The sequence below is a fragment of the Erythrolamprus reginae genome, chromosome 1, assembly GCF_031021105.1.
Source record: "Erythrolamprus reginae isolate rEryReg1 chromosome 1, rEryReg1.hap1, whole genome shotgun sequence".
NCBI lineage: Eukaryota > Metazoa > Chordata > Lepidosauria > Squamata > Dipsadidae > Erythrolamprus > Erythrolamprus reginae.
The window spans coordinates 377,015,320-377,138,116 of record NC_091950.1 but is presented as its reverse complement, the minus strand read 5'-3'; the positions used below and the strand labels follow the sequence as shown (position 1 = coordinate 377,138,116).

The following is a 122,797-nucleotide window of genomic DNA, read 5'->3' as shown; positions in this document are numbered from 1 at the left end:
TCAAAATAATTAACTAGGTTACAACCTGCGCGTTGTAACCTATTATTTTGAATTATTTTGAAATGCCTTGCTACTTAAAACGCGCCGTTTTCTGCTACTTCCTTCCCCCTCCATTGCAACTAATGATGGGCTTACTCCAACTAATGGCGTTTTCCTTGTTTCAGAGCAGCTTCAGTGAATTACCCTTACAGATAATAGCCTTCAAAATAACTACCGGTAGATAGATTTGGAAGAAAGTCCAATGTAATTCAGTGGCTAAGTACATATATAACTCCAAGTCACGGTTTGTTTCGACTATTAAAAAATAAGCCACCTTGTGTTGCTTCATTCTTTGCATTAGCCGCCCCGAGTCTATGGAGAGGGGCGGCATACAAATCTAATAAATAAATAAATTAAGTAAATAATGTAATTTATTAGTTTTGGATTAATTAATAAACAAATTTTGATACATATAGTTAATGCAAAAACAAAATGGGATGTTTTTCTAAAATGCTTAGCATAAATGCATGTAACTGGAAAACTTGTAAACTTTTATTTGATTGATTGATTTCTAAGTCGTCCAACTCCTGTACTCGGCAGCGTACAATTAAAAACAATTTAAAAATAGTTAAAACCCTTAAAAGTAACACCATTTCTTCTTGGCTGGAGCTAAATGGCATTGAAGTGTCTCATTGATGGAGTTCTTATAATTACTATTCTATCCTGGATTACTGCAACACTTGCTTCAGCCAGCTGCTCTGCAGACAAAGGCCATCTAGACACTGCAGATCATCCCAAATGTGGAAGCACATATCACTACAGGTATACCTAGGTACACTGTATTGTATAGGTAGGCTGTGATCTGCATTAGCTCCCAATACAATTCCTAGAGGTCCGCAAATTGCTGGTTGTCATCTATAAATTTCTCCATAGCATGAAGTTGGATTATTTGTAGAACAACCTCCTGGGTTGTTTTTCCCCATGCCGCTAAATCCTGCAAGAAACTCCAGATTCCCGAATTAAAGAATGTCAACTAATAGTGTTGGAAGAAATATCCATCTGGATCAGTTCTAAGCTGGGAGAAATGACTGGAGGTGAAATAGAGGCTGGTGGCTGATTGGAAAAAGGGTTTAATGATTAAGCAGAACCACATGGATTTGGGGCTGCTGACTACATGGAGTTGAAAGTGGTGTGTATTTATACTGTACCTTCTATTGGATTTTGCACTTTTAAGTTCCTGTTCCTATGTAAGAACATGTATTCTGTTGGTTGTTGTCGGACTCCCATAGGGTCAGGTATAAATCCTAGGAATTTGTTGAAGTTTGGTGTCCGTGGTCCAAGCTCCAGATGAAAATGCCACATGCTTGTAGATTTAACAGGCTTTGTTCAGCCGGGCTCTGGCACATGTTGAGTTCTAGCAGTGGCAAAATCACAGTCTGTAAAGCTGCAAAGTCAGCACTGGGAGCTTCTACCTCTCAGCGCGCTTTATTGAGGTGAGCCATGCCCTCTGCTGCCTGGCTGGCCTCGCCCCATTGTTAGTCATGCAGTAGCCTAGACCAGCGTTTCCCAACCGGTGTGCCGCGGCACAGTAGTGTGCCGCGAGACATGGCCAGGTGTGCCGCGAGAAGTTCCAGCTGGGCGGGGCGCTGCTGGCGCCCCTGCCTGAGTGTCGTCCTGTGGATGGTCTTGGGCTTCACAGTCGCTTCCTGGTTCCCTCTCCTCCCACCGCCTGTGTCTCCCGCCGTCGCCTCCCACCAAGCCGTCGCCCGTTGCCGTGGGTTCCTCGAGTGGGAGCTGCCGCTTCCCTCCGTCCAGCTCAGCCACGCTGCCATAGAAAGCACAGAGGTTATTGCCACCGCTTCTGCCTCCACTCAGGGAGCCACCGTGGTCACCGCGCCTTTTCCTCTCGCTCAGCTCAACCACGATGGCTCCCTGAGTGGAGGCAGAGGCGGCGGCAATAACCTCTTGGCAGAGGGGAAGCGCTGACGGGCTCTCCTCCTTCCCCACCCCCGCGCTTCTCTCCCGCCCTGGCTTTTGCTTCGCCCCATGATTTCCCCGCAATTTCATCCAGGCCACCTCTTGCCTCCTTTTGAACTGCGGGAAAATCTGCAGGCAAAGCAAAAGCCAGGGCGGGAGAGAAGCGCGGGGGTGGGGAAGGAGGAGAGCCCGTCAGCGCTTCCCCTCCGCCAAGCTTCCTGCTTGTCCTCGCGCCTCGTTGCTACCTCCTGCCTTTTTCCAGGGGCCTTTGGAAGGTACCCAGGGAAGGGGGGGGATTGGGGGTGGCTGCAGCAGCTTCTCGTCCTCCTCATCGGGCTGCTAATGCCCGCCCGGCCCCTCTTGCATGCAGTCCCTTCACCGAGCGCTTCTTTCTTCTCACAGCTGAGGCAGGATTTGGAATGTCGGGTGTGTGTGCAAGCAGGCTCCGCATCCGCCCGCCACCTGGAACATTTAAAATAAGAAAAACCTTCGCCGGCCTCCGCAGAGAAGAAAGGAAGAGAGAGAAAGAGAGAGAGAGCAAAAGAGACATAGCAAGAGAGGAAGAGAGAGAGAGAGAGAGACAGAGAAAGAGAAAGAGAAAGAGAGCTAGCAAGAGAGAGAGAGAGACAGAGAAAGAGAGACAGAGAGAGAGAGAAAGAGATAGCAAGAGAGAGAGAAAGAGAGAAAAAGAGAATGAAAGAGAGATAGCAAGAGAGGCAGAGAGAGCAAGGGAGAGAGAAAGACATATAGGGAGGGAAGGAGGGAGAAAGAAAGAGAGCAAAAGAGAGAGGAAGAAAGAAAGAGGGATGGAGAAAGAGAAAGAAGGGAAGGAAGGAAGAGAGAGAAAGTGAGGGAGAAATAGAGCGAAATGGAGGAAGATTTTTTTTTGTCAAAACTTTTTTTAGCCCCCCCCCCTTCAGTGTTCCCCAGGATTTTGAAAATGTGAATAATGTGCCGCGGCTCAAAAAAGGTTGGGAAACACTGGCCTAGACAGCAAGCTCCATTCAGCCATTTCTTGAAATCCAATTATCGATTATCGGGTTGGAACAGCTGGTCGTCACCTGGAGCTTCCAATCCCTGCCAGCATTTTTCTTGTGGCGCCACACCTCCATGCTTCGCAGCTGAACCCGCTGCTGCCTCTGTCGCCACAACAGCCTTCCTTAGCCCCCCCCCCCAATCACTGGTGCTCCATTGCGTCTGATTCCATGGTTTGAAACCCCCTTCACCAGTGCAGCCCTCTCCCGCCCCATTATGGCAAACCCCAGACTTCAGGGTTTGACATTTGGCTGATGCAATGAAGGGGCTTGTTGGGCAATTCCTGTTGTTGACTGAGTGCTAATCCTATTCTTTGTCCCTTGCTGCAGGAAATGATTGCCTATGAATAGAGCTAGCTAGCTCTATCTCTTAAATGCTGATATATGTGGGCTATTAAGGAAGGTATGGGCCGCTTTGTCTACAGCAGTGTTTTTCAACCAGTGTGCCGCGGCACACTAGTGTGCCGTGGAATATGGTCAGGTGTGCCCCAAGAGGGGAGAGAGAAAGAGAGAAAGAGAAAGAAAGCAAGAGAGAGAGAAAGAAGGGGGAGAGAGAAATTGAAAGAAAGCACGAGAGAGAGATAGATAAAAAGAGAAAGAAAGCAAGAGAGAGAGAGAGAAAGAAAGAAAGCAAGAGAGAGAGAAAGAGAGAGACAGAAGAAGAGGGAGAGAAAAATGAGAGAAAAAAGGGGAGAAAAAAGAGAAATGAGAAAATGATTGAGGCAGAGAATGTGAGGAAAGAGAGAAACAAAAAAGAGAGAGAAGTGACTCTTGATTTAAAGCAAATGATAAAAAGCACCCAAAGAATAAGAGAGGGAAACCCTCCCAGCCGTTCACCTGTTTTTGGAAATGGTTCAAGTGTATACACACACACACACACACACACACACACAAGGGGGATAATATGTATAATATGTACTTTCTTAGAGTGTTATTTTGTGTCATTCTGGTTGGTGGTGTGCCCCAGGATTTTGTAAATGTAAAAAATGTGCCGCGGCTCAAAAAAGGTTGAAAATCATTGGTCTACAGGTTTCTCAATAGCTGTACTACCTTTTTAATATTTCTCAAAATATTTCATTCTTATAGGAAATGGGTGGATGCCAACCTTCTACAATGGGATCTAGAAAGCATACTTTTTCTGCCCCAGCACTTGGCTTCTGGAGAATCACATCCTCCAGGACTAAATTAATCCTGACTCTTCTGACCTTTTCTAAACTGTTGAAGACTGGGATGTGTTTCATGGTTTAGGATCTAAGTATTTAGAAGACCATTGATAACTTTTTCCAGGTGACCTGTGTGTGATTTCTTTTTTTGTTAGTATTGTTTTTATGGGGGTTAGTTTTTCAAACCTGCAAAAAAAGCTATTTGCAAGATAGGCAGCTATGTAAATTGATTTAATAATAATTTGTCAACAATTTATTAAAATTTATTGGATCAGATTATTATGGCCACCTTGATTGAAATCCATTTTAATGGAATACATGATTTAAGTTTGGCAATAGTTTGTCCTATTACTTATGATTCTTGTAATTTTTGACAGGATGTACGAGAGATGCATTTGCTACTGGCTCACTAAATCTGCTAAAGATGAAAGTGGCCCCAGAATTAAGAGAGGTGATCAGAATGCGTTCCATTCAACCTTCGAGTCAGCTTTTGACTCCTGACAACTGCATGGGATAGTCTCTCCAATTTTCTTGGCAAAATTCTTCACGTTTACCATTGCTTCTTTCTGAGAGTTGAGAAAGAATGCAGCTGATTTTGTGCCTAAGGCAGGACCAGAACCCAGTCTCCCATTCACAAGTTTAGCCCTTACACTTAACTAACTAAAGGAGTAATAAAACTTATATTGATACATTATTTTGATTGAGATTCTGTAAAATTGTAAGCCAGTCCCAAATACTGTATTCAATTACCGTACTTTATAGAGAAGTAACTTTGCAGCTCCAAATTCATCTGAATTATATCTTTACCTCATCTACAAAAGGATATTGACAAAATTGAACGGGTCCAAAGAAGGGCTACAAGAATGGTATCAGGAAAGACTTAATGAACTCAATATGTATAGTCTGGAGGACAGGAGGAAAAGGGGGGATATGATCGAAACATTTAAATATGTTAAAGGGTTAAATAAGGTCCAGGAGGGAAGTGTTTTTAATAGGAAAGTGAACACAAGAAGTTAGTTGAGGGAAAGATATTTCTTTTTCTTTCAGTAAAAGAATTTACCATTCTTTTACTGAAAGAGTAGTAGATTCTTGGAACAAACTTCCAGCAGATGTGGTAGATAAATACACAGTAACTGAATTTAAACATGCCTGGGATAAACATATATCCATCCTAAGATAAAATACAGAAAATAGTATAAGAGCAGTCTAGATGGATCATGAGGTCTTTTTCTGCTGTCAGTCTTCTATGTTTCTATGTTTTTTTTTTACTAATTTCAGTCAAACGCTCTTGGCCACTGCATTGATACTTTTAGCAACTGCTTTTCCCAGAAACTGATGAGATGAGTGTGGCTCTAGTTGTTTTCCTGCATTTTTAAAAAAAAAATTAAAGTAGACTTTATTGAACAATTAAAATGAACAAAGTTAACAAACATGCTTGACATTGGTTATAGTTTTTAGGCTTACATTTCAGCAATTTACCATTCTTTTTTCTATATAGATTCTAAATCAGTTAAGTATATTTGTTATAATTTTTTATTTAATTACCCAGTTATCTTATCACATAAGCCTAAATTTAGTTTGTACATGATGAAGAAAAAAGAAAAGGAAAGGGGGGGGGGGAAGAAAGAGAAAAAAGAAAGAAAAAAGAGATATTATTGGTCAACTGTTTCCATTGGCTCACATATTTAAGCAAACTGTTTCCTAGTGGATTTATGCTATTAGTAAATTCTTAATTTGTATAAACATAGTTTTTGTGCAGTAAGATACAATTATTTAGAGTAATATATACACATAAATATATGCAGAGGTGATATATATTGCCATGTGATCATCTGGTTATTAGTTTCTGTATAAGTCATATTTGAAGAAAGGTTTATTTCTATCGATTAGTGGCATGATCCATTTATTTTGTATATCTTGTGTGCTGAAGTGTTTATTTGCGTCTTTTATTGTTTGCAAATATTTTTTCTGATCCAACCATTTGTACCAGTTTTCCCAGGCACTGTAAGTCAGATTCATCCTTCTGCATTTCAAGAGTCATTTTGATCATTTCTGCACACTCCATAGTTTTGATTATTAAAGATAAAATTGAAGTTGTTTGTTTTTTTCCAAGTTTGCGCATATAGCAACCTGGCAGCAGTTGTGATGTGGAGAATCAGATACTGTATATATCTTTTTTAGATGTAGATAAAATGCTGATTATACCCCAACTCTACTATTCCTTACTATTCAGTGGTAACAATCAGTCCCTCAGAGCTTTACCACTACTACATAAAACAATCTCAACTCCGATCAGTTTTTATACACCAGCAGCACTTCCATTTTACCTGTTTGATTTCAGTTTGTTCACGCTCAACGCTCATCCAGCCCACATCAATAAAAAGTGTGCACTTAGAAGAGACATATATTAAAAGTAATCTGGGTACTTTGAACTCTGCAGCATAAGCCCTGACATACGGTTTCTGTATCATAGAAAAAATATTCTTAAAGAGTTTAATAATTAACAAAGAATACTGTAGTCGCAGCTTTTGCCAACCCTATATAACATGCTGTTGTTAACCTTTATACTTGCCTGGATGCTTATCTTTTGAAGAGGTACAACCACTTTCCATATAGGCAAATAAAGTAGGAGACTACCAGTTCTCGTTTTGTCGCATCTGGGCATTTTGCACTTCCTGTAGGGTGGATGCTTCCTACGTTTAGCGCTTCATAAGGTAGTTGATTTACACTAATGCCATTGGGGCTTCCTGAGCATTTGGGCAAGACTAGGTGAAGCTAGCAGCTGCCTCCCAAAAAGTCAGGATGGCACTCTTGGTTGATAAAAGAAGGTAAGAAAACTCAGCTTAGGTCAAAAAGGGCTGTGGAGTGCAGAGAGCCGAAAAAGCAAAGTGGAGCGATAGATGGGGAGCTGCAACTCCACTGCCATCATAAGTGCAGGCGGATTGCAAAGTGCCAAATTTTGATCATGTAGTCATGAGGTTGCTGCATTGGCTGTAACTATGGGCACAGATCGTTAAGTCCTTTCATTCAAATCTGTCAAGCAATTGTAAATCGAGGACTCTCTGTATTTGGAAATCTTAATACCAAGAAAGAACTGGTATATACATTTCAAACTTTATTAAAATCCACCGTGTGTAAAAAAATGATTAAATTTGAATATATACAAACATACACTCTTGTATTCAAAAGATTTACCTGGCAGCCTAGAAATACAAATTAACAGGTACTTCAACAAACTTTTAAGACAACCAAGAGGACATTACTAAGTTACATCAAAAATAGTGACAAAGGAATGCCACTTATCTGTTTAGACTAATTACGACTTTTAATAGAATCTTTATAGCTTCAAAATGCAGTAAAATGCCAGTTTAACAAAAAGATTGCTTAAAGATTCAGACATATTTTACAAAGTAGCAGTCCATCATATTCTCTTGTCAAATTTCATTCATTTATCAATCTTCCTTTCATTTCATGTTACAGATGTTATGAGTTTAGTTCTCTGCGCATTTCATTCATTTCCTTTACCTGAAGACAAAAAAAGTTATTTCTTAATGAGTTTCTTTTTAAACAATTTCTGCCAGTAGAAAGAATACTAATCTGTCTCCGATGTGGACAACTTTTTCTATGCCATAATTGTGCAAACAAATATGAATACATACCATCTTCAATTTTACATTAAGTATATGCAATTTAACTCATGTTTGCAAACCCAGTCTGAGTAAAAAAACACAGATTTTATGACTGCTAAAGTAATGGTTCCACCTCAGAATTCTGTCACACCATTTTTCACTACAAAAAAACTTTCACAAGTTAATCATATTAAACATTCTCCCAATGTTTAAAAATTTGAATAGTTATACACATGCCTGTAAACCTATGCAGTAATGAAACACTGGATATTTATTATGTGAATTGGATCACTGTTACTGAAATATTCTAAGCTATTAAAGCTAGTTTATATCTTTACAGTAGTCTACAACCTATAACCATTTATTCAGTGACTGTTTGAAATTATAATACTGCAAAACAAAGGTACTTATGACCACGACTAAAGTTATAGCTGTTGCAGTGCCCCCATTAGCACATGATTGTGTTTGGCATCTGGGTGTTTGGCAACTTGTCTTCACTTATAACAGGTTGCAAAGCACCCGGAGATCAGGTGATTGTCATATGCAATACTTCCTGGCAGCTCCCCCAGAAGTCAATTGGGAGCACAGCAGTTACAGCAATATGCCAGGAAGGCTCCCTTTCTGAAGAGGGACTAAAAAAGGATCCATGCCAAAATCTAAGTACTATTTTCAGTTTTCAAGTAGAGAAGCGAGTCTGTTTACCTGTGGACTGAAAATCCCCCTCCAAGTTAAAATCCAAGTGATATTTTCATCCAAAAAGTGAAGAGACTCTCTCCACAAAGTGGCTGGAAGTCTTGCCTGGATTTCAGCCTGAAGGATTTGCAAGTCACTTTGCTCAAGGCCCAAAAATCTGAGCAAGATTCTTCCTCCAACTTGCATGCAGCTTGCACTGAGCCCATTAGGGGCCCCTCCACCTTGTGGCACCCTGTGGTCTTTATGTGGCACTCTGTCCGATTAACAACCAGTAAGATCACTTAACTATGACTGGAATCATTGCTGGAATGTCAGTCACTGTGTGAACAACTGAGATTCCAGGGGTCTTAAGTCAAGAACTATTTGTAATTACTGTAAATACCCTATTTTCCCCAAAATAAGACATGCTCTGATAATAAGCCCAATTGGGCTTTTGAGTGCATGGCAATAAGGCCAAGCACTTATTTCAGGGCTCAAAATTTTGGGGGGGAAACACCATATATATTACATTTGTATCATAGTTTAACAAATTAAAAAGACAAATTTCTATTTAAATAGTTACCTCAGCTTTTTCATACTTGCCGCTCTTTCTTCGGGTAAATATCTGCATGGAGAAAACGAAAACAGCTCAGGTATTTTTCTATTCCAACACATTCAAGAATCCAATTTAACAGAACACATACAATAATCCAGAAACTACTGATGCTTATTATCCATATTACCTATCAGTTACCTATAAAACCATTCCTTATTATTCCTGAAACGTGCAGTCTTCACCTCACTTGTTTGTGCTATTACAAGCTAATACTATGTGCAACAGATTTTCCCTTAAAGCCTTTGCTAACTTTGAAGAGTGGGAACAGATCTGAATCTTTGGAGCACTAGCTCTATTAGTCAGTGTAGGCTAAGAGAAGGATCGTCTAGTGATTTCTAGATGTTCTGAACTCCCACTGAGGTAGTTTAAATGTTTCATAGATAAATTGTTAGTTCAGCAGTCAGGAATAATTTTACGAAATACTGAGGACATCAGATTCCCTGAACCTTTTATGGGGAGTACTGAACCAGAAAGATCAATTGTAATATAAAATCTGTTAAAATAAATAAGAATATATAAGGCTAAAATAAAATTACACATTGCATAAATACCCCATCCATCCCAATGTTATAAAGAATAATGGCATATGAATAAAGAGTATTTTTTGCTGATGGCACTTTAAGTAGATGTTTGTTTGTTGATTGAGTGATTGGATTATCAATCCAATCAAATTTATCATATGCCACCCTTCCCCGATGACTTGGGGTTCCAGTCCCCTGGATAGCTCCTATAGTTTTAGCTTCTATGGCAGGTATGGTTATATGACTAACAAAGAGTAACACCATAAGACACAGAATTGTAGTAAACACTTTTTAAAACTTATCATAAATTTATCTTACTTTTTTTTTTTGTCCAGACCATTACTTTCAAACATTACCACCCATAAGAATGCCATACAGGTAGTCCTCGGCTTACAATTATTCATTTAGTGACTGTTCAAGGTTACAAGAGCCCTGAAAAAAATGGCTTTTAACCATTTTTCACACCTATGACCATTGTAGCATCCCATGGTCATGTGATCAAAATTTGAATGCTTGGAAACTGGTTAATATTAATGGCGAATGCAGTGTTCCACGGTCATGTGATCCCTTTTTATGACCTTCTGGCAAGCAAAGTCAATGGACAAGCCAGATTCATTTAACCACCACGTTACTAACTTAACTGCAATGATTCATTTAACTGTAGCAAAATAAGATAAAATGGGGAAAAGTTCATTTAACAACTGTTTGGCTTAGCAACATAAATTTTGGCTTCAGTTGTGGCTATAAATTTAAGGATTATCTGTATTAATTTTAGATGTAATAAATGATATCTAATAGCCAACATACATATCAAGTTTCTTCCACCAATATCTATAGAGGTGAAAAAGTAAATGACACACCTGGGAGTTTTAGAGAGTCTTAAGTAGTTATTCTATTTCTTTTGTTGCTAATCTTCAATTTTAAAGTTCAAGAGTTGTCTTAAATAGTAAGTTCAATGTTTATCCACTTTAAGATACTTTTTATTTGAACATCAGAATTAAGATCTTCTAAATAAGAAAAACATACCAGAACAAGAATACCAGCCACTATTGCCAGGACTACAACCACAATTACAGCAATAACTCCAGGAGTCAAACGTTTCATTGTAAATTCTGGCATTTTCTCATCAACATAATATATTACTGTGTTCTCAAGTTTAAGAGGTTTTTCTGCAACATTCTGGTCATATCCAGAAGTAACAATTGGGTCCCCTTTGACCTGAAAGACCAGGAACATGAATTATTTAGTCTTTTTAAAAAAAATACAAACTGAAATACAGTACAGCACAAATTCATGCCAATAATTCAATTTTACTTTACTTTAAAAGCTCCACATACTTACATCTTTCTCAAAATAATATGCTACATCAGCTATATCCACATCAGTATTTCCTTTTTCTGAAGCATTTTGTTTGAGATCGACAAAAATGAAAGGTTTGTCATACTAAAAATAAAAAGTAAAATTTATATGCTACCATGAAAGATAACCCAAAGTAATCTTCCCATGAAAATATCCAATAACTGTTATACGTACCTTAACGCTTATATGCTTTTTATCCAAAAGGTAACGCATCTTAAAGTTTTCCTCAATAGCACTGGGAATTAAGAAATTAGAAACTCTAAAAGATCTTTATGACACAATTTAATACTGAAACCCACAAAAATCCCTCCATCACTTTCCCCTTATGAAAATTAGTGGAATAGTAGTTTTGAGCAACTTGCTGGTTATTTTATACTTCAATACGTGAACCAGAATGATAATAAAATTAGCATAAATAGTTTATTTGGTCATGTTTTGTCTATTTCTTTGCGAGGTTAAGTAAGTGAGACAGGAAAAGGGTATACAGTATCTGAACCCAGCTTATTCTATGGTTTAGAATAAGCTGGGTTGAACGAAAGACAGACACTATCTAATTACAGTGATACCTCTACTTAAGAACTTAATTCGTTCCGTGACCAGGTTCTTAAGTAGAAAAGTTTGTAAGTAGAAGCAATTTTTCCCATAGGAATCAATGTAAAAACAAATATTACCCATTAGGAAAGAAATAAAAGCTCAGAATTTGGGTGGGAGGAGAAGGAGGAGGAAGAAGAGGAGGACAGTCGCTGCCGAAGGAAGAAGGTGAAGTGAGGGGAATTTTAAAAAATCCAAAACTTTAAGGTTTTAAAAAAAAAGAGGGACTCTGAGGCAGCGAAGAGGAGCATGCACCTCCCATCTGGACTCCCAAAGCCTCCTTAACTACCACCAAAAGGCTCCTCTGGCAGCCCAGAAAAGCCTGAGATAGCCGGGATTAAAGGGAGAATGGCCTTCGTGCCACTCTCAAATTTCCTGGGAAATTTTTCCAGGCCCGAGTTTTTAAGTAGAAAATGGTTCTTGAGAAGAGGCAAAAAAATCTTGAACACCCAGTTCTTATCTAGAAAAGTTAAGTAGAGGCATTCTTAGGTAGAGGTACCACTGTATATATTTCTTATGATCTCGTTTTGGTTTAAGACATCATAATCTTGCATTTAGGAATAATGCACATCAGATTGTACCAAACTTTTTTTTCCCAACTATGTTGTGAAAATCATTTCATCTATTAAATTGCTACACTTAAGATGACAGTGATAATTACCAAGACATACCTTTCAATAGAATTTTGGTCTGAGCCTGTATTACTGTCAAGATATTTTGCTTCAATAATAATCCAGCTAAAAGTAAAATATAAAACATTTTGTATGATTACTCTGAATATTAATCACAAGGTTAAGAAATAAGACACTCAACTTGTGCATTTTTAATTTTTGGTCTTGATTTGTTAATGATACTTGTCAGTATAAACTATTAAAATGTTACTACCATATTTTTCAGAGTATAAGGCGTACAGTACTTCTTTTCCTCCTAAAAATGGCTGAAAATTTGGGCCCTTCTTATATTCTGAATCTAGTCCCACCTACTCGCCCCTACCCTTTGGCCTTTGCGTGTCCTCTTCCTAGATGCAAAGATTGCTACTGACAATGGCTTATGTTTTTGAACTCTGTGTTGCATTTTCAGCCTCTAAATGCTCACAGTGCCCAAAATGGCTCCCCAAAACAGCTGCTGCCTTCTCTTACCCATTCCCCACTTTGCCTGCTTTAGTTACTGGAGCTCTCTTTGAGGATCAGCTGTGCTTTTGAAGCATAGCCCCACCTATCCCCAACCTCAAACCAGCAAGCGAACAAATGTGTTGAAGCTGACCAGGCTAAGGACTAGCCAGATGAATACCTGGTAGGCAGAATTCTGCCCCCCCCAAACCCCCCACCCTCTAAGGTGTGTCTTATACTCCAAAAAATGATAATTGATGTTTTAATCTTAAAATAGATTGGTGCAACATATAGATCTCAAAATAAATTCAATTTTAAATCAGAAGGTTTACCTTGTCCTTACTACTTCTTGGCATGTAATATTTTTATCACTCTTGTCAGTTCTTCGTACTCCAGCACTGTTCACACACCAGCAAGTCTTTTCTTCATTGCACTGTTTAGGTTTGAATTTGCCGTTTTTATCACATTCTGGATCATATATGCCATCATTGTCTACATATGCATGTTCTGGTCGGTCGCTTCTACCAGATTTTAAGCCAGCCACTTCTGCTTTCATCAATAGGCATTTTGAAGTCACTAAAATATAATCAAAACAGTAAAGAGTAACTGGATCATGTTAACTTAAAATATAATAATTTTGTCAGATAGCAATGGAAAGTGTAGTGGAATTTGTTCAGTTCTTATACTTACATGTCTGACAGTTCACTGTGATATCAAATCCAATTGATTTACACTGGCATGCACCACCAATCGCAGAACAATTTGTTGTCCGCTTGTTCATGTCACATCTACATACACCTGCAATATTCAAACCAAATTATTACAAAATAGCCCTTTGTATTCTGCACCAAATAGATAACTATTTCTATCTTTTGTAGTAGATATCTGTGAAATTATCCTACTTCAGGAAGATTCAACATAATTACAATATGGAATTCTGACTCTGTAATAGCTAATGCCATATCTGAAATGTTCTCTATATTGCAATTCCATAGATTCTTGAGTTGGCTTTAAAGCAGAGCATGTATCCTCTTACTAATATTCTACATCAGTGTTTCCCAATCTTGGCAATTTGAAGTTGTCTGGACTTCAATTCCCAGAATTTCCCAGCCAGCATTTGCTGGCTGGGGAATTCTGGATGTTGAAGTCCAGATGTCTTCAAATTACCAAGCTTGGGAAACACTGTTCCAGATAACATTATTATATAATGTTCATCATTATAGATATCTTACAATAATAAACTCACAGGAAAACATACAAGAAACATTAATTTTGATGTTATTTCAGTTTAAAATATAATTCCAATTCAAATAATTGATCTCCGGGATTGCCAAAGCTGCTACTTTTAACATTTATTCTGTAGACCTCTTCTGAAGAGTAACTGTTATCTACACACTACAGACTATAAATTCAGAGCCCTGATTCTGTTAAAAATAAACTAATATAGTATAGGTAAACCTCAAATGTACAATATATTTTTCCCATTAAAGCAGTACTAAAAAAAAAACCCTAGCTGTAAACTCCCAAGTACTGTATCTCCACCCACTTCAGTGAAAAAAATTACCTGGGAAGCAAAGTACATTTTAGTGTTTAACAGGCATTAGCAGTCTTACTTCCTTTTAAAACCAGTGTTTAATTTCCTGACAATCAGCTCTAGAAAATATACTCTAGAAAACTACATTAATTTTAGACATATATGAAACCAAAACTATCCTGTTACAATTTGGAAAGAACTTGTGTATGATCAAATAAAAATGAGAAGAAAATCCCAAAATAAGGGGGGGGGGGAGCAATGGTGGTTTCTATAGGTTAGCTTCCAGTCATAAAACAAAGGATAAAGTTTTATCTCTTTTATATAAACATTCCCTTTGTTATAAATCCCTTAGATTTATAACTATGTAATCACAACCACGCTTTCCCAACTATGCAAAAGCGCGGCCCATTTAACTACAATAGTCTGCTCTGGCCCAGAAGTGAGAATTGTTTTTATTGTTTTACTGGATTATGCAATTTTGATTGTATTTTAACGCTATTGTATTTATTCCACTTGTTAGCCGCTCTGAGTCTGCCTTAGACTGAACGGCATATAAATATAATAAATAAATAAATAAATTTTAATTGTTGTATACAGTATTTGTTAATTATTGTACTGCCGCCCAGAGTCCGTCAAGAGTTGGGCGGCCTATAAATTCAATTAAACTTTAAATTTTCTTCTGGGAGATTTTGTGACTTCACGATTTAGCCTGTAAGCCTAATAATTCTCTGCTTTATCTAAGCATTAACCGGACAAATCCAAGTTTAGGCTAAGTTTATGAATTAAAATTTCTTCAAACTGTTCTAATTTTTAAAATGATTCAGGACAAAAAGTTTCCATCCCTCGAAGAAAAGCGATCCTGGAAAAGTTTCGTGCCGAAGAAAAAAGTCTGGGAACTCCACATCGACCTGCCCTCCAGGGACGGTTGGAGCTGCCCCAGCGCCATGGCTCCTCCACAGGGCGTTGGCTCCCCGCGTCCGCCTCCAACTCTCCGCCTGCTTCTAACTGGCTCCAGCCCGCCTCAGAAGTCGCGGCCGAGAAAGCCCGGTCACCTCCGGTTCCTATCCCACCGACATGAAAGCAACCAGCCCCTTTCTCCACGTGAAGGCCCGTCGAAACCTCCAAGAGGCGCCATTTTGTGCGGCGTTCCCCTTCCCCCGAAGAGCGTTGCCCCTCGCGCGCATTGAAAAAAGTCGGGAAACTCCCGCCGAGGAGAAGACAAACCTTGGCTCAGCGCCGTAGTGGCGAGCGCCAAAAGCACTCCCAGAAGGAAAGCGGCCCTAGAAGGGAATCCCATCTCCGCGCGATGTCAGGTAGAAGGCAGGTAGAGGGCAACGCAAATAAGGTGCGGCGGCCGACGCTCCGGTCTTCTTGTGTCTTCGCTTCCCCCTTTTCTCTCAAGCTGCTCAGCAAGTTCCGCAAGAAAGCTGAACTCCTCTCGGCCAGCCGCGCCCGCCTCCTCGGGTTACACCTGGTTTCCCACGCACGCACTTCGCCTCAGCACCTGCACCGCTCTTATTCCCTCAATACTTCCGCTTCTCCGAAGGTGAACCTGCGCGTCTCGTTGGCTCCGGGCTTTTATAGCTCACGGCGCCACCTGCACGAAACTGGGAGCGGCCGGCAGGCGGGCTTCGTGCAGCGGAACGACGAGGACTCACCTGCGCGCCCAATTTGCCATATATAGAGTTTTCCGGGAGAGAGAGGTTGCGGGAAGGAGGTGGGACAATGTTGTAATGTTTCGAGGACAGTTTGTGAGGTAACAATAGGCGAGGCGGTTTGAATATTCCAAAACGCCTTACCAACCATCGGGGAGATTGGTTCCATACTGGTTTGCTTGGTTTTCCCCAAAAAGATTTTTTTTTTTTTACCATTCTTGAGAGAACTATCTACCAATTTGTTTAGAATCTAAATTTACAGCGAAGACCATAGGAAACAAACAGACGAATCCATTTAGTGAAGAATACTGTCGTTTTATTATTATTAGTAGTAGTATAATTATAGTTTATTATTAATAATAAAGCGAATAGAATGATTGTTTTATGGGTTTTGGGTTTTAGATTTTTAATTAATTAATTGGATCCAACATATTGTATATTATTTATTATATGTTGTGAGCCGCCTGGAGTTCTCGGAGAGGGGCGGCATAGAAATTAATCAATCGAATAAATAAATAAATAAATAAAAGTATTATTATTATTATTATTATTATTATTATTATTATTATTATTATTATTATGTTTGGTTTTATTTTTTTATTATTCTTATATGCCACCCAACTCCCAAAGGACTCTGGGCGGCTGGCTTCCAACAAAGTTTGTATGATTTCTTTTATTCGTTGATTTACTTTCTTCTAGTTCTCTGCAAAGTCAGCTTCCAACCAATTTTGTGCTTCATTCTGTGACCATCCTAATATTAATTATAGGCATAGAGAAAGGAAATTGTATTATTCCATTTGACATCTAATGTCTTGCTTTGAAACAAGCTTTCAAAGAAATGAATTTTTTGTCAGCTAGTAATAGTTTCCCATACAGGAAATTGTTCACAAAGAGATGTTACACTTGTTTCCTAATTAATATTTGGTGTACTATCTTCATGTTGTCATTAGATAAATTGGTCCAAAAAGTATGGTATATATTTTCAGATATATACAGTATGTAGGCTTATTTGCAGTACTTGTACAGATAATCATGGGAATCATAACATTAGGAAATGCTAAGGCACAAATGAATTGGTTCTACTGCTTTGCTTCAACACTGTAATGAATCTTCAGCATATGATATATCGCAAAGTAGTATTGAGAGAACTAGTAAGAAATGATAAAAGAAAACAATAGGACAGTGTTGTACATACTCCTGGTCAGTTGGAGAATGATGAAGATATTGAGAACTCGGATTCAGATAGTGTTTATGAATTAGTGGGGGCCCTGGGGTTACAGATAGTAGAATAGGTGGGAGGCCAGCCACAGGATGGGGCTATGAGTTCAGGATCTAGCGAGGGAGAATCAGACGCTCGCTGGGTTAACCCTAAATTCAGAAGGGCCCAAAAACGTAGAGAACAGGTGTCTGAAGAAGATATTAAGGAGAGGAATGGGTTAAATATTGTAGTGATGTATTTGGCACGTCAGGGGGTCAGTGGGGAAGAAGGGTGGAGTTTCAACGTTGCCGAAGAGAAGTGGAGGTTTTTCTTGCCGCTCTTAAGTAAGCAAAAGAATTCAGTGTTGATTAACAGTCAGAGCTGCTGTTTTAGAAATCATGCTGTTAGGAAAATAAATCTTGTTAAGTGGAGAAGGAGAAGGAATGTGAGAAATGCAGTTAAGGGAGATAACGGACCAACAGATAATTGCCTGTATGAAATGTGTTTGAATTCCAGAAGAGCAGAGAAATAAATGGAGTTTCTTTATTCATGAAATAATGCATTTAATAAGAGTTATTTGTAATTGCTAAATTTCTACCAGAAACCAGAACAGGACAGTAGGGCAGGGATGGTAGGCACAATGGTGCGCTTATACAAGCTCCTTACAAATCTCTTAGAAAAGGGGAGAGGTCAACTGTAGACAATCTGAGGTTAAAGATTTTGGGGTTCAGAGAAAAAACCACAGAGTCAGGTAATGCATTCCAGTCGTTGATAATTCTATTGCTGAAGTCGTATTTTCTGAAATCTAGTTTGGAGCGGTTTACGTTAATTTTGAATCTATTACGTGCTATTTAAGGTCAATTCGCAGATGATAGTTATAGATAGTTAACAATTCTTAGAATAATATAAAAGCATTAGTTTAGAAAACCCCATTAAAACACATATATTCTCACAATCATTCCTCATTCATTCTCCAATTCCAAGCTTGGCATGATTAGGAAGGGAATCGGAAATAAGTCAGTAAGTGTTGTATTGCCTCTGTACAAATGGATGGTGAGACCACACTTGGAGTACTGTGTACAGTTCTGGTCACCTCACCTCAAGAAGGATATAATGGAACTAGAAAAGGTGCAAAAAAGGGCAACAAGTATGATCAAAGAAATGGAGCATCTCCCTTATGAAACCAGATTGCAACATCTTGGTTTCTTCAGCCTTGAAAGACAATGTTTAAGGGGTGACTTAATTGGAGTGTATAAAATCATGCATGGGATAGAAAAGGTGAATAGAGAAAAAATATTTTCTCTATCACACAATACTAGGATGAGGGGGCACTCCCTAAAGCTCATAGGTAAGAAAGTGAGGACAAATAAAGGGAAATATTTCTTCACCCAGAGGGTCGCTGGTTTATGGAATTCACTTCCAGAAGAGGTCGTTACATCTCTCAGCCTTGATAGCTTCAAAGCAGGATTAGACAGATTCATGGATGCTGAGTCTATCCGTGGTTATTGAAAAGGATGTCCATGTGCCGCCTCTATGTTGGTTGAGGCAGGCAGGATTCCCTTGAGTACCATTTATTGGGGGTCAAGGGAAAGGGAAGGTTTTGCCTTCTCTTTCTGCTCAAGATCCCCATGTACAATTGGTGGGCCACTGTATGACACAGAATGCAGGACTCAATGGGCTTTGGCCTGATTCAGCATGGCTCTTCTTATGTTCGTATGTTCTTATGCCTTTGGGTAGTATCTCAGTCAATCAATCAATTTTAGATGTGGCAAAGGCATAGTTCCATACATTTTAGATTTTCACAATGCTGAGCTTAAACAAAATCTTGCTCAAATAGTTTCTCATACAAATTAATAATAAAAGCAACACAAAACCAGCAATGACTTATCAAGGATTTGTGATGAGCATCATTGAAGAATGAGCTGCTTCTCTCCCCCAATAGGAAGGCTGGCTCTTGGTGTTACAGCTTTTTAAAAAAAATCTAAAGTGGAGACCCTAGTAAATAAAACATACCTAGAATTCAAAAATATAAAAATGATGCATAATAAAATTAATAATAGGCTAAAGATACTTTAAAACTGCAGGGATTAAGTGCCTTGTAAATATACAGGTTTTCCCCCTTTAAAATTCTTTAGACCCTTCCCTTTGTATCCACAGTTAAAGATATTTTTCTTCCTTTCTATACTTTTCACCTGAATAAATTAGGGCTTTTGTTTGAATCTACATGCTGGTTTTCTTCTGTCTTGTACTAGATTTATGAGGACAAATTGAGAAATGTGCTTACCTTATCAAATTGCTTAAATTTAATATTTAAGGATGTGACAGAATGATTTCAGTTGTTTGTATATAGAAGTAGATATAAAACAAATGTATTATTTAACATGCAGTTCTTTGTTAAAATGACACATTTCTTAATAAAAGTCAGCCACAATAAATAGGACTCAAACATTCACAGAAATAAGGACTATCTTTATGTGCCTGCTCTGCATTGCACAGGTTTGTGATCTAGGAAAGTCAGAATAAATATCTATTAGAATTTTCCCAACTTCCCATAGTATCCCAATAATTGTTTATTTAGCATTTCAATAATTTGTCTATTTACTGTCTTTATTTCACTTTTCTAACAAAAAAAATTCTTTGATAACTTGCATTTCAAAATATATAGAAATATAGCAGAGATAATTGTCGACTTAACAACAGTTCATTTATGTATGGTATGTTTGTGTATATGCTTTATAATGGGTTTTTTAGGCTTTTAATGTTAAATTGTTATTTTAGACTTTTAATATTAAATTGTTATTGTATATTGTTTTATCACTGTTGTGAGCCGCCCCGAGTCTGCGGAGAGGGGCGGCATACAAATCTAATTAATAATAATAATAATAATAATAATAATAATAATAATAATATTGCCTGTTCAAAGTTGCAATAGCATTGAAAAAAAGTTATATATTTTTTTTACACTTATTGCAGCATCCCCATGAGTCAAAATTCAGATGCTTGGCAATTGACTCATATTTATGACAGCTGCAGTGTCCTGGGATCATGAGGTCATCTTTTGTAACCTTCTGACAAGCAAAGTCAGTGGAGAAGCCAGATTCACTTAACAACCATGCTACTAACAACATCTGCAGTGATTCGTTTAACAGCTCTGGACCCAGATTATGGGAGCAATATGCTGGCTCTGTTAAAAAGTGCTATTGCTAACAAGTTGTAAGCTGCCCTGAGTCTAAGGAGAAGGATGACATAAAAATCGAATAAGTAAATAAATAAACTGGCAAGCAAGGTTGTAAAATAAGGCAAAATTCCCTTAACAAATGTCTCACTTAGCAACAAAAAATTTGGATTCAATTGTGTGTGTAAGCTGCACAGTATCTCTAGTCATCATCCAATTTACAAACTAAAAAGACAATTTTTGTAAAGTTGACAGGGGAAAAGTTACATGAAACAACAAATTGAGATTGTAACCGTTAAAGGTATTATATATACTGTATACTGCTCAAAAAAATAAAGGGAACACTCAAACAACAGAATATAACTCCAAGTAAATCAAACTTCTGTGAAATCAAACTGTCCACTTAGGAAGCAACACTGATTGACAATCAATTTCATTTTGTTGTCAGCACATTCAACTTGTACAGAACAAAGTATTCAATGAGAATACAGTATTTCATTCGTTCAGATCTAGGATGTGATATTTGAGTGCTCCGTTTTATTTTTTTGACCAGTGTATTTTAAATAATTGGAATAGGTTGATCTCTGTTACTGTTCTCAGAATAGAATAGAATAGAATAGAATAGAATTCTTTATTGGCCAAGTGTGATTGGACACATAAGAAATTTGTCTTTGGTGCATATGCTCTCAGGGTACATTAAAATATATACATTTGTCAAGAATCATGAAGTACAACACTTAAAGATTACTGTAGTTCGAATCATGCACTCTCGGTATTCTAATAGATGAGGACAGATTCTTAAAATCCCATCCCTTCATTTGTACAACCATTAGAGTTTTTCCTTCTTAAATTCAGTTCTAATCACCTCAATAATAAAAATGAAATCCTTTTTGTGAAATGTTTACAAATAAATAGCTTAATATCAGCAAAACAATCCTGGGATGAGGAATACTAAATTAATCATTTTCCATGGAATAAATTTTCCAATTATTTGCATCCAACCCAAAAATTATAAATATTCTCAAAAAGCACAGTGACCCAGTTCCATGAATACATCTAAGAATACACTTATTCAGTGTAGTTTATTCAGTCTAATCAATCTAATACTTTCTATAGCTGTGGAATCATTAATGGTTATGCCAGTTGCTTCTCCACCCACAAGTATGTAATATGTGGTAGCGAAAAATTTACCTTATTTCAAAATTGTACATTCTTATTTGACAAAACTTGTGGAAGAATTGGAATAATTAGAAGCAAATATAAATTGGCAAATAATTGCTTTTCATCTGTCTGTCTCCCCCCCCCCCCTATTTTTATCTTATACTGTACACACTGTTTCCTAGATACGGAAAAATTATAAATGTTTAAACTTGAATGTCTTTTTAAAGGTTTTGACAGTATGCCAGAAAATTTGATTGTTGCCAAGAAAAGCCTTTCAAAATTAGTACTTTAAGTCCTAATTAGTACACTTTAAGAATGCATTTTTTAAAAATACTTTTATACAACTTTTAGATTACGGTATGTTAATTATGACAACGTAAGTAAGTTTTAAGTTGTAATGAAACTGCATTAAATTTATTTATAGGTTTCATATCTGCAAAATTTGGTTTTTTAAAGATACAGTACAAGCTTTCTCATTTAGAATAAAATATGATGCAGGATCCAATCTTGAGCCAGTTACTGGAACCAAATTTATTCCTCCAAGCTTTCAGGCTTGTGCTGTGGAGTCCATCATCAGAGAACTTCTCTTTCTCTAGATTAGAATATGTTCTCTCTTCTGAAGAGAAAGAAGTTTCCTGATGATGTCATCAGCATAAGCCCAAAGGTTTGAAACAGTAAACCTTTGGTCTCAGTGACCAACTTATATCGGATCCTGCAACATCTTTGGCACACCTATGTTTGCCTTAATTCACAGTAAAATACATGTTGGTACAAAACAACTAGGACAGTCCAAGCTGAGCTGACAGAGGTCCCAGGTTCCAGTATTTTTTTAGTTCAGCAGAGTATTATAGTGCCTTAAGGCATTTGAACAGGAACAACAGAGGAGGAGGAACAGGCAAAGATCATCAGGATGATAAGGCATAATAGAAAAGAAAGCAAAGGGCAAGGGGTGGATACTAGACAGGTAATTCAACATCACTGAAATCCTTTTCTGCTAGATGGGAGGAAACTAATAATATCTTTTCTGTTTTGGTGTTAATGGAAACAGCCAGTTTACATGACACATTTTGTCAAACAGCTTGCAAATCTCACGCTTATTCATTACATACTGTTTATTTTTAATGATTAAATAGAATTTCAGAAGATTAGCATCATTGTCCAAATGATATAGATGTTGTTTCACATAATCTGAAGTAAAAATAATTGTATGATATTTTTAAACAAACTTGAACTTTTCAAATTATAAATCAGATGTCTATTCTAATTTCAGGGAATTCTACTTATTTATTCATTTGATTTGTATGGATGCCCCATGCATAAAATGAATGAATTTTAAATTGATTGAAAAATTTGCTTACCAAAACAAAACAGAATTGATTGACATCTAGGAATACCTATTAATATACCGTACTACATCAAGCCTTAGAGATGGATTCAACACTCTGGTTTAATACCTATAGGAACAGCCAGGTCTTCAGTACTTTGCAAAAGGCCAATAGGGGCAGGCCTATTCAGGAGAGGTGCTGCAACAAAGAATGCACATTTCCTGGATCACATCACATAGCAATGCTTGATAGACAGACAAAACTTGCCAACTCTGTCTGATTGGGTGGGACAAGCAGAATTACGGGAGATAGAAGGCACCACAAGTAACTTACCTAGAGAACTTAGGTTCTCTAGTCCAGTGTTTCCCAACCTTGGCAACTTGAAGATATCTGGATTTCAACTTCCAGAATTCCACAGCCAGCATTTGCTGGCTGGGGAATTCTGGGAGTTGAAGTCCAAATATCTTCAAGTTGTCAAGGTTGGGAAACACTGCTCTAGTCTAAATGACAACAGAGATATAAGTACCTATAGTTACATGAATGCTGTGCTATCCTTTTTGACAAATGACAAATGACAAATCCACCTTTGTGTTAAAGGTGAGAACCAGCTGGCCCTGCTGGCGCTTGGAAACACTGAAATTTCAAGTTGGCAGGTATCAAGAACTTCTGTTCTTAGGGTCAAAGGTAATTGGCTTACCATACAGCCTTTTACCTCCCCCATATTAGCTTTGTACAAGCTATGTCAGTGCAGTCTGCCATCTAACTTGTTGTCTTTATCTAATGCTCAGGCGTGGCACATAGTCATTTCCTTCCCTGTTTGTCTTCAGTAATATTAGTAACACAGACAGGAATCCTTCTCACCTGATACGTTTTCACCTATGTATTCATTAAGTATCCAGGGAAATTTTCATTTTTTAATCTAAGATTCTACTTAGGGAAACTTTAATTTAAAAAACCTCCTTTATCAAGAGGTTTAGAGTGCAGTCCTATACTGAGAATCTAGCTGGTAAGGGAAATATAGTATTAAACAAGACTGGAACTTGAAAAGTGTGGTACAACACAATAGCTGAACTGTTCTTGGAAAGAGTTGCCAGTGCAACAGCGAGAAAGAAAAGTGTCATATCACTCACCTAGTCATAATTAAATTTACTGTAAAGAGAAAGCAACATGTGAAAGAACTGGCTTAAATAAAGAGAAAAAAATAGGGGCGGGGGATCCATCTGGTATCTAAGACGTGGTTCAAGAACATAATCCAAAACACACACACACATATACACACATATATGTGTGTGTGTATGTATGTATGTATGTATGTATGCATTTTTCTCTAATTTATATGCCGCCCAACTCCTCAAGGACTCGACAGCTTACAACAAATAAAAACAATATTTAAAAGAACAATTTAAAAAATAATTACAAAACCCTAATAAAAGTCATACATATCTCTCAATATCTTTCATGGTATCTCATTCAGATATGGTATAAATCCACCTAAATTTGTGGCATGAGATTATATAACTCTGGTGTTGTATTACATATATCCATAGGTGGACTTTACATAATTTAACAACCGGTTCGCTCAGAATCGAAAATGTGAGCATGGGCATACATGCTCATTTCACACACATTCGCACTGCATCAAAAATGGTGATTGTATAGGATAGGATAGCTTCACTCATGCATTCGCCTTGCACACATGTACTCTACGTCAAAATTATGATGATGATGATGTCCTTCCAAGGTCAGTAAAATGAGAATCCATATTTTGGGCGGCAATAAGCTGATTCTGTAAACCACTTAGAGCAGTGGTTCCCAACCTGTAGGTTGGGACCCCTTTGGGGGTCAAATGGCCATTTCACAGGGGTCGCCTAAGACCATGGGAAAAGACAAATTTCCCATGTTGTTAGGAACTAAAGCTTCTATTCTGGTGCCTTGGAACATATTTTTACAATCTGACCAATCAGGTGTTTACATTGGGGCTGTCCCTCTAATCTTCCTGCTAATCAACTTAAAGCTCTGTTGGGAGAATTGGGGCTAGACTTAAGGTTGGGGATCACCACAACATGAGGAACTGTATTAAGGGGTTGCGGCATTAGAAAGGTTGAGAACCATTGACTTAGAGCTGTAAAGCACTATGAAGTGGTATATAAGTGCTACTGCTATTTAAAATTCTCCGACTAGTGGGGTGCAGGAAGAGAACCTTCTCTGCTGTTACACTGTTCCATGGAATACTCTTCCCCTGGAGATGAGAGAGACCCTCATTCTCCCGACCTTCCTGAGAGGAGTCAGAACATGGTTCTGCAGCCTTGTGTGGGGAACAGAGGATCACAGAGTTGTGGGGCTGGCCAGTGCCCTGAAAGCCCTCTTTTCAGCTTTCCATTTTATCAGTGTTTAAATATCCTTGCTTGTTTCTAAATTTTTAACTTTTATATATTGTTTTTATATTTTAACATTTTATTAAACACTACCCAGATTCCTTTCCTGAGGGAGATGGGCAGTTCGAAACTGTGGGAAATAAATAAAGTAATCGTGAGGGCATCTTATCCAAAGACTATGTTCCCTGCTTCTGTATATTGGGCTCAGTTCTGTCACTTCCAAACTCCCCATTCTGTGTGCAGCTTCATTGTCTCTAGGGAAAGCCTTTCCCCTTTTTCTTTTTTGCTTGCTGACTATACTCATCCTTTGGACTGTGTTTGAGGATCAAACTTCAGAGATGTTTACCTTTCAAGCACAAGCTGAACGTCTACATATCAGAGGGGGCACATTCTATCCAGGAAGATATCAGTAAATAAATCAATGATAAAGAGTTGGAGCAGCAATGAAAATCCCAGTTTGTGGAAGGTTGCAAACTAGTGTGTGCTGGAGCTCACTTGGAATATATCTTTATAACATTACTTTGAATTTAATACTAAATATTATTTGTATCTCTTACATATTTTAAAGAGTAATTTTGAAAGCATTCAATTAATAGCAAATGAGTGAGCAAACCTTATCAATCTTAAAATGAACTGTAAAAAAATAAAAAGTTAATATTCTCTTATGAATAATTTTTATTGCCAGATCTTCAAGAGATTGGACAATCATTTTCTAGAATGACATAAGGCCATGATGGTGAACCTGTGGCATGCATGCCAGAAATGGCACACAGTGCCCTCTCTGATGGCAGGCAAGCCATCACCCTAGTTTAGCTCCATTGTGCATGTGCGCACACCTCTCATCAGCCAGCTGGTCTTTGGGTTTCTGCCTAGCATGCGCTGGGGGCGCATGCGGGGGGGGGGGGAAACATATACTTTCCTTAGTAGCCCTTACAGATTTTGATTAAAATTTATATAGTTTAAAAATAATCTGCTTAATTTCGTGCTTCAACTGTTCTAGAAATACTTTTAAATTTGTGACACAATCAGATTCTCAAATCAGTATTTCAAATTATACAGTGGCACCTCTACTTAAGAACCTTTCTAGATAAGAAATGGGTGTTCAAGATTTTTTTGCCTCTTCTTAAAAACCATTTTCAACTTAAGAACACGAGCCCGGAAAATTTTCCAGGAAATTTGAGAGCGGCATGAAGGCCCAGCCAGTTTCCTGTCATTCCCCCTTTGATCCCGGCTATCTCAGGCTTTTCTGGGCTGCCAGAGGAGCCTTTTGGTGGCGCTTAAGGCTTTGGCAGTCCAGAGTAAATGAAGCATTGTCCTTTCTCTGGGCGCTTGGAGAGGGAATAAACCACTTTGCTGTGGTAACTCCCTCACCTGCCTCCAATACACCCGGCGTGAGGTTGCTTCACCCCGGCTGGATCAACTCGGCTTCAGCCAAACCAAAGAGTCACCACAGTGAAGGCAAGGCACCGGCTACAAATAATAATGATAATAATAATTAATAATAATAATAATAATTTATTAGATTTCTATGCCCCTCTCTCTGAAGACTCAGGGCGGTTCACAACAATAATAAAACAACATTACAATGAAACAAATCTGATCTAACAAAGCGAGTGAGCGAGTCAATGGGAGCGCTTTAGCATGGGAAGGAAGAAAAAGCATGTAGCAGCAACAGCCGCCGCCTTTCAGTCAAAGGAGCGGGAGGATTCCCCCTCTTGCCCACCTGGGTTTCTCTCTGGCGCAGTGTATGGGAGGCAGCTCGCACCGGGTGTATGGGAGGTGCATGCTCCTTCTCGCCGCCTCAGTCCCTCTTTTTTTTTAAGCCTTAAAGTTTTGGATTTTTTTGATTCCCCTCACCTCACCTTCTTCCTTCAGCAGTGACTGTCCTCCTCCCACCCAAATTCCGAGGTTTTATTTCTTTCCTAATGGATTTGCACACATTATTTGCTTTTACATTGATCCCTATGGGGAAAATGGGCACCCATGAACTTGATCTATGACGTCATTGTGACATTTCCAGTGGGTCGCTACTGGTTCAGGTGAACCGGTCAGAACAGGGAAGAACTCACCCTGGGCTGTTGTCTGGAGAACTGTGATCATAACAGGAATACGGGAAAAAAAAGCTATTAAACATGTTGGGGCAGTCTGTATAAATGTAAAGTTTAAATTTACAACAAAGGAATTTTAAAATTGAATTATCCTCATCAAACAATTTTTGATTAAAACTGTTTGGATGAAATGATCTTTGTAGCCATCATTACGACACAATCTTAAAATGCCAAATACATGAAACAAGTTAAGACTTGACTTGGTAAATAATTTGTTTCACAGGGAAAGTAGTTGCAAAGGAAGCAAACAAAAGCTGAAATACATGATACTTTTCTGTATCAGAAGACAATAAACTATTTCCTGAAACTAGAAGTTCATTAGAGTCAAAGTCTAATTTGTAATAGGCTCCTCAAAGTGTACTGACTCAGGTTATTGTAAAGCAGTTTGTGTGTGTCATATCTTGTAGCTTTTCTACTATTAAACAAGAAAATTAGGCTATAAGAACGAGCAATGGGGCTTATTTTTTCACATAGAGCAGTGTATGAGTGGGTTGCTGAACAAATCAAAATCATAAACATGTTATTCTGTGACCAATCAATCTACCAAACAGTTTGTAATAATTAGTATCCTCCAAACCTTTTTTTAGGTCTTAAAGCAAAATATTCATGAATCTTGAAAATATGGGTGCATATATGCATAAACGTGAGTGCTGTTGTGTTTCAGCCAGATTCAGATTGTGGTTCAGTGATAACTCTGAGTCAAACAGTTATCTCTACTGATATTGAAGAAAAATATATAAATGTATGCCACCCTGACCCTCCCCCAATGGAAAAACAGAATTAATTAAAGTGAAAATAAATGGAGCTATTCATTGTGGGTTGTATTCAAAAATTTCTCCATATAATTCATAAATGATTGGAATGAATAAATTACAACTTTTTCCCGTTGTGATTATGGAGAAGAGCACTATAACTAATAATCTACATTTTATGTGCCCAAAGTCCCAAGTTCCATTTCTGCCACAGGGCTATAAAAAGTCATTTGAAGAAGAAAAAAACCCATAAGCTTAAACTTACCAGAGGGAAGTTCAAGAGTAATGTTAGAAAATATTACTTTACAAAAAATAGTAGCAGTTTGGAACCAACTTCCAGTAGAGGTAGCAGGTCAATCATCAGTAACTGAGATTAAATATGGTATAAGTATAGAATAATCTTTTCCACCTGACACTTTCTTAATATGTTAAATATTGTCTGGGATGTTTGGAATTATATCTCTACTAAATTGGAAGACATCAGATTGGGAAAGGATGATATATAGAAAATGTTGAGCTAAGGAAAAGACTTCCTGCTACATTATCTACAATGTCCTTCAACGAGAAGCTTGAATGTCTATTACAAATTGCTTGGTGCTATTTACTCCCGGTTATACTTCTGTTAATTCTAGTCCAGGGGTGAAATCTTACTAGTTCGGGACTTTTCTCTGGAATCAGTAGTAACAAATGCTCACGATTTACAGAACCGGTAGTAAAAATGCTTTTAAAAAAATAAAGGTTCCAACAATTCTCACAGATGATTGTCACAGCTAATTAATCTTTTTTTTAACTTTTTAAAGCATTTTTAGTACTATTAGTGGGAAATGGTTTAAAAAAATGCTTTAAAAAGGTTTTTTTTTTAAAAAAAAAAAGGTCAGGACATCAGCTGTGACAATCAGCTGAGGGGAAAACTTTTTTTTAAACTTTTTAAATATTTTTACTACCTGTTAGATCAGAAGGGTGACTCTTTGAGACTCCTGCTTGTTCCAGGGGCCATTTTGTGTGAAGTCCAGCTGCTTCTGCATTGTGTGAGTCAGTTGTGTAACTTTTGTGTTATTTTTGGGTACAGTGTGGTAATTGTTTTTTTGAGCTCTTTGTGACTTTGTGAGGTCCCTGCTTGTTGCGGGGGCCATTTTGTGTGAAGACCAGCTATGTTTGCATTGTGTATCAGTTGTGTAGCTTTTGTGTTATTTGTATAAAATTTGATAGTTCGTTTTTGATGCCACGCCCACCTAGTCACATGACCACCAAGCCACACCCACCAAGCCATGCCCACAGAACTACAAGGAAAATGTTTAGATTTCACCACTCTCCTAGTCATTCTCCCAACTGTGGGATAACTTAGGGCCTTTAGGAAATTTATATATGGTAGAATTATTTTTCTACAATATAGTAGATGTATCCTTGAAAATTCTGATATCACCAGTATCATAGAACTTGCCAGTTGAAATGGTTCTTTTAAGCAGTATATGAAACAAATTCTGTAAATTGTGATATACTGTATGTTTACCAAAAACTGAATCACTTCTTCTGTGGCTCAAACTGGTGATAGCCTGTAAGATAAGTATGTTTGGTTTCTAAATAGCAAGGCAAATAAAAGGACTTATCTGTTTATGCTAGATGACTGATATATTTTATGTAAAATATTAGGCTTATTATACAGCAGTATTTAACCTTACATTTAAGCAGCATTTGAGGTAAAAGAAGAGGATCATGGTCAGGAAAACAATAACAAGAACAGGTGTTGCCAAAAATCAATTCCCATCTCCCTTATGGATAAGCTAACAACCACAGCAACAGGAATTCCCTCAAGAATATAAAGACAGCAAAAGAAAAAAATAATGGGAATACAATTCACATCTCAAGTTGAAACAGTGGTACTGAATTATACATTGTCTATAGACTAATAGCAGATTAAAAATAAAATAAAAATTAACGAAAATAATTCTCACTGATTTCCAGAATGTTATGTATTCTAAAGAATGAGCAATGGGGTTTAGAGAAATGCACATAATTTAGAATTTTTACCCGTATTTATATATACAGTACTGTAGTTAGAAAAGATTCATGTAATATTTCTAAAGGAAAAAAGTATATTTATTTCTTTTTGATAATATGTACAGGTATTGTCCAATAAAACAAGATAAATTATTTGTTCTGAGTGCCATCTCTGACATGATTCATGCCTAAGTATGTTTTAGAAACTTGTATTTAAAATAATGTTTAATATTTAAAATAATACAGACCTTTGATTGTTATGTACCATCAAATCAGTGTCAATTCATAACAATCACATAGATTTTCTCCATTTTCTTTTATCTTCTCCAGAAATTTTCTTTTTTTCTTTATCTCATCCAAAATAAGTGCAAAATAAGCATAACAACTTTTTATTTCTTTTCAAGTTTACTATTATGTTAAATAAATAACCTCCAATAAAAGCTTTATTTGCATCTCAAACTATTTTTAAATTGAAGGCTTTACTAAATTTTACTCAAAATATTATTTCTTTTTAGAATCCTCCACTATTGCTTCTTTTCATAACAACTTCTAAGTCTTCATTTAAAAGAAATAAATTTTCTTTTATAAATCGAACTCCATCAGATTATGATCTGAAAAAGTCATCTCTACTTTAGAAAACTTAGTCATGTTCTTTAAAATCCAAATCATGTCTATTCTTGAAAAGTATCAATGGATATCAATCAAAAGGATCAAGTCTTTTTGAAAAATAGGTATATACTCCTGTGTTAATATATCAATCAACCCTAAGCTGTCCAACAGATCAAAGAATAGAACACAGAATCACAGAGTTGGAAGGGTGCTTGGAGATTTTCTAGTACAGTGATGGCGAACCTTTTTTTCCTCGGGTGCTAAAAGAAAGAGTGTGTGTATTGCGCATGCACAAGTGCCCACACCCATAATTCAATGCCTGGGGAGTGCAAAAACAACTCCCCCCACCCCCTAAAGGCCTTCTGGAGGCCAGAAACTGTTTCCCAACTTCTGGTGGGCCCAGTAGGCTCATGTTTTGCCCTCCCCAGGCTCCCCTGGAGCTGGGGGAGGGTAAAAACATCCCCCCCCCAGAGGCTCTCTGGAAGCCACAAAACACCCTCCCTGAGCCTCTGTGTGAACCAAAAATCAGCTGGCCGGCACACACATACACATTGGAGTTGAGCTAGGGCAATGGCTCACGTGCCAGCAGATATGGCTCCACGTGCCATCTGTGGCACCCATGCCATAGGTTTGCTATCACTGTTCTAGTCCAACCTCCTGCTCAAGAAGAATCCTATGACTCATTTTAATAAATAATAATAATAATAATAATAATAATAATAATAATAATAATAATAATAATTTATTAGATTTGTATACCGCCCCTCTCCAAGGACTAGGGTGGCTCACAATACAGTACAATATAATACAAATCTAATGATTAAGAAAAACCAAGTTAAGAAACCCCTAACATTTAAAAACAATGTTTTTCTCAGAAATTCTATCCAGTTTTGGAATCACTCCATTCCAATCCTCCATCAAATGCCACTTTTCATACAAGAAACCTGTTAATTTTTACACAAGTCCTTTGTAACACAGTACTTTATCCTAATTAGATACATAAATTCCCAATGTCAAAGTTTTAATGCAAATCAAGTTCCATCCCAACAAATCTACTATGCTCATCTGTTAGTACAAGTTCTGGTTTTAGCTGGAGATTTATATACAAGTCATTTTGTTTTTGCTGACGTTAATTCTGTGACCGAAGCAACCGGTTTCTTGTCCTTTTCCAAAATGGTAAAAAAGAAGTAACTACCATTATTGACATGTAGAAAGCCAACCCAGCTAAGAACCAGGATAGAAAATGTGTTACTGCTTGAAATTTGTTCATTGAGGGTTTTTCCTTTCAGAAAGCTGAAATCATATAGAATTGTCATTCTGATGAAGTGGTTAGAGGTAAAGCCAGCTGGATTACCTTGAGCAAGCCATATACATTCATCCCTAGACAGCAGGCAATGGTAAACCATTGCTGAAATTTTGCAAAGAAAACTACAGGGACTAGTCAGCAATGACTCACAGACCATTGCATAGAAACTACACTGTATTTGCAGACTGATTCATTCTTGCACAACCATTTTTATCTCCTGTATTCATGATTTACAGCATAATCTTAAATTATGTTTTGTCAGATTTTTTATAAAGGAGCCTTTAAGGCAGTATACATAATACAGGTAGTCAACTTACATCCACAATTGACCCCAAAATTTATGTTGCTAATCGAGACATTAAGTAAGTTTTGCCACATTTTACAGGCTTTCTTGACACAGTTAAGTGAATGCCTGCAGTTGGTAAGTTAGTGGCACGATTGTTAAGTGAATCTGGCTTCCCCATTGACTTTGCTTGTCAGGTTGCAAAAGGAGATCACATGATCCTGGGACAATGCAACTGTCATAAATATGAATCAGTTGCCATATGTCTGAATTTTGATCGCGTGGCTGCTATGGTCATGTGCAAAATGGTTATAAATAACTTTTTTCAGTGATTATGTAACTTGAACGGTCACTAAAGAACTATTGTAAGTCAAAGACCACTTGTATCTTCTCCACTTTTTTCTCTAGTCAGTTAATGGGCAATGAAGATCTATGGACACTAAGTATATTTTTGTAAATGACTGGGTAGCTTGCATGATTGTTTTTGTAGTACAATACTTTGTTTTGGAGTTTGTGTTAAAGTGCTATGAAAGTGGCAGTTTTAAACATCACAAAAGAGAAAAAGCACTATGCCAAATTACTTAAGATCTTCTTGCTCTTCAGCAGCTACAAGATAGATGATTCTTGCATCCATTGCTTTTTCTTTTATCCACGCAGCACTCAATAGTTAAATGCATTGGTTTTGATAACACAGTGTGTTTATGGATATTTTGTGCATATGCATGTCATCATACCCACTGCCCAGCAATAAAATATTCTGTTCTCAGAAATAATTAGTACAGAATACCCTGCTTCCCCAAAAATAAGTCAGTGTCTTATATTAATTTTTGCTCCCAAACATGTGCTACATCTTATTTTCAGGGGTTGTCTTATTTTTTTCAATGAAGAATTCACATTTATTGCTGAACAAAACAAATGAACCTTTATTATATACTGTACAGTAGTTGTTATCACAAACCAGCATAAGACAAACTGAATCCTATCAAGAATTTCTTACTACTACCATACCATTATTTCCATGTACAACAATTATACTTTCTTCAAATATACTGTATGTTATATATGTTCTGTTTGGGAATGCTGTAAAAAGAAACGTCTCCTACGTCTTACTTTCTGGGGATGCCATATCTTAGGCAATTCTACAAAACCTCTCCTATGTCTTACTTTCGGGGGTGACTTATTTTCGGGGAAACAGCTTGATCTCACATTTTTATTTTTGCTACAACTAGATGCATATGCTACTTATTTAAAGAAAAATACTAGAGACCCAGTTTGACATGTAATGGTTAAATTGATAGTCTAGAAACCAAGAGATTTAGATTTAGTTTTAGGCCTCTCTTATATATAAAAGCCAGCTGGTGGTTTAGGATCCCATCATTCTCCTTCAGATTATTCACAGGGGGGTGGTTGTGAGGAAAATAGGTGGGAGAATTGTTGTATGTTTGGTCTTGAATCAACACACACATGCACACAGAGATCCAGAGTCACCTTATTGGGAGATAGGCAGCACATAAATACCTAAAGCAACTTTCATGGACTCTCAAAAAAATGATACTATTAGCTGAGATCATTTCCTTTCATTTGTGCATCCAATGCTTTTCAGTTTTTCAAAACGGTACTGAAATGGGGAATCTTGTCTTATCAATTTAAGCATTAGTTAAACACAAGTAATTGAAGTTTCGTTTTTAAATTCTCCATTGGGGAGCAATGTTAATACTTCTTAAAATAATTACAATTTTAAAAAATGAATATTCTTTTGTGGAGCTTATTTATACTTTGGTGCCTGACAGTTTAAGATTGCTGTGTGCAAAAACTCCACCTTTTCAAACGGTAATGTTTGGTTTTGGGGTGGAGATCTACCGCGAGACACCAAGTCCAGCTAGATTTTCCAGGAACATGAAACAGATAGCTAACTCCTTAGTGCCACACACTGAGTTACTGCTGTTATAACCAGGTAATATACTGTAAACTACTTGTGAATTTCAAAAGATACATATACAGTACTCAGAATTACTATTTGAGTGTTGATGTAAACTAATCAAGTTAAGTTATTTTCATACATTTGGTTTCTTCATCTGTGAATTGGCGAGTCTTTAAATTTTGTTCAAATTCTGCTAACATGCCCATCAATTGAAATAGCAGTTTTAGGATTTTCTTAGTAATTTCTCAGCTAAGCTTTTAAAACCAAATTCTACATTTAAAAAATCATTGCCAGGGTTCCAACAGATGCTCTGTCAGCTTTCCCCACTCCTGCCAATGGCAACTCGAGAGCAGGCCAGGAATGCTTTACAAGTTGACAATCGTAACAAGCAAAACTTAGAAGAGTTTTTGTAGATTTCTAAAATTAATAAAGCAAAAATGTACACCATTTCCTCCATATATTTCCTACTTAGAGTACATGCCTTGGATCATGCTTCTGAACAATAACAAATTTATTTCACAATATTTCTAATTGTATCACAGTCAAAAGTAGATTATGCAGCAATATGAAAGTGAATACGTACATTTAATCCTGGCATGTTTAATATTTACTTAATTTACTAAAAAAAAGTGGGGCAGAAAAAATACACTTCTCATTCTGTGTATTTGTTTCTTAATAGCAAATTTTGAAAAGAATAATATAACGGAGTCCTATCTAAACTAAATTTATTTAATTTAGTTATTTAATTAAATTTCTATGCCATCCCACTCCCTAGGGACTCAGGGATGCTCACAACAGATATGTAAACTCTAAATAGGCAGTTTAATGAGTAAATTTTGGGTAATTTGCATATTAGTCAACATGATTCTCAAGCCTGCAGTGTACATTTGCCAGAGACTGGTTTTCCCCTGAATTATGCTGCATTAAAACAAAACAAAAAATTTACCTTGATAGGAAAAAGAACTAAAAATTGATTTTTTTTCTTTTTTGAATAACATTGCAAGTTTCAGTTCTGAAATTGGAAAACATTCTGTTGGGCTATATTCTCAGAATTAGCCTGTTCACAGAGTGAATTTTTATATTAAAGCATGAACTGTTTTAAGTTTTGTTTACCGAATGAGCAATAGTTGGCTGTATTCATACAACACACTAAGTCAAAACCAAATAAACTATATTTTTGTTTAGCGTATCATGTCAACTTATTCTAATTCCACTAGTTCTGTGGAATAAACAATTAAAGCTCTCACAAGGTTGATGAACTAAAATTAAATAATTATATTAGTTGGGACTATTAGGTATTATAGTCAACATTTGGCAAGGCACCTCTTTTCCCACTTTTGCAACATGGTAAATCTCAGGAATTTTTTTCTCGCTCATTACTATAAACAGTGATTTACAAAAGATGGGATTTAAAAGTAGATGGGTAATAGCAAGAACCAGTAGCTGATTTGGAAATACTAATTAAGAATGACTTGATTAGTGTCAGATGAAAACAGAAATTATTTTGTCAGGCACTAGCATTTTCTGTAGCAAGCTCAAAATTTGTATCTCTTGCTTCCGAATTCCATGTTTATTGAGTTATTGGATATTGCATTTGTTATAATTCCGACTCTTGGTTGCTAGGCAAAACACTGTCCCCTGGAGAATTCTGGAACTTTCACTCCACAAAAAACTATATAGGTTTCTACTAGCTTTCCACCAAGGGAATGAAATAGATGTTTTGAAACAATCCTTCCTTCCTCTCCCTTGAATGTTAAACTCAAATGCAGACTTGTGAACCATTTGCAACCTAGAAGAACCTGTTTGCCTCTGGTTTTCTTTTAAGTTTTTTTAAAATATGTGTGTGGAAGTTGTTCATGTAAGTAAAGCCAATGATATGTCCTGATGCAGATCTTTTCTGCAGATGATACTCCTTTGAAAAGCAGCACCAGAAAAATATGCATTCTGCCTATGCAGTTGAATTCAACATGCAGTTTATTTTTGTTATCTTTGGATTGTGAGATCCACCTGGGCTGTTTGGAGGATGGGAGGGATGTGTGATATGGAACTGGTCAAATGAAACAACACAATATATTCATGACTTTTTTATACTGATCTTGAAACTCTTTATATCAACATTTTTGAAAAAAAGGTGTTCATACATAATGAAAGCACTTAATTTTATAATGTCAAATCTATTTAATAAAATATGCTTTGGGTAGCCAAGATTAGTTTCTTATGCATTTGAAAAAGAGGTTTCAGTCATAATTAACATACTTTTGATTAAACCTTATATTTAATATTAAATTAATGAAATTTTAATCAGATGATAAGAGGCAGAGAAGCTTCTTTGGAAATTAGTACCATCATATACCAGTGCAATAGTATGAGAATTTAATGCAAGATGGAGAAATGACATTATTCTACACGTTACTGGACTGTAATTTTAAACAACATTCACCACATTTGATAGATTGAGTTATATTCAGCAGTACTAGGGGTGATCCCTTATTTAAAGGATATTTTAAGGATAGTAAATGGATTTATGCAATTGACAGATTAAAAAAAAAGTCACAATATTCATCTGACCAAAGCCCATCAATATTTAATATACATAATGACCAACTTTTTTCCTGACTTTTTTTTTTTAAACCCGCAGATTAAAACATTCTTTTTTGCCTGAAAGTCTTGTCAATGATTAAATAGAAGAATAAGACAGTCAAACCAGCTTTTCTTAAATTAATTACATTAGCCTTAGATTTAGAGACTCCCATACAAGTAATTCCATGTGTTTAAAACTATGTATGCAGAAAATGGCATTGACTAGAAATGGAATTATAGCTGTAATATATTTCATTTATTAATACAACTATAAATTGCACTGCTATTATATAGTGCATGCATTAAAACATGCTTATAAAGAGATCCAAATTGGAATTAAATTCACTCTATTACATCATCTAAGATTAGCAACTTCAAAGCAATGATGTATTTACAGGACAAAATTTTGAATTTTGAAAGGCTGACCACATACGTATAATGGATTTGAATAGCATTTCTACAATATTAAATGCAACAAATATTGTTTCATGAGGTAATTTTGTATTTTATTTACCTTCTGGAAAGGTAATAAAGGTGCTATAGAGAGGGTACAGTGCACCAAAAACGTCTACACAGCCCACCATTTTGAAAGAGAAGTTAAACAAGGTAATTCACAGATTTTAAGGTATGGCATGCCTAAGTAAGGACTAATTCTGCATCCTGCTAGTTAAACAGTGTTACAGTGCTCGTGACTGACTGTGCTTCCATTCTTCTTTTTTGTCCAAAATGTGTCTCATCCTTCATCTTTCTAGAGTAATTCAAGGCGACAGCAGTAATGCTTTCAACTCAGAATTAGACATCCTTAAGGTCCAATTTACAAATAAAAGGGGATCGGAAAGACCCCACATAGAGATGTCCATTATATTCATGTGCTTCACTTATATAGGTTGCCACCATTCCATCTGGATCGTGGAAGCTTCTTCTGTAGGTTCCAGTGTTACTTAATTCTACCACAAGGCTGTACTTGGGCACAAATTTTATCACAGTTTCTGAACTGAGCAGCTGCAACACAAACAATCAAGTTACAGTTTTCTTTTAATCATCAACATTACAACATTTGAGATTATTGAATCAATTACTATCAACTGTTTCATTATAACATGTTTTAAATACTTGAATTTGCTTAATGGAAGACAAAATTAAGCACTCTGAAATATAAGTGGTAATAATTGTTAGTATTAATCAATTGAAATAGATTTGATTAACAAACTTCAATACTAGTTGGAATTTTTTAACATTAGGTTTATATTTATGCCATTATCAAGTGCATAATTGGAGAATGCCCTAAGATACAATATTAACTACAACTTATATAACTATCATCTCGAATTGTCTAACTTTTTAAAATAACTATGTTATAGTTATGGAATATGAAAAATATCAAATTATAACATCTCACACATCAAAATTTTGACTATAAGTATGATGCACAAAAAGAATGTTTGCTATATCACAACATTAAGTAGGATATTCATTTTGCTCCATTTCAACTGCATGATTTTCGCAGTGATCCTTCATATAGTTCTGGTTTTGGTCAAAACTGAGCTGGAATCCTGATCACTGAGGAATGTGGTTAAATGCAATGTCATATGACTGCCCATGTGGACCTTTGGCTCGTGAACTGCAATCCTAGCCCTGGTCATTAAGTAATTCTGTGGGTTAAGTGATCACATGGGTTTTTTAACTGATAGAAAACCACGTAGAAAGCACAAGTGCTTGGGGCCTAGATACGAGAGCCCTGGAACACTTTGCTCAGAGGCTGAAAATCCTCCTGGCTGAAATCTAAGCAGGATTTTCAGCCTCTGAGGGACAGACACTTATGTGCAATTCTATGCAAATTCAGTGATTTAAAGCATGTTATGAAACAGTTGATAGTAATTACTCCAGGTCTCCCCCACCCACTTGAGGCACTTCACACTGTTTACCTTATTGTTTTAGCTCTATGCTTGGGTTTGGCTCCCTCTTGTCTCCAGAGGCTGGAGAAAAAGCTACCTGCCAAAGGATGTCATATCTCTGAATGTAGAAGGGAATGCCTTCCACAGAGTTATAGGAAGATGTCAATTCTCCTCTGCATGCAGAAGAAAACTCTTTCTGCAGGTGCATAAACAGAGCTGAAATCATCAGGATCCGAGTTCCGTTTCTGAGGATGTCATTTCTCAGTGCAGAAGTGAATGCCTTCTGCAGAGTGTAGAAGTCTCAGATCATCTCCAGAACAGTGAAGTAGTCCAACTGCCCTTAGCAGGCAGCTCTTTCAGCCAGCCGCCAGAGATCAGAGAGAATCCTCTTGGCAAGCAGCAGCAACTTGCAACCTTCTCTGCCAGTTTCTGTACTAACTTTGTGGAGAAGCCTGCAGAGAGGATTGCAAATAGCAATCGTGTGTGAGAGGGTGTTTACTTAACAATTGATTGCAAATGCAAATAGCTTGCTAAGGATCATGGTCGGAATCATGCAACTGTATGTACAGTAATACCCCGGTTATTGCGTCCCCGACCATTGCGAACAGGGTAATTTGCGATTTTTCAACCCGGAAGTCAAAACACCATCTGCGCATGTGTGCCCTTTTTTTCTATGGGCACGCATGCGTAGATGGCACCCGGCACATCAGCTGCTGGGCGGCTTCCCTGGGTCTTCCCCCTCTTGCTGGCGGGAGGGCGAGCAGCGGGCATCAGCAAGGAGTTTCCCCACCGCCCACGCAAACTCCTCGCTGCCGCCCGCCCTTCGCCCGCCCACGCCGTTCATTCTCGCCGCTTTCGAGCTGAGTCCTGAAGCGAATTCGCTCCAGGACTCAGCTGGAAAGCGGCGAGAGCCAGCGCGGAGAAGCCGTTCGCTGGCGCTGGCTGTCGGCGCTTTTGAGCTGAGTCCTGAAGCGAATTCGCTCCAGAACTCAGCTCGAAAGCGGCGAGAGCCAGCGCGGAGAAGCCGTTCGCTGGCGCTGGCTGTCGGCGCTTTTGAGCTGAGTCCTGAAGCGAATTCGCTCCAGGACTCAGCTCGAAAGCGGCGAGAGCCAGCGCGGAGAAGCCGTTCGCTGGCGCTGGCTGTCGGCGCTTTTGAGCTGAGTCCTGAAGCGAATTCGCTCCAGGACTCAGCTGGAAAGCGGCGAGAGCCAGCGCGGAGAAGCCGTTCGCTGGCGCTGGCTGTCGGCGCTTTTGAGCTGAGTCCAGAAACGAATTCGCTCCAGGATTCAGTTGGAAAGCGGCGAGAGCCAGCGCGGAGAAGCCGTTCGCTGGCGCTGGCTGTCGGCGCTTTTGAGCTGAGTCCTGAAGCGAATTCGCTCCAGGACTCAGCTCGAAAGCGGCGAGAGCCAGCGCGGAGAAGCCGTTCGCTGGCGCTGGCTGTCGGCGCTTTTGAGCTGAGTCCTGAAGCAAATTCGCTCCAGGACTCAGCTCGAAAGCGGCGAGAGCCAGCGCCAGCGAACGGCTTGTCCGCCGCCTGCCTGCCCGCTAGCGAGGAGCCGAAGATTGGGGGCAGCGCGGCTGTTTTAAAATGTCGCCGCCGGCATGGGGGGCTTGCCAGCACCCCCCGGACCCCCAACCCGGGTTTGGGGGGCTGCTAAGAAGCCCCCCATGCCAGCGGCGACATTTTAAAACAGCCGCGCCGCCCCCAATCTTCGGCTCCTCGCTAGCGCTGCGGGAGTAAAAACACCATCTGCACATGCGCAGATGGTGTTTTTACTTCCGCAGCGCTACTTTGCGAAAACCCGCTCGTTGCGGGGGGTCCTGGAACGGAACCCTCACAACGAGCGGGGGATCACTGTATATGTATAGGGGGTGGAAGGGTAGCATGATGTTTTCTAACAGCCAGAAGTTGATATGCTCCTGCCCCAAGGAATGTGGAGTTGGATGCAGGGGAAACATCAACATGTCATAGACCTGTTTTATTGCCGACAGAGTCGGGTAGTGAAGTTTCCTTGGAAGAAGAAGAAGGTGGGGGTAACTTGGAAGAGGGGAGTTTGGCAGACAGCCCAGGAGGAGATCAATCATCCTTATCATCCCTGGATTCTGAACAAGAACTTATGACACATCCACGCATGCGTAGAGTGATGCATAGGGGAGAACAACTGAAGGATTATTACAGGAGATAAATGAGGCCACCTGTGGTTGGGTGGGGCTGCTGTAATTAGTGCTACAGATAAAAAAGCAGCCTGCTGGTTTAGCCTCATAGCAGTTTATCTGATGCATAGTTTCGTCAAGATTGTGGTTTTTGCTGTTCAAGATTGTGTGTGGACTTTCTGGACTTTAGAATTGGACTCAATTTCCCAGTTATTGGGAGAGAAATTGGATTGCATTTAACCTGTGCCTTGTATGTACCAGAAAATCCCTTTGACATTTAAAAAGGGATCCGTTTCTGTTTTTCTGTTGATAAAGACTTTTGGGTTTTCCTTCTATCGTGTGGTGTGTGTCTTTCTGGACTAATTACCCTATAATTACGGGCGGTTGGGACACGCTGGCAGAACAATTATGTATGCAGAATGTCAGTAAAAGCAACAGAACCATCTACTGAACTACAGATTGAAAATATTTATTTGCCAAACTTTCTTTTAACTGTCATATTTAAGGATGGCCAAATAAGGAGCCAAACAATAATTGCTACTACCAAAAGAAGCTGGTAGTATGATTTTCATTTGTTAGTGATATTCATCCTTAAATTCAGAGTTAAAAATACAAACTCATACAAGCCCTTTTTTGTGAGTCCACAATTTTCAGTGCATTTGCATTGACTGCAACTTTAATAACAATCACAATGATTATTGCATTTCTTTTATTTCCTCTTTAATTATTTATTATTTTATCCTTTTTCTCTTGTTCAGTGTTATTAAACAAATAAAATATTTTTTTAAAGTTGCCATGGCTAGACCTGGAACAGGACAGGGAAAATAAATAAATAATTTCCAAAGGGAACCTCTTCAAAAGAATTTCATTCAGAGGATACTGAGTTCAGTGTAATATGTGAATACATAAGATTTGTTACTGTTGTTTCTTACCTTAAATATAATTCTTTTAATCCATGGTTTTTCAGATAAGAAATCCACCATAGAAAATCCAGGATTTGCTCTAACAGCTGACATAGCAACCCAATAACCTCCAGAGCTGCTTAAACGGATGTTGTCTGGAAAACCAGGCATGTTTTCGACAAACAGGTCCTCTCCACCTTTCATTAGACCAGATACATAATACCTAAAAATGCATAACATTTTACAAATTAGCTATATGAAAACAAAGAATATATTAATATTTTATGCTTTATGTTTAATTACTACTCTAATGATCAAAACAGAGTTGGAACTATTATAAGAAATATCCTTCTGGGTTCGGTTCCAACTGGAGAAAAAGACAATGGAAGTATGGTGACTGTTTGGAAAGATGGTTTAATGGTGGACAGCAGGATGACATAAGTTTGAGGTCCCAGGGAAAAGGGGGATCACATGCTTCAAAGATGAAGAAGAAGAGAAAGGGGTGAGATACTGAGAGTGCCTGGGTTTTATACCCTCTATTGGTCCCCATTTTAAGAGTTTCCTCTTTCTGAGTAAGAAATGTATCCCATTGGCTGTCAGACTCCCAGGGGTGGAGGTCTTAGCTAAAGCTTTGTCTGTGTCCCAGGCTAGTTTGATTACTGGCTGATGCAATCTTCCCAGGTGCCATGTGGTGAGATGGGCAGAGGAATAATCCCATCTTTGTTATGTAGTATAGACTGCCCATTGATAAAGGTGAAGGAACAGGGCTCAGGCTTTGATAGTCCATTAACAAAAGTGGGGGCTACTAAGAGTGAGTCTTCTTCTGCCTAAAAGTGTGTTTCCCAATTTTCTCTTCTAGGGATATTCTATATAATATACTGCCTTTTTAATATTTCCTAAAATATTTTATTCCTTTGGAGTAGAGTAGGTGTTAACTTCCTACATAACTATAAAACATGTATGAAGAACACAGAATACATTAAAACAAGAGGAATACAGGACAAATACAAAGGGCAGGATAAAGTTTACAGCTTACTAAGAAATAAACAAATATCCCAAAACCTACATAGCATCTCAGTTAGCCAGTATCCTTCTTTATATATTACAGAACACAAATGACTTGGTAAAAAATCCTCCTTCCTTAGTAAGTATAATACCTAAATAGAAAAAGTCTACTCATATAAATTAAACAATAATTTAGTCAATTCTTAACAAAATAGCTGGATCTATACCACACTCTTACAAGGATCTTATCTACCTTCGTATTCTTGCCATAGTTGTTTCAGCCACCAACACAAAGTCTTCAGCAGGAGACAGCTGGACTCCATTTGCAAATCGGAGTCCTTCCATTAAGACTTTGACTTCCTTTGTGACTGTGTCATATTCAAGTAAACTAAAGATAGAACAATTACAGGGTATTACTAATTGTATTCCTAATCCCAATCTCAATCTCAATATGATCTTTGTCAACTGTATGTCAAAATATATGTGAATTACCCATATATATATATATATATATTCGTGCTGTTGTAAAATGGAATGTTTTACATTCCATTTTACAACAGCACGAAGCTTGAAACTTCAGCCTGATGATGGTGAATGTGATTTCACCGAAACGTCGCATAGACATGCAAAATATTACACAGGGCAAAACCCGAACTCAGAACAATCTACATATATATATATATTAGTTATACAGTGATCTCTCGATTAGCGCGGGGGTTACGTTCCAAGACCTCCCGCGCTAATCGATTTCCGCGTTATAGTGGTGCGGAAGTAAAAACCACCATCTGCGCATGTGCGCCATTTTTTCATGGCCGCACATGCGCAGATGGTGGAGTTTGCGTGTGGGCGGCGGGGAAGACCAAGGGAAGGTTCCTTCAGCCGCCCAACAGCTGATCTGCTCCGCAGCGCGGAAGCAGCGAGGAGCCGAAGATGGGGTTTCCCCGTTGCCGCGCTGCGGAGCGGATCAGGTGTTGGGCGGCTGAAGGAACCTTCCCTTGGTCTTCCCGCCGCCCAGGCAAAGGGGAAACCCCAAGATCACTTGCCGCTTGCCGTATTGCAGCTTGGAGCCTTGCTTCGCCTCCTTCGCTGCAATACGGCAAGCGGCAAGCGATCTTGGGGTTTCCCCTTTGCCTGGGCGGCGCTGGGGCCATGCGGAGCCGCTCATCTAGGGGGGCGTGGACCGGCAAGGTGCCCTCCGCTCTCTCTCTTTCTCTCCCTGTTACCGGTGTGGTATAAGAGAGAGAAAGAAAGAGAAAGGAGGGTGACTTGCCAGTCCACGCCCCCCTGGATGAGCGGCCCCGCATGGCCCCAGCGCCGGACTCCGTTGCCGAACGCCGAAACCGGAAGGGGCGAGGTGGGGGGGGGGAGAACGGGAGGCTCAGCATTCCGTCAGTCGCAGCGCTGGCTGTCAACTTTTCTTTTTAGCACTGGGGAGGCAAGTCAGCTCCTGCCCAGTTTTAAAAAGAAAAGTTGACAGCCAGCGCTGCGGCTGACGGAATGCTGAGCTTCCCGTTCTCTCTCCGCCCCCTCGCCCCCCTGTGTTCCTAGGAGAAGTGCTGGTGAGGAGCAGAAGGTCTGTCTTGCCTCAATCCCCAGCACTTCTCCTAGGAACACAGGGAGGCGAAGGGGCGAGGGGGGGGAGAGAAAACGGGAGGCTCAGGAAGGGAGCTCGGGAAGGAGCCCACGGTCAGTCGGCTGCGGGCGGGAGGAAGGCGATTGTTCCGCTGCCGCCAGCATGGCCTGGCTGGCAGCGGAAGATGTAACGGAGCCCATGGGGGATTCGCCTTCCTCCCACCCGCAGCCGAGACTGATCGTGGGCTCCTTCGCAACCTCGGAGAGCTTCCAGGGCATGAAAGCTCACGAAAACCAGGAAGCTCTCCGAGGTTGCGAAGGAGCCCACGGTCAGTCGGCTGCGGGCGGGAGGAAGGCGATTGTTCCGCTGCCGCCAGCATGGCCTGGCTGGCAGCGGAAGATGTAACGGAGCCCACGGGGGATTCGCCTTCCTCCCACCCGCAGCCGAGACTGATCGTGGGCTCCTTCGCAACCTCGGAGAGCTTCCAGGGCATGAAAGCTCACGAAAACCAGGAAGCTCTCCGAGGTTGCGAAGGAGCCCACGATCAGTCGGCTGCGGGCGGGAGGAAAGCGAATGCCACGGGGCTGGGCTCGGCTCCCCCCTCGGCTCCCCCCCTTACCAGCCCCGCCGCGGAAGGCTCCATTCTGTTCCCTGCCGGCCCGATTGAGCGGCCGGCGGTCTCCATTCAGGGAACAGAATGGAGCCTTCCGCGGCGGGGCTGGTAAGGGGGGGAGCCGAGGGGGGAGCCGAGCCCATCCCCATGGCATTCGCTTTCCTCCCGCCCGCAGTTGATGTCCACCCCCTCCTCGGTGTCCCCGGCACCCAGCGTCCCCACGCCGCCTCCACCTCCCGGTAATGCGCCCGACCTCTGCCTCTCTCTTTCTCTCTCATATACCACGCCGGCAACAGGGAGAGAAAGAGAGAGAGAACTAGCGTGGACTTATTTTTTATTTTTTAATATTTTATTTTTTTAATTAATATTTTTTGAAAAACCGCGTTGCAGCGTTTCGCGCTAATCGAGACCGTGCTAATCGAGGGATCACTGTACTACTAAGAAGGCCTTTTAACTTGCCTGAATCAAATACTGTACGCCTCACCAATCATTAGATTTTAAGGCCCACAAAGGTTAATATGGAATACAGTGGTCTCAGAGGTATCTTGAAAATTACATTTATTTCCAATGCTGGAATTGTACCAAGAAACAAAGTGGTATTTAGGTTTATAACAGGATCAGCAGGGCCAAACTACCACTAAGTTCTTCCACATATCCATCATATTATTCTCTTTGGGCAAAGGTCCCCATCACCTGTTTGCGGCATGCCAGAAACCGAGCCACGCAAACAAGCAAAGCCCCATCTGTAGGATGTAGGCAGCACATGAAATAATACACTCTCCAGTCCACAGAAAAATATCTCTCCATGGAACTGGTCCCTGGTGCCCAAAAAGTTGGCGGAGCCACTGCCCTTGGGGATAAGTAACTATGTATAGAATAGGAAAAAAATACAGATTTCCTATGCCAGGGAAGAAAGGATAAGGAAAGATATCTGAACTAAGAATGTTAACATATAAAGTTTAAATGTTACTTCACTATTTTAAATAAATTTTTTAACAATAACCGTCAAATAAAAATACTCATTTCTAGAAATGCTATCCCCACTATCCCCAGAAAATTATTCTCCATGAGATGCTCGATCGCAATTTTTGTTATATAATTTGTAACTCAGGCTACCATATTTACCGTCCATCATCTGAAGCCTCCATGATTAATAAGGAATAATCTTTTCTCTGCCATTTACTACTAGAGTCTGTAAAATAGATTTTTCTTCCATCCCGAGTAATGGTAAGATCGTTCACAAAGGATAGCTTCTTCCCTTCAATAGGAATCTTTGAATTCACAAGTGGCCTGACTGCACCTGGTCACAGAAAAACATTTTTTTAAAAAACTCTTTGCTCTTTTTTACTTACTGTATATCTGTATGGTTTGTAATCTTGAATGTATCATTTTTACATATGCCTTTGCTGAATATATTTAATATTAAAGATTTTAAAAAACAGCAGATTCTTAAGCAGAATTCAAAATAGGCATCACTTGCATATCATGGTTTACAGCTTACCGTTCGAACCATAAATAAAACTAGCTGGGGTTTGTCACAATGGGTATGTGGGGGGGAGGAGAGGTAGACTTGCCTGAGATAGGATTTACTTCAAACAGCCCAAAATAGGCATCTACAACAAAGAGTGTATTGTTTGGTCCAACACGGATTCCTAGTGGTCTCCCACATGTAGGCTCATCTTCTTTTGTACCTTTTTAGAAAATACAAACAGATATAAAGTATGCAGCTTCTAAACAAAAGTTTCTATTGTACTTCTATTGTACTTCTAAAACAGAATATCAACAATCTTGAATCTGACTGATAAAAGATATACATACACCACAGTATCTCCTGATTTTTATCCTGACATTTAACCACTACATCAACTAGCTCTTGTAAACAAATACATTTTCTCTAAACATAAGGCTAGATAGGCTTTTATAGTCAATAGATCTGATTTCATTTTGTCCTAAATTCTGATGTGCATTTATAATCTACTCCTTTTTAAAATAGTTTTGCTAAATAAAGTGACGCACATAACGATGAATATTATATAACAGTACTTAATGAATGTTAATAAAAAATATCAAGATTTTATTGCATTTCTATCGTATTATTTTCATTTTAAAAAGAGTTTGTTAAACCAAATGATTATGACAAGATTCCAGGTAGCATCCAAACTAAATCAGAGTCCAAGTCAAAGTATTCCTCAAAGTTCCAATTTATTTTCTGAGCCGTCCTGGCTCCTACACTGGGAAACTCGAATCTGAGTTTCCCACCCACTTGAAAGCTTACATCCATTGAGCCCCACCCACACACTTGTCACGTTGCCCACTCAGATTGTGCCAGTGTGGCAAGTCCTTCTACTTCCACCCAGGTGGGTGGGCATAGGATGGCCTTGAACCGCTCAAAAGAATGCTTTATGGCTGCAATTGTTCCCTCATGAAAATCACCCCTCCCAAGTTCCCACAAACATCAGGACTTCTATAGATAGTGTGGCAAGCCATTAATTTATCACCAACTTCTGCACCGGCTTGATAGTCCATAGGTTTTTCACAACCACTATCATGGGTTGAGCCTAGACTCAGCTGGGCTGGCCGTTGGAGGAGACTGTGCGATGCTGCCCATACTGAGTTGGACAACCACACAACCAAAAGTACCACTCCAAAATGCACAAACTATATAGGATGAAATAAATGTTCATTTATTTAAAAATATTCAGTGGAAAGTATACCAGTAGCCTGAAATGGTTTATTAGACCAATCAAATCAGAGTATAAAAGGAGTAATAAATAATTAGTGTTTGTTTACCACAAGGACCGTGGCCAAGACGTGCTAAAGTGGAAATTTTCCCGTTTTCAATCTTCAGAATTTTTCCATCAGCAGTACCAGTAAACAATACATCTATGAAAGACAAGCAGTGACATGATCTATGCATGTTATTTAACATACAAAGCTTATATAAGATTTCAAAACACCCAACAATTCTTTCTATACAATGATGTTGAGAGACTGCTACTAAGAAGGCCTATCACCTGGACCATATCCCAGATACTTTCCCAGAAGGGTGGATCTTCAACAGAAGCTCCCTAAATGTTTACAATGAATGGAAATATAATGTGGTGCTGCACTATTAAAGGCTTTATGACATTAAGCATTATGAATTGGGCTGGAAATCTACCGCAATTACTTCAAATCAATGGAAGTCTACACTGATGGGATTTATTGATATAGTTCTTCTATTTAAGTATTACAGTCATGGCTGTGGCTGTTTACTATAACAATTAACAGTAAAAATCCACATTATATAAAATCCACATCATTTTATACCAGCTGTAACTTCTGAGTTACTAAAGGCTGCCTCACATAGGTAATAGTGAAAGAATGAGTTCACATATTGTATAAAGATCTGATACATGGAACAATACATTTCACATATGGAATAGAAAGTCTCAAATAGCCTGTTTGGACTAAATTGTGAGCATCTTTAATTTTATCAGATGATTATACCTTGTCACTATGATGGATATTATCTTAGATTTCTAAAAATAGTTTTCTTAGCTCTACTGAAATTGCAGAGAAGATTATTCAGAAACTGCTAGCTTCCCATAAAACATATTAAAAGTGTTGTTATAAAAGACAACTACAATTACTTTTTCTTAATTCTATTTTCTTTTATTCAGCCTTATCTAACTTTTAATCGTTTTTCAAATAACCAAATCATCAATAGTGACATGGATGAGCCTAGAGGGTAGCATGATAAAAATTTCAATCTTCCTCTTCTGAGAACCCATTTTTCCTGGCACCATTTGCTATCTTGGAATAGTAACTTGATAGTTCCCACTGCCACTGCTTATCTTACAAGGAATGCCTTGTGTAGCATTCTTCTCACCACCACAGCGCATAAAACATGTGATATTTTCATCACCTGGGTTGCCTTTATGACAAAACTAGGGGAGGGGGATGATTTATGTCTCTATTGCAATTTCCCTACTCTGTAGGTAAGGGGAAAGCATGGGATTAGGACAATCAGCCATTTATTCAAGAATAGTTTTATTACTTTGAAAAGAGAACATGCAAATATCTAGGTAGATTACAAAATGAAAAATGACAAATACATAATATAGTTTTCTGGACAGACTTCTCAGTGTTGGAAGGATTGTGGAAATCAAGACCTCCTTTACACATCAATTTCTTAGAAATAAACAGATTTCTGAAGCAAACGTTCTGAAGCAAATGTCCAGTATCCTGGACATTTGCAGAAATAAACAGATTTCTGAAGCAAACGTTCTGAAGCAAATGTCCAGTATCCTGGACATTTGCAGGAAAGTAGATGAAATGAACTTATTGATACCTTATGAGAATCTTACATTTTGTACACTAAAAAAATCTGCTCTTGAGAATTCAGAATACAATTTAAGATGGTCCTTTTAAATGTTAATAATAAATCTAGTACAGTATCTGTATGTACTTTTCTATATGTATCATACTATGATGCTTGATTAATTTAAATCTAAAACCCAAAGGATTACTAAGTAATTCACATCCCCTTTTGGTATTTTTTTCTGGCATAATGTAGTCAAAATTCAGTTTTAGAGACATTAAGCTTATTGAATTTTTGGGTTTTTAAATAGCAAAAATCAGAAAACTGGTATTGCTTATAGAATCCACAAAAGATTAACCATTATTTTAACTCCCCAAAATATACAAACGGCTACTTCTTTTTTGAAAAAGTATATGGAATAATGAAAACTTGAGTTATTATTTATACAATATATAAATTAGAACAATTCTGCACAGCAATCTGAAGTACTCTGTTGTTCCCAAGACTGATGTACACCTTGATTGCAATTATTTAGCAATTGACCAGGTTATTGCTCAATTTGGACTATGGTTACCGTGGGGGACCCTTGTTCTGCTTCTTGCGTCTGTCATTCACGCAGAGGGCAAGCCACACTGAGAGGACATGTCTATAACTGCCTGATTTCCTTTTAAAAAAAAAAACCAGTTTCCTCTTCACTAGTCCTTCTCCTTTTTCATGGCTTTCCCAAGTTTGCAGACATTGATGTCTTCATACTTCCTTCCCATATTGTCCCCTTTGTCACCAATGCAAATTCTTCCTCCTACCTTTATAAGTATCTCCCCTTCACTCCTTCCCCAGTTTCTGTGTTCTACTGTGGCTGAACAGAAACGTTGTGGCAATGAGGAACTAATGGCTGAACTTCACAGAAACAATGGAAAATAGCTTCAAATATGATAACATTCTAGTACAAGATGCAGCACAGGATAAAAAACAAAGTACAGTACTCAGCCTGGGGAAAAACCAAAAAGGCACAGACACACACCAACTAGAAGGTGAAAGAATGTAATGCAAGTGTGCTATCAAAACGCGTAAAGAAAACAAGGTGACCAAAATATTTTACTGGATTTCATAAGCTTTTAGTCACTGATAAATCAAATAGAAAGAAAAAAAAGTGCTGTTGGTCAGATGAGAACATCTGTACTCAACTATTGTCTGGTCTACAACCTTCCCTTCATGGGGAAAAGTTGTTTAGACGGTGGTGTCACTCCAGCTCCAACAGTCCTTGGATGAAGCCAATTATCTGGGAATTTATTAATTGGACTTAATAATCTTCAGCCTTTAAAGACGGCGTTTAAGGGGTGACTTGATCGAAGTGTATAAAATCATGCATGGGATAGAAAAGGTGGATAGAGAAAAATTATTTTCTCTATCACACAATACTAGGACGAGGGGGCACTCCCTAAAGCTCATAGGTAAGAAAATGAGGACAAATAAAGGGAAATATTTCTTCACCCAGAGGGTCGCTGGTTTATGGAATTCACTTCCAGAAGAGATCGTGACAGCTGTCAGCCTTGATAGTTTCAAGGCAGGATTAGACAGATTCATGGATACCAAGTGTCTGCGGAGAGGGGCGGCATACAAATCCAATTAATAATAATAATAATAATAATAATAATAATAATAATAATCGGTGGTTTTTGAAATAGATGTCCATGTGCCGCCTCTATGTTGGTTGAGGCAGGCAGGATTCCCTTGAGTACCATTTCTTGGGAATCGGGAAAGGGAGGGTTTTACCTTCTTTTTTTGGTCAAGATCACCATGTACAATTGGTGGGCCACTGTGTACAATTGGTGGGCCACTGTGTGACACATGTACAATTGGTGGGCCACTGTGTGACACAGAATGCTGGACTCGATGGGCTTTGGCCTGATTCAGTATGGTTTTTCTTATGTTCTTTAATATTAAAAATCTCTATCAAATATCTATGCTTACCACCAATATTTGCAATAGATTCTGGTCCAACAAGCTGGTTTTCAAATAATCTTTCTGCTTGTCGAAGCTTAACATTTGGTTCTAAAGCACCAGTAAAAAGAGGAGGTTCTTTAAAGCTGTCAAGAAGGAAGATTTTCATAAGCATAAGGAAGAGACTAATACAAAAATAACAAGATTCAAAGTAACTTAGATGTATCAGATACTTTTTCCCAAAATAGCATACGGTAGTTTAATTTATCCAAAGCAACTTATGCAATTATTAATTATTAATTTCCTATGTGGCAACAGTTTATATCAGCCTAAGGATCAATCCAATTAAGTGGGTGACAATTTTAACAACAATCAATATTACAATTAAAAAGATAAAAAGTAATGCAAACTAAAAAATTAAGGAGTAAAAAAATTAGAAAAGAATAAAAAAAATAAAAAAGGAAAAAATATAGGAAAGATAAAAATATGTTCAATATGTTAAGAAATGACTTCTGTTTTCATCATGAGTATAAACAATTTTAGTAACTTATCCATGGACGGTCAGCTGCAAGTGGGAGCTCCAGGGTGGAGGCACCGACGGGGGCGGCTGGATGTGTTGTTGGCGCTGTACAGGCTGGCGCTGCACTGGGCATGGGCGCAGGGCTGGCACCTCCATCCAGGCCCAGCCAGTGAGCCAATGCCAGTCCCGCAGCGCCAGCATGTACGGCGTCCAGCAACACGTCCAGCCACTGCTGTTGGTGCCTCTGCCCTGGAGCTTTTGCTCCCAGCCGACCGCCCTGCCACCGTCCTGCAGCTACTGCCCGAGGCCGCTGTTGCCGGCATAGTGTACGCTGTTGCTGACCACTCACAGCCGCTGCCCCATGGCTACTGCCCAGTGCCACTGCTACCGGTGCCCTCCCGCTACCACTGCTGGCGCACTCCAGCCGTGCCCCCAAAGGTCACCTGCCGCCACCGCCAGGGAAGCTCCAGCCGGGAGCGGCGCTGCAGTTGCCAGAAAACTTGGAAGGCGCGAAGAAGGAAGCTCAGCTTCTGGTCTCGCAACTTTTTGCTCTTTGCGCCCTCAGCAAAAAATTGCGAGACTGGAACCTGAGCTTCCTTCTTCACGGCATACCTGACCATAGTTCAAAGACACCGGTCTAGAGAAATAGGAAGATTAAGGAAGTTTATTTGGATAAAATTAAACTTTCTTAGTCTTCTTATTTCTCTGGACCAATTCATTCTTTCTTCACATATTTAATTTGTAATTAACTGTTCATTTTTGTTTTACAAATGAGCCTTCCATTCTTTCTGCAGCTACAGTTACCACATGCTAATTTTAATACAGAAGTAGTAAAATATTCTAACCAGGAAAATCCATGTGCCCACAGCACACATTAAGACGACTAGAAAGAAAATGGTTAAGAAAAATGACAACCTTTTAAATTAAATATATTGTATCTAATAAATGAAATGTTTAGAGATCCAGAAGGAGCAAGTAAAAATAGTATTAGGCACATAAATTCACCTGTTAATTTGGAAGATATAAAACAGTTGTTTTTCATTTATGTACAACTATAATGCACAACAATTTTTCTAAACAATTGACTACAGCACTGTTCCATTCATAAAGCTAAAAAGCCCTAACTAAAAAGCCATCATAACAACATCCTCAATAAAAGTTTAAGTCACATGCAAAATTGTAATAATAAAACAGGCTTATGTACTCACCTAATAGGCTGAGGATCTATTGGACAATCCAGAAAAATGAGGGCTCCAAATAATGAAATAATTAATGACGCGGTTAAAGTCACGAATGTTATACGAAAAACCTTGTTGCTGTAAGTACTGTAAAAATAAACAAAACCGTAAATTAGAACATGATTCTACAAGAGCAACTAACAATGTAAGAGTCGACTACATCAGGCCAGTAGCTATTCCAGTATTGTAGTCTGTGTCATCCAATACCTAACAAGATCCACTCTGGATGTTCAAAAAGATGGATAATAGAAAGATAGTGTTTCTCATCAATAAAGTTTTTAAATTATACTATCTGCAATTCTAAAACCAGGGAACAGCCATCAAGACAAGTAGCCATTAATAATTAAATCTCCTTTTTTTTTTAAACTATCTTTCTTAGCACTATCAAATATATTTCAGTAAATCTCTTTACAAATCTCAGGACAAGATTACTTTGTCTGGAAGTAAATTTCTATTATGCAAACATGCAGATGAATTTGCAGCTGTGCATGTTTCTTTTCCAGATGAGCACAAGAATTATCTTAAAATCTGCGAGGTGGGAATCTGGGAGATGAAATGTAATCAATTTGGACAGATTGGGAAAGATTGCTTTATAAATTATATAATTTGTGGTTAGACTGCAAATATCATTAGACACACTGAAAAAGCTTAAAAATAAGTGGGAGAAACAGACATTATGTGGATGACAATATGGTATCCACAAATACGATGGAGATTGTCTTCATCAAAACAAGCCAAATATAAAATTTTATTCACAAAAAATATGGCTTAAATTCTATGCACTCTGAGTTGGAAATAATCTTTGTCTTATTTCCACATAAATAATGCAAGATTGGCATATAACATTATAATGTGGTGCATGCATTAGTATCCAAGAATCACAGAAAAAGAGGGAATGCATTTTTGATGTAACATTCATGATGATTATGCTTTTGACGATTGGGGAAACTCAAACAGATAGTTCTTCATTTATAATCACAATTGAGCCTAAAATTTCTGTTGCTAAGCAAGACAGTTATTAAATAGAGACATGTCTCATTTTATTAGTTTTGCCATAATCGTTAATCAAATCACTGCAATTTTTAAGTGAATCATGTGATCATTACGTAATCTAGCTTCCCCCTTGTCTTTACTTGTCAGACGCTCCCTAGGGATGATGGAAGTGGTAATCCCAGGACCCTGATATGTAAATACATTTCAACTGCCAAGCATCCAAAGTCTGATTGCATGACTCTGGGAGAACTGGTCATAAGTCACCTTTTTTCAATTCCATTGCAACTTTGAAAGGTTATTAAATGAATGGTTATAAATTGAGGATTATCTGTATACAGCAACATCCTGGAGAACCCTTCCCTAATTCACTTCTCCTGTCTCAAGTTTATAACATTAAAAAGTACTAATACTAAGCTATTTCTTGCAGATCACCAAAAGCTAATGACAATGTAAAACACAAGACCAACAGTTTTGCAAGAACGTGTTTACTCTTAGAAAAAGAATATTTCCTCCTACTACTTTCTCATAATAACTCTTGAAACATGCGTTGGGCTGCAAGCGAGTGAATGATAGGTTACCCAACCAGCATCTTTGTGTAAAACAGAACTAGGATTTACAAGCCTCCACTTTCTAATCCAGCACATTTATTACTACAACAAAGCGGCTCCTGAAATATCAATATAACTTCCTCCATATATTGTATCGTTGAAAGTCACACATTTCCCAAATATGTATACTGTATTAACACATTTCCCAAATATGTACAGTGATCCCCCGTTTATTGCGTCCCCAACCATTGCGAATAGGGTACTTCGCTATTTTTCAACCCGGAAGTCAAAAATACCATCTACGCATGCGTGCCGGGCACGCATGCGTAGATGGCAGCGGCTTCCCTGGGTCTTCCCCCTCTTGCTGGCGTCAGCGAGGAGTTTCCCCACCGCCCACGCAAACTCCTCGCTGCCGCCCGCCCTTCGCCCGCCCACGCCGTTCATTCTCGCCGCACGGGCCTGTCCACGCTGTCTCTCGGCGCTTTCCAGCTGAGTCCGGGAGCGAACTCGCTCCCCGACTCAGCTGGAAAGCGCCGAGAGACAGCGTGGACAGGCCCGTTCCTTGGCGCTGTCACTCGGGGCTTTCGTGCTGAGTCCGGGAGCGAACTCGCTCCCCGACTCAGCACGAAAGCCCCGAGAGACAGCGTGGACAGGCCCGTTCCTTGGCGCTGTCTCTCGGGGCTTTCGTGCTGAGTCCGGGAGCGAACTCGCTCCCCGACTCAGCACGAAAGCCCCGAGAGACAGCGTGGACAGGCCCGTTCCTTGGCGCTGTCACTCGGGGCTTTCGTGCTGAGTCCGGGAGCGAACTCGCTCCCCGACTCAGCTGGAAAGCCCCGAGAGACAGCGCCAAGGAACGGGCCTGTCCACGCTGTCTCTCGGCGCTTTCCAGCTGAGTCGGGGAGCGAGTTCACTCCCGGACTCAGCACGAAAGCGCCGAGAGACAGCGCCCCCCGGACCCCCAACCCGGGTTTGGGGGGTGGTAGGAAGCTCCCATTGTTGGCGGAGACCTTTTAAAACACTCGCGCGGCTTCCAGGACTCGGTTTGGAAGCCGCACGAGTGTTTTAAAAGGTCTCCGCCAACAATGGGAGCTTCCTACCACCCCCCCCCCCGAGCCCCCAACCCGGGTTTGGGGGGTGGTAGGAAGCTCCCATTGTTGGCGGAGACCTTTTAAAACACTCGCGCGGCTTCCAGGACTCGGTTTGGAAGCCGCGCGAGTGTTTTAAAAGGTCTCCGCCAACAATGGGAGCTTCCTAGCACCCCCCCCCGAGCCCCCAACCCGGGTTTGGGGGGTGGTAGGAAGCTCCCATTGTTGGCGGAGACCTTTTAAAACACTCGCGCGGCTTCCAGGACTCGGTTTGGAAGCCGCACGAGTGTTTTAAAAGGTCTCCGCCAACAATGGGAGCTTCCTACCACCCCCCCCGAGCCCCCAACCCGGGTTTGGGGGGTGGTAGGAAGCTCCCATTGTTGGCGGAGACCTTTTAAAACACTCGCGCGGCTTCCAGGACTCGGTTTGGAAGCCGCGCGAGTGTTTTAAAAGGTCTCCGCCAACAATGGGAGCTTCCTAGCACCCCCCCCCGAGCCCCCAACCCGGGTTTGGGGGGTGGTAGGAAGCTCCCATTGTTGGCGGAGACCTTTTAAAACACTCGCGCGGCTTCCAGGACTCGGTTTGGAAGCCGCGCGAGTGTTTTAAAAGGTCTCCGCCAACAATGGGAGCTTCCTACCACCACCCCCGAGCCCCCAACCCGGGTTTGGGGGGTGGTAGGAAGCTCCCATTGTTGGCGGAGACCTTTTAAAACACTCGCGCGGCTTCCAGGACTCGGTTTGGAAGCCGCGCGAGTGTTTTAAAAGGTCTCCGCCAACAATGGGAGCTTCCTAGCACCCCCCAAACCTGGGTTGGGGGCTCGGGGGTGTGCTAGCGAGCCTCCCATGTCGGCGGGGATGTTTTAAAACACCCGCGCGACTTTCCAATGAGTCCCGAAGACAACGCGTTTGTCTTCGGGACTCATTGGAAAGTCGCGCGGGTGTTTTAAAACATCCCCGCCGACATGGGAGGCTCGCTAGCACCCCCCCGAACCCCCAACCCGGGTTTGGGGGTGTGCTAGCGAGCCCCTCATGTCGGCGGGGATGTTTTAAAACACCCCCGCCGCCCCCAATCTTAGGCTCCTCGCTAGCGCTGCGGAAGTAAAAACACCCTCTGCACATGCGCAGAGGGTGTTTTTACTTCCGCAGCGCTACTTCGCGAAAATCCGCTCGTTGCGGGGGGTCCTGGAACGGAACCCTCGCAAAGAGCGGGGGATCACTGTATACTGTATTCAGGTGCAGTACAAATAACACCAGCTGCAATTATATATTAAGAAGCTATATGTTGTAATATGTCCAATTCATTGAGGAAGGAATTAACTAAAAGTAATTTAACTTCAACTTTATTATGGCACATATATGCACTAAACATCCTATACCACAACTGAAATATCTAGAGGTTTTAAATACCGCATAATTCTGTCCTACGTCTTGATAACAGTTTGTACCTTTTCCAAACTAAGCTTATTTTTTAAATATTGCATAACAGTATTAAATGTTAAGATGCAAAATATATTTCTCCAAAGAAAATATTTGCTAGCTTCAGATTATATTCATACAGTTCTGCAGGAGGTAGTTAGTTATATTTAGTCATGTTTCAGATATAAATCTCCAAATGATTTTTTTTTAAAATCAACTTATGATTGATGCTGTAGTAAAGTAGTTCGATATATCTGTATATTAACCTTCCTGAACTTTTAACTTTACCTAATCATTCTTTCTATAGTATTTCCTTTTCAGAAGAGTTAATTAAATATGATTCCTCAACCCTCTCTTAATTCCAGAACCTTACCAAGAGTGCCAGTTTGGTCTGGTGATTAAGGCAATAGATCTGCTTTAAGCAAGAGACCTGCTTTAGCCATGAAAATCAACTAGGTGATCTCAGGCCAGTCACTCTCCTTCAGCTCACCCCACCAGGTTGTAGTTGTGGGGAAAGTGGGATATAAATAAACAAATACATAAAGATATAATTTCTTAGTAAATGGGAGTTTTTAAGTACCTATTCATCCACAGCCAATTACTATTACATCTTAGAAGAAAAAACTATGGCTTTCGTGTTTTTAATTGCCGATTTTATTGCCTCCGTTATATAATTTTTTTTGCACAGCATCAGTCTCTTTACCCTTTCTAGAGGAAAGTGAAGCAAATGGGGAAGAATGACCAAACAAATTATGAACACATTGGTTGTAGGTTAAAATTGCTTATCTAAGAAAAACATCCTGCCACCTATCAGAAGGATAATCCTTTTCATCAGTTGTATATGTAAAGTGAATACATAACATTATTGCTACAGAATAGAATAACAGAGTTGGAAGGGACCTTGGAAATCCAACCCCCTGCTTATGCACCACTTCAGTCAAATGGTTATCCAACATCTTCTTTAAAACTTCCAGTGTTGGAGCATTAACAACTTCTAGAGACAAGCTGTCAGGAACTTTTTCCTTAGTTTTAAGTTGCTTCTCTCCTTGATTAGTTTCCACCTATTGCTTCATGTTCTATCCTCAGGTTTGACTCCCTCTTCTTTGTGGTAACCCCTGCTATCATGTCATCCTACTCCTTCTTTTCATTAAAATAAATATACCCAGTTCCTGAAACCATTTTTCATATGTTTTGGCCTCCAGTCCCCTAATCATCTTTCATGCTCTTCTCTGCACTTTCTAGAATCTCAATATTTTTACATTGCGGTGACCAAAACTGAATGCAGTTTTCCAATTATGGCCTTACCAAGGCATTATAAAGTGATATTAATGCTTCATGTAATCTTGATTCTATCTCTCTGTTAATGCAGCCTAGAACTGTGTTTGCTTTTTTGGCAGCTGCTGCACACTGCTGGCTCATATTTAAATGGTTGTTCACTATAACTCCTAGATCTCTCTCACAGCTACTACTGTTGAGCAAGGTACCACACATACTGTACCTGTGCATTTTGTTTTTCTTTGTTAAATAGCGCCCAATGTTCAAATCTATCAAGATCCTTTTATATCTTGAGCCTATCTTCTGGAGTGTTGGCTATTCCTGCCAATTTGGTATCATCTGCAAATTTGATGAGTTCCCCATCTATCCCCTCGTCCAAGTCATTGATGAAGATGTTGAAAAGTACTGGGCCTGAAACAGAGCCGTGGGGTACTCCACTGCATACATCCCTCCATGCAGTTCCATTGAGCACGTGTTGAGTGCGGTTGATCAGCCAGTTTTGAATCCATCTGGTGGTGGTGTTAACTAACCCACATTTTTCTATAACCCACGTTTTTTCTATTAAAAAATGACATGTCACATACTGTATTACCCTAGCTGCATTTTTGCTTTTATTGCAGCAGTCGTTTCAAAACAACTGCCCAGTCTAATAACAAACAGTGGGCATTTACTATATTTTGCAAAGTCAGAGAGAGAAATATTATTTTCATTCCATGACCTATTCCACTCATTTTTTTAAAAAAAACCAGACCTTCACTTCTGGACCTCTGAGTTGTTAATTCCCACTGATTTCGATTGAGCCCAGTCATGTCAAAAGCCATGTCTAGGAGAGCTTATCACCATTATTTACCCTGGATATTCAGAGACCACTTATTATTTTGTAATGGTATTTATAGACTGTTACCCAAGCAGCAGATCCCTGCTCTCCACTGGGAGATCTGTAACTGGGGAATCCAGAGCATGGTACCACGGTCTTTAGAGACTTTAGGATGCCAATGCAAATTTCTGTCATTTGACTTCAGAGCGGGGTTTCCCCCGCCCCCTCTATTCCTAGCAGAAAAAAACGTGGAATATTTATTACTCCTAAACACTAAGAGGCCTAAACCCCTAAGTTATTGTTTCCAAATCTTGTCAACCTTGAAGATATCTGGACTTCAACTCCCAGAATTCCCCAGCCAGCAATGCAAAGTCCAGATATCTTCAAGGTTGACAAGATTGGGAAACACTGCCCTAAGTATGTAGCCCTCACATCTCCCCCCCCCCCGTTCCACCGGCTTCGAGTTCTCCTCGCGAGGGGCAGAAAAAGCGCTCGAGCCGCTCCAGCCCGGCCCTCCCACCGGTTCAGGAAGCCGGCGCCCACCTCTCCGTGTTATTGTCAGTGAGTAGGGCAGGGGGAAGAAGAGGCGAGGACGCCGTCCACGCCTCCACCCTTTCCGAAAGCCGCGCTGCCTCCCCGGGGAAGAGGGAACGCCGGGAGAAAAGCAAAGACCTCAACCGCACCTTCTATCCTTGCCTGCCTTGGCCGCGTCCTCCTCGGTAAGCACTTGGGGCCGGGGGGGCCGTCGCTGCCGCAGGCCGTCAGCCTCATTCATGTTGCTATGAATGGCCCGCCGAGATAGAGAGGTCAAGCGCGGTGGTCCAACCCAGCCGAAGCTCGCTGAGGAGAGGCGAGTAACAACTCTGCTTCCCGGCCCACACCGCGAAGACCCGCCTCTCGCTCCGGCCTGCTTCAACGGTTGCCACACAGAAGCCACGCCCCCGCCCCGACATGCCTCCCAAGGCCGCCATGGCGCGCCACCCCCTCGGCTGAGCTTGCCCAATAACTGTGGCGCCAGACATCCGCCCCTCCCTTCCGAAACGCCCAACCGCCATCTAGCCCCCGAGTGGCAGCTCCGCGGTGTCCACGGAAGGTGTGTGAGGGGGGCCGCGCAGGTTTGGGCCTGCTTCAGAGGTAGCCCCCATATCCCTCCCACCTGATAACCCACCAACAGCCTCCATAGGGCCATTCCCCCATCGCTCTTTTAGCGACGTTTCACTGCTGCCTGTACATAACCCTCCCCGGTTTCCCCCCCCTTTGATTGCCTAACACAGGAGTAGGCAAAGTTGGCCCTTCTATGACATCTGGACTCAACTCCCAGAATTCCTGCGCTGGCACGACAGGCTCAGGAATTCTGGGAGTTAAAGTCCACAGGTCATAGAAGAGCCGGCTTTGCCTGCCACTGGCCTAACGAGCGCTCACCCCCTTCGTACAGACGCCTCCGTCCCTCCTTAACCGCTTAAATTCAACGAATCAGCTAAGCCCACGCCCCACTTCGTTGGCCACTTGGAGAGAGAGTTGCTCCATCGAAGGGGCGGGATCAATAGAACATCCACTTCGTTTCCACGTGAAAAGAATGTAAGAAATGCTCGCTTGGAAAGGCTGCTTGGTTGGGAGAGAATCGGGTGGAGTGACGGGGAACCGTGAGGGGGGGGGGGAATGTTCTATCCAGGAGGAAGGGATATTAGCCCGGATTTGAAAGAGAAATGATCTCTACATAATAATGTATTAATAAATTGTTAATAATTTATAATAATTTATTAATAATAATTTATTAGATTTGTATGCTGCCCCTCTCCGCAGACTCTAGGAAAGATAATGCGTATTTTTTATTTATTTTATTTATTATTTATTTTTATTTAATCGATTTTTTTTATGTCGCCCTTCTCCTTACACTCAGGGCAGTTTACAACATGATAGCAATAGCACTTTTTAAAACAGAGCCAGCATATTGCCCCCACAATCCGGGTCCTCATTTTACCCACCTTGGAAGGATGGAAGGCTGAGATTTGAACTGCTGACTTACAGATCTACAGTCAGCTTCAATGGCCTGCAGTACTGCACTCTACCTACTGTGCCACCCCGGCTCTTTTTATAAGACAATATTTATTTTACTTTTTTAAAAAAAAATTATCGAGTTTGAAGTGAAATGGAATGTAGAGTAATAGGGTAATCTTGCTGTGGTTTGTATGAGCTTGAAAGGGAAGGCCACAGGTCATAGAACAGCCACTGCTAATCAGAGCATACAAAACATTTATTAAACCAATTCTTGAATACAGCTCACCAGTCTGGAATCTGCATTGCATATCAGACATTAATACAATCGAGAGTCCAGAAGTATTTCCCAAGAAGAGTCCATCACTCCTCCGCTCGCAACAATACCTTATTCCACCAGAATTGAAACACTGTAATTAGACAATTTACGCAGCCTCCAATCTGATCTAACTGTAATTCATAAAATCGTATACCAAAATGTCCTTCCTGTTAGTGACCACTTCACCTTTGCAGCAATACACCAGCATCAGGGATGGGCTGCTGCCTGGATGGGGAGGGGGGGACGCAGTGGGGTAGCCAAAATGGAGTTCCAGCCCAGAGCACCCAATTTGCACTGAAAATTGAAAGAAAATGCAGGGCATCCTGCATAAGCCATGCCTACAGTGTGGTAGTAAAAATTTTGGTAGCCCTTCACTTGGAAGCACGTAGTAGATTCAAACTAAATGTAAATCACTATAAACATGACCAGAGAAAATACAACTTCAGCAAGAGTGATCAGTGCCTGGAATGCACTACCTGACTGGTTTCTTGCCCCAACCCCAAAATCTTTAACCTTAGATTGTCTATGGTTGACTTTTCCCTATTTCTAAGAGGTGTGTAAGGGGTGAGTATAAGTGCACCATTGTACCTACCGTCCCTGTTCTACTGTCCTATTGTCCTTTTTTATCATTACTTTTGCTTATGTTTATACAAACCACTACCCTAGACATGTTTGACAAACAAACAAATAAATAAATAGGACAGTGATGACAAACCTTTTTTTGCTTGGGTGCCAAAAGGGCCTGCATGAGCCTAATAGCACTTGCGCATGTGCAAACACGCATAATGTATGCGCGCACAATCTTGTTCTGGAGGGCGGGGGGGAAATCAGCTGGGCAGCATGTACATGAGTGCTGGAGCCGAGATTGGGCAATACCTCACGTGCCCTCAGATGTGGCTCTGGGTGCCACTTGTGGCACGTGTGCCATAGGTTCTCTATTACGGAGGTAGGACATTGTATTGAAAAGACAATTAGAGACACATCAATTAGGTGACCCTGATAGCTGAAACTTTATTGCACTTATTTTTAAAAACATTTAAAAAAATTTTTTATAAACATATCATTAGGTGAACAGTGTGGCACCCAAGTGTCTTACATTTTAGTACAAATAAGGTTATAAAGCATTATTATTATTATTATTATTATTATTATTATTATTATTATTATTTATTAGATTTGTATGCCGCCCCTTTCCATAGACTCGGGGCGGCTCACAACACAATAAAAACAGTTTATAACAAATCTAATAATTTACAATTTAAAATATTAAAAAACCCCATTATTAAACAGACATACACACAAGCATACCATACATAAATTGTATAGGCCCGGGGGCGATATCTCAGTTCCCCCATGCCTGACGACATGGAATTGACACTTTTATAAAGTTTTAATGATAATACACGAGTTGTTGAATTATAATCTTTCATTCTTTGATTAGTCAGTATTTTAATATGCTATTTTTATACCAATCTACATATTCTAAATGTCATTCCTATTATTACCAATAAAGTATTAATAATCATATTTGTTATGTTTAAGAAACTTACATAGTTCTAATAGTAGTACATAGATTTATATTATAGTCTTCCATTGTTTATCTCCTTTCTAAGTTTTAGTTATACCACCGTTATTTTTTTTAGAAAATATCCTTTTTCTAATCACAATTTTTAAAAAAGTAATGATATTTATACTGGACAAGTTATATAGTTCTAATAATAATACACATTTTTACTAAATTATCTTTCTTATCTTGTTCAATATTTTAATATATTGTTTTTATATCAATCAATATTTCTTTTACTACAAGTAGGATATTGGAATTCATATTTATATTTAACAAACTCCTATTAATAATACCTAGTTATTACAATCTTCAATTATTTAATTATTCAATATCTCATCTTATTATTTAAACATATTCAAAATTACCATCATTAAAATTCAAAATTCCCTTGATTAATTCAGTTTGTAACAAAATATATTCCAACCCTATTTTAATTTATCTCACTATTTTTTTTAAAAAAAGATGTTCCCTTTTTTATCCATCATCTTTCATATTAACCCATATCTGGGTTAAATAAGGTTCAGGAGGGAAGTGTTTTTAATAGGAAAGTGAACACAAGAACAAGGGGGAACAATCTGAGGTTGGGGGGGGGGAGATTAGAAGTGACATGAGAAAATATTTTACTGAAAGAGTAGTAGATGCTTGGAACAAACTTCCAGCAGACGTGGTTGGTAAATCCACAGTAACTGAATTTAAACATGCCTGAGATAAACACATATCCATCCTAAGATAAAATACAGGAAATAGTATAAGGGCAGACTAGATGGACCATGAGGTCTTTTTCTGCCGTCAATCTTCTATGTTTCTATATTTCTATAGATTTAATTGTTTGCTTCTTAGCTTGTCTCACATATTCTGTCTTGGATCCTTATCTTTATATTCTCCCACTTCTTGGCCAATCCTCTAAAATATTTCTCCCTTCTCTATCCTGTTCCAGTCTCTTGGTTTTCAAATTATTTACTCTTACCCGTCTCTCTCTCAAAAAACTCTCTCCTGCAGTTCAAGTCCTTGTTTAACTTCCATTAAAGTATTCTCCTCTTGTTTTATTTCATCAATCATTATCATTTTTATTTCATTTCTTTTTATTTGTTGTTTTGTCTGTTCTATCTTTCCAGTTCCTCTTTCCCTTAGCTCCTCCTCTTCTTGGGCGTCTTGGTTTCTCCTCATCCTGTGTGTCATAGTTTTCAGCTTTTCATCATTTTGATCATAATCTTTTTGTCAAGATGTTTTTAATACTATGAATTATCAACATAATTTCTTCCCAAATTCCATTCATTTTTTGTTTTTATTTCTTTTGTTGCTTTGTGTCCAATAATCCAACAGTTTTATATTCAAACTGAAAACCACTTCTCAAATTGAACCAGAAGTGATGTTACAGCGATTGCAGTCATAAGGGAATGGAGCTTTCCGTTTCTGTGCTGACTTTTGCCTGCTTGTGGGCTCTGAAAGGAGCCAAAACTGCCTTGTAGGAGCGGCAAAGTAAAGGGGGGCGTCCTGTGAGGTTGCAGGGGGGAGCACAACTCTCCTGTAGAACTCCAGGGCTTTTCTCTTCCCTCTATGACACAGCGAGGAGAAGAAGCAGTCTAAGATGGCTGCCACAGAGCCAAAGACATCTTAACATCTAAGAAGAGTGCTGGAGCGGATTTGGTGAACAATACTTGGAGAATCCTTTTTATTAAAAGTGTATCCAGAAAAAAGAATATCCAGAAAAATAGCCTCATAATTATCTATAAAGTGGATGAGACTTAATACCTGGAGTGAAACTTTAAAACTTTACAATGGAAGGGAAAATAATTAAAGGAAGAAATTAGAAAATTTGTTAAAAATATAGAAAATTGGGTTTTCTAATTGGACAGCCCTTGGCTTGAGTTAGGCATCTTAAAATGCTGGAGCTATTTACATACTTATATTTTGGAGTACTCTAGTAAATTTGGGTAAGAATGGTCAAATTGAAATCTAATTTCAGAGTGCCACCTGCTGCTGTCAAAGGAACATATTCCCAAAATCCTGAAAAGACTTGGCTTTTGGAGATCTAAATGTGAGAATATGGAAAACTTTATTATTTAAAAGACCCCTGAAATCTTCAATATAAGATTGAGTCAAAGTCAACTCTTTGTGCCAAAAATGGGACCTAGTGTTCATGGTCTCTTAGTTTCTAGTATGGTGCCTGTAACCACTATCCTTGGGAAAGTGCAGCTCCCCAAATCAACACAGACTGTGGAAACTTCACACTGGACTTCAAGCATCTTGCAGTGTCTGCCTCTCCATTCTTCCTCCATACTCTGGGCCTTGGTTTCCAAATGAGATGGAAAGTTGCCAGTCTGTGTAGATTTGGGGAGCCATGTCATCTGCTGGTGTTGGTCCACTGTGCTTCATTAAGTCCAGGGTCAATGTAGCTATCTACCAGGAGATTTTGGAGCACTTCATGTTTCCTTCTGTAGATGAGCTTTATGGGGATGCTGACTTCCTTTTCCAGCAGGACCTGGCACCTGCCCACATTGCCAAAAGCACAAAAACCTGGTTCAATGACCGTGGGATTACTGTGCTTGATGAACCAGCAAATTCATCTGACCTGCATTGCCAAGAGAAAGATGATAGACATGAGACTGAACAATGCAGAAGAGCTGAAGGCCACTATTAAAGTATCCTGGTCTTCCATAACACCTCAGCAGTGCCACAGGCTGTTAGCTTCCATGCCATGTCACATTGAGGCAGTAATTTCTGCAAAAGGGGCCCGAACCAAGTACTGAGTACATATGCATGCTTATACTTTTCAGAGGTCCGATATTGTTCTATGTGCAATCCTTGTTTTATTGATTGCAGATAATATTATAATTTTCTGAGATGGTGGATTTGGGGTTTTCATGAGCTGTACCCCATAATCATCACAATTATAACAAATCATGGCTTGAACTAAAAAACTAGCTGGGTGACTTTAAGCTACTCACTCTCAGCTCAACTCATTCAGTTATTTTTGTTGTGGAGAAAATAGGCAGACAAAGGAGTGGTATGTTTACCGCCTTGAGTAATATATGAAAAAATGATAAAAATCTAAAAAATATGCATTTAATAAAAAAAACTATATGCTTGCTCATAATTATATGCCAATGCAACATTATAACAATTCAATTTGTCCAATTTCAGTAAAACAGATAATTTCCTATATGTTATAAATAAATATAAGTATTGATGAACAGTTTTGAGTTTAATGTGGCTTTCAGTTATATAAATTGAAATCTGTATAGTATTGAAAAAGGTCACTGTGTGTGATTTTTAAAAGAACTTCACATAACTCAGAAGTACGGAGTGTTTCAATTCATCTGATAAGATAAAATTAAGAAAGTAGAGTAAGGCTGATTTTAAAAGAATGTTTTATATATTGGTGTCAAAAATATTAAGGCTAAATGTAAACTTACTCCTTAACTTTCTACACTCTGTTTAACAAAGGCAGAACATGTCCTAAACATCAAAAAAATATTTTCCATGCTTTCAAAGAAAAGAAAAATATAAGCTCAATGTAGCAAGAAGTAAACTGTTACAATACACATTCTTTTCAGGAAAAAATATTTGGATTTTACATGAATAATTATAGCTCTTTAATGTATCAATAATAAATCTAATAGTTCCTTTTGTTCCTTCAGCTTCCTAAGAGAACTCATCTTCACAATAGTTTATTTATTTATTTATTATTTGGATTTGTATGCCGCCCCTCTCCGAAAACTCGGGGCGGCTCACAACAAGTGAAAAGACAATCCAATACATTAATCCAATTAATTAAAATATTATAAATTTAAGAAAAAACCCTATACTAACATACACACACACACAAGCATACCATATATAAATTCAACGTGCCCAGGGGAAGATGTTTAATTTCCCCATGCCTGTCCATTCATCATAGAGCAGGATGCTTAAATTTGTATTTCTTACATGTTTCAAGTATTTCCTCTATGACACTGGGATCATCTAGTGTTGTGATATCTCCCATATCACTAATATTATCAGTCACTATTCTCCGTAGCAATCTTCTCATGATTTTTCCTGATCGAGTTTTGGGAAGACGTTTCACTACCTGTTTGACATATTAAAAAAGTTATTATAAATAGTATTACTTTAAATAAAGATAGATAAATATCTAATGACTTACTTCCTTGAATATTTCTTCTATGCATTCACTTATATGAATATTGTGGAATCTTTCAAAGTTATCAAGGTAAACAGCCCCTACCCTAACTGCTCATTCCTCTGTTCAGCCATCCTAAGATGTTCACATTAGCCTTAAAAAAGGAATATTAATTAACAGACTTAGGTTAAGGTAGAATGGATGAGTGAATTTACAGATGACTCAACAGAAGAATCTCTATTAAAAGTAAGCAAAAGAGTACTCAAAATTGATAATAACAGATTTTCATTACAAACCATGGCTTTCTAATTAAAAAAAAAGACTTTCCATCTGAACTGGGAGTGTTTATATAAAACAATCATTTAGTATTAAACATTTTATTACATTTATTTGCCATCCACTATCCAAAGTGACTTTGTTGGCTTACAATGGCATGAAAGCAGAGCTGTGCTGCTACCAGTTCGCGCCGATTCTCCCGAACTGGATGTTAATTTTCTGAGCAGTTCGGAGAACCGGTTGTTGGAAGAAATATTTCCCTACTTTACAGACCTAATCCTGCAAGGAAGGCAGGAAGGAAACTTTCTGGTGTGCCTGTATTTCTTGCCTAATCCTGCCTCTGGCTTAAAAGCTTGTTAGATTGTAAGCCTTAGCAGAAGAATGAATATATTTTGAGGAAGAATATATTTTCCTGGATGAGAAATGGAGAAACATGTTTTCCTAGAGGGAGAAAACAGCCCCCACCTTCCTTAATAGCTCAGAGAAGAGGTCAGCACTTAAGAGATAGAGATAGCTATATTCACAGGCAAAAATTCCCTGCAGCAAGGTCTGAACAAAAGCAGAATGGGATTAGCCCTCAAGTCAGGATGTTAATTTGTCTCTTTAGCTAGACATTTTGTAGCCCAAATATACCCACACTTTCTGGAGATCTTAAATGACCTCTCTCCTAAAGGGTTTCACTTATGAGCAACAGTATCTTGGCTGCTGATAGTTATCCTTGTATTTTAACTATTTTAATTGCTCAATATGATCTGGCAACCTGCCTGATTTATAACACCAGGTTGCAGGTATTTCTGAGAAAAAGGAAGGTATTCAGACAGAATGGTTTAGTTTCCATGGTGGCTGTGACTCATTGATCTTCAGTGTGTATTTCCCCATTTCTAATCTAATGACTAGTATTTTTGGCAGCTTTTTGCAAGCAAAGAAGCTTTCTGTATTTTTGTACAGGTAATCCTTGTATTACAATGGTTCATTTAGTGACCATTCAAAGTTACAAGGGACCTGAAAAAAGTGACTTATGATCTGCTCTTCTCTTGGACCCCCACTAGCTGAAATTTCTTGGCCATAAACAATGCAGAGATACTTTGCAGATATACGTCCTTATAAAAACATATACAGTACAACATTTAAATATTTACCATAATATGTTCAGGAACAGCGTATTTTGCTATCTTGGTGGCAACTATTGTCTTCACCTCTTTGATAATTATATCTTTATCTGCCATGTCATCTTTTAACACTATGAAAGCTAATGCAACTGGGAGAAAAAAGAATACATTTATTATTTAATTATTAGATTTTTTTTACTCCGCCTTTATTACTTTATAAAGTAATTTAATTTATAAATCCATTGGCTTTCATGCCTAAAACAGGATTAGAACTCACCCTCTCCTGGTTTCTAGATCAATTTTAATCACAACACCAAACTGGCTCTTCACTAGCTTTCTAAACTCATTATTTACTATACTGTACAGTATATTGATTCTGGTTAATGTCTGTTAATGTACTGTATATGCAATAGTTAGAGAAAAGTTTATCATTATACTAGAGAACAAATATTGTTCATATTGCATCAAGAATAGTCTTATAGATCTTCTCTGAGAGCTTTTAGGTCCAACAACCTTTTTACAGTGGTTGAAAAGTAATGCTATTATAAGTTTAATGTTACTTCTACTGCACTAAAAGGAATTGGAAATCAATGCCTTTTCTTTCTTTTTCCCTTCTTCTCTATACTTTTCTCTTCCCTTTTCATTCCTCTATTTTTTCACTATTTGCTTCTCTATTTTTGTATTTTATATTATAAAATAATAAAAAGGATTGACATGGGGGGGAATAAAGAAAAAAAGAAAGCAATTATTTTAATCACTATGGCTATTTCAAAATTTTAAACTCCGAGTCTATGGAGAGGGGCGGCATACAAATCCAATAAATTATTATTAAATTATTAAATTACATTCCTTCGTAATAGTTTCCATGCATACATTCAGGGGTGGGCTGCTGCCCAGACAGGGGGGGACGGACGCAGTGGGGTAGCGAAAATGGAGCTCTACCCCAGAGCACCCAATTTGCACTGAAAGATGTTGAAAGAAAATGCAGGGCGTCCTGTATAAGCCACAGCCACAGCGTGGTAGTAAAAAATTTGGTAGCCCTTCACTGATTACATTATAGTACTGTTGTGTACATGCTTTGAAAAACTTAATTATTCAAGTATCAGTTTCTGCCTAACATCCCTGTTCATTTTCTCCTCTTCAGTTGTATCAGTAGAAAGTCCTGACATCAACAAAGCAATTATTAAATATGCAGTTAAATATTTTCTTACTTGTTTTAAAACATTTTAGTCACTTACCTTCCCCTTTGATATCATGGGGATAGCTAATCACAGCTGTTTCTGGAATTGCAGGATGTTCATCCTCAAAAGGAAAGAATAGTAAACTGATAAATATAGTGATGGTTATGCAAAAAAATACTTAAAATGCAAATATTAATGAAACCTGAAAACTTTCTTTTAGTGATTATGGATAAACTGATAGAAAAACAATTTGGGGCTTTATTTTTGTATGTAGTGACTGTTGCAAAAATAGTCAAATAAGTACTGTATATGCCAAATACTGAGACTTGAAGAATGGATCCTGAAATTGACCGAACTGACAGAGATAGTGAAATTAACAATGCTAATTACAGACAATGGTTTGACAAGTTTATAAAGGATTGTAGACTATTTGTGGTATTTTTGTGTATTAAATACAAGAAGGGACTGTTAATAGAGGGCTTTGGAGATTAGTGTAACTTTTGGGTTACTAGTTAATAACTTTTTTATAATGAACAGAATCTGGGTCAATTTGATTGATAGACAACATAATTTTATAATTGGGATGTTTGTTAAATGACTGTGATTTAAAATTAGTAATTTAGTAAGTATAAATGGAAAAATTTACAACCACTGTACATCCCTCACATAAAAGGGGAAATCTATTAAACTTGTTTCAGTTATATTATTCAGCACTCAGTTAGGATGGATGATGTATTTTCAGTGTTACTTATATAGTTGTGATATATACAGTAGTTTTTCTCTTTTTTACCCAATGGTTGTTACCATTTTTCCTGTCTTGTTTGTAGTTTTTCTCATTCTTTGTTCTTGTTTTGTATTTGTATTTTATATTTTATCCTATATTTTGTAATCAATTTAAATTAGAAAAAAAATAGTAAACAAAACTAGGCCTTGTTCCTGGCATAACATCAAAGCTTTTGAAAAAAATATATAAACTGAGCTAGATTCATATACGGTATATGCATGGAATCATCAGTATGTGGATGATACCCAGTTGTACATCTCCACCCCATGTCCAGTCAACGAAGCAGTGGATGTGATGTATCGGTGCCTGGAGGCTGTTGGGGTCTGGATGGGTGTCAACAGACTCAAACTCAACCCTGATAAGACAGAGTGGCTGTGGGTTTTGCCTCCCAAGGACAATTCCATCTGTCCGTCCATCACCCTGGGGAGGGAGTCATTGACCCCCTCAGAGAGGGTCCGCAACTTGGGCGTCCTCCTCGATCCACAGCTCACATTAGAGAAACATCTTTCAGCTGTGGCGAGGGGGGTGTTTGCCCAGGTTCGCCTGGTGCACCAGTTGCGGCCCTATTTGGACTGGGAGTCACTGCTCACAGTCACCCATGCCCTCATCACCTCGAGGCTCAACTACTGTAACGCTCTCTACAGGGGGCTACATTTGAAAAGTGTTCGGAAACTTCAGATCGTGCAGAATGCAGCTGCAAGAGCAATCATGGGCTTCCCTAAGCATACCCATGTTACACCAACACTCCGCAGTCTGCACTGGTTGCCGATCAGTTTCCGGTCACAATTCAAAGTTTTGGTTTTGACCTATAAAGCCCTACATGGCATTGGACCAGAATATCTCTGGGACCGCCTTCTGCTGCACGAATCTCAGCAACCAGTTAGGTCCCACGGAGTTGGCCTTCTCCGAGTCCCGTCGACTAAACAATGTCATTTGGCGGGACCTAGGGGAAGAGCCTTCTCTGTGGCAGCCCTGACCCTCTGGAACCAGCCCCTCAGAGATTAGAATTGCCCCCACCCTCCTCGCCTTTCGTAAGCTCCTTAAAACCCACTTCGGTCGTCAGGCATGGGGGAATTGAGATATTCCTTTCCCCCCAGGCCTATACAATTTATGCATGGTATGATTGTGTGTATTTTTGGTTTTTAATAAGGGTTTTTAGTTATTTTAAATATTAGACTTATCGTATGCTGTTTTATTATTGTTAGCCGCCCCGAGTCTACGGAGAGGGGCAGCATACAAATCTAAGAAATAACTAACTAACTAACTAACTAACTAACTAACTAACTAACTAACTAAATAAATAAATAAATAAATAAATAAACAAACAAACAAACAAATAAATAAATAAATAAATAAATGCATGTAATACAAGCTCACGAATAAGTTGATAACCCTGTGATCATAGATGTATGATGTCAATATAAGGGAAATTCACATATCAGAAACTTCTGTATAAATAATCCTGCCATGCAGTTGGTCACAGTTTTGGTAGATACAGGCCTACCATACAATTTGTTTTGAAAATTAGGCTTTTATCTTGCATAACCTAAAGAAACCTAATTAAGTTGATGAATAGTTTCCATTATATATACTGTGTTTGAGTTAATATCAGATAAAGAACCCCTCTGTGGTGACTAATTCATAATGGTTTAAATATGCAATAAGGTCTGTTAATGCTGCAATCAACTCTAAATTAACCATGGGAGCCAGCCATTCAAATCTTTTCATTATTCTAAATATCTATGTTTCAATTAGTTTACAAGAATAAATTATTGGAGCCTACACTTTTCTTTGACCCAATAATTACCATGGCATCTTCAATTTCCGCAGTTCCAAGCCTGTGTCCACTGATGTTAAGGACATCATCCATTCGCCCTGTTAGCTGGTAATAACCTTCCTTAGTTCTATAAGCAGCATCTCCTGTGAAATAATACCCTGTGGCAATAACAGATTTAGCATCAGTAAATGTTCACTTTTTGTGAAGAGAAAAATACACTCAACAGACATAATTCATTATCTCTGTGGGAAAGTAATGTATGTATATTGCATATAATCACTCATCAATATGTAATTATAGCAGGGGAAAGCAGCACACTGCATTTATAATACACATCTATTATTTTGTCAGAGCATGAAACAAACATTTAACAAGATATGCATTATATGAAAATGTGTGTAACGAATCGGGGAATTCTGCAAGTGGAATTCAAATGCTTTGCAGAAATTGATTATGCTGGAATATTGTCTTTGCTCAGTGTTATCACTTCAGATTGTTGAAAATAAAAGACAGTGTTGGATGCCAGAGATCATTTGCAGCATGCTGGCTTCGTTTTTCTTAAATTGGAGTATTTTTAAAATGTCAAATATAACTGAGGCAGGAAATCTTCTGGCAATGATGGATCAGTGCATTGGGAACAATGTTGAGAACCTTCAATGTTGAGAGTCTTCCATGGCGACTCATTGCCATTAATCTTCACTTAATACAGTAACTGGGATTGGAGTTTTCATCGCTAAGCAGTGCATTGGAAAACATATCACATGACTGTGCTGCTTAGCAATAGGAGTTCCAGCAGTCCCCAGTTACTGTTAAGCGAAGACTTCACGGGCCCATTAAGCAAAGACCTCACATGACTGTGATTTCCAATTTTCTGCCAGTTTTCTCACTGATTTTGTTTGAGAGAATCAGGAGGGAAGGTCACAGATTGTGATCATATGACTGCAGGATGCTGTAACAGTTGGAAACCCAGGCCAGTTGCCTAGTGCCTGATTTTAATCACGTTACAGTGGCACTAGTGTGGTTGTTAACCAAGGAACACATGTATTATTTAATTTTGGAATTCAATTCAATTTTATACTTTACCATTTAGGCCCATATGAATGACAAAGTAAGAAAATTAGCAAAGATATTTCAGAATGTTTATTTCAATCAATACCTCTTATGCATGTAGAAGTGTGTATGAATACTTCTCTGGTGTGCAGACTGTTGCTGCATTATTTTTAAATGATGCAAAGAAATAACAATATAGCTATTTGTCACTCTACTAAAAACTGCGCTTCATGTACAGCATCAACTTCAGTGCTTTACTTCAACCAACATTCCCATCATTCCTACCTGGATAAGCTTTGAAATATGCATCTACAAAACGCTGATGGTCTTCATAGATAGTCCGTGCTATACCAGGCCAGGGTTGTGCAATGCAGAGAGCACCAGCAGTATCATTGCCTTCTAAAACTTTTCCCTAGGAAATCAAGTAAAAAAACCCTTTCCTTCAATCCATCAATAAAAGAGAAATTTTCCCAGAAATTGAATTTAATTTCCTATTTATTCTTTCCATTAAGAGTTTGATCAAGTACTTGATAAGGACAATGAACTCAATTTGCCTGCAAGCACAGGTAGTCCTTGTTGAGTAGCTGCATTGTTTTAGCAATTATTTTAGCAATTATCCCAGCTGTTCTGATATAAGACTGGCTCATATTTGTAATTTTGTTAGCATTAAGAAGTAAAATGTTATGTATATACAGTGTTCCCTCAATTTTTGCGGGTTCAAACTTCGCGAATAGCCTATACCACGGTTTTTCAAAAAATATTAATTAAAAAATACTTTGCAGGTTTTTTTCTATACCACGGTTTTTCCCGCCCGATGTCATCATACGTCATCGCCAAACTAATAATTTTTGCAAATAAATAACCAAAAAAAAAAAATTAGTGTTAATAAATAATTATGTTTATAAATATCAGGATCACTAAGTGTCTTATTCAATGGTGAGTACCAGTAATAATGGTGAGTAAATGGTTGTTAAGGGAATGGGAAATGGTAATTTAGGGGTTTAAAGTGTTAAGGGATGGCTTGTGATACTGTCCATAGCCAAAAATGGTGTATTTACTTCCGCATCTCTACTTCGCGGAAATTCAACTTTCGCAGGTGGTCTCGGAACGCATCCCCCGCAAAAATCATGGGAACACTGTAAATCAATACAGAGTCATTATAACAATTAAATAGGAACTACCGTAATAATGCTATATTATCTGTTATCCCTAAAAGTTATGTTACTCATAGGTTAACATTTACATTTTTAAAGTTTAGAGAACATTCCAAGACATATATTCTGATTGCACAGGAGTCAGTGATTTTTCTATCATGGTTTGATTTTAGAAAACTGGTTTAGTTTTGGTAGACAACAGGACACATATTTCATGTTAATTCTCTTGAAATGTGTATTCTATTTATTTATTGATTTTTTTATCCATGTGGCAAAAACTCCTTTTCTGACTCTGCCTCAGACTTTATTCAGAATAATGCAGGTCCTTCAAGCTACTCTCTAAAAATTACCTATTGATTCTCCTTACAAAAGAAGGTATAATTAGGTAGTCTAACTCTCTCTATAATTTTTTCAAAGCTGCTCTGGGCTATCAGCAGTATAATAATTACATTTTTGAATGTTATTAAATGTTTTAAAATATCCTTTAAAATATTTAGTACTTAAGGAACAATTCAGATTCTTCCCCTCTCTGGCTATTTTCAATTAAATGTATTTTTAAAATTCAGAATTTTTAGCTTACAGTCTCGTCCATTAGCACTGGGGTAATTCCGTAGAAAGGCCGCATTGCTATAGCTGGAATGATCTCAGCTCCTTCTTCTGAAGGCCGAGGAGCAATGCAAATGCCACCAGTTTCTGGAATGATAAATGAGGAGGAAACACCACTAAAATGAATGCAATCTCTGTTTTCTGGAATTAAATGAACGTAAAGCAACATTTCTGGACTGAGAGCAGCTTCATTTTCCATTATACCCCTAACTCCTTATTTTACTCCCACAAAGCCGTAAGTTGATTGTGTTCAACACAGTTAGATGCACTTAGCAAATAATTTCAGCAGCAAATGATAGAAATGCAAGGAAATCATGGAATATATTTCCTTGCATTATTATTTATTAGAGTTGGAAGGGACCTTGTAAGTCATCTAGTCCAACCCCCTGCTCAGGCAGGAGTCCCTATACCATTTCAGACAAATGGCAGTCCAGTCTTCCCTTGAATGTCCCAAGTGTTCGAGCGCTCACAACCTCCGCAGGCAAGCTGTTACACTGGTTGATTGCTCTCACCGTCAAAAAGTTCCTCCTTGTTTCCATTGTTTTGATACACTTCAAACTGCTTAAAAGAAGTTTATGAGACTATCTACTTATGAGATATAAGTACGGTAGTTTGAATGTATAGTTACATCCTAGATTAATATAGATAGTAAAAGAATAAGTAGGAAATGAATACAAACACAAAATTAGGATTAAGATTAAAAGGGTAAAGCGTTAAGACTTTAATTTTATATAATAAAACACACACACACATAATTTAAGTTTATATGGCTGTGGTCCTAACAGACCACAATTCAAAGGTTACCATGAAGTTTTTCATATGGAAGGACACTATTCTTGATTTCTAAAATGTGATCAAGCTTTATAAAGATACTGGATTTGAGAATGATGCTATTGCACTAAGCCTGATCACACTTTTAAAATATACTGCTCAAAAAATAAAGGGAACACTTAAACAACACAATATAACTCCAAGTAAATCAAACTTCTGTGAAATCAAACTATCCACTTAGGAAACAACACTGATTGGCAATCAATTTCACATGTTGTCAGCACATTCAACTTTTTACAAAACAAAGTATTCAATGAAAATATTTCATTCATTCAGATCTAAGATGTGTTCGCTGAGTTATCCCTTTATTTTTTTTTGAGCAGTGTATATTTATACATAAGAATTTGCATCCACCTCTCCCATAATCTCCCTTTCTCTTTTCCATTCAAATGCTTTCAAATATATTTGCAAAACCTGATTTGCTAATATTTATGCATGCTATAGCATGTCACTGCTTCCAAGAGCTATGTTTAAGAAACTGCAATAATTATGCTATTTTTAAACTAAATATAAGATGTACAACTAGAGAATAAATCAATGTACTTGCGAATTATTGTTATTGTTATTCATATCCCCAGAAAATAATCTTGCAAGTGATTGCACTTGTTTTTGTATCAGATGGTCAGCTTTTAAGAAAACATAGCAATGATCAACATTATGATGTTATGTGGGGAATTTGAATTGAAGTGTTCCCAGAAAAATAACATTATTATTTCTGGAAAACAGCCTTGTAATATTACAAGTAGTCCTAGTTAAATATCCACTTGTTCAGCAGCCATTTGATGTTACAATGACAGTGAACAAGAGGAATCTATCACTCATAGTAGCAGCTGATGCGGCAGTATCCCTGTGATCGTACCATCAGAATTCAAGTGCTGAGCAACCACATCACAATTACAGCTTTGCAGCAACTCACAGTCACGTGATTACAACTTGCAACCCTCACTGCCAGCTTTCAACAAGCAAAGTCAATGAGGAAGCTGATAGGAGATCACAAATTGAGTATAAGAAGTTGTGACCACATGAGTTTCACCAATTATGCATAATGTAATGGTGTTTTTGAGTCAAATATTTGATTTTATGAATGAACGTGTGTATGTATGAAAGTTAATATTTCTCTTGGAAAATCACTCTAAGAACAGCTTTCCAAAATCTGTAAATTGCCAGAGGATTTCCTGCAGCCTTTCGCCTAATTACAAAACTCCTATTTAATAATCACTTCAGATTTCTGGTAACTATTATCTGTCATCTTTTTTATAATCAGTATCTTGGAGGAAAAGATGTCACAAAGAGAAAAAGGACAGAAAATAAAGGAGGGGAGTTCATTTCTGGCATTGGCCAAGAGTTTCTACAGACAAGTCTTTCTTCTCTTTGGCAATTACCATATACTTTCCAAGTCTTCTTATAAGAGAGTAATGTTCTTTACACCTGCCAAATTCTGCAAGAAGATTTTTGTCACACATCTATAGTTTTCTCCCTAAAGTAGGGGTGTCAAACTCACAATGTCATGGCAACATCAGATGACGTATTGGAACTTTTTTCCTGTTGCTAAACCAGGCATTGCTGTAGCCAGCGCATGACACATCAGGCCTACAGGCCAGGGGTTTGACCTCACTGTTTAGAGTTTCTTTGCTACAACTAAGTGGCACCCTGCCATGCCATTAAATTCAATGGTAATCATAGAGACTCCAAAGTCACATTAAAGCATGAAGCTCATAAGTTGACGATTGAGCATATTTCATACCTCTACCTACGAAGGCCTATACTTACTAATTTTTCTAGATATGAACCATCAATATTTTTTTTGCCTCTTCTCACGAACCATTTCCCACTTACGAACAAGGCAAGGAGAAGCCTCCATGGGGCCTCTCTAGGAATCTCCTGGGAGGAAATAGGGCCAGAAAAGGTGGGGAGAAGCCTCCAAGGGACCTCTCTAGAAATCTCCTGGGAGGAAACAGGGCCTCCACCCTCCCTATGGTTTCCCCAATCACACATTATTTACTTTTACATTGATTCCTATGGGAAAAATTGTTTCTTACGAACTTGTCTACTTAAGAACCCGGTCACGGAACAAATTAAGTTCGTAAGTAGAGGTACCACTGTATTAGTTTGCAGATCACTTATATGTGTGTGAGCTTGCCAAAGAATCAACACTGAGAATTCTACTTGTTCTAACATATTGTCACCTTATTACTTTTTTCATGATGAACTCATATTTTTTGAATTTTGTCCTGATGGAGATATATATGTATGATCTCAAGATTGATAGCTTAAAAACACCTGAATATTAATTTCAATCTTCCATTCAATGTTTAAAGAATTCTATGATTTTGGGTTTTGTTTTTAACGGTATTTTCACGTTTTGAATCTTTTAAAGCTGCACTGTCTTTAAATGTTTATTTATGTTTAGCTAAACAACTGTTAATTGTAACACCTAATACCATATTAATATGTGCAGGTTAGGTGGTTCCTTGAGGAATGTGAGGTTCTGGAAAATTCTATTATCCCTGCTCTTTTTGTTGACCCTGTTATTATTCCTTCATTTTCTCTCATGGTATGTGATTAAACAGACTGTTTTCCTCCTATAATTTGAACTATAAGTAAATGTTTGTTTATATGAAGATGGTGGAATTTTTAAGAGATTTGGTTGGCTCAAGGAGGGGGGAAAAGAAGGAAAGCAATGAAAATAAACAGAACTGAAACCAGTTAAAAGTAATCACAAGACTGTCCAATAATTTTGGTTCTTTGCCATACCTTTTGCTGCATAGACTAACTTATATCATATAAAACTCCCTAGCCAAAAGCAGAAAAGAAACAGACTGCGGCTCAATAAAAAATGGAGGGGAAAAGTCAAGAATGACATAAACCAAAAAAGGAGAAGTTTGAGAGAAAGAAAAGGAAATTACTTTTGAATAATAAGGCTTAAAGAAATACTGTAGTAGCTCTTGAGGCAAGATTTTAAGGAGCAAAAGCAAATTATATACCCATATATTCAGAAAAAATGCTCAAAATACAGAAATAATCAGAAAAAATGAACATAGGGTTTTTCAGAAATTAAATCTTATTACAGATAGTACAGTTGCAGGAAACAAGATCAGATAGGGCCATGTTTTTTGGCCTATTTTTATGTTACAGCTAAATTTAGCATCATATTTTAACTATTTTGAGTTACACATTACATTTCTTTTTGCAGTATAATAAACGTATTTAGAATCCAAGGCTGAGAAATTTCTATTGTAAAGTTTTTGTGTTTTAAAAAACATATTTCACACAATTCCTTTACTGAAGATTTCAAATGAAAATGAAATAAATGCTCAATACTTATACATACTGTAGCATGAGTTTAACTCAGTACATACACATTGCGCAAATATAACTGAATGAATTCAGAATGTAATAATAATAATAACAACAATAACAACAACAACAACAACAACAACAACAACAACAACAACAAAGTTGGAAGGGACCTTGGAGGTCTTCTAGTCCAGCCCCATGCTTAGGTAGGAAACCCTACACTACTTCAAACAACTGGTTATCTAACATTTTCTTAAAAACTTCTCTCCTTGATTAGTTTCCATAATTGCTTCTTGTTCTACCCATTTTTTAAAAGAAGATACACATACTGTATAATGATTTTATTCTGGAAAAAAATCCCATAATTATCAATGTGTAAAATCTTTAGCAACCTTAATGTCTGAAACCAGGCTATACTGTTACTTTTATTTATTTATCAAACAAAAATTACCAATTCCAACTAACAAAATGAAAAAACTAACATGGGGCAGGGACATTAGCGCACTTACACAAGACACCCTATTAAGAACCTCTTAAGTTGAATCAGTTAAAACATTTCAGACTTCAACAACTCTGTTACAAAAAGCAAATATTTTACAATCAAGTTCAAAGTGGTTTTGATTCGCAAGTTGATTTACCTGTTTGCCACCAAGTATCCACAAGAGTACACCTTTTGTCTCCAACTACATTGTAGTACCAGTGCCAAGCTTCATGATTTATTGGTTCCCCCACTACAATTTAAAACAGCAAAATAGATAATTATGATATTTACAGTATTAAGAATATTTTATAACTGGTAATAAATCAATTTAACTTGAAGACTGCTTAAAAAAACTGGGCACGACCAAGTCTGTATGAGAGAAGGATGACTAGCTGACACTATTCAACTCTGAAAGAGTAGTAGATCCTTGGAACAAACTTCCAGCAGACGTGGTAGATAAATCCACAGTAACTGAATTTAAACATGCCTGGGATAAACATATATCCATCCTAAGATAAAATACAGAAAATAGTATAAGGGCAGACTAGATGGACCATGAGGTCTTTTTCTGCCGTCAGACTTCTATGTTTCTATGTTTCTATTAATTATTTTCATTAAAAAAAGAATAACATAGAAAATAAGAGAGTGACCTCCATGGTCTTTGCAAAAATCAGTGAAAAGAAAAATAAGTTTCCTGTAAAAAGCTCAGTTCTCCTACCACAGAAAACTAGCAAACTCTTTGATTTTAAATTGACATAAAATTTAGCTTGTCCATTCTCACCTGATCCAAGAGTAGTAAGAGAAGATCTGTCATATTTCTTCACATATTCATCACCATATTTCAGCAACAAACGTAATGCAGTTGGAGCACAGTAAAAATGGTTAATTTTTAATCTCTCCACGGTTTCCCAATAGCGACCTTAAAATGACCATATATTTTCACATAAGCTCCTGAAGTCTTATAAGATCAGAATATTTCATATTAAATGAGAATGAATATCTGGAACACATACACATTTTGCAATATTTATTTTAATATTTATTTTAAACCTTAAGAGTCAATTAGTAAAGAAAAAATCTTGTTATGATTAAATACAGTTGAAAAAATACTGTGTTTGTGTCTGTGTTTCACATTATTTTGAAGTATCAGAAGGTGGCAGCATTTGGCTGAGATTTTTCTGGACTCAGAAGCTAAAGAAGCTTAATCCTAAAATACTGTACCTGGGTGGCAGATCCTGAGAGAATATTAGTGAGGGAAGTTGAAGAGACACCTTGGAAGAAAATAGTGGCAAGAAATGCGATAGTAAAATAGCTTTAAAAAGCTATTGAACAACAAAAAACCTCCTTCAAACTAAGCCCAGATCTCCAAGTGAAAGTGAATTTTAATTTAATTGTTAATTCCTCCTAAAAATTTAATTAAAACTCAAATTGAACTTTGGATAGAAGTATTTTTATAGTTTGTTTATCTTAGTAGTTTAATGTGTATTTTTGAGTTGCTGAAGCACATCAATATATCTTAAATATTCTATATAATTCAGACTTTAGGTACTAAAATCTACTAATTTATACAAGGATGACACAGCTCTTTAATCAGACTCATGTAAGGACCTTTGGCACTACATTTATTTTAAAAAGTGTAGCAAAATTTATTTTAAAAAGGCGGCATACAAATATAATAATAATAATAATAATAATAATAATAATAATAATAATAATAATAATAATAATAATTTGTTGTGTACAATCTAAATCTTAAGACTAAAATTTACTCTTTGGGCCTTGTATGCTATCTTTTCATTACAGCTTCAATTGAAAATAGTTTTTGCTGTTTTCTACTTGCTGGATCATCTATAACAATTTGCTGTATCCCAGCCCTGTCTTTGCCTATCCATACATTCCATCTTTAGTCATGAGAAATAACTGGCCCATTGCAGCATAATGAAAGGAAAACTATGGAGAGCCAAAAATGGCATTGCCATCTAATGCAGATAAAAATATCAGACTGGAGAAGGCATCGACAAAAGAAAACAAAACAAAAAGTACCGTATTTTCCGGCGTATAAGACGACTGGGCGTATAAGACGACCCCCTAACTTTTCCAGTTAAAATATAGAATTTGAGATATACTCGCCGTATAAGACTACCCCTCTTCTGTACATCATAGACCTGACTGAGTCTAGGTCTATGATGTACTTGCATTGAGAAAAAAATCATTTCTGAACATGATAACACAATATTTTAATTACTAATGATGAAGATCTTATTGTTAAAATTATGAATGAATTATTTAGAGAGAGAGAGCCAAGTGGGAGCACTCTTCTGTCTATCTCTCCATATGTCTCTGTCTATCTGTCTTGTCTGCCTCTCATATTTCTCCTCACCACAATTAAGTTTATTATTATAACTCATCATAATTTGTCAACACAAAAAGGTGAACCTGGCTATTTTCCTTTCTCCTACCATCTATTCTGCAGGTATCTTTCAGTCTAACATGCAGCATGCTGACACCTATGTGAGAATCTATTATGGAATGAGAATCTGTATGTGATATCATGATATGGCAATCCAAACAGCCCATCCATTTTTTCCTCTTTCCGCACTTTCTGTCTTTATCCTCTTGCAATGTCACTTAAACAGATTTTAACTTGTCGGGTTTAATTAGTGACCCTGCCAATTTTCAGTACTGTGCAGTGTGCTATGATACAGAGCAGGGTGAATAATATGACCTCAGCTTTTAAAGTTATTTTAAAATGTTGCCTAAGAAATATGAAAAGATGATTCTTTTTGGAGGAAAAGTACATTTTCAATGGTTAAACATAAGAACAAATACAAACAGGCAGAAATAAATGCATCCAGTTTAACATTCAATCATTTCCCTGGCTCTTTTTATTGAAATGAACAAGTTCATACATTCAATTTTGCAACCACTAATAACGTTGGTCAAGTAGGTACAAAAATACCTGGGGAAATGATCAAAGTCTTTCTCTCTCCCCCTCTCTCTCCCTCTCTTTCTCTCTTGCTATCTCTCTTTCTCTCTTTTTTTTTTGCTTTTTCTCTTTCTCTCCCCCTCTCTCTCCTTCTCTAACTATCTCTTTCTCTCTCTTTATGTCTCCCCTCTCTCCCTCTCTCTTGCCATCTCTTTCTCTTCCTCTCTCTTTCTCTCTCTCCCTCTCTTGCTATCTCTTTCTTTCTTTCCCCCCTCTCTCCCTCTCTCTTTCTCTCTCTCTCCCTCTGTTGCTATCCCCCCTCTCTCTTTCTCTCTCTCCCTCTCTTGCTATCTCTTTCTTTCTTTCCCCCCTCTCTCCCTCTCTCTTTCTCTCTCTCCCTCTGTTGCTATCCCCCTCTCTTTCTCTCTGTCCCTCTCTTGCTAACCCCCTGTCTCCCTCTCTTGCTATCTCTTTCTCTCCCCCCTCTCTCTTTCTCTCTCCCTCTCTTGCTATCTCTTTCTCTCCCCCTCTCTCCATCTCTCTTTCTCTCTCTCCCTCTCTTGCTATCTCTTTCTTTCTCTTTCTGCCCCCCTCTCCCTCTCTCTTTCTCTCTCCCCTTCTCTTTCTCCCTCTGTTGCTATCCCCCCTCTCTCTTTCTCTCTGTCCCTCTGTTGCTAACCCCCCCCTCTCTCCCTCTCTTGCTATCTCTTTCTCTCCCCCCCCCTCTCTCCCTCTTTTTTTCTCTCAGCAGCAGCAGCAGGGTGATCAGCTGTGAGGCGGAGCTACGGAACCGAGGCACGGATGGCGGCGGCTAGACATATCGCATGTGGGCGAGCCTGTGCTTTGCGCAGGCTCGCCCAGCTGGGAGGCGGTGTTCTCGCCCCTCCCAGCTGAAACTGAGGTCCGGCCGGGGCGATTCTTCCCCGGCCGGACAGGCACGCTGGTGCTGCCAAAGGCAGCGTGTGGGCGAGCCTGCACTTTGCGCAGGCTCGCCCAGCTGGGAGGCGGTGTTCTCGCCCCTCCCAGCTGAAACTGAGGTCCGGCCGGGGCGATTCTTCCCCGGCCGGACAGGCACGCTTGTGCTGCCAAAGGCAGCGTGTGGGCGAGCCTGCGCTTTGCGCAGGCTCGCCCAGCTGGGAGGCGGTGTTCTCGCCCCTCCCAGCCATCGCAAATATCGGCGCCACTGTCCTATATCCGGCGTATAAGACGACCCCCCACTTTGGAAAAGATTTTCAGGGGTTAAAAAGTCATCTTATACGCCGGAAAATACGGTACTCACAGGGCAGTAACAAAATCCCCTTCACATTACTAAATAAAGACAGCCAAAAGCAGAACCATGACATAAAAAAAAAACCTTTGTGCTGAGAAAAAGGGAAAAAACAAACCACAAAGGACTTTTTGGTGCACTGCAGAACTGGGGCTGTTTTTCACTTATTTGTGTGCAATGCAAAGCGCTTTTTTTGGCATCACAGCTCTGAGGCTGCTTTTGGCCTTTTTTCCTCCTCCTACAGCAGAAGCACAGTACAGCCTGCAGCCAGGCCAGACATGCCTTGTCAGCAGCAGCAACAGCAAGAAAATGGCAAAAGTTAGCAGCTGGGATAGTAGAGAGTAGGGAGCCAAAAGGGCATAGATTGGGCCGGTGCAGAGGAGAAACAGGTACAGTAGATGCAGCAATTGAAGCACCCCTGCTTCACCCCTGCCAGGTGACCACAGGGACACTGCAACAGCCATAACTTCAGGCATCTGTTGGGTGTCTTTTCTTTTAGCACTGCTGAATACTTACAACAGTCATTGAACGAATGGTTGTAAGTAGAGGAGTACAATGTTTTCCCCAAAATAAGACATATCCCCATAATAAGCCCAACAGGGCTTTTCAGAGCATATGCTGAAATAACACACACACCCCAAATAAGCCCCCAACTACTTAAAAGCATGCACAGCCGGTTCCCACCATTTCCACTGGTGCATGCTACATGCACCCTACACACCCTCACTGTACCTACTGGTAGGGCTGATGTCCGCACAAAGAGTGGCAGGCAAGCAAAATGCCTCACGCCCCACTCTTTTCCGATGCAAAATGAGTGGCAGGTCAGCGACATTCCTCGCGACCCACTCCTTACAGCGGCAAGATGAGAGGCAGGCCAGCAATGCACCTCACAATCCACAAGTGGAGCATGAGGCATGTCACTGGCCTGCTGCCCCTCATTTCGCGAGCTGACCTGTCTCTCATTTCATGATCCATTCCTTGCTGTGGCAAAATGAGCGGCAGGCCAGCGACGCGCCTCACACTCTACTCCTTGCCGTGGATCATGAGGCTCGTTGCTGGCTTGCTGCTCATTTTGCCTCGGCAACACATCCCACCCCAACCCAATGGCAACAGCAGCCTGGCTGCTTCCCTTTTTCTCTGTCTCTTTATCAAGAGGGGTAGCAGATTGGGTGGGGGGAAAGCAAGACGCCGTCCTACTGTACCTGAGACTTGCATCTCCGTCACATTCACTGCAAGTCTCGGGTATGGTAGGATGCGCAACTCTCTTCTCCCCTGCCCCACCTGCTACCCCCTTTCAATAAAGAGATGGAGGGGAAGGGAAGCAGCCAGACTGCTGCTGCTAATGGGCCAAGGTGGGAGTTGTTGGGCCGCAAGATGCGCATCTTGTGGCCCACCCTGCCCCATCTCCTACCCAACCTGCTACCCCAAATTGTGTCCCACTGCGAGACGCATATCTTACCTGAGTCTGGAAGCTCCATGGCATCTCTCAGCTGGTCTGTTCAGGGAAACGCCTTGCAAAGTACAGAAAAACTTCCTGCGAGGGTGAGCAATTAACAACTTCTTGCAACAAGAGGTTTTTCTGCACTTTGCAAGGTTTTTCCCTGCAGAGACCAGCTGAGAGACGCCATGGAACTGCCAGACTCCAGTAAGATGTATGTCTTGCAGTCCAGTTCACCTCCTGCACCCCAAAAAGAATAAGATCCCCCCCAGATAATAAGGTCAAGGCTATATTTCGGAGGTCAAAATATATAAGAAAGGGCCTTATTTTCAAGGAAACATGGTACCTGTATTATTTGACACAGCAAAGTCTTCTATTAGCAAATTAGAGAGATGCAATTTTTAGTAATTATCCAGACAGACAGCAGTCTCTTTTCTTTGATCTGCCTAAGAGGTTTAAGGAAACCTAATGTATAGGGCAGAAGGAACAGCTTTGAAATGTGGAAGAACTGCTACTAAACCAACAGTCAGATAAGAAGTCAAGAAAGTAACCAATACATATACAAATTTGCTCCTTAGTTACCGATACCAGTAATTTAAATCAGGAATTTTTTGGGGGGGATTTTTAAATCCCACCTTTATTATTTTTATAAATAACTCAAGAAATTGAACATACACCTTCCCATGAAATGACTTGGTTGAAAAAGAGTGACTAACCCAAAATCACCCAATTGGCTTTCATGCCTAAAGTGGGACTAGAATTCATAATCTCCTGCATTTTAGTCTGATGCGTTAACCACTGAACCAAATGGGCCCTATATAGACAAGCAAGTGGTTAACCTTTAAATCTTCGCAAGAAAGAAATGATTGTATCATGATTAATTGCCATTTTTTATGTCCACTGCTGTTTCTATATGTATTATATTTAAAATTTCTACCTGGATCTGGATAAAGAGGAGTACTTTCAAACAAAACTGTGGTGCTTCCATTGCAAAGTGGTCCATAGACAACATAGCTGTGTCCTGTGATCCAACCAATATCTGCTACACAACCAAAAATGTCATCTTGTTTGAGGCCAAAAACATGCTATGAAGACAATAAAGCTGGTTAGAATCAGTGTATACTAATGATAAATTATTATGATCAAAAAATACTTGTCAGTAATCAATATATTATCATCCTTGTGTGAAGAAATAACTCTATCACAAATTCAGGCAAATAACTTTTTATGGCTTCCAATCATGGTTTCAGGATTTAAACCTCATATGAGAAAATTTACTCCACCTCTAATTACAGAACAAACAGGGATTTTGCTACCTGTCATTTCATAAAACGAGAGCAATTTCAACTAACATTTTTCCTACAATTTATGTATTGTTCTTTCTTTCTTTTAATAGTAAAATATATATACAAATCTATTATGAGATATGAGGGTATAATTAACCAACTGTGTTAACAGGTACATTTGCCTTGAAATTTGGCCCAATACCTCTATTTTTAAAAATGCAGCATTCCCAAATTAAATTTGTCTACTTGAGAAGTCTGTTTTTCATCAAATCTGCATATATAAAAATAGAATTTGCAGAAAAACAAATTCAAAGGGGGAAAAGTAACTTAGACCATGTGATTAAAGAAAACGTATCTTTTCTAGATATGCAGCTTTTTAAAGAAATTAACTATAGATGCTTTGTGAACACCTTTGTATATTCTGCATCACCCCTTTCTCCTCAAATCTAGATTGTTGCATAGACATAACAAATTTGATACTGGTTGAGAAATCATTTTTTTCATCTCACATCAATTTCCAACGCTACCAAAATTCTTCGTCAACATGATTTCCACACTATTGAAAGTACAGTGATACCTTGTCTTACAAACTTAATTGGTTCCAGGATGAGGTTCTTAAGGTGAAAAGTTTGTAAGACAAAACAATGTTTCCCATAAGAATCAATGGAAAAGCAATTAATGTGTGCAAGCCCAAAATTCACCCCTTTTGCCAGCCGAAGCGCCTGTTTTTGCGCTGCTGGGATTCCCCTGAGGCTCCCCTCCATATGAAACCCCACCTCCGGATTTCCGTGTTTTTGCGTTGCTGCAGGGGAATCCCAGCAGGGGAATCCCAGCATCACAAAAACACCAAAGTCCTCGAAACCCCACCTCCGGACCTCTGTGTTTTTGCAGTCCTGCGATTTCACTGAGGCTCCCCTCGCTGGGAAACTCCACCTCCGGATTTCCGTTGCCAGTGAAGCGCCAGTTTTTGCACTGCTGGGATTCCCCTGCTGGGATTTCCCTGCAGCATCACATAAACATGGAAGTCAGGAGGTGGGATTTCCCATGGAGGGGAGCCTCAGGGGAATCCCAGCAGCGCAAAAATGGGTGCTTCGCTGGCAATGGAAGTCCGGAGGCGGGGCATCCTAGCGGCAGAGGTGGGTTTGTAAGGTGAAAATAGTTTGTAAGAAGAGGCAAAAAAGTCTTAAACCCCGGGTTTGTATCTTGAAAAGTTTGTATGATGAGGCGTTTGTAAGATGAGGTATCACTGTATTAGAGTACGACAATAAAACTCTAAGGATTCTACCTATACCTTATTTGTTATGGCAGCATAAAGAAGATAGCCAGCTTGGGTATGAACAATTCCTTTAGGTTTTCCTGTGCTTCCTGAAGTGTAAAGCATAAAAAGCATATCCTCGCTGTCCATAATTTCAGAGGGGCAAACCAAGGCTTCCTTAGCCATCTCCTAAAAAGACATATTTTTAAATCAACAATTAAATGAAAGTGGAGCAATAGTACCGTATATTAAATATTCTCAAATACATAGCAGAAGTATGTTTTCCTTCAACTTTTTCACATTTTGCAAAGAAATAACAAGCATGTAATGTGTAATGTAATGAAAGAGCTGGGGTGGCACAGTGGTTAGTGTGCAGCACTGCAGGCTACTTCAGCTAACTGCTAGCTGTTGTTCAGCAGTTCAAATCTTACCACCAGTTCAAGGTTGACTCAGCCTTCCATCCTTCCAAGATGGGTAAAATGAGGACCCAAATTGTTGGGGGTAATATGCTGATTCTGTAAACTGCTTAGAGAGGGCTGTAAAACCACTATGAAACGGTATATAAGCCTAAATGCTGTTGCTAATGTAATTTTGGCATTTAAAGCACCAAAGGCAGCGGCTGCTGCTGTTGTTACTATTATTATTATTATCTCTTTTATTCATTAAACATGAAACTTAGTCAACTGAACATTTTAAAAAGTGTCACAAATACCATTGACTGGTGCTAATGGTTGATACGGGTTGCTGCTGTAATAATAATAATAATAATAATAATAATAATAATAATAATAATAATAATAATAATAATAATAATAATAATAATAAATTATTATTATTATTTAATAATAAATAATAATATTATTATTATTAAAAATTCAGTTTAAAATTCAGGTTCCATGCCTTGAATGATATAAATTTTTAGGAATACTGAAGTTAATGCTTCTCCTGGAATCATGGCCATGAATGGGTTTTACGGATATCGTCCATGCCCTCTTCCATTTCTGATTAAAGTACATCCAATGACATATGTCCAATTTTGCTGACTATCTACTTATACAAATCTCAGACAACAAATACAGTTTTGTTGCAGAATGCTTTTTAAAATTTCTGGTTATTATTTCTTCATGGAGAATTTTTGGGAAATAAGCTTGCAACAGTTGTTGGTGGAAGAGTCCTATCTGCGCAGGAGCATTCCTGCGAATAGGAATTTAATCTATATTTACTTTTCTAAAGTAAATATTATGATAAAAGTAAATATTATAATAAAAATGAGATTTATTTTATGAAAACACAGAACAGAGGTAAGCAAAGCCCTGTACCTACCTAGCTACATTCTACCAGGAGAAAGTCAAAAGAGTTTGACCTTTTTTGTGTGATGCTGTTTGGGAAGAAAAAGAGAAGGAAGTGACTTCAGATTAGCAATCTCTTAAACAAGACCATGTAGAGTGGTAGACAAGGAGGGACCCTTAATTCTCTATCTATGGAAAGCCATAGACATTACCATGGAAAAAATTCATAAAAATGATTTTTTTTAAAAAACCTCTAGCTTAAATCATTAGAAAGCTCAGACCAACTCCACTCAAATTTACTAGGCTAAAAGAGGGACTTATGTCCAATTTATAATGACTACCAAGATTTATGTCAACTCTTTGAGGTGTGCAATTCAGGAATCGGTCTGCACAAGTTTTACTGAAACAATACTTTATTGAAGTGGACTAAAGATTCAAATTAGTGCACAGATGAAGGTATCAGGTTAGAAACCAGAAATCTAAATTTTAGTCCTGCTTTAGACACAAAGCCAGCTTGGTGATCTTGGGCCCAGTGTTCCCTCTAATTTTTTTTTTGGGGGGGAGAAGTATAGTGTCTGAGTGGCAGTCCCTTTGGGACTGGGCGGCACAGAAATAATAAATAAACAAACAAACAAACAAACAAACAAACAAATAAAAAACCCACCCTGTTTTGCCTCAGAATTTCAAAATAAAATACTGTACTGTGTGTCTATAACAGTGAGCTCATAATAGGGCAACTCTATCAATATCAAAATGCCACTTAAATAGTTGAGCTAGTTTCAAACTAGATTTTGATTTTCTTTCTCTCTTCCTTACTCCCATTCTTTTTCTTTCTCTTTTCCTTCCTCTCTTTTTTCTATCTGTTTCTCTCTCTTCCTCTCTCTCTCCTTCCCTCTCACTCTTTCCCTCTCGGCTTCTGGGCAGGTTTGGAAAACTCTGAGTTGATGATGATTTTTAAGTGAGCGATTGCTCACTGCTCAGCTTAGAGGGAACTATGCTTGGGCCAGTCACTTTTTCTCATCACTAGAAAGAAGGCAATGGCAAACCATTTCTGAAAAAGCTTTTCAGGCAGTCTCCAAGAATCAGAGATAATTGAACAGAAATGGAGAAAAAAAAATAACTTGAAAGCCTGGCTGGCAAGTGAGAAGACTAAGTATGAAGTCTCTTATTGTAAAGATAGGATACACACAAATACATACAGCACCTATCCTTCCTATGTAAATCACTAATAGGGTTAAAACTGGCTGGGCAACATGCACTGGTGACTTCCTACAAGAACAAATGAAATCCAGGAGAAAATTTAGTATTGCTACATGAAACCTTTTCTGTCTTCCATTTCAATATTAAAAGGGTTGTGGGGAGGAATTTGTTCTGTCTGTATTTTTTTTGGATAATCTTGTGGTACATTTTAGTTTAGCTTTTGATTTTTCCTAAACTAGGCTTCAATATAACATGCAAAATAATATACCATGCAATGTAGAAATATCTGATTAAAAGGAGTGTTATGAACATCATGAACATACTTCTTCGAGGAGAATATCATGACTGCATGTATGAATTTTGCTGTCAGTTCTCTGGGCCACAAAGACACACTTGACACTTGGACAGTTCTTTACAGCTTCATCCACGGTGTTTTTCAGTTCTAGGATCCGTCCTCCTCTGATTCCCTGGTTACAGGTGATCACTGCTTTGCATTTAGCTAGGAAGAAAAATAATTATTTATAGAGAGAGCAATTTTTAATCTATTCCTCTGTTTTGCATATTAATCTAATAAATAAATATAAACAGCACATAATATATTGTAAGGCAATAAATCCTATAAAGTAATGAAATGCTCAGGATTGTTTTCCTGCTAAATATAGTTATGAAGGTAGAACGGCATATAAAAACTCGTTCCTTACAACAAATGCTATAATGTTGATATGTTGATTTTTTAATGAAAAAATTACATTTCCCCTGCAATAACAAAACAATCCATGAAAGAACAGAAGCAACATGAGAAAATATTATTTTACTGAAAGAATAGTAGATGCTTGGAACAAACTTTCAGCAGATGTGGTTAGTAAATCCACAGTAACTGAATTTAAACATGCCTGGGATAAACATATATCCATCCTAAGATAAAGTACAGGAAATAGTATAAGGGCAGACTAGATGGATCATGAGGTCTTTTTCTGCCGTCTATGTTTTCTAAGTTTTTCTATGAATTATTACCTGAAAAGGATTCCCCCCCCTAAAAATTACTCACCATCATTTATTCTCCCTGCTAAAGATTCTGCACTGAATCCAGCAAAAACAACTGTATGAACAGCACCAATTCTGGCACAAGCTAACATGGCAGACACTGCCATTGGAGATACAGACATATAGATAGCAACTCGGTCTCCCTTTTTTATACCATTTCTCTTTAAGGTATTAGCAAGGCGACAAGTCATGTCCAAAAGTTCCCTGCAATATAGAAACAAATGCCTTATCATTTTGTATAACTTTATAAATATGATATTTCCATCCACAAAAAAACCTGATAAATATTTATCAAGCAAACTTAAATTTGTATCTAATCCACTGAAGTTCAGCTCTTGTAGACTTAATTTCTGCTCTTTACCAAGATAATAATAAATTAAACATTACAATAGCAACAATTTTAGAAGCAATTTAAATTGCAGAGTTATTACAAAAGCAACTTTGAGATATAACAATCATTCAGACAACTATATTTGCTGAGTTTTAAAAAAAGTTGAATTTCTTAAATTGCTGATATCCTGAGGAATATCTGGTATTCTTCGGCATTTCTAGCATTAAAACTATTTTAAATAATACTTTGGAGGAAGCATGTTTTCTTACTACGTCTCAAGATCTGTTATTTGTCTATTTAAATTCATTTTGTGACGGTAATAATAATTTAATGCCAAGTCCAGAATATCATCTTAAGAAAAATACGTTCTCTTCCTTTTCTTGTTGTCTTGTTTTTAACGGTAACTTTTATGATTCAAATGGATTATCAAATGAAAGAAAAGCACATTATATAGTACCTTTATGACAAAACTATAGAGTACCTTTATGATAAAACTATGTTATTACCTGGAAACTCCATCAGTCCAGAGCTGAGCTATCAGTTATTAGTGAACTATCACTCCATTTTTATTGCAACTCCCATTGTATCAACATTATTCAGAAGTATGTTTAAAGTCTGCAGGCTTCTACATAATAAAAGGTCACTTTTATAAATAATTTGTGTGAGGTCAGAATTATATTTCAGAATTCTGACCTGTGCTTATCTCACAATACTAATGTGGATATCAGAAGGCATTTCCAGGGGAAGAGATAAAGAGAAGATGTTTAACTCTTGTAACGTCCATGGATTTTCATCTGCAATTGTGCTGTGGCCATGCCTGGTCATCCCTCTCTGTTTTGAGATCAGAAGAGACTCAGCTGCAGGGGAAAGAAAAACAGCCTAGAAAGGATTCCAGGGAAGGCCTGGCAAGTGCAGGAGACATTATATATTTTTCCTTCTAAATACTACTTCTTTGAGCAGATTTATATTAATCAGGAAATACCAGCAATTCCTGTTTCCATGAGGATTTCCGTAGATAGAATGTAGGTCTCAGTCATCTCTCCCAGATGTGAAATAGACTGAACTATCTTGCTTCCATTAGATAATATGCTTTATATTGCTTGATGATTCTACTGCTCTTGTAAGAGCTAGCTAAATATTATGAAAGCAAGATAAACTAGTTTTTATACAAAATTTGTAGTTTGCATATAAATTCTTCATCTTTATTGAAAAATATTCTCATTACAAATTCCATTGCCATTCATGACAATATGTTCATATTGGTGTTTCCAGTACCAAGGGGGGGGGGAAGCTATCCTTAATAAGCATAAAGTTTCACATTTGTTTTTTTGTTGTTTCTTTATTGTACACTCCATAGTTCAATCCTGAGTTAATATACACTCTTCTATTGGTACTATATTTCCTTGTTAGAAAGAACTCTGATTTCTGTGCCTTGCGTGTTATTGCCCTCTGCTCATATAAGGAACCTGAAACTAACCTATAAATTGACTGATGAACCTTTCTTGGCTCCGAACTTCAGACTGAATCTTAACTATTTTTTTGTGTTCCTGTGGAAAGTGAAACTATTAAACCAGGTCTTATCTTTAAAGACTCTGATTAATGTTTCTTTTGCAGTCTGCCATTTGTGTACTTGGCCTTGGGTAGATTTCTCATCATTATTGAGCAAGAGGGAGTGAGTCCAGTGTTCCCTCTAATTGTTTGGGGGGGGGGGGCGGAAAAGTATAGTGTCTGAGCAGCAGTCCCTTTGGGACTGGGCGGCACAGAAATAATAAATAAATAAATAAATAAATAAATAAATAAATAAATAAATAAATAAACAAACAAACAAATAAACAAACAAACAAACAAAAAACCCACCCTGTTTTGCCTCAGAGAATTTCAAAATTAAATACTGTACTGTGTGTCTATAACAGTGAGCTCATAATAGGGCAACTCTATCAATATCAAAATGCCACTTAAATAGTTGAGCTAGTTTCAAACTAGATTTTGATTTTCTTTCTCTCTTGCTTACTCCCATTCTTTTTCTTTCTCTTTTCCTTCCTCTCTTTTTTCTATCTGTTTCTCTCTCTTCCTCTCTTCCTCTCTCTCTCCTTCCCTCTCACTCTTTCCCTCTCGGCTTCTGGGCAGGTTTGGAAACTCTGAGTTGATGATGATTTTTAAGTGAGCGATTGCTCACTGCTCAGCTTAGAAGGAACTATGAGTGAGTCAGTCTGTCTCTCTCTCTCTCTCTCCCCCTCCCTCTCTCCATCCTTACTACTGGATGATCAGAAGCTTTCTAGATAAGACAATATTTAATGCAGGCTTCAGAAATAATGATAAGCACTTGTGAAGACATAAGGAAACTGGAGAAATACACATGCTTCACTACTCACTCATATTGCCTCTGGACAGGCAAGGGCCCATGGGCACTTTTATACCACGATTGGTTAGGTGTCTTTTCACTCCATTTTTTTCTACTTCCTCTGAAAATTAGGGAGCTACTCTGGATCAGATACTGGGAAGAGGCTTCACAAGAGAAATTTCATCTTAGATATCAACTCTCAGGTTCCCCCAGAAGCCTTGGATATATCATCTCAATAGATCTACGTTATTTTGTTCAATATTTAGAGCTGGGCCATAAAGTGATCTAAACATGGTAAAGAACAGAAAGCAATATCCTCCATATTGAGGTCATATCTTCTCTGCTCTGAAGTAAAAATGTAATCCAATGTTTAATCCTAAGAAAGATTGAGTCTGGAATTCTTATCAGTCAGTACAGACAACTAGACCGACAAAATATATAAAACAGTTTCATATATTCCTATTGTAAAACACAGGATTCCCCTCCTGACAAATCATTTAGAATAGCAGTCACCAACTGGTGGTCCATGAGAAAATTTTGGTGGTCCTCAGAAAAATAATTTGCATTTTTATGTTGCACTAAATCAGGAGTCCTCAAACTACGTTCCCTGGGCTGCATATGTGCAATGAATGCTGCAGAGTTTCTCCTTTCCATGTTTTTTTATGCGAGTCGCGGGGGGGGGGGGGGGAGAAATTCCAGGTCTGCTTCAGCCTCCTGGTGCAGGGCTTTGGCCAAAGTCTGGAGGGAAGTGCTGCTGGTGGCGAAGAGCTGGAGGGCCTTGTTCCAGTGGGACTGCACCATGGCCTGGAATTGGCTGACCATCTCAGCCCACTGAAACTCCAGGTGCCAGTACCTGATCTTGCACTCCTACAAGTCTTCCCTGTGTTTGGAAAGCCTATGCTTGTAGTCCTCAGTGAGGTGCTTCTGCTGAGCTTCCTTCTTGGTCAGTTCCAATTTGAACTAAGCCAGCTGTTTTGCCAACTCTTTTTCATGTTGGTTGCTTAACTCCAACAACTGTTTCTTGTTGGGACCCTAAGGAGCCCGGGCAGGGAGGCGAGGAGTGGCCGGCAGAGGAGGGGCAAATAGAGGCCAGCAAGGCATTCCTTGACATGAGTTACATCAAATTGGCCATACCCAACCAGTCACATGACCATTTAGACACTGCCCATGCCCAATAGGCAGATCATATTAGTGGTCCACGGGATTTAAAATTATGAATTTAGTGGTCCTTGAGGTCTGAAAGGTTGGTAACCCCTGATCTAGCAGGCCTGTCAAACTGGTGGGTTGCGGGCTGGATGTATCGTGTGCAGGCCATGCCTACCTAAGAGCCAGGGTGGTGCAGCAGGTAGAGTGCTGTACTGCAAGCCACTGAAGCTGACTGTAGATCTGAAGGTCAGCGGTTCAAATCTCATCACTGGCTCAAGGTTGACTCAGCCTTCCATCCTTCCGAGGGGGGTAAAATGAGGAACCGGATTGTGGGGGCAATAGGCTGGCTCTGTTAAAAAGTGCTATTGCTAACATGTTGTAAGCCGCCCTGAGTCTAAGGAGAAGGGCGGCATAAAAATTGAATAAATAAATAAATAAACAAACAAACAAACAAACACCTCCACTACACAAAGGCAAAAAACATCGCAATACCTCACATGACGCAGTCGAGTTTGACACCCAGGCTATTATAATTATGAAGAAGGCAAACTGCCCCTTCCTGACCCAATTGTGCACAGTTAAGAAAAGTGTGTTGTGTCCCTTATATGCACACAAGTTAAAATTATATCCAAAGCTAACATTTTGCATTACTTCATTGTAAAAATACCTGTGGCTTTCAGTTCAAGGCACATGCAGGCAGGCTAAAGATGAAATGCAATTCACTCATTCGCCATTATCTAGAAATCTGAATAGAGGAGCCAATTCATGAGCAGCCAGAGGCCTACTAATTTAAATATATATATATATAATTTTATCTCTCCTCATGACTACATTGCATAACTTTTTCCATTTATCCTTGCAAGAGGAGAGAGGAATGCTAATACTCTAAAAATGTTAACAGCCCTCTTCTGCTAATAGTTCTTAAACAGAAGAATGTTAACAGCACAAATGCCTTCATACAGTATTTATTCATTTGCCAATTTTATAACATGAATGTCACACTTCATGTGAGTACATTTTACTCTGCAAATCAAATATTCTTTTCAAACAATGTATTATACTTAAATGCAATATACTTATGCTCAACATAACAGAGAAATGTTGTTAGAATGCTAATTCTTTTTTATTAAAATTGCATATAATGTATATGGGCCTAAATGCTAATAGTGTTTGATTATTTGTGAACCTTTGTTGATCATACCACTCTATCCTTTTCTGGAGACTACTTCAAAAAATTCACTTCAATTGTAGTGGTCACTGTTTTTAGGTGAACAAAAAACATATACTGTATTAACCTTCAACATGCCAAATTTTCTGCAAATAAGGTACAGTGCCATAATAAAACAAAAGAATCTTCATGCTGTTGGTGAACTGTGTATACCAGCCAAACAACATAAATAACTTTTTCCCAAACTTGTGACTCCAGCAGAATTTGATTCATAACTCTCAGAATTACCAGCCAACATAAAAGTTGGAAATTTTAATTGTACTCCAACATATCCAAAGTAAACTAGATTGAAAAGGCTTAGCTGATTTGTATAGCTTTTAGTTTTGTTCAATGAATTCAGAATAATCTGGCAGCAATCAAATGGAACATCAAAATGAGGAGATAGATGAATTCACACAACATACTAAACAACAATGTGGTTTGTTTAATATTGGTTTACTATATCTTGTGAATTTAGTCATTCTGGTGTTTATACAATATGTAGCAACTCATGACTTAGCATATTGAATGAATCCATTTCACTGTAGTTTATTTTATAAGCTTAGTTAAGCAAATAATGGCTTAGTGGAATGTGCTCACAAGAATGTAATTCTCAACTACGAATGTCATTAAAAAAGAAACACAGATCAGAACATACAACTAAATTTATCTCAGCATCTACTGTTGTCCTACTATTGCAGCACCATTGAGAGTGTCCTGACATACGGCATTCTAGCTTGGTATGGGAGCAGCTCTTTGGGGAACAAAAAAGCTCTACAGAGAATTATTAAAACTGCCCAGAACATCATTGGGCTCCAGCTACTCGCCCTGGATGACATCTTCACATCTCGCTGTTCTAGGAAGGTGCATACTATTCTCAAAGACTCTTTTCATCCTGCTTACAATCTCTTTGAACTGTTGCCTTCTGGCAGAAGATACAGAACAACTAGAACTCGGACCACATGTTTCCTGAATAGTTTTTATCCCAGAGCTATACTTGCACTTAACAACGAACTAAAGGGTCACCATCAGTGAACTGTTGGACAATATTACTCGGTTTGTCATGTAGATGGTTGAGTGGTTCAGGGTGGGGAATTTGTAGTGGGTGGGACATTTTATTCTATTTTTTATTCTATTTTTTATTCTATTTTTAAATTTTATGTATGGTGGGACTGGTCTCTGGGTGTCACATGACTTTCGTTGCCAATGACAATTCGTTGTTTTGACAATGACAATAAATTTATTATTATTATTACTATGAAACAAAAATAATTGAAGTTTTGTAGGTTCCATGCTTTAGCTTCCAGTAAATTCATAACATTTGGCTTCTTGAAACCAAGTAAATTATAATTTGTTTAACTTAGCTAACTAGGTGACGGTGTGCTTCAGATTATTACTTGAATAAAACACCAGGTACATCCTAGGTTTGGAAAATAAAATAAAAATCTCTGAAGAAAGCAATAGCAAACCACTTATGCACTCTTGTAAAGAAAATTATGTGAATACTAAGGATTCAATTCAAGGAAAGACCTGATATTAACTGTGGGTCAATATCTTATGTGAATATAGCCAAAATAGTAACCTTATAGTTAGACCTATGTATAAAATCACACAATTATGATATTTTAATAAACTACAGTTAAATTAATAGCGCATCAGTATGCAGTACAAACATACCCAGTAAATATGTACTATGTGTGTACAGTATGTATATATACACACATACACAGTGCTTCTTAACAACCTGAAGTAGTGGAAGTCAAACACAAACTTACCATTTCATCAGATGCTTGTGAAAGAGGCAAAAGATTAGCAATAGGTGAAAAAGAAATACAAACCATTTTATTGTTTTATTTTTTTCCGTTCTTATTTTCCGTTCTTACTTTAGATTATCATCTTCACATTCTGCCATCAAAAGTTCTTAAGTGAAATGGGTGGCCATATAAATTGAAGATGATGGAATTATACATAACAGACTAAACTGCTTATTCATAAGGCTCAAATAACTATGCAATATAAATATAATTCTCACCTGGAACACCATGTAGTAAAAACAATTTAATTACAATAAGAATCACTACCTTGTCTTGTAATACTCACAGTGATTTGTCATAACAACTGTGACTCTCTAAAAGGGAGTTAGTAGAATTCTGCAAGATAAGCAAACTGAAACTGACTACCAAATCTATAACTGGGACTAATGCGATGGAGTCAGATTATACTGCAGTTTACAAACCCACTGCTTATACATGATAACTCTGGTCGCAATTGCTATCATAACCTGAAGTCCACCCATATTAATGGATGTGAAGTCATTTCCAAATCAATTTATGTCTCGCTGTCAATTCTAATTACTGAGGGTTGTTATCACAGGGACATCCTACTTGTGGGCTTTTCAGAACTTTTAATTTGCCACTATTAATCCCGAAAGGCTCGACTACTGTAATGCTCTCTACATGGGGCTACCTTTGAAAAGTGTTCGGAAACTTCAGATCGTGCAGAATGCAGCTGCGAGAGCAATTATGGGCTTCTCTAAGTACGCCCATATCACTCCAACACTCCGCAGTCTGCATTGGTTGCCAATCAATTTCCGGTCACAATTCAAAGTGTTGGTTATGACCTATAAAGCCCTTCATGGCATTGGACCAGAATATCTCCGAGACCGCCTTCTGCTACACGAATCCCAGCGACCGATTGGGTCCGGGTCCCGTCAACTAAACAATGTCGGTTGGCGGGCCCCAGGGGAAGAGCCTTCTCTGTGGCGGCTCCGACCCTCTGGAACCAGCTCCCCCCTGAGATTAGGATTGCCCCCACCCTCCTTGCCTTTCGCAAACTCCTTAAAAGCCATCTCTGCCGTCAGGCATGGGGGAACTGAAACATCTCCCCCTTGCCCATGTTGTTCTGGTGTTAGATTGATTGTGTGCTTGTTTTTTAATATTCTGGGGTTGTTTTTTATGAATTTTTAGCTTAACATTGTAATTGTATTGGTGGGTATTGGATTTGTTATTATGTATTGTTTTTACTTTGTTGTGAGCCGCCCCGAGTTTGCGGAGAGGGGCGGCATATAAATCCAATAAATCTAATCTAATCTTTGGCACATCCAGTGGGCTCTTTTATTTTTAATCATCCAAAACTATTCTGATGAAATAAATATTTTCTTTTCTGTGATGTCTTTTCTAAGAATAGCGTTATCACAGATTTCATACAAAAGCAAGTAATGCTCTATGACTTTTCCAAATTCTGCACAGATAATTTTGAAACCAAGTAAGAGGAACATGTCATACCTGTAAGTTATTTTTTCTTCAGTACCGGGCTCATCTTTTTCCCAAATCAAAGCTACCTTGTCTGGTGTATGTTGCACATGCCGATCCAAACAGTTAACTGCACAGAAACAAATTGTGGGGAAAAAACAAAGCATGTAGCTTGTTACTGATTGAAAGTGCTTACCACTTTGAGTTATTTACAAAAAAAAAAAAATCCTCAGAAGGCAAAATAGCAAAGAACAGCTATTACTGTACAAGCAACTTAAGAGGGGTAGTGGCAACCATGGATACTACCCTAACTGGTGGGCTCTAGCTTACCCAGCAGCCAGTTTGCTTCCTGCTGTGCCATATGGCAGCACCGCGTGGCCGCACTTCAAACACATGTGCAGTACCAAAAAATCCCAAAACAATCTCCTTCCCAAAAGCCGAATACAAGATGGCAATGCATGCGCAGTGCCAGAAACCTGGTTTCTGCACATACGCAGAAGAAAAATCCCCAGGAAACCCACCCCATTTTAAAAAAAATTCACCAAAATGATGGTGGCGTCCATGAACCGGCACTGACAGAACTGGTTCTGTGACATCATCATGACATCACTAGCAGGTTGCTACTGGTTCAGGTGAACCGGTCCAAACCGGGAATAACCCACTTCTGCACCCTAGAACTATTAAGAGGCACAGGATATAATTGTGTGTTTTGATCACCATTACAAAATAGAGAATGTATATTTTAATCTATCATCATCACAACTACCCACCTATGTTAGGTTGCTTTTAAAGATAGCTTGGGAAACTTAACTGGTCCAAAATGCATCTAACTAGGTGAGTAGGTCTACCAGCATAACACTTATATTTCAGTTGCTGCAATGGCTACTGAGAGGTTAAAGTTCTGGTGTTTGTGAGAGGATGGATGTAAAATAACAAAAGCACTACTGTTTCCTCGCATTTTCCTTGAAAACCAATATTTTGAATGAAAGCTCATAGTGAAGGTTTTAGATAAAAACACAGTAAACTTTCTTTTATTTACATGTATCTTTGTGAAAGTAAATTTTAGCACTCACTACAATCAAGATCAATCAAATGTGAATAAGTTAAATTTTAGACTGATTCCAAAACTTTTTCAAAGTTAAAAAAACATAGATTTACTACAACTTTGACAGCTCCTTGGACCTAGAAAGAATCAAATCTGAGTCAGCATTTTTCATGAGAAACTTCATATCAGATTGTCAGGGCCGCCATCAGGAATTTTGGGGCCCCATACAGCCTAAGTGTCTGCCCCCCCCCCCCGCCATTTTAAAACTATTTTAAGTCGCCAAGCCACTCCATCCCCCGGGGATCATTCACGCCAAGCGAGGCGGTCCCATAGGCCAGTGTTTCCCAACCTTGGCAACTTGAAGATATCTGGACTTCAACTCCCTGGCTGGGGAATTCTGGGAGTTGAAGTTCAGATATCTTCAAGTTGTCAAGGTTGGGAAGCACTGCCATAGGCTATTTCAGGAACTGGGTTAAGCCGATTGTGTGGACTCATCCAGGAGAAAGAAAGAAGCGGGAGCGGCGAGGGAAAGAAAGAGCCTCCTGGCATTGGTCAGGCGGAGCATGGCTTATTTACGGCTCCTTGGCACTTCTCCCTTCTTGGAAGAGGCCTTGTTGACAAAACCATGTGCTTTCTAGCGAGGGGAGAGGGGAGGGGGATCCCACACCTGGCAGCCACTGGCGAGGAGCTGGAAAGGACGAGGGGAGAGAAAAAGCAGGGTACCAGCAGTCGGGCAGGTGTCTTGAGGGGGCACTCCCATCTGGAAGGAAGGGAAGAAAGGCGAGGGCGAGCTATGAAGGAAGGAAGAAGGAAGGAAGGAAGGAAGGAAGGAAGGAAGGAAGGAAGGAAGGAATGGTAAAAGGGGCGATCAAGAGAGGAATGGGTGAATGAATGGACGGAGGGTGGGAAGGAAGGAAGGAAAGAGGGAAGGGACAGGAACAGAGGAAGGGTGCAAAGTAAGCAAGGAAAGGTGTGAAAGGGTAGAGTAAGAGAGGAAGGAGTGAAAGAAGGGAGTGAGGGAGGAAAGAAGGGAGGAAGGAGAAGGAAAGCAAGAAATGGAGGGAGGAAAGGAAGGAAGGAAAGAAGGAAGGAAGGAAGGAAGGAAGGAAAGAAAGAAAGAAAGAAAGAAAGAAAGGGGGAAGGGACAGGAACAGAGGAAGGAAGCAAGGAAACTTATGAAAGGGGAGAGTAAGAGAGGAAGGACTGAAGGAAGGGAGGGAGGGAAGAAGGTAGGAAGGAGAAAGAAAAGAAGAAATAGAGGAAGGGAAGGTAAAAGAGAGAAAGAAAAAGAGCAAGAAAGAAAGCAAGAAAGAGAAAGAAAGAAAGAGAATGAAAGAGAAATAAAAAGAGAGAGGGGGAATGAAAGAAATGGAAGGAGGGAAGGAAGGAGAGAAAGCAAGAGAAAGAAAAAAGAATGAAAGAGCAAGAGAGAAAGAGAGAGAGAAAGAAAAAGAAACGAAAGAAAGACAGAAGGAAAGAAGGAAAGAGAAAAGAAAGAAAGAGAAAAGAAAGAAAGAGAATGAAAGAGAAATAAAAATAGAGAGGGGGAATGAAAGAAATGGAAGGAGGGAAGGAAGGAGAGAAAGCAACAGAAAGAAAGAAAGAAAAAGAAAGAAAAAAGAATGAAAGAGAAAGACAGAAAGAAAGAAAGAAAGAAAAAAACAAAAGAAAGAAAGAAGGAAAGAAAGAAAGAGAATGAAAGAGAAATAAAAATAGAGATGGGGAATGAAAGAAATGGAAGGAGGGAAGGAAGGAGAGAAAGAAAGAGAAAGAAAGAAAGCAAGAGAAAGAAAAAAAGAATGAAAGAGCAAGAGAGAAAGAGAGAAAGAGAGAACAAGAGAACAAAAGAAAGAAAAAAAGAAAGAAAGAAAACTCCAAAGAAAGGCTCAGTGAGCGGATGCATGAAAAGATGGACCTGGATCTCCACTTGCCTCCCCCTCGCGCTTACCTGCTCCCAGCGCCAGCAGCAGGAATGCAAGCGAGTAAGCCGGCACCCGCCCAAAAGAAGCCATTGGCTCCGGGCGGCGGGCGGTGTTCACGGCCCCCCGAACCCCTGGCCCAGTACCTCCGGAGGCCGAAAGGCGCGGCTCTCTTGCCCTCGCAATCCTCGGGGGGGACACAAGACCGGCAGAGAAGCCGCCCGGGCTCAGCCCTCTCCTGGCTTCCCCAATTCCACTTCCCCAGCAGCGCGGCTTGGCTTCCGGAGGGCCGAGACACCCCTGCGGTGACTCCTCTTTCCGCGGCGGCCATTGGAGCTCCCTGCCTGTCTGCCGGCCTCCCTGCCTTCTTTCCTTGCGGGGGTGGGAAGAAGGTGCGGGCTGCTGTCGGAGGAGAAGCTCCGCAGAGGCAGAGTTCGTCGCAATCTGGGTTGGGGAGTTTTTGGCGGGCGGTGGCCCCCCCCCATTTTTCAATTTGGCCGGGCCCCTGATGCCACTCCCAGTAATACCGGTCTATCGGCGGCCCTGCAGATTGTAATAGCCTGTAGCAAGATAGTTCTAGAGCTTAAAGCATAAAAGGAACATTTTTGGCAACATACTAGTAAGGTTTTGCCATTGGGCAAGAAGTTGGGCAGAATGATAGGAAAAATCTATTCAATTCAAACCTTTATTGTCAGAGTACAACATGTGTACTATGAGATTGGTTGAGCCTCCCTTCGTAAACCCCACCAACACAATACAACTCACAGTGAAAGACAGAAAATCCCCATCCCAGTAAATCCTGCTAACAAACACCCAATCCTATTTGAACCATGTGAACTTGTTGCATATCGTGCAAGCCCCGCAAGTCATTTGTACTATGTTGTTGTAGTAGTTATGTTTCATTCAGGAGTCTGACAGCCTATGGATAAAAACTGTTCTTCAGCCTGTTTGTGTGGCTGCCTATGCTTCTATAACTCCTTCCCGATGGAAGGAGAATAAAGAAGGGCTGACCGGTGCATGTGTCATCTCTGAGGGGTTTCCTCACTCTTTCTTTCTTTCTTTCTTTCTTTCTTTCTTTCTTTCTTTCTTTCTTTCTTTCGTCCAATACATAATACACACTGAAGAGAATATATATTTAGTAATATAACTAAAGAAACAAATAGAAGAAAAGATGTAAAAGTATAGGTGAACAAATTTGAAAGGAAGAAAAGATAAATGAGATAAGGAGAGACAATTGGACAGGGGACGGAAGGCACACTGGTGCACTTATGCACGCCCCTTACTGACCTCTAAGGAACCTGGAGAGGTCAATCGTGGAGAGTCTAAGGAAAAAATGTTGGGGGTTAGGGGTTGACATTACTGAGTTTATTTAAAGGGGGAAACTTCTCTCCTCACATCCCCCCTCGTTGTAAAATGGTGCAGGTTTCTCTCTTTTTCCGGAAGTCTAATACAAATCTCTTTTGCAAATCTCTTTTGCAGGTTGTTTTCTAAACACCATGTGAATAGTTTTTGAGTCTCCCCCCCCCATTCCTTTGTTTTGTTTCCACTTATAATAAGACCCAGTATGGTGGTATCACCTGCAAGCTTAATGATCATAGTGGATGGGTCAGACGATTCATAATCATGTGTGTACAGTGAATACAGGTATGGATAGAGCATCCAGCCTTGTGGGCAGCCAGTACTAAGCTTCAGGGAGGTGGATATGACAGACCCAACCTTCACTGTTTGTGGGAGATCCCTCAGAAAGTCTTTGATCCAGTCGCAGATGGAAGAGGGAAAATCCAAGCCAGACAGCTTTTCGATTAGGTTGCTCGGCAAAACGATATTGAAGGCCAAGCTATAATATATGAAAAGAATCCTGACATAGTTTCTGGGTTTCTCCAGATGGTTCGCTACAGAATGTAAGGAAGTAGCTGTGGCGTTGTCTGTCGACCTATTTCTCCTGCAGGCAAACTGATGTTTATCAAAGTCCAGTGAGAGGCATATCCTAAGCTGTTGAATAATCAATCTCTCAAAGCATTTCATCACTACAGAGGCTAGGACGATAGCTCTGTAGTCATTTAGGCAATTAATTGCTACTTTCTTTGGGACTGGGACAAAAGTGGCTGTTTTTGATGGAACATTGGCCGTTTGCAGGGAGATGTTAAAGATCCTTGTCAGGACCCCTGCTAATTGGTTGACACAAGTCTTTACCGCTATCCCCAGCATGCCATATGTATCTGCAGCTTTGCTGGGATTCACAACCTCCAATGTAGCTCTCACTTGGTGTTCATATAGGATGAGTGGGCTGGAAATCAGAAGGCCGGTGGAAAGAGGCTACAGGGTGTGGTCTTTTCTCTTTGTAGCGGAGGAAGGTGTTCAACTCCTCTACCAATGAGATGTCAGCACTGACCACATTCCTCATGTTGCCCTTATAATTAGTTAGGTACTGCAGTCCCTGCCACACTTGCTTCAGGTTGTTGTCTGCTAGATGATGCTAGATGGACAAAATAAATAAATAAAATAAATAAAATGTTTGTTGTTTTGCCATCTTAATGTCTCTTCTAAGATTTGCCCTCGCCTCTCTTTATTTATCACTGTCCCTTGCCTGAAAGGCAGAATCCTGGGCTTTCAGAAGCATCTGTACCACGGCAGTCATCCAGGGTTTACAATTCCCGTAGACTCTGATGTACTGTACGCTGTTACACTGTCAGTACACACTTTGATGTAAGAGAGTACAGCATCAGTGTATTCATGCAGGTCTTGATGTTCAAGTACACTACACTCAGTGGTTTCAAAACAATCCTGTAGCTGGCTGAGAGCATCCCCTGACCAGTTGGAAATTGGCTGAGTTCTTTCCCTGAGAGAGAGATATACTTTGGGCGTAACAGCAGTGAAAGATGGTCAGATGGGGGGGGGGGTTGCTCTGTACACCTGTATGTTTCAGGTTACAGTACAGAGTCTAAAGTGTTTTTTCCTCTGGTGGAGAACCTCACATACTGCACAAACCTAGGGAGAACTGTCTTTAGACAAGCTTGATTGAAGTTCCCAACCATGACAAGACTGCCCTCTGAATAAGTTTGCTGCTACCTGGAGATGACGTCATATAGCTTAGCAAGGGCCATGCTGACATTGCCATCAGGTAGAATATAAACAGCTATAATAATTATCACACTGATTTCTCTAGGCAGATAAAATGGCCTACACGTGAAAAATTATATCTTCAGGAAACAGAGATAAAAGCCAGAAGCAAAGACAAAACAGGAAGTCAGTATTCCCTCCCCCTTTTTTTAAAAAAGGTTCTGTGGTCATATTATGCATCTTTATCAGCTCTCAGGGCCCCAAGCTTATCTGCTAATGAAAGCTAAGTGTTTTGAAGAAGAGATAGAGAGGTGGAGAAAAGCAACCTCATCCTGTAGTGGGTAGTGGAACCAAGTGAATTGTTATACAAGAGTGCATATTTGTTGCTTTGCAATCAAAGAACCTGAGGTACTTTTCAACACTCCTTTTGAGTGAAGGCCTGCTGACGAATCAATGACCAGGAAGACAATTACTTCAAGCAGGATAAATAGCCAATTCTGACTTATTATTAAATAATAAGAGCTTGGTAGAACAAGCTGTGCTTCAATTCCTACCCAACAAAAGGAAAGTGGTAAGACAAAATTGCAGTTAACTATCATAGATCAATGACCCTGAGTAGGTATTTGATCCACACAGGCTGGGTTCACACAATCAATCAGAATAGAGCTGGAAGGGACCTTGGGGGTTTTCTAGTAAAATATCTGGTTCAGTCTCTTCTTAACAACCTCTAGTGATGAAGCACCTGCAAAATGCTCCACTGGTTAATTGTTCTCACCATTAAGGAGTTTCTCCCTAATTCCAGGTTGCTTTTTTCCATCAATTTGATTCGTTTCCATAGTTTCTTACCCTGCCCTCTGAATCATGCTATACTATAATTAGCTTCTACTTACACCACACATATATATCACATACACATGTTAGTATTCATAAGTAGGGTTTACATATTGCCTTAAATCATAATCTGTAAATTAAAATGGCTACTGTCCTTCAATATACTGTTTCAAGGGGGAACCATATTATGATTTATTTTAAATCAGGCCACTGTCTTCCAATTGTAAACATATCTGTTCTCCCATTCAGGTTAGAACAGCAGCCTCCAACCTTTGGGCACCAGGGACCGGTTCTGTGGAAAAAAACAATACTTTTCATGGCCCGGAGGGGGGCGTGGTTTCATGAACTATCTATCATGCACAGGTGAAGCTTCGCTTACTTGCTCCGCCCAGTTTTTCTAATGGGCCGGAGACTGCTAACAGTACATGGCCTGGGGGTTGTGGTGCAGACCCCTGGTTAGAAGGCTAAACTAGCCTCCAAATTTATTATGTTTGATAGTTATTCTTGATTGCTACTTTAATCTTTTCTGTATTTTGTCATTATATTGATGTTCTTATCTCTGTTCTCCAGATTTGCTTGTATTATGGGTGGCCATAATAGATGAATTAAATAAATATATCTCACAAATAAATTAGGATTACACCAATGGGCAAGGAACTGATTTGCTTTTTTATTTAGGGCATTTACATTTCAGTTTTAATATTTTTAATATTTTAAGTACAATTTTATTCCATTTATTTTCTTGTTAGCAGTCTCAGACACTACTTAATGTAAAAGCGAGTTATGCATTTAATAAAATTGTAAATAAAATAGAAGTCAGATATTAAATGCATGTATTAAATGCAACTTGCATTTATTTTAAATGAGTGAAATTATTGAATGTAAAATAACATTTCTCCATCCCTATATCTACAGATGTGATTCCATTTTAACAAGATCTGATAAGGAGTTGGAAAGTTCAAAGAGTATTATAAAAAGTAAGGAACCAAGAGGGATAGTTACATTCAGACACTATAAAACACACCCTCACACACATATTTAAAATCTAGGACTGTTCATACTTTTCAAAATGATCTATAATGTTTTAGAAGTGTCATAAACAGTCCCTACTCATAAAAGCAGCCATGTGTTTTTGTGCAAGAACAGAGGCTTGAAAATGAAGATAGTTACTATTGTGATTAGCTCTGGCCCAGCTCCTGCACCAAGGAATGTGCAGGTGGATGTGGGGGAAACATCCACATGCCGCAGGCCTGTTTTGCTCCCGATGGAATCTGCTGACGAAGCCTCCTCTGACCAAGGAAGCGTGAGTGACAGGGAAGAGGGGAGTTTGGCAGACAGCCCAGGAGGAGATCAATCATCTGTATCATCCCTGGATTCTGGGCAAGAATTAATGACACATCCACGCATGCATAGAGTGATGCATAGGAGACAACAACTGAAGGATTATTACAAGAGAAAATGAGGCCACCCGTGGTTGGGTGGGGCTGCTGTAATTAGTGCTGCAGATAAAAGTGCAGCCTGGTGTTTTAGTCTCATGGCAGTTTATCTGATTCATTGTTTCGTCAAGATCATGGTTTTTGTGCTGTTCAAGATTGTGTGTGGACTCTCTGGACTTTAGAATTGGACTCAATTACCCAGTTATTGGGTGAGCAATTGGATTGCATTTAACCTGTGCCTTGTGTGTACCAGAAAATCCCTTTGACATTTAAAAAGGGAGCTGTTTCTGCTTTTCTGTTTATAAAAACTTTTGGGTTTTCCTTTTATCATGTGGTGTGTGTCTTCCTGGACTAATTACCCTGTAATTACGGGCGGTTGAAAACGCCGGCAGAACACTTACTTTATTGTATAGTAGCAGAGAAGTATTGTAAGGTCTTCTGAATCGTTTCCAAAATCTATACAACTGTGCTCTATAAACTATACTCTACAGTATTTTTAATAAAGAAGAATTGTTTATAATATCTGTCTTATTATGAATAATTATTGCTAGTTAAATTATTATCCTGATTCAGTTTTAAAGTGCTGTGACTTATATGTTATAAGACTTGTGAAATTTGATGTGATAAATTGTGGGTTTTAAAGTTTAATCTTATACCAAGATAATCCTTAAATGTAAGAAAAACCGTAAAGGTTTGTGCTGAGTTGGTTGACATTGTTTTTGCAATTTCAATTTTTTTCTCTGCAAAATTTAGATCCCAAATTTGACCCGATTACCCCTGATGAACTACAATTAACGTACAGTAATCCATAGATGTGAATTATTATTCAGTAAATGGCATACTATGGCTCTTTAACCAATCCCCCATTGATGATTTTTCTGACTTAATGGATTTAATTACAACAATTTTACAGTTAGCAAGAATCTAAACATAAAACCACTTCTGGAAAATTAGTAACTAGCATTAATAAATTACACTGTATGGATATATAGCTTTTGGAGTACAGCTAACTTATTCTTGGAACAAAAGACTAAACATTAGTCAATGATCAAACCGAAATGGTTTTAATGTGGTCTTAATTATGAATAAGCTATCCATTTGTAGCAATTAAAGGTGCCTATCTTTTTGAAGATTAACTTGTAAAATGCAGCAAATGAAGATAATTACATAGTATTCCTGGAAATATAAACAATGGTTTTTCTCAACTTTTTTATGCCAATTGCAATAACAAAATCTGAGCCAAACCATGTCATAGATAATTGAAACATTAATTCTGCTTTCTGGAAGAACTGGATACACCAGCTCTTGGTCTGTTATTTGTTTTATAGCGATTTTACTAATCTACATTAGAGAAATGAAATCAAATAATTATTAGGAGTAGGTTTCATTGAGCTCAGTGAAATTTAACTTCCGAGTAAATACAAATTTTGCAGTGTACAAGAAAATTTTTAAATTTTAATTTTTAGGTCATTAGTCAGGATCTGATGTTTCTAATAGGGTTTCTATGTAGAAAAAACATTTGTTTTTATTGGTGAGTAGGAATGTTTTTTTAAACTACAGTCTCTAAATATTTGTTATATTCATATATAGAATAAATAATTGCAGTCTACACTTTTGTTGAACACCATTGATGTTACAGATATTTTATTTGTCAGGGTTAGCTAGTTGTGGTTGTAAAACTTTAACCTAGTCCTAGACCTAAAGGCACCCCCTTACATCTATCCGTCCCATCAGGTCTGGCAGGAAAAGCTTCTTGCAGGGCCCGTCTGCTAAGGAATGTTGCTAAGGAATGTCATCATGCAATAAATACTGTAGGAACAAAGCCTTTTCTGTTGTGGCCCCCACCCTGTGGAACCTCATTCTCCCCAAAGTTGAAGTTGGTCCCTACCCTGTTGCTCCTCAGAAAGGTCTTCAAAACATGATTTTATCATCTAGCTTGCAGGTGTCATATAAGCTAGAGAGTGTTATCTGACAGTTAATGGAATGCACCCTCTATTTTACTATTGTTTTTATTTGTTTTTATTTAAATTTAAATTGGTTGCTTTAATGGTTTTCAAATGTTTTTGATTGTTACTATGTATGCCACTCAAAGTCACTATGTGAGATGGCTTGCTATACAAATGTGGTTAAATAATTAAATAATCTTATTACTGATATTATAATATTCCACTATGAATTTTATCTTTACTATTGCTGATGAAACCTTGATTAATTGATTAATTATATCTACAAATAAACTGGTGCTAAGACATGATGAAAGCCAGGTGAGGATCTTACTCCCCAAATTTAAGAAGTATATACAGCAACAAAATACACACACAAAGTATCTGCTAAGAAACAGTTTAATATATTATTGTTTGCATTAGTGTTAATCATCAATGATATCACCTGCCTTTGGGTTATAAAAACTGGGAAAAAATGCTCTGAAAACAGGGGCATAAATAGGCTACTTCAATTTGAACACCATAGAAACCAATTCTGTTATCATAACTACTGAGTTTATCTAGATTTTCCACCTCTATACCTTTGAATGAAGCTCTATGTGAATATTGGAGAAAGATTCAACAAATGTTCTTTTTTCACATTTTGTGTTTGTTTTGAATTTGGGCTGGTTATCATTAATCTTCAAATATTGCCTTACAAATGATGTTAACAATCGAATACATTATTTTTATCATCTGGACAATTCTTTGTCACTGTACTCTAAACAAGATGATCTGAAATACTGTACAACATTATTTGTTGTCAATCTTCTGTATGTTTACATATTTACTGAACAACATAAAGCTACCATTTAATTAACAATGGAGTGTCTAAGGATGTTTTTTATTAAGTACATTTGTAGGGTACTCATTCAAAGCAATTCTGGTGGAGTATTTTAAAAGGACTGTGTGTCTTTAGCTTTGCTTTTATAAAGTCTAAATAGGCTGATTGATAATATGCATAATTATTACAGGATATGATATTATCAATTCTTTATTTTCATTTACTTTTAAAAATGCTATATCAAGACTCATTGTTATTGATGACTACATTTTTAGTATAGTACGGTATATTGTGTTTGCCTGCTATCAAATGTTCATTTCTTTAGCTTGCTTCAGTCTTGCTTTAATTTAATTAAAATATGCAAACTTCATAATATCCAGGTATTTAACATAGTACAGTATTTATTTTCTTATTCATTACGAGTGTGTGTATACCATCTGCAGTATCTTGGGTGTTCCTTTCAATATGTTTGGTTGCATTTCATTTATTTTAATTATAACAATTGGGTTTTGCTGGTTAGTTGTTATTTTAACAATTAATTGTTATTTAACTGAAATAATTTACTGCATTAATTTTTGGCAACAGTTTCGTAACTATTTTAATTTTCTTTTAATTTGTACCTAGTCTTAGAAAAGGGCATAGAATATTTTATTATTATTATTATTATGGGTGATCACACACTCAGATAGATGTTTAGCCTGGATTTGGCATTTTTAATCAACCCACTTTCTTCCCAAAGACCTGGTATAGGTAGATGTTGTTGTTTGATGGTGTTAAGAGCATTGTTGCAGGATGTAAGCTGTTCTAAATACAGCTGACTTTTGTAATTGACTAATGCTGATTTTGTTCATTATTATTTATTTATTTGTTTGTTTGTTTGATTGATTGATTTCTATACCGCCGTTCTCCTGGGTCTCAGGGCGGCTCACAGCATTATTATTTTTATTGGTCGTACTATTATTACTACTATTTGACAATTACCAGAGTGTAGCTGTGCCATTGTTATGAGTCCAACATAGTACTGGAAAAAAGGAGAATAATATTAGAGCATCATATAAGGGAAACATTCTGCAAGGTCTACTCTAAAATATTAAATGATCAAAAACTCACTATGAAATAATATTGCCATGATACAAAATATGTATGACTACACCTTGCTGCCATGACACATAAATTGTTGATTACTGCTAGGTTCTGTATGATAAACAAAGTGTGCAAGAAAACTATTCTGGAAGCACCATCAGTTAACAGTACAAAAATATTTATTTATTTATTTATTTATTTATTTATTTATTTAATTTTTATGCCGCCCTTCTCCTTAGACTCAGGGCGGCTTACAACATGTTAGCAATAGCCCTTTTTAACAGAGTCAGCATATTGCCCCCACTATCCGGGTCCTCATATTATGAACTTAAGGGCATTTATGAAAACTTAGTTCAGATAGCTTTATTTGAGATTTTCTGGGGGGGGGGGGGGTTAGACCCTACTACAGCAATTAATGTGGCAGATATATCCAGACTAAACTACATTTCAAAATCTTCAGACGGTATAGTATGAAATTCCTATATTACTTACAGGGGTTGGGCAATTTTATAACAGTTACATTTGTGGCAAAGGTTTCCAGAGCCAAGTCAAAATCCTTGTTGAGATCACGTTATCTGAAAAACTGCATGCATTATATAAATCTGTTTAGCAATTTAAATTAAAAAAATTAATTTAATTTAATTTAATTTAAAAATAAATAAATAAATCTGTTTAGGGTTCACCAATGCAATCTGTTTGAATAGCAGACCAAAAATATGGTTTTTTTTAAAACTTTATGGAATATCTTTGTAGAATACCCTTCAACAAATGTGTGTGGGGGTATGTGCACGAACATACGTATTTGTGTAACTCCATACTTTTTAAACACTGAAAAACTGAATATTCAAAAACTGAATATTTTTTTTTAAATAAAATTTTTATTGATTTTATAAAGTAGTTACATAAAACTGAATATTTCAGTGCACTTTTAAATTAAAGGTTGCCAACTTTTATTATCAATCAGACCTTTTGCTATCACATTTAATTATTAATGCTACTGTTTTAATCAATAATATTTTGTATCATATCACTCTATTTTAATTTATAAAGTATCCTAAGGAGACTTCGCCACAAAAAATATCATACACCTACATTAAAGAAAAAATAAATCCATAAATACTGTACTGAAATTAATGTGTTATTTGTTCTACTAAGTTAAGCAATAATCATTGTGCTGTCACAATTCCCTTCTGCCAAAATAGCAATTCATCACGTATAGTCATTCTGCTTCTCACAAAGACCTGCTTTCTTTCACTTCCTATTTTCTCAAAATTGTATAGTTCACTAGTTCAAACCAGAGATATACAAAATGACTTTCTAAATGTACACGTACATATATTTAACAAACATTCAATTGTTGATTATCTTGTGTATACATTATACTTAAATGCAGGCAAGGGGAACCTTTCTAATTTCTTTTTTTTTAATCACAGGACACCATTTTCACCATCTAAACAAATATCTATTGGAATAGCTGGCTAAAGATTTGGGGGATATTTGGACCCTCCAGAAACAAGATTCTTTCATTTCTAGCTCCAGAGGTACTGACTCTACCCCAGACAGACTCAGTCTGTAATCTGAGGTCCTCCTAGACTCATAGCTCCTTGCTGAAGAGCAGTGACCACTACTGGGCCTTGAGCCTTTTGAAACCGAGCTGCAGAAGTGGTGAGTGCGTGCATGTCCTCCAAGAGGGGCAGCATATAGATCCAATTAATAAATAAAATTAATAATGTGTACGCGCTCCATTTATGTGTGCCCACCACTCTCAGGAATGGAGCTGCATGCACATGCTTACCCACCACATGCACCAAACCATCCCCGCTTCCCCCTCCACCTGTCTGCAAAGTCAAAAAGGTTGGGGAACTCTAGGGTTAGGAGACCCTTTGCACACCTTTGGGCACTACACTAGTTGTAACATTCCTGACCAAGAGGCCCTGCTCATCACCACCCATGCCCTTGTAACTCGATTACTGTAACACTCTTTACATAGAGCTACCCTTGAAGAGCATTCAGAAAATTCAACTGGTGCAAAATGTGGCTGTATGGGTAATATAGTAAATAGTATCAGCTACATGGCACATGTAACACCACTATTAGTAATGTGAACTGCACTGGTTGCTTGTATGCTTTCAAGTGCAGTTCAAGGTATTGGTTGTCACCTTTAAAGTTCTACAAGGCTTGGGGCCTGAAGACCGTCGTTTTGTAAGAGTCTATGCTCATTCAGTTTAATCCAACTGATTGGGCATGCTGCAGCTCCCGTCAACAAAAGAGTGTTGATTAATGTGAATTAGATCTTCTGTGCTGTAGCGCTCATGTAACACCACTCTTGTGTGACCTACACTGCTTGCCAGTCTGGTTTCAGATATAAGTTGTTGATTATGATCTTTAAACCCTTTTATTGCATGAGTGCAGAATGAGAAATTTTCTCACCCCAATAGGATTGGCTCACCCTACTCATTTCAGCAGAAGACCTCAATGGTCAAGGAATTATGGCCTTTTTCTGCTGTGACTTTCTCCTCTGGAACACCCTACTCCCACCTGCTTATCCTTTCATAAGAACCTCAAAACGTGGCTTTACTGATTGGCTTGGGGCCCCAACGTGGGTGTTCCATGAAATGGTTAATGGGTTAAGAACAAAGTCCGACCTCCACTCAGCAATATTCTGGTTTTTTTTACTTATTTAACCACCATTAATTTTAATATTTAATGTTTTAATATTTGGTACCTTTGTTTTTATACTTGTAAGCTACTCAGAGTCGCCTTCACAGTGAAATAGGCAGCATTACAATTGAATTAATAAATCAACATAAAACAAATACTTATTGCAAGTAGTGCCATAAGCCTTCTCCAGCAAAAGAGACTGAAATTAAAACCTTAAGAAATCTAGGAGGTGTTGAAAGTTGCTATACTAACATTGTAATACACTGTAGTAGATTTCAGAAGACAACAATTGAAACTGAAGCTAAAATGCCTAGCTAGCATTTTTAACCTAGCAGCAATCTTAATAAACTCAAACTGATGACATTTCTTAAATACTTTGATGTGTCAAATTTTAACTTTTAAAATCTTAATAGTATATTAAAATAATATGTTAGTGCTTAAGTACTTAAGTACTGAAGTCTTTTAAATAAAGGTCTTTATCAAACTAGACAAGCTGCTTTTTCCCACCTAAGTATTTTAGTTTCCACATACTGTACTTCTATATTTCATTTTCTATTTCAGTACTGTCACTTTAGTTTCCTTAATAGTTGTTTTGTGGGGTCTATAATTTTAGCTGTACAGTAAGTCCATATAATTAAATCAGTATGTGACACAATAAAGGCTATGCATTCATTCTATAAACGTGGGGTTGTCAGATACAGAACAGATGATCACATTAGAGCACGTTAAGCAACAGAGAAAATGCTCTCAATGCTAGAATTTCATTTTCATACAGGGTTTTGGAATGTTAGCATTATTTAAATCATATTTTTAACCGACTGGTTTATATCCCCATCCTTCCTCTAGGAATCTCCTACTGTACTTGAGAACTTAAGTATGTACTGTACAGTGTAATCAAGCATTTTAAAGTTTTGTTCTGCATCTTATCTCACGCAGTGAATCCTATTGGCTCTAGCACCCATCAAGCATAAGAAGCTAGTATTTAAATTAGCCGAATTCAACCTATTGTAACCGACATCGGTTTTTCAAGTCTCTCTTTCTCTCTCTCTCTCTGCAAGGGTGGAGTGTTTTGAACGAAACTGTTGCATAAAAAAGTACAGCCTCGGCCTCAAAGCTTTGCGGCGCCGTGTCAGGCCTTCTTAGAATGCATTCATACCCCCGACCGGTTTTTGGGGAAGGATAGTCGGATGAAACTTGGGTGCTGTCACTGCGTGTCCCCCCCCCCTTTTTTTTGCACCGCTTCGCCAATACTCCGGTTTAGAGGGTGCGGGATTGCAGATAACTCGGCTGTGACTTGCCTGAAGCCAATTTGGGCGTGACTTCCAAATGCCGGAGAGCCGAGCTTCCACTGTGCCTTTCTCTTTCGAAACCTGGAGGCTAAATATAAACAAACGGACCCGCCTGGAGGAAGGAAGGAAGGAAGGAAGGAAGGAAGGAAGGAAGGAAGGAAGGAAGGAAGGAAGGAAGGAAGGAAGGAAGGAAAGAAAGAAAGAAAGGGGCCGAGGGAGCCGGTGCCACATTGCCGTTTCTTCCCGCGTCAAGTAAAGGCGCCTCTTACCCGCCACATTTAATCGGCCGCCTAAGAACCAGCGGATTCGGCCCTGCGCGAAATCCGACTCGCAGTCGGTGTGGTGTGGGGTGTCCCATTGCAGCGTCTCTCGTGCCAGGGCCCCCCAGAACGGGCCGGGCTCCCGGGCTGCCCGCTCGCACAGCTGCCCGTAGTTTCCCCTCAGGGAGAAAGCGCGCGGGTCAACTCGCTCCCCGCGGTCGCTTCTGCTGCGGCGCCCGAAAAAGAGCGGCGCCCAGGGTGTCCTTAGGCGGCTGTGCCTCCAGAGTCGCTGCCTGCCCACGGCGCCTCGCAGGTGGCTCAAGGCAACGGTTGCCATGGGCGCTAGGGTCCACAGCCAAAGGCCGGAGAAGGTGGGAGCCAAGGGCGGGTAAAAACGCCGGGTTGCCCGCCGAGTGCCGCCGCCGCCGCCGCCTGACCGGCGAAGAGTCGCCTGCGGAACAGCTTGGGAAGGGCCCGAGCCTCACTGAGGCGCCAGGCAATTGTGCCAAGGGGGCCCTTGCGCGCCGCCTCTGCTCCGCATTACGCCTTTTCCTCCCTTTCTCTCCTCCCCTCGGTGCCCGCCCGCTTTTGGAGGAGTTCCTCACAGAAAATCCCCAGCTCTGACAACGTGGAAGAAACTTCTAAGAAGCTGACTTAAAGGCTGGGGCGGTTCAGGGCAGCGTGAAGCTTCGTAACCCCGGGTAGGAGGACGATTTCCCCACCCCTCTCAGATACCTTGAAAATGCCAGTTAAGGTGACTCCAGAGGCCAACAGATCCATTGAGGAAGTCTACTAAGGGGGGTGCAGAACCTTTGAGTTGTCAATGACATGCACAGAGGAAAATGTGGGATTCCAGACGATATCCAGGAGACACGAGTAATTATTCAGTCATACAAGCAGTATTGAGATGCTGCGGGAGTGGGAAAGGCAGTGGGGATAGTACGTTTATGCACTATTTATTGAATATTTAATACTTTAAAAAAACCTGGCAAAAACATGATCAAAAGATTGAGGGGTGGTGGGGAGAGAATCATGAAGATCCAAGAATTTGCATTATCTAAAGCCACAGACAGTTTCCAATAAGTAAAGGCAATAGCAGTAGCATTTAGACTTATACATCACTCCACGGTGCTTTACAGCCCTCTCTGTACAATTTACAAAGTCAGCATATTACCCCCAACAATCTGGATCCTGTCTTTACTGACTTCAGTAGGATGGAAGACTGAGTCAACCTTGAGCCCATCAGGCTCAAACTCCCAACTATGGGCAGAATTAGCCTGCAATACTGCATTCTAATCACTGCCCCACCAATGGTTAAATGTAAGTGAACAAGTTGGCAGAAAGCTGTCACGTGCTATAGTACTTAGCAACCTGCAGCAATTCACTTTAGAAGTACAGTAGTCCCTCGCTATACCGCGCTTCACCTACTGCGGCTTCACTTCATCGCGGGTTTCTGAGGAAGCCGATCGGCAGATTTAAACAGCCCGCCGAACTCGATCAGCAGGTTTAAAAAAAAACAAAAAACTAAAATTGTAAATACAGTACTGTATTTAAATACTGTATCTAAAATAAATACTGTGTGGGAAGGGTTTATAAACACTTAAAACAATGAAAACTTACCAAACAATTACAATATAAATACTTAAATAAGTACTATCAGTTGATAAATTCCACATCGCGGATTTCACCTATCGCGGCCAGGTCTGGAACGTAACACCAGCGATAGGTGAGGGACTACTGTACAACAGAATTAATGTCCTAGCCACGCCAAGTCCTTGGAGAGAGGCGGCATACAAATCTAATAAATAAATCCAATGTGATCATGTCATATTTACATACTGTATACTAACATTAACAACTATGTTGCTTAGCAACAGTTGCTGGTCCCAATTGTGGTCAATAAGTAAAGATTACCTGTATTCCATCTTTGTAAATGACAGGATTACAGTGCTTTGTTTCTTGTTCCAGTAGGCAAACTGTATGTTCCCATTAAAGAATATGCCATACTTTTCGGAGTATAAGACACACCTTTTTACCCACCAAAAGAGAGTGAAAACGTAGGTGCACCTTATACACTTTTCAATTTTTTCCCATTCCATAACTTAGATGGGGCTTTATCTGTACCTTTTTGTTTATAAACAGTCTTGCAAATAAGTCGCTATGTTGCTTCTCTTCAAAGATTGTTTGGCAGTCTTACAACACAGCAAACTTTTATTTATTTATTGTTTTGCAACCCCATTTTGCTCGGGGCTGAAACTTACTTTTTAATGTTTTATATCTTTTTTGTTCGAGTATTTTTCAAATTTCTGGTTGCAATATTCTTCCCTGTTATCAGGCAATAATTATATATATATATATTGCTCAACTTATTTTTTACATGACACAGAACAATTTGAATTTTTCAAATACATCACTCTTATTGATTAAAAGATAAGTGCAACTATTCTCTGTGGAGCCTCCTTCTCTCTGGAACATCATTCCCCTAGAGATTAGAATGGCCCCCACTCTAATACTCATCCAGAAGGTGCTGAAGACCTGGTTCTGCCAGTGGGCCTGGGGAATCCAAAGCAAGATGGAGCCCATTAATTGGCTCATGTGATCTGTCGCTGGGATAGGAGGTGGGGGGTGATTTTATTTATTTGAATCTTTTTATTAGTTTTTATTGTTTTTAATGTGGTTTTATATTTTATAAGCTACCTTAAGCTGCCAAGGGCAAATAGGTGCCAATAATTCAATAATAAAGACATTTTGAACAACAGTCTATGAATATTATAGTTTTCCTGTCCTTTATTTTTTGTGTCAAGGGACCACAAATATTTTCACCACAAATGTGAAACACCAATTCAAATGCCTGGCTAGATTCTTTGAATTCTAGCACAGAAACATTACTTTTTTCAGTCTCTTTGTTTCTTGCAAGGTCTAACATTAAATCCATTTGTTAAATCTTTGTCTTTTATTTTCTTAATTACAGAGTAATCTCTGTTATAAAATCTTCAAAGCCTGGTTGTGGAGGAACCATCTCCCATTCAGTCCTCCCAAGACTTAATGGCTGTGGTGATTGGGCCAGTCAGATCTGAAGATATCCCATCTTTGACCTTGGATGGGGTAGCTTTATACTCTTCATGGTAGGTAGACAGTCTTCAGGTCTTCCTGGACTTACAATTCCTGCTAAAAGATCAGTTGTCAGGTATGGTTATGAAGACCTTTACATAACTCCATCTGATTCACCAATTGCACTCTTGCAAACTTTTGGAATTGCACTCAAGGTGCCTATTACAATTGATATTATTTTTGCTTCATTTTACCATACCGTAGTTGTTCTATTTATATTTTATCTTTATATTGTGTTGTTTTCTCCAATTCATTCTCTTCTATTTTATTGTCTCATTGCAATGTTTACTATCCAATTAACAATGTTGATTACCCAATTAACAATGTTTACTATCCAATTAACAATTGGATAGTAATTGTTAATTATTCATCTGGTGTATCATGTGGCAGAGGCTTGTCTTCTTCCCAACTCTGGCTTTGTATGCATTTGTCTTAAGAAGTGGTCTTGTGCAATCAGAATGTGCTCCTCTCTTTCTTTCTTCAACTTTCCTGTTCTTATCCATTGCCAGGTCTTGTTATCTGCTTGGCCTGCTTTAAAAAAAATACTGGCTTTGTTATCTTTTACTTTGTCTCATTTTGTCTTTCTTGGAAACCTGTTGGGTCTCTCCAGTACTCAGTAAGCCTTCATAGTATACTAACTTCAGTGCATTTTTTTACAGCCCTTGAGATAATCTTCCAATGTCCTTTTTTCTTTTTCAACTTCTGATGTACTTACAAACTTTCACACCCACCTATTTTCTTGGGTAAGTATTATCTGTCAACATTGCTGCATGTGGAAAGGGCATGATTCATCGTCATTGTTTTTCTGATCTTCCTAACCAAGACTTTTAATTCTCTTTGAATCTAGTCCACTATTACTCAGATGGAAATTTTGTCAATGCAAATATTTTCTAATTGCTGTTTTTACAATGTTTTGGTATGACATTCAGGATTGCTATTGTAGCACATTTCTCTAGGTCAAATTTCATTGCTATATTTGTGCTAAAATCCTTACAATGTTTGTCAGTCAAGATTTGTTTTCTATGGTAGCCAAGCTTTCTTTTGTTAAAGAATAACTGAAATTATAATAATATTATCATTACAGGGTCTAGTTTATTAAAATTAGCTCAGAAATGCATTGATTATCACAAAATGAGTATTAAATGATTTTATCTACCAAAAAAAATAAGTGGGTTACATTATGAAACAATTGAAATTTGCAAATCTCTCTGAAAGTACCCCATGAATATTATCACCTTCCTTTAGCAATAAAAATGAGAACTAGTAGTAGTCAAAAATAACTGGATAGTGCCAGTAGTAGGTTCTAAAACCCGTTGCTACTGGCTTGTGCATATGCACTTGTGTGTGTGTGAGACGCTTCTGTACATGCACAGAAGCGTCCCAGGTGGGGGTGGTGGAGCCTCTTGCCGCTACCACTACCGGTTCACAGAACTGAGCTGAACTGGGAGCAACCCACTGCTGGAGAGTGCCCTCATCTGTTCATTACATGTGTGACGTATTTAGAAGCACTATAATCTTATAGGTTTCATGCAAAACACTAGGCTAAAGTGTTGTTAGCTAGTTTATAATTTATAATTATTATTATTATTATTATTATATTATTATTATTAATAATAATAATAATTATTATTATTATTATTATTATTTATTAGATTTGTATGCCGCCCCTCTCTGAAGACTCGGAGTGGCTCAATACAGTGGTGAACTTTATTTACCTTCTCTACCGGTTCGGAAGTACGTGCACACGCTGATGTCACATCCGATTTTTGACCCTTTGGGCATGCACAGATGGTTAAAACCAGGAAATAACCGACATCCAGGTAGGTGGGCAGAGCCTTGCACTGTCGCTGGTACCGGTTCTTTGAACCACGTGCCACCAAGCTACTGTCTCATGCATGCTGGACAGAACCGGGGCATTGGTCTTACCTGATATGTCTCTTCTCCAAGTAATGGATATAGCATCTAGGAATGGGTTGAATCTGTCTGCTCGTTGGTTCAGCTGAGCCTTTCAAGTTGATCGGGTGCCGCCCCATTGCCATGGCTGATAGCTTGAATGAAGAAGCGAAGCGACAGACTTCGGTGTGCCAAACACTACTAAATATGTACTCCAACTTTGTAGGCCAACAATAGGAGTTGACCTTGAGAAGGACTAGCTGCTATATCCACCACTCGGAGAAGAGGTATATCAGGTAAGGCCAATGCCCCTTCTCCAGCGATGGGGTACGAGCCGGAACGCTAGATTGCGCTCGCCGCTGCAGCTCGTAAGTGCTTGTGGGGCCAGGGCGATTTTGCTGCTGCACCTGTGGAGATAGTAAAATCGCGCACGGAGCCGCAGGTGCACCTGTGTTTCAGTGAGTTATTTTGCTTCCGTGCATGCTTATTTAGACCCTTTTCAGTCGGGCTTTAGGCCCGGCTACAGCACAGAAACTGCTTTGGTCACACTGATGGATGATCTCCGGCAAGCCCAGAGTAGGGGCCATTCCTCTATCCTGGTGCTTCTTGACTTCTCAGCAGCTTTTGATACCATTAACCATGGTATCCTGCGACGGCTAGGGGAGTTGGGTGTGGGAGGCACCATGTTGCGGTGGTTCTTCTCCTAGCTCTCCAGTCAGTCGCAGTCAGTGTTGGTAGGAGACAGAGGTCGACTCCTAGGCCACTCCTTTGTGGGGTGTCACAGGTTCGGCGTTCTCTCCTCTCCTATTTAACATCAACATGAAACCACTGGGTGAGATCATCTCATGGCATACGGTGAGGTACCAGCAATATGTTGATGATACCCAGCTGTACATCTCCATCCCATATCAGCTCAGTGAAGCAGTTGGTGTGATGTGCTGGTGTCTGGAGGCTGGATAGGAGTTAACTGACTCAAACTTAACCTTGACAAGACCGAGTGGCTGTGGATATTCCCTACATAGGACCCTACTGACTGTCCATCTATGGTTCTGGGGGGGAGGAAAGCTGCTCCCCTCAGAAAAGGCTTGCAATTTGGGTGTCCTCCTGGATTCTCAGCTGAATCTAGAACAACATCTTTCAGCTGTCACTAGGGGGACCTTTACACAGGTTTGCCTTGCGCATCAATTGCAACTCTTTCTGGATCAAGAGGTCCTTCTTACAGTCACTCATGCCCTTATCACCTCGCAGTTAAACTACTACAATATGCTCTACATGGGGCTACCCTTGAAAAGCGTTCAGGAACTACAACTGGTCCAGAATGCAGTCGCGTGAGCTGCATTGGCTCCCAATCAGTCTCCGGACACAATTTGTAAGCCGCCCTGAGTCTAAGGAGAAGGGAAGCATAGAAATCCAAATAATGAATAAATAAATAAATTCAAGGTGTTGGTTACCACCTTTAAAGCCCTACATGGCTTTGGGTCAGACTATTTTCGGGACTGTCTTCTACCACATAACTCCCAGCAACCGACAAGAGCCCAAGGGTTGGCAGAGACTTTCTCCAGCATCATTAAGCCACTGAGCCACCGTGGCTCTCCATTGATTGATTGATCAATCAATCGATCTTTAGATCATGGTAATCGTGCCTATCAGCCATTTACACAAAATATTCATGGGCCAATAGTATACTAAAAATATGAAACTGGGTCTCCTCTGGCACGTAAAGACAGCAACTACTACATACCATTCAAAAAACGACAATCAAAAAGCCAAAGCAAAACAAAAATATCTTCCCCAGGCCTATACTGTTTATGTATGGGATGTTGTGCATAGTTCCCTCTAAGCTGAGCAGTGAGCAATCGCTCACTTAAAAATCATCATCAACTCAGAGTTTTCCAAACCTGCCCAGAAGCTGAGAGGGAAAAAGTGAGAGGGAAGGAGAGAGAGAGGAAGAGAGGAAGAGAGAGAAACAGATAGAAAAAAGAGGAAGGAAAAGAGAAAGAAAAAG

At 38.9% G+C, this 122,797-nt stretch overlaps 3 protein-coding genes across 6 annotated transcripts; all 3 read right to left on the bottom strand.

The window, feature by feature from the left end:
• Positions 1-7,255: 7,255 nt before the first annotated feature.
• On the bottom strand, positions 7,256-15,840 carry EPCAM (epithelial cell adhesion molecule). The gene is made up of 9 exons (XM_070734715.1): positions 15,409-15,840; positions 13,341-13,448; positions 12,983-13,226; positions 12,213-12,278; positions 11,125-11,185; positions 10,933-11,034; positions 10,618-10,809; positions 9,038-9,079; positions 7,256-7,678 (listed from the first exon to the last, which is right to left on the bottom strand). The coding sequence occupies exons 1-9, from the start codon at positions 15,479-15,481 to the stop codon at positions 7,637-7,639; spliced, it is 930 nt and encodes a 309-aa protein (XP_070590816.1). The 5' UTR covers positions 15,482-15,840; the 3' UTR covers positions 7,256-7,636.
• A 20,368-nt stretch (positions 15,841-36,208) lies between these two features.
• APMAP (adipocyte plasma membrane associated protein) lies at positions 36,209-60,029 on the bottom strand. Its single transcript, XM_070734686.1, has 9 exons — positions 59,591-60,029; positions 52,745-52,861; positions 51,047-51,162; positions 47,563-47,655; positions 46,347-46,463; positions 45,898-46,072; positions 42,840-42,974; positions 41,612-41,804; positions 36,209-37,632 (listed from the first exon to the last, which is right to left on the bottom strand). Exons 1-9 carry the CDS (start codon positions 59,680-59,682, stop codon positions 37,423-37,425), a joined length of 1,248 nt encoding a protein of 415 aa, XP_070590787.1. The 5' UTR covers positions 59,683-60,029; the 3' UTR covers positions 36,209-37,422.
• A 6,113-nt stretch (positions 60,030-66,142) lies between these two features.
• ACSS1 (acyl-CoA synthetase short chain family member 1) lies at positions 66,143-116,256 on the bottom strand. 4 transcript variants are annotated; one of them, XM_070734710.1, is made up of 15 exons: positions 115,798-116,212; positions 99,472-99,568; positions 91,167-91,366; positions 90,442-90,617; positions 87,666-87,818; positions 86,026-86,173; positions 80,239-80,376; positions 79,615-79,707; positions 74,823-74,935; positions 73,374-73,500; positions 72,069-72,196; positions 69,535-69,598; positions 68,327-68,445; positions 66,677-66,860; positions 66,380-66,459 (listed from the first exon to the last, which is right to left on the bottom strand). In XM_070734710.1, the coding sequence occupies exons 1-14, from the start codon at positions 116,123-116,125 to the stop codon at positions 66,684-66,686; spliced, it is 2,061 nt and encodes a 686-aa protein (XP_070590811.1). In that variant the 5' UTR covers positions 116,126-116,212; the 3' UTR covers positions 66,380-66,459; positions 66,677-66,683. The 4 variants fall into 4 exon arrangements, with proteins under 4 accessions (XP_070590814.1, XP_070590812.1, XP_070590813.1 ...); XM_070734713.1 differs by having other exon boundaries at positions 66,143-66,860; positions 115,798-116,256; XM_070734711.1 differs by lacking the exon at positions 115,798-116,212 and adding an exon at positions 111,477-111,502 and having other exon boundaries at positions 66,361-66,860.
• Positions 116,257-122,797: the final 6,541 nt, after the last annotated feature.

Excerpts from the sequence above, each read along its gene's own strand:
- EPCAM (XM_070734715.1), bottom strand. The coding sequence starts at position 15,481 with ATGGGATTCCCTTCTAGGGCCGCTTTCCTTCTGGGAGTGCTTTTGGCG. Across the intron at positions 13,227-13,340 it reads CACAGTGAACTGTCAGACAT|TGACTTCAAAATGCCTATTG; the intron begins GTAAGTATAAGA and ends ATTATATTTTAG. Across the intron at positions 10,810-10,932 it reads CATATTATTTTGAGAAAGAT|GTCAAAGGGGACCCAATTGT; the intron begins GTAAGTATGTGG and ends CTGGTCTTTCAG.
- APMAP (XM_070734686.1), bottom strand. The coding sequence starts at position 59,682 with ATGAATGAGGCTGACGGCCTGCGGCAGCGACGGCCCCCCCGGCCCCAA. Across the intron at positions 42,975-45,897 it reads GAGGCTTCAGATGATGGACG|TTTACTTGAATATGACACAG; the intron begins GTAAATATGGTA and ends TTCTATCTTTAG. Across the intron at positions 37,633-41,611 it reads TTAAAAGAATTATATTTAAG|CTGCTCAGTTCAGAAACTGT; the intron begins GTAAGAAACAAC and ends TTTGTGTTGCAG.
- ACSS1 (XM_070734713.1), bottom strand. The coding sequence starts at position 116,125 with ATGGCAACCGTTGCCTTGAGCCACCTGCGAGGCGCCGTGGGCAGGCAG. Across the intron at positions 79,708-80,238 it reads TCTTACTACTCTTGGATCAG|TGGGGGAACCAATAAATCAT; the intron begins GTGAGAATGGAC and ends TTTAAATTGTAG. Across the intron at positions 72,197-73,373 it reads ATATTTCAAAGCTTATCCAG|GGTATTATTTCACAGGAGAT; the intron begins GTAGGAATGATG and ends TTATTGCCACAG.